This window comes from Dendrobates tinctorius, unplaced genomic scaffold (genome assembly GCF_039654945.1).
Source record: "Dendrobates tinctorius isolate UK_male_01 unplaced genomic scaffold, ASM3965494v1 ptg000315l, whole genome shotgun sequence".
NCBI lineage: Eukaryota > Metazoa > Chordata > Amphibia > Anura > Dendrobatidae > Dendrobates > Dendrobates tinctorius.
Genome location: NW_027361982.1, coordinates 1076113 through 1220291, shown reverse-complemented (window position 1 = coordinate 1220291; position 144179 = coordinate 1076113). Strand labels below are relative to the sequence as shown.

The 144179-nt window shown below is 48.4% G+C and overlaps 4 protein-coding genes and 1 pseudogene across 7 annotated transcripts; 3 read left to right on the top strand and 2 right to left on the bottom strand.

Moving 5' to 3' along the window:
- Positions 1-2727: 2727 nt before the first annotated feature.
- SNRPD2 (small nuclear ribonucleoprotein D2 polypeptide) lies at positions 2728-4581 on the top strand. 2 transcript variants are annotated; one of them, XM_073561190.1, is made up of 3 exons: positions 2728-2865; positions 3948-4127; positions 4208-4581. In XM_073561190.1, coding segments are annotated over exons 1-3 (357 nt in total). In that variant the 5' UTR covers positions 2728-2863; the 3' UTR covers positions 4383-4581. The 2 variants fall into 2 exon arrangements, with proteins under 2 accessions (XP_073417291.1, XP_073417292.1); XM_073561191.1 differs by lacking the exon at positions 2728-2865 and adding an exon at positions 3607-3828.
- Positions 4582-8484: 3903 nt separating this feature from the next.
- LOC141073750 (adenosine receptor A1 pseudogene) lies at positions 8485-9734 on the bottom strand (annotated as a pseudogene).
- Positions 9735-19424: 9690 nt separating this feature from the next.
- Positions 19425-41299, top strand: MEIOSIN (meiosis initiator). 2 transcript variants are annotated; one of them, XM_073561188.1, is made up of 12 exons: positions 19425-19558; positions 26021-26096; positions 27403-27508; positions 27902-27997; positions 28213-28255; positions 28328-28419; positions 29060-29143; positions 29236-29285; positions 29418-29618; positions 37595-37764; positions 37833-37922; positions 41006-41299. In XM_073561188.1, the coding sequence occupies exons 1-12, from the start codon at positions 19515-19517 to the stop codon at positions 41151-41153; spliced, it is 1200 nt and encodes a 399-aa protein (XP_073417289.1). In that variant the 5' UTR covers positions 19425-19514; the 3' UTR covers positions 41154-41299. The 2 variants fall into 2 exon arrangements, with proteins under 2 accessions (XP_073417289.1, XP_073417290.1); XM_073561189.1 differs by lacking the exon at positions 37833-37922.
- Positions 41300-50408: 9109 nt separating this feature from the next.
- PPP5C (protein phosphatase 5 catalytic subunit) lies at positions 50409-71361 on the top strand. Its single transcript, XM_073561187.1, has 13 exons — positions 50409-50603; positions 54317-54558; positions 56585-56732; positions 57660-57781; positions 58506-58571; positions 58653-58751; positions 59112-59217; positions 62004-62146; positions 69759-69846; positions 69972-70012; positions 70192-70370; positions 70452-70533; positions 70951-71361. The coding sequence occupies exons 1-13, from the start codon at positions 50498-50500 to the stop codon at positions 71011-71013; spliced, it is 1485 nt and encodes a 494-aa protein (XP_073417288.1). The 5' UTR covers positions 50409-50497; the 3' UTR covers positions 71014-71361.
- Positions 71362-96801: 25440 nt separating this feature from the next.
- PTGIR (prostaglandin I2 receptor) lies at positions 96802-138818 on the bottom strand. 2 transcript variants are annotated; one of them, XM_073561185.1, is made up of 3 exons: positions 138272-138818; positions 105297-106712; positions 96802-97532 (listed from the first exon to the last, which is right to left on the bottom strand). In XM_073561185.1, exons 2-3 carry the CDS (start codon positions 106146-106148, stop codon positions 97278-97280), a joined length of 1107 nt encoding a protein of 368 aa, XP_073417286.1. In that variant the 5' UTR covers positions 106149-106712; positions 138272-138818; the 3' UTR covers positions 96802-97277. The 2 variants fall into 2 exon arrangements, with proteins under 2 accessions (XP_073417286.1, XP_073417287.1); XM_073561186.1 differs by having other exon boundaries at positions 105297-106589.
- Between the last annotated feature and the right edge of the window lie 5361 nt (positions 138819-144179).

Sequence of the window (144179 nt, the reverse complement as noted above, 5' to 3'; positions counted from 1 at the left end):
ATGTGAAACCAGCCTAACACATGTGGAATTATATAATTAACAAAAAAGTGTGAAACAACTGAAAATATGTCTTATATTCTAGGTTCTTCAAAGTAGCCACCTTTTGCTTTGACTACTGCTTTACACACTCTTGGTATTCTCTTGATGAGCTTCAAGAGATAATAAAGAAAACTCTTTGAATGAGGTGTGTTCAAACTTTTGGTCTGTACTGTAGATCTATACTGCCCCTGAAATCTGTACATCTTCCTCTATATACATCTATACTGCTCCCCGAAATCTGTACATCTTCCTCTATATACATCTATACTGCTCCCCGAAATCTGTACATCTTCCTCTATATACATCTATACTGCTCCCCGAAATCTGTACATCTTCCTCTATATACATCTATACTGCTCCCCGAAATCTGTACATCTTTCTCTATATACATCTATACTGCTCCCTGAAATCTGTACATCTTCCTCTATATACATCTATACTGCTCCCCGAAATCTGTACATCTTCCTCTATATACATCTATACTGCTCCACGAAATCTGTACATCCTCCAATATATGCATCTATACAGCCCCAATATCTGCAAATCTCCTCTATATACATCTACACTGCCCCAATATCTGCAGTCCTCCTCCATATACACCTATACTGCCACGATATCTGCACATTTCCTCTGCAAAAACTCTGACTGTTTCTCTTATTCATTCTCGTCTCGACTATTGTAACTCCCTTCTAATCGGTCTCCCTCTTACCAAACTTTCCCCCATCCAATCCATCCTGAATGCTGCAGCCAGGATCATATTCCTCACCAATCGTTACACCGATGCCTCTACCTTGTGCCAGTCATTACACTGGCTACCCATCCACTCCAGAATTCAGTATAAACTTATTACCCTCACCCACAAAGCCCTCCATGGCTCAGCACCACCCTACATCTCCTCCCTTGTTTCAGTGTACCACCCTACCTGCGCCCTCCGTTCTGATGACCTGAGGTTAGCATCCTCAATAATCAGAACCTCCCACTCCCGTCTTCAAGACTAGACACGTGCTGCGCCAATTCTTTGGAATGCACTTCCCAGGTCAATACGATTAGTCCCCAATCCCCACAATTTTAAGCGTGCCCTGAAAACGCATTTATTCAGACTGGCCTATCGCCTCAACACATTAACCTAATCTATCCCTATGTGGCACAGCCAAAAGTTTTACCATAACCAGGTTCCCCGCATCATGTTCCCACATGCTTTATGCATCCATTAGCCCTCTGTGTCTATACTGTTACACACTTAACATTATGGCTGGTCCATACAATCAGGGCAACTATTACCACCCACCTTTCGTGTCTCCCCTTTTTCTCTTAGACTGTAAGCTTGTGAGCAGGGCCCTCATTCCTCTTGGTATCTGTTATAATCTATGTGATTATTGTTATGCTGTAATGTCTATTGTCTGTACAAATCCCCTCCGAAATGTAAAGTGCTGCGGAATATGTCGGCGCTATAGAAATAACATTTATTATTATTATATACACCTACTGTCCCCATAGCTGCAAAACTCCTCTATATACATCTATACTGACCCTGAAATCTGTACATCCTCCAATATATACATCTAGATTGCCCTGATAGCTATACATCTCCTCTATATACATCTATACTGCGACAATATCTGCACATCTCCTCTATATATACACATCTACACTGCCTCGATATCTGAACATCTCCTCTATATATATCTACACTGCCCCGATATCTGCACATCTCCTCTATATATATATACACATCTACACTGCCTCGATATCTGAACATCTCCTCTACAGTATATATATCTACACTGCCCCGATATCTGCACATCTCCTCTATATATATCTACACTGCCTCGATATCTGAACATCTCCTCTATATATATCTACACTGCCCCGATATCTGCACATCTCCTCTATATACGATACTGCTCTGATTTCTGCAACCTCCTCTATATACATCTACACTGCCCGGTATCTGCACATCTCCTATACATACATCTATACTGCCACCATATCTGCACATCTCCTCTATATATACACATCTACACTGCCTCGATATCTGAACATCTCCTCTATATATATCTACACTGCCCCGATATCTGCACATCTCCTCTATATATATATACACATCTACACTGCCTCGATATCTGAACATCTCCTCTACAGTATATATATCTACACTGCCCCGATATCTGCACATCTCCTCTATATATATCTACACTGCCTCGATATCTGAACATCTCCTCTATATATATCTACACTCCCCCGATATCTGCACATCTCCTCTATATATATCTACACTGCCCCGATATCTGCACATCTCCTCTATATATATCTACACTGCCTCGATATCTGAACATCTCCTCTATATATATCTACACTCCCCCGATATCTGCACATCTCCTCTATATACGATACTGCTCTGATTTCTGCAACCTCCTCTATATACATCTACACTGCCCGGTATCTGCACATCTCCTATACATACATCTATACTGCCACCATATCTGCACATATCCTCTATATACAACGATACTGCCCTGATATCTGCACATCTCCGCTATATACATCTATACTGCCCCCATATCTGCACTTCTCCTGTATGTGGCCCCTATATTTCCATGTATGTCCCGCTTTTCCTCCGGTGTCTCCGGGTAGCAGACGCATTAGTTTTTGCGTCTGTCTCAGCGTTGGCGGGAAGCGCCATTCTTTAGTGTGTATAATCCTATAGTGAACCGTCACTATGACAACAGTGAGCGGAAGTGTCTCCTCTGACCCCGCGACTCCCGGAAGCGGAAGTCATTCTGCCGGATAGCGAGATTCGCCGGAACAACGTGAAGAGAGAAAGATGTGAGTGACCCGTGCAGTTGATATAGCGCTGTATGAGACCCCGTATAACGTAGAGGTGTCATATATTGTGTGTGAGACCCCGTATAGTCTAGAGGATTTCAGTAATGTTGAGGATGTCATATCATGCATGGGGCCTCCGTATAATGTATAGGTGTCATGTATCGTGTATGAGACCCCCCATGTAATGTATAGGTGTCGTGTGTGAGATGCTGTATAATGTAGAGAATGTCACATATTGTGTATGAGACCCCGTATAATGTATAGGTGTCATATATCGTGTAAGACCCTGTATAATGTAGAGAATGTCACATATTGTGTATGAGACCCCGTATAATGTAGAGAATGTCACATTGTGTATGAGACCCGTATAATGTATAGGTGTCATATATCGTGTATGAGACCCCGTATAGGTGTTATATATTGTGTATGAAACCCCGTATAATGTAGAGGATGTCACATATTGTGTATGAGACCCCGTATAATGTATAGGTGTCATATATCGTGTATGAGACCCTGTATAATGTAGAGAATGTCACATATTGTGTATGAGACCCCGTATAATGTAGAGAATGTCACATATTGTGTATGAGACCCGTATAATGTATAGGTGTCATATATCGTGTATGAGACCCCGTATAGGTGTTATATATTGTGTATGAAACCCCGTATAATGTAGAGGATGTCACATATTGTGTATGAGACCCCGTATAATGTATAGGTGTTATATATTGTGTATGAGACCCCGTATAATGTAGAGGATGTCACATATTGTGTTTGAACACCCCCCGGTATAATATAGAGGACCTCATATATCGTGTATGAGACATCCATATAATGTAGGGGTGTCATATATCGTGTGTCAGACCCCTGTATAATTTCCAGGATGTATATTGTGTATGAGACCCCCATATAATCTTGAGGATGCCGTGTATGAGGGGGATACGATTAGTTGATTACCTCCAGGTAATGTACAAGGTGTGATATATCATGCCTAGTACCCAATATATTCTGTAATATCCACTTCTGGTCGTTCTATGTATTCCACATGTATTTTACCTTCCTTCACTTTCTGTTACCTTCAGGAGTCTCCTAAACAAGCCGAAGAGTGAGATGACCCCAGAAGAGCTGCAGAAGCGGGAGGAGGAGGAGTTTAACACGGGGCCCCTGTCGGTGCTCACACAGTCTGTGAAGAACAACACCCAGGTGCTTATCAACTGCAGAAACAACAAGAAGCTGCTGGGGAGGGTGAAAGCATTTGACAGGTGAGTGCCGCCAGGCTCCAATGGGTAGTGATCACCCCACAGTATCAGCTTCTTACGCTGTCCTTCATTTTCCCATGCAGGCACTGTAACATGGTCCTAGAAAATGTTAAGGAAATGTGGACCGAGGTCCCCAAGAGTGGCAAGGGAAAGAAGAAATCCAAGCCAGTCAACAAGGACAGATACATCTCCAAGATGTTTCTGAGAGGAGACAGCGTCATAGTTGTGCTCAGGAACCCGCTGCTAGCTGGAAAATGATGGCGTCACCACCAGCATTGCCCCAACCCCTCTCACTTTGTCTATGTTAGCCCATGCCCAAAAGCTGGAAACGCTGAGGACTCTCACATTATTAGGGTCTTTTACATTTTTTTTTGTTTCAGACATTTTGGGAGCCTGTATTTCTCTTGATTTTTATTTGTTTTTGTAATAAACAGAATCTGCAGATATGAAATTTTAACTCGCTGTGTTTCTGGAGAGTGGGTCTGTCTACAGGGAAGAATGTCATTAGTGGTTAAGAAAAAAATGCTAATAGTCACAGCGATAGACCAAACCTGTTTGTGTCAGTATGTTTATAAGAATGTATTCTGTTCATAGCTAATAATTCTTAGATTTATAAGGGCTAAAAAAAACAGTCACAAATGGAATGTAATATCGAGACTAAAGGGGGTTTTACATATAGCGATATCGCTATAACGTCACCGATTTTGTGACGTTATAGCGATATGGCTATGTGTGATACTTACCTCTGACCGGCTCCCCTGCTGTCCATCGCTGATCGCGCGAGAATGTCCGGCTCCATTTCTCGTCGTCCGCTTCCTGCTGTGACGACGAGCGACGCGTGGAGGCGGGCGGGAGGACGTCAGGATCGCTGTGTGTGAAAGGTGAGTATCGTGCGCTGCGTCGCTGCTGCATCGCTGTGAGGTCTGCCTGTGTGACAGCTCACTAGCGATCATTTAGCAATGCACCATGGTGCATCGCTAAATGTAAAAGGGCCTTTACAGGGAGGTATGTCTGCAGCCATCACTAGGGGGAGCTCCCTGTATACAAAGATATATGATAAGATCCTGTCTGCAGCCACCACTAGGGGGGGAGCTCCCTGTATACAGAGATACATAAGATTCTGTCTGCAGTCACCACTAGGGGGTGCTCCCTGTGTACACAGATACATGATAAGATTCTGTCTTCAGCCATCACTAGGGGGAGCTTCATGTATACATAAGATCCTGTCTGCAGCCACCACTAGGGGGAGGTCCCTGTATACAGAGATACATGATAAGATTCTGTCTGCAGTCACCACTAGGGGGAGCTCCCTGTATACAGAGGTACATGACAAGATCCTGTCTGGAGCCACCAATAGGGGGAGCTCAGTTCCCTGTATACAGAGATATATGATAAGATCTCATCTGCAGCCACCACTAGGGGGAGCTCCCTGTATACAGAGATATATGATAAGATCCTGTCTGCAGACACCACTAGGGGAGCTCCCTCTATACAGAGATATATGATAAGATCCTGTCTGCAGTCAACACTAGGGGGTGCTCCGTGTATACAGAGATACATGATAACATCCTGTCTGCAGTCACCACTAGGGGTAGCTCCCTGTATACAGAGATACATGATAACATCCTGTCTGCAGTCACCACTAGGGGTAGGTCCTTGTATACAAAGGTACATGACAAGATCCTGTCTGCAGCCACCACTAGGGGGAGCTCCCTGTATACAGAAATACATAAGATCCTGTCTGCAGACACCACTAGGGGGAGCTTCCTGTATACAGAGATACATGATAAGATCCTGTCTGCAGTCACCACTAGGGGGTGCTGTGCTCCCTGTGTACAGAGATATATGATAAGATTCTGTCTGCAGTCACCACTTGGGGTAGGTCCCTGTATACAAAGGTACATGACAAGATCCTGTCTGCAGCCACCACTAGGGGGAGCTCCCTGTATACAGAAATACATAAGATCCTGTCTGCAGACACCACTAGGGGGAGCTTCCTGTATACAGAGATACATGATAAGATCCTGTCTGCAGTCACCACTAGGGGGTGCTGTGCTCCCTGTGTACAGAGATATATGATAACATCCTGTCTGCAGTCACCACTAGGGGTAGGTCCCTGTATACAAAGGTACATGACAAGATCCTGTCTGCAGCCACCACTAGGGGGAGCTCCCTGTATACAGAAATACATAAGATCCTGTCTGCAGTCACTACTAGGAGGAGCTTCCTGTATACAGAGATACATGATAAGATTCTGTTTGCAGCCATCACTTTACTGGTCAGTGTTAAGGGGGTTTTACACATAGCGATATCGCTAACAATATCGCTAAAGCATCACCGATTTGGTGACGCAGCAGCGATATCTCTAGCGATATCGCTATGTGTGATACTTACCTCCGACCGGCTCCCCCGCTGTCCATCGCTGATCGCGCAGCTCCATTTCTCGTCGGGCGCTTCCTGCTGGCGCCGACGAGCGACGCGTGGAGGCGGGTGGGAGGACGTAAGTATCGTCCGCTAGATCGCTGCTATGTCGCTGTGAGATTTGCCTGTTTGGCAGCTCACTAGCGACCATTTAGCGATGCACCAGCGATCCTGACAGGGTCGTATCGTTGTCAGGATCGCTGGTGCATCGCTAAATGTAAAGGGGCCTTTACCACAATCCTATTTGCTTTATATGGGGTTGTCTGGGATAGTCAATCACTGCACTGGGCTCTATCCATCCCATCGGCGCCATCCCTAGCCCCACAAACATCCCCCCCCCCAAAAAAAAAAAAAAAAAAAAAAATTTTAGTATCGCCACATCTGTATCGACCCAAACTATACAAATTTTTCAATATTTATACCTAGTGGTAAGTCACTGAAAAACTATGGTGAACTGCAATGTTTGTTCATCACAAAAATGAGCTAAAAACTGATCAGTTGTACATATCATAAAATGCTACCATTAAACTCTACTGCTCATTACACAAAAAAATCAAGTCTCACACTGGAAAGAAAAAAGATGGACTCCAAATACTGACCACCCCACTAATAAATTAGTGATTTCTTTTAGTGCAATAGTAAAGCTTGCAAATAAAACACTATTCTGTGGGTTGATACAAATACTATACCAAATGTATAAAGTTATACTGAGTGATTGATATGTTGTATCATAAAAATGCAATGAAAACTACAACTTGTCACACAAAATAACCTGTTACAGCGCTGATAGAAAAATGTAAATCCTCTGGCTCTTACAATATGGCGACACAAATACAAATTATTTTTTTCAGAGTTTTGCATAAAAGTAATAAAACTACAGATTTGTTATTGCCATTTTTGTACTGAGCCCCAGATTGTCTAGAAATATCTATGAACCATGGAGCGCTCGGTGCAGGAGCCTCACCTGCCAGCTGAGCAGTGCTTCAGAGCGATCTGCACCCTGGCACCCACCGATCTCCCAGGTGTAATGCGCCCCTTCCTGCTTGCTGACATACCATGTAACTTACTGGTAATAATGATCTTTAATAGACATAAAACACCTTTGATACCACATTTATTTCACTGCAGTCACATTATTACTAGTGATGAGCGAGCGTCCTGGGGTGTTATCCGAGTATCTCAGGCGTGCTGAAGTAATATGTTTGCTTTTTCCTGGGTTCAGATCCCACCAAGGACATTTGCAAGGAGCTTGTATGTTCTCGCCATCTTTGCATGAGTTTCCTCTGGGTTTTCCGGTTTCCTCCCACATTTCAAAGACATACTAATAGGGAATTTAGTTTGTGAGTCCCATCGGGGACAGTGATGATAATGTCTGTAAAGCGCTGTGGAATTAATGGCGCTATATAAATGAGTAAAATTATACTAATAATAGACAGCAGTGGACACTCGAACATATTATTCGAGCATGCCCGAGATACTAGGATAACACACGAGCATGCACGCTCATCACTAATTAAATCACCGTTGGTCTCAAAAGCTCCCCCATTAATCCCACCGTACTCCAGAACCCACCACAGATGGTCAAGTTGCTATATTACTGAGGATTTTGTAAAAAATGACAGCACTGGAGCCTCATGTAGTTGTGCTGTCCCTTATCTGGTGGACTATTTCAGTTCTGTTCATTTGTAGCTTCATGAATAGAATGACAGGACTGCAGTGCAGACTGACATGGCTGCTGCAGGGAAGCACCAAACTCAGCTCAACAATGCAGACTTGCGTGTGTGAATAGCACGGTCCTCTTGGTGCTCAGAAACAGAAGATTACACCAGGTCACACGAGGGAACGTCAGGAAATATAGCAGTCTCAGATCCAGTGTTAGGATAAACGGACCCAGACAATTTTATTCCCTGTGGGAAACCTTGGATTTCTTCCAATAAATTTAGGTGCCAGGCAGAGGAACATCCCTGATTTGACCTTCGCCCCTCTGTCCATGGGCAGCTTTTGCCAGGCTGGACGCAGTGACACTTCCCACAGCACTTGTGCCACAAGAACAGGACAGCGTGGCTTCTATCGCTCGTCGGAAAGTTCTCATTCGAAAAACATAAATGATGGGGTTTATAGCAGAGTTGGCGTGAGAGAGAATCACAGCGGTGAGCACCAGGTCTGTGGGCACCAAACACTGAGGACAGAAGAGTCGCACAACGTTGAGGATATGAATGGGGAACCAGCAGACAACGAAGCAGAAGACGACGATGAACAGCGAGGTGGCCATACGGAACTCCCTGACCACGATGCGTCGTCTCCTCCTCCGACGACTCACGTCCACTGCCCATTCTGCAATCTGTCGGATCTGCCTTCGAATTTCCAGGAAGATTCGGGCATAGAGCACAAGCATGGTGATCAGCGGTGGGATCACACAGCCAAAAAATATCAAGTAGACCATGTAAGACTCCGAGATGAGGCTACTGAAAAGGCACTCGCTTTCGGGAGGGAATGGTTTACGCCAACCCATGAGCGGCATCAAACCGGTGAGTGCCGCCAGTATCCAAGTACAGATTATCACTATTATGGAAGCTCGTGGCGTGACGAGAGAACGGTAATGGAAGGGGCATAAGATGGAGATGTAGCGTTCTACCGCTATTGCTAAAAGTCCAAAGATGGACGCCAAAGAAAATGTCATGAGGTTGCAGAGCATGAGTAAGCAGGAGAACAGACTGCAGCGAGCTATGCCCAGGTCCAGCATGATGGCACAAGGGATGGCCACGGCTCCCACCAGCATGTCCGCAGCAGCTAGAGACAGCAGGAAATTGTTGGTGACGGTGCGGAGCCTGCGGTCATTTATAATCGCCAGGCATATAAGAGTGTTGCCCACCACAGAGATGATCGCTGTCAACACTTCTGTCACCAAATAGGGTACATTGGACACAGTAACCAAAGGGGCTGAGACAGGGGTCCCGGGAACAGCGGACGATAAATTCATGGCCAGCAACATGGAGGATAGCCGCTCATCCCAGAGAGGATCAACCTTGTCAACTGGAACAATCCCTATGCCTGGAGATGGGAGAAACATTGGTGTCTGGAGAAATTTACAGATCCAGTCTGTTGGGAAGACTGAGAAGACAAGATTGTCAGGACCCTCTGTCCGCGGATCCAGATATATTCCAGAGATTAGAAGATGAGATTATCAGGACCTTCTGTCCATGGATCCGGATATATTCCAGAGATTAGAAGACAAGATTGTCAGGAGCCTCTATCCACGGTTCCAGATATATTTCAGAGGTTAGAAGATGAGATTGTCAGAAGCCTCTATCCTCGGATCCAGATATATTCCAGAGAATAGAAGATGAGATTGTCATGACCCGCTATCCGCGGATCCAGATATATTCCAGTGGTTAGAAGATGAGATTGTCAGGAGCCTCTATCTAGGGAACCAGATGTATTCCAGAGATTAGAAGATGAGATTGGCAGGACCCTCTATCCTCGGATCCAGATATATTCCAGAGAATAGAAGATGAGATTGTCAGGACCCTCTATCCTCGGATCCAGATGTATTCCAGAGAATAGAAGATGAGATTGTCAGGACCCTCTATCCTCGGATCCAGATGTATTCCAGAGATTAGAAGGCAAGATTGTTAGGACCCTCTACCCGCAAATTCAGATATATTCCAGAGATTAGAAGATGAGATTGTCAGGACCTTCTGTCTATAAAACCAGGTCTATTCCCAATTTGGAAGATGAGATTGTCAAGACTTTCTGCAGTTTCAGGTCAAGTTTCAGAGATTGGGAGACGAGAATGTAAATCAGGACTTCATTCACAGATCAGGTCTATTCTAGAGATTGGGGAGATGCGATTGTAAATCAGGACCTGCTGTTTGCAGGTCCTGGTCTATTCTACATTGAGTGACTGCCGGGATGCGCTGTCACTTTCTGTGTCCTGATGTCTCTGCCTCCAGGATCTCAATCAGGGAGCGGCTGGGACACATGTGCGGAGATTACATGGATTTACACGCCCACGTTCTCCTCGATAATGATGACCAAGAGGCTGCAACTGTAATTTCTAATCAGGTCCTGTCACTTATCAAAAATTTGGCTTCAATTTCAGTTGGACGATCTGGAGGGTTGAGGACCTCCCGATTTATACTGGTGTGATGGCGAAGATGTCGCCTAGGGTCCACGGTGCAGCGTTCACCTTGAATCCACAAGTGTAAAAACACACAGCACGTATAACCTGTACCATCGCCTGCGCACATGTATTATTGGGGTGACACTGCAACCACGCAGCTCTGCCCTAATTTCCTCAGAAATTAATCAATACGACTCAGGGCAGCGTTGGTCCCCGAGCTCACATTTGCGGTCTCCATATCGCAGTGTTCGCTGTCTCTTATCGCTCTTGCTGCCATCTGTAATCTGTTCTAATCTGGTCAAGCGTGAGCTGAGGAAAGCAAACAAGCTGCAGAGAAGAGGTGGCGTGATGATTATCCGCAGGGCTGGCAATGAGCTGCGGAAAGGGACTGGGATCCCACATTACCTCGGGGGGGGGGGGGGGGGGGGAGACAGGATGGAATCAGCGCGCTCACCACAATAGTGCCCATAGGGGGAGGATTGTGTTTATGGGGTGCAGTGCACAAGTCTGCCATTACACCTTTGGATTGCCACAAAGGTAGGATAGGGTTGGACAGGAGAAAACAACTGATATTTCCAGGGTTAATATTTCATACATCATGTACGGGGCCCCGTGCAGTATATGGGCCCCATACAGTCCACTAGCTCTTTATAATGCTCCTATCTATGTGTCTGTGATGCAAGAGGCCTTGGAGTTGGACTCAGGGCCCCAGTGCAGCGGCACAAGTTGCAGCAATGGTATGTCCGGCCCTGATGGGAACGTTATATGGGGCTGCTGGCTGGAATAAACTAATAGGTCTTTGTGTGAGACGAGCAGCGCTGGGTAAATATCGCCCATTGCTCAGTCAGATAAATATTTGTCTGACCGCCATTGTCGTCACTGTGTATTGTCAGCCTGGTGATCGGCTGCCCCCAGTTTCCATGTCACCCTGAGAGATGATTGTTGTGTGCCTGGACAGCGCCAGGAGCTGGCCGCTCTCCCACCTGGGCACGTGCCCACCTTTCCATGCTGCTTGTTTGTGCGCTGGTGTGGAAAATCCCGATCAGAACAGATGGTGACGATGGAGGATCTGAGGCGAGCGACGATGCCATCAGCTCAGAACTGCACAGGCCAAAATCTAACAGATGGCATGACAGACGGCGTCCATATTGCCCCAGCATGCTCCTCACCTCCATACTTTTCTGTCATGATCAAGTAGTGGATCCTGCACCTAATGCGAATGTCTGGAGGATCTAATAATCCACCCACAAGTAGCAGAAAAATCGCATATGGCACATAACACGTCAGATGGTCGGGTGATGTATACAGGGGTGTTCAAAATACTAGCAGTCCAATATGACTAACCAGATTAATCACGGTTTTTGGTATAAAAATATATCACCACACGACACACAATTTACCAGTTGTGCAGTAGATTTTAAGTAAACCTTCAGATTCCGCATTCATGATCTGCAGGTTTCTGAGTCTGGGTATTAGAATAATTAATTGAAAGTCGGTGTAATCACAATAACAGCAGTGAAGAGATCAATGAGTGAGGTCAGTCATTCAGAGAAGAGACAGGGGTGAATCAGGAGGCCCTTATTTAAGGGTGAAGCCAGGACATGTTGTACACGTATTTCTCCTTGAAAGCCTGAGAAATATGGGTCGTTCGAGACATTGTTCTGAAGAACAGCGTACTTGGATTAAAAAGTTGATTGGAGAGGGTAAGTCCCTGTAAAGTCCCACTGTTAATAAAAAAGACATGTACTGAAGCGGATACAATTTGCCAAAGAACACATCAACTGTCCTAAAGAGAAATGGAGAAATATATTGCGGACTGATGAAAGTAAAATTGTTCTTTTTGGGTCCAAGGGCCGCAGACAGTTCGTCAGACGACCCCCAAACTCTGCATTCAGCCACAGTACACTCTGAAGACTGTGGAGCATGGTGGTGCAGGCATCATGATATGGGCATGTTTCTCTTACTATGGTGCCGGACATATTTACCGCACACCAGGGATCGTGGACTAGTTTGCAGATATTAAAATACTTGAAGAGGTCATATTGCCTTACGTTGGAGAGGACATGCCCCTGAAATGGGTGTTTCACCAAGACAACGACCCTAAACGCACCAGTGAACGAGCAAAATCTTGGTTCCAGTCCAACAAAATTGAGGTTATGGAGCGGCCGACGCGATCCCCGGACCGTAATCCGATAGAACACTTATCGGGTGACATAAAAGAAAATAATTTTGGTGTAAAGGGTGAGCTTCCAGGCCACTAGTATTCTCTTAGCATACAATACTTGTGTTTGGGGTTCAGTCCTAGACTGGCGTAAGGGATCAGGGAAGGCTAAGGGCCCTTGTGCTAGGGGGCGCAGTACTTACTGTGCCCCGGGCGCTGGTAGCCCATTCTTTTCCATTTGAAAATCACAAGACTGAGGACATACAATAGTGTTCAAAAGAATAGCAGTGTGTTCACAAACACGAGTTAATCACAAAATCTTTCTCCTAGTTTTTATTTCCAGCACTGGGAACGTTGCACGCTGATTTCTATTTCAAAACATGAAGAGAAATGTAGATAATTTTTACTTACTTTACAGAAAATAACAAAGCATGAACATTGGGCTGTTCTAAAATATAGCACTGCCTGCATTTGTCTTTACAGACTCACAATATGTATCTTTTGTGAATTTATCATTTCCGTGAATCACTAACCTAATATTTCATTGTTACCCGCAGTTTTTTACAACGGCTTTACATCTATGTTGCATAGAGACACCCAACTTCTGGCCCCGGTCACCTGTTATTCCAGCCCAGGACGCTTTAACTACATCCCACAATTTCTGGCATTTGTTGGCTTTGCCTTAGAAACAGCATTTTCTATATTTTGCTACAATCTGATAAAAAAACAAGAAAAATATCAAAAACATATACTGTTATTTTTTTAATTACATATTTGTTAAATGCATCCATTTTATTACTCTAACCCCAACTTGGTCCCATGTCTATACCTAACACTAATCCTGGTCCCGAGCCTAGCACTAAACCTAACACTGGTCCCAATACTAGACCTAACACTAATCCTGGTCCCGATCCGAGCACTAAACCTAACACTGGTTCCAAGCCTACACCTAACACTAATCTTGGTCCCGAACCTAGCACTAAACCTAACACTGGTCCCAATACTAGACCTAACACTAATTCTGGTCCAGAGACGAGCACTAAACCTAACACTGGTCCCAATACTAGACCTAACACTAATCCTGGTCCCGAGCCGAGCACTAAACCTAACACTGGTCCCAATACTAGACCTAACACTAATCCTGGTCCCGATCCCAGCACTAAACCAAACACTGGTCCCAATACTAGACCTAACACTAATCCTGGTCCCGAGCCTAGCACTAAACCTAACACTGGTCCCAATACTAGACCTAACACTAATCCTGGTCCCGAGCCTAGCACTAAACCTAACACTGGTCCCAATACTAGACCTAACACTAATTCTGGTCCCGAGCCGAGCACTAAACCTAACACTGGTCCCAATACTAGACCTAACACTAATCCTGGTCCCGAGCCGAGCACTAAACCTAACACTGGTCCCAATACTAGACCTAACACTAATCCTGGTCCCGAGTCGAGCACTAAACCTAACACTGGTCACAATGCTAGACCTAACACTAATCCTGGTCCCGAGCCGAGCACTAAACCTAACACTGGTTCCAAGCCTACATCTAACACTAATCTTGGTCCCGAGCCTAGCACTAAACCTAACACTAGTCCCAATACTAGACCTAACACTAATTCTGGTCCCGAGCCAAGCACTAAACCTAACACTGGTTCCAAGCCTACACCTAACCCTAATCCTGGTCGCAAGCCTAGCACTAAACCTAACACTGGTCCCAATACTAGACCTAACACTAATCCTGGTCCTGAGCCAAGCACTAAACCTAACGCTGGTTCCAAGCCTACACCTAACACTAATCCTGGTCCCAAGCCTAGCACTAAACCAAACACTAGTCCCAAGCCTAGACCTAACACTAATCCTGGTCCCAAGCCTAGCACGAAACCTAAATAGCAAAGCCACTAAAGAAGACTCAAGGTCTCCAAAAAATCTTTTTTAAACAGCAGACAATAAGGCAGCAACACTTACCTGCCCAGATCTAGGAACAAATGCACTACAGGGTGCAGCCAGCCCATAAAGCAAGATGTTAGCAACACAGGTGCAAAATACCAGATAAACAGCCACTCTCCACCTACTAATTCCTAGATCTGTTGTCTGCATTTGTTCCTATATCTGGGCAGGTACAAGTGTTGCTGCCTTTTTGTCTGCTAGCACGAAACCTAACACTAACACTGGTCCCAAGACTAGACCTAACACTAATCCTGGTCCCAAGCCTATCACTAAACCTAAAATTGGTCCCAAGCCTAGACCTAACACTAATCCTGGTCCCAAGCCTAGCAGGAAACCTAACACTAACACTGGTCCCAAGACTAGACCTAACACTAATCTTTATCCCAAACCTAGCACTAAACCTAATACTAACTCTGGTACCAAAACTAGACCCAACACTAATCCTGGTCCCAAGCCTAACTAAACCTAACACTAACACTGGTCCCAAGCCTAGACCTAACACTAATCCTGGTCCCAAGCCTAGACTTTACACTAATCCTGGTCCCAAGCCTAGCCCTAAACCTAAATCTAACACTGGTCCCAAGCCTAGCCCTAACATTAATCCTGGTCCCAAGCCTAGCAATAAACCTAACACTAACACTAGTCCAAAGCTTAAACCTAACACTAATCTTGATCCCAAGCCTAGCACTAAACCTAATACTAACCCTGGTACCAAAACCAGACCTAACAGTAATCCTGGTCTCAAGCCTAGCACCAAACCTAATACTAACACTAGTCCCAAACCTACACCTAACACTAATCCTGGTCCTAAGCCTAGCTCTAAACCTAACACTGGTCCCAAGCCTAAACCTAACACTAATCCTGGTCCCAAGCCTAACTCTAAACCTAATACTGGCCCCAAGCCTAGCTCTAATCCTAATACTAACAATGGTCCCAAGCCTAGACCTAAACCTAACACTGGTCTCAAGCCTACACCCAGTCCCGGATTGGTAATATGCCCAACCGGGCATTTTCCCGCTGGGCCGCGGGCGGTAGCGCCCGCTCATCTGGCCGCTTGCCAGCTGATGCGGCCACTGTCCTGGCTGTTGTTCCTGCCGCCGGCCCTCTGTGGGCACAGCCAACCCTCCCGGGATTAAATTTCTATCCCGCACTGCAAGGAGATAAGCCGCCACGCCCCGCCCCCCATCCTCGCCCTAGCATAAGACCCCCCCCCCCGCCACTCACGGCGTCGCTTGCCTGCTCTCTTCTCTGTACACAGGACCTGTGATGAGGTCACAGGAGGGGAGGAGTCAGGGGTCACATGATCAGGAGCCTTTGTCCAGACCCCTGATCATGTGACCCCTGACTCCGCCCCTCCTGTGACCTCATCACAGGTCCTGTGCGCACAGCCCTGCCTCTTGGTGTCTGCAGGACTCTGCTGTGCTGGTTGTCATGGTGCTGGATGAGGGAAGTAAGTGTGGGGTCAGGAGGGGTTTACAGGGTAGATGTAGCAGAGCTGTCTGTGTATGAGGTGTACGGAGCGGAGCCGTGTGTGTACGAGGTGTACGGAGCGGAGCCGTGTGTGTACGAGGTGTACGGAGCGGAGCCGCGTGTGTACGAGGTGTACGGAGCGGAGCCGTGTGTGTACGAGGTGTACGGAGCGGAGCCGCGTGTGTACGAGGTGTACGGAGCGGAGCCGCGTGTGTACGAGGTGTACGAAGAGGAGCCGCGTGTGTACGAGGTGTACGGAGAGGAGCCGTGTGTGTACGAGGTGTACGGAGAGGAGCCGTGTGTGTACGAGGTGTACGGAGCGGAGCCGGATGTGTACGAGGTGTACGGAGCGGAGCCGGATGTGTACGAGGTGTACGGTGCGGAGCCGCGTGTGTACGAGGTGTACGGAGCGGAGCCGCGTGTGTACGAGGTGTACGGAGAGGAGCCGTGTGTGTACGAGGTGTACGGAATGGAGCCGTGTGTGTACGAGGTGTGCGGAGCGGAGCCGTGTGTGTACGGAGCCGCGTGTGTACGAGGTGAGCGGAGCCGCGCGTGTACGAGGTGTATGGAGTGGAGCCGGATGTGTACGAGGTGTACGGAGCGGAGCCGTGTGTGTACGAGGTGTACGGAGCGGAGCCGTGTATGTACGAGGTGTACGGAGCGGAGCCGGATGTGTACGAGGTGTACGGAGCGGAGCCGGATGTGTACGAGGTGTACGGAGCGGAGCCGCGTGTGTACGAGGTGTACGGAGCGGAGCCGCGTGTGTACGAGGTGTACGGAGAGGAGCCGTGTGTACGAGGTGTACGGAGCGGAGCCGTGTGTGTATGAGGTGTACGGAGCGGAGCCGTGTGTGTACGAGGTGTACGGAGCGGAGCCGGATGTGTACGAGGTGTACGGAGCGGAGCCGCGTGTGTACAAGGTGTACGGAGCGGAGCCGCGTGTGTACGAGGTGTACGGAGAGGAGCCGTGTGTACGAGGTGTACGGAGCGGAGCCGTGTGTGTATGAGGTGTACGGAGCGGAGCCGTGTGTGTACGAGGTGTACGGAGCGGAGCCGGATGTGTACGAGGTGTACGGAGCGGAGCCGCGTGTGTACGAGGTGTACGGAGCGGAGCCACGTGTGTACGAGGTGAGCGGAGCCACGCGTGTACGAGGTGTATGGAGCGGAGCCGGATGTGTACGAGGTGTACGGAGCGGAGCCGTGTGTGTACGAGGTTTACGGAGCGGAGCCGTGTATGTTCGAGGTGTACGGAGCGGAGCCGCGTATGTACGAGGTGAGCGGAGCAGCGTGTGTCCGAGGTGTACGGAGTGGAGCCGGATGTGTACGAGGTGTACGGAGCAGAGCCGTGTGTGTGCGAGGTGTACGGAGCAGAGCCGTGTGTGTACGAGGTGAGCGGAGCCGCGCGTGTACGAGGTGTATGGAGCGGAGCCGCGCGTGTACAAGGTGTATGGAGCGGAGCCGTGCGTGTACGAGGTGCATGGAGCGAAGCCGCGCGTGTACGAGGTGTACGGAGCGGTGTTGCGCGTGTACGTGGTGTACGGAGCGGAGCCGTGTGTGTGTACAGAGTGGAGCCATATGTGTACGGGATGTACGGAGTGGAGCCAAGTGTGTACGAGGCATACAAAGCGGGCTTTTCCCACGGACACAGGAGTACACAGCGGAGCCCTGAGGAGCATTTTAAAACTCACACATGACTTTCCACCGGAAGTGATGTGCTGGAAACTGACCAGAAATGAGATAATTTCATGAGGAGATTGTGGTGGAACTAGTAATGCTTCAGATCCATCACCATGTTCTCCTCTGACAGCGCAGACAGCAGGATCGCCTTGGAATCGGGGATGCCGGCCATGTGAGCGGATCATGATATGTCCTGCATCGGGAGGCTCAGGTGGGCACTACAATGGGAGCCGGGCTGCTATAGTATCTTTATAGAATCTTTCTTTCTCTGTTCTTTCTCATTCTCTGTTCTGTCTTTCCCTCATTTTCTTTCTCTCTCTCTGTTCTTTCTTTCTGTAATCTTTCTTTTTTCTTTCACACTCTGTTCTTTCTTTCCCCTCTTTCTCTGTTCTTTCTTTTCTCTCTGTTCTTTCTCTCTCGCTCTCCTTTCTTTCTCTGTTTTCTCTCTTCCTTAGTGCCAGTGTGCCCATAATGCCAGCCACTGTGCCCTCAGTACCAGTCAGTGTGATCACCAGTGCTAAATAGGTGCAGTTGGGCGTGGACACGGGTGTGACCAGTTGCGAAATGGATGTGGCCGGGGCGTGGCCTGCGAGCACCGCAGTCTTTGTCCCTCTTTCCCTTCTTCAAAAGTTGGGAGGTATGATAGGGGCAGCTATGACCAGGGGGTCTGGTTGCCCAATGGATAGCAGTTCTGCCAGGAATTCTGTCAAAGTGCATAAAAAAGGGGACAGAGCTTTGGGAGGAGTACTGTACCTAAAAGCAATAAATAGGACTGAGCTGAAATACTGGGCACAGCTCTGACTACATGTTATATAGTCGTGTTAATCTCCTCTCACTTCTTGTAAACTACAAGTGTACAAAGATATTATATAGTCACCATGTGACTAGTGGGCCTGTGTAACTTCAAATGCCAGGGCTGAATTTTAGTCCCAGTCCGGCCCTGCCTACACCTAACATTAACACTGGTCCCAATCCTAGACCTAAGACTAATCCTAGTCCCAAGCCTAGACCTAACATTAACACTGGTCCCAAGCCTAGCACTAAACCTAACACACTGGTCCCAAGCCTAGACCTAACACTAATCCTGGTCCCAACCCTAGTATGAAACCTAACACTAATCCTGGTCCCAAGCCGAGGCCTAACATTAACACTGGTGTCAAGCATAGCCCTAAACCTAAAACTGATCCAAAGCAAAAAGGGGAGAGGGCAATACTGTGCAAACCCAAGGAATGCAGTATCTGTGTTAATAGCCCCTGTGCCCCCCTGAGGCGGCATCACTGGATCTTATACCTGCTGTCCTGTGCTGGGTGTGCGGCTATAACTGCACTCTGTTCTCTATATAGACACTGGATCTCACTCTTATCATGTAGAACTACAACTCCCAGGACCTAGGCACATAGGTCAGGGCGTTGTCAAGACAACCGTCTGTCCCTCCAGGAGGCCAGCTGACGTCACAGTGAGGTGACAGAATATCTGCTTTCCCGCCTGATTATTGATGAGGAGGCTGCTGTTAGGTGCGTGGGCGGAGCTGTGATTGAAGCCACGCCCCCGGCACGCTGCTTTCATTCTCGCCTCGGTCCTCCCGGAAGATGGCGGAGTCGGCGGCCGTGAGGGACGGAGCTCCGCGGGGGAGGTGGGTGCCGGGGGCTGCAATTCCGGCCGCCGTCCTGTCATCAGCGACAGACGGTATTATATAATGGCGCTGAGGGAGCAGCGGGTTATGGCTCAGCCCGACATAGAGAACACCGGTCACCTCATACCAGAGCTCATCTCATGTACCTGAAGGGGATCTCTACACTATGTCACTGTTATACCCGGGGGTCTACACTATGTTATACCCGGGGGTCTACACTATGTTATACCGGGGGTCTACACTATGTTATACCCGGGGGTCTACACTATGTTATACCGGGGGTCTACACTGTTATACCCGGGGGTCTACACTATGTTATACCCGGGGGTCTACACTATGTTATACCCGGGGGTCTACACTATGTTATACCGGGGGTCTACACTATGTTATACCCGGGGGTCTACACTATGTTATACCCGGGGGTCTACACTATGTTATACCCGCGGGTCTACACTATGTTATACCGGGGGTCTACACTATGTTATACCCGGGGGTCTACACTATGTTATACCCGCGGGTCTACACTATGTTATACCCGGGGGTCTACACTATGTTATACCCGGGGGTCTACACTATGTTATACCGGGGGTCTACACTATGTTATACCGGGGGGTCTACACTATGTTATACCCGCGGGTCTACACTATGTTATACCCGGGGGTCTACACTATGTTATACCGGGGGTCTACACTATGTTATACCGGGGGTCTACACTATGTTATACCCGGGGGTCTACACTATGTTATACCGGGGGTCTACACTATGTTATACCCGGGGGTCTACACTCTTATACCCGGGAGTCTACACTCTGTTATACCCGGGGGTCTACACTATGTTATACCGGGGGTCTACACTATGTTATACCGGGGGTCTACACTATGTTATACCCGGGGGTCTACACTATGTTATACCCGGGGGTCTACACTCTGTTATACCGGGGGTCTACACTCTGTTATACCCGGGGGTCTACACTATGTTATACCGCAGGTCTACACTATGTTATACCGGGGGTGTGCACTCTGTTATACCGGGGGTCTACACTATGTTATACCGGGGCTCTACACTGTTATACCCAGGGGTCTACACTATGTTATACCCGGGGGTCTACACTCTGTTATACCGCAGGTCTACACTATGTTATACCGGGGGTGTGCACTCTGTTATACCGGGGGTCTACACTATGTTATACCGGGGCTCTACACTGTTATACCCAGGGGTCTACACTATGTTATACCCGGGGGTCTACACTCTGTTATACCGGGGGTGTGCACTCTGTTATACCCAGGGGTCTATACTATGTTATACCGGGGCTCTACGCTGTGTTATACCCGGGGGTCTACGCTGTGTTATACCCGGGGGTCTACGCTGTGTTATACCCGGGGGTCTACGCTGTGTTATACCCGGGGGTCTACGCTGTGTTATACCCGGGGGTCTACGCTGTGTTATACCCGGGGGTCTACGCTGTTATACCCGGGGGTCTACGCTATGTTATAACCGGGGGTCTACGCTATGTTATACCCGGGGGGGGTCTGCATTCTGTTTTACCCTGGGGTCTACACTCTGTTATACCAGGGCGTCTACACTCTGTTATACCAGGGCGTCTACACTCTGTTATACCAGGGCGTCTACACTCTGTTATACCAGGGCGTCTACACTCTGTTATACCAGGGCGTCTACACTCTGTTATACCAGGGCGTCTACACTCTGTTATACCAGGGCGTCTACACTCTGTTATACCAGGGCGTCTACACTCTGTTATACCCGGGGGTCTACACTATGTTATACCCGGGGGTCTACACTATGTTATACCCGGGGGTCTACACTATGTTATACCCGGGGGTCTATACTATGTTATACCCGGGGGTCTACACTAGTGGGTCTAAACTATGTTATACCCGGGGGTCTAAACTATGTTATACCCGGGTGTCTATAATATGTTATACCGGGGTCTGCACTCTCTTATACCGACGGTCTACACTATGTTATACCCGGGGGTCTACACTAGTGGGTCTACACTATGTTATACCCGGGGCTCTACACTAGTGGGTCTACACTATGTTATACCGGGGCTCTACACTGTTATACCGGGGCTCTACACTATGTTATACCGGGGGGTCTACACTGTTATACCGGGGGGTCTACACTGTTATACCGGGGGGTCTACACTGTTATACCGGGGGGTCTACACTATGTTATACCGGGGGGTCTACACTATGTTATACCGGGGGGTCTACACTATGTTATACCGGGGGGTCTACACTATGTTATACCTGGGGGTCTGCACTATGTTATACCTGGGGGTCTAAACTATGTTATACCCGGGGGTCTACACTATGTTATACCGGGGTCTGCACTCTGTTATACCGACGGTCTCCACTATGTTATACCTGGGGGTCTAAACTATGTTATACCCGGGGGTCTACACTGTTATACCCAGGGGTCTACACCATGTTATACCCGGGGCTCTACATTAGTGGGTCTACACTATGTTATACCCGGGGGGGTCTACACTGTGTTATACCCGGGGGGGTCTACACTGTGTTATACCCGGGGGGGTCTACACTATGTTATACCCGGGGGGGTCTACACTGTGTTATACCCGGGGGGTCTACACTGTGTTATACCCGGGGGGGTCTACACTGTGTTATACCCGGGGGGGTCTACACTGTGTTATACCCGGGGGGGTCTACACTGTGTTATACCCGGGGGGGTCTACACTGTGTTATACCCGGGGGGGTCTACACTGTGTTATACCCGGGGGGGTCTACACTGTGTTATACCCGGGGGGGTCTACACTGTGTTATACCCGGGGGGGTCTACACTGTGTTATACCCGGGGGGGTCTACACTGTGTTATACCCGGGGGGGTCTACACTGTGTTATACCCGGGGGGGTCTACACTGTGTTATACCCGGGGGTCTACACTATGTTATACCGCGATTCTACACTGTGTTATACCCGGGGGGTCTACACTGTGTTATACCCGGGGGGTCTACACTGTGTTATACCCGGGGGGTCTACACTGTGTTATACCCGGGGGGTCTACACTGTGTTATACCCGGGGGGTCTACGCTATGTTATACCCGGTGGTCTACGCTATGTTATACCGGGGTCTGCACTCTCTTATACCGGGGGTCTGCACTCTCTTATACCGGGGGTCTACACTATGTTATACCCGGGGGTCTACACTATGTTATTCCCGGGGGTCTACACTAGTGGGTCTACACTATGTTATACCCGGGGGTCTACACTAGTGGGTCTACACTATGTTATACCGGGGCTCTACACTATGTTATACCCGGCGGTCTACACTGTTATACCGGGGGGTCTACACTTATACCCGGGGGTCTACACTATGTTATACCGGGGGTCTGCACTATGTTATACCTGGGGGTCTAAACTATGTTATACCCGGGGGTCTACACTACGTTATACCGGGGTCTGCACTCTGTTATACCGACGGTCTACACTATGTTATACCCAGGGGTCTACACTGTTATACCCAGGTGTCTACACCATGTTATACCCGGGGCTCTACATTAGTGGGTCTACACTATGTTATACCCAGACTCTACACTATGTTATACCAGGGGGTCTACACTAGTGTGTCTACACTGTTATACCGGGGGTCTACACTATGTTATACCCGGGGGTCTACACTTTGTTATACTGGGGGTCTACACTATGTTATACCCGGGCGTCTACACAATGTTATACGGTGGGTCTACTCTATACTATGTTATATCCTCGGGTCTACACTGTTATATCCGGGGGTCTATACTATGTTATACCGGGGGGTCTACACTGTTATATCCGGGCGTCTACACTATGTTATACCTGGGGGTCTACACTATGTTATACCTGGGGGTCTACGCTGTGTTATACCCGGGGGGTCTACGCTGTGTTATACCCGGGGGGTCTACGCTGTGTTATACCCGGGGGGTCTACGCTGTGTTATACCCGGGGGGGTCTACGCTGTGTTATACCCGGGGGGGTCTACGCTGTGTTATACCCGGGGGGGTCTACGCTGTGTTATACCCGGGGGGGTCTACGCTGTGTTATACCCGGGGGGGTCTACGCTGTGTTATACCCGGGGGGGTCTACGCTGTGTTATACCCGGGGGGGTCTACGCTGTGTTATACCCGGGGGGGTCTACGCTGTGTTATACCCGGGGGGGTCTACGCTGTGTTATACCCGGGGGGGTCTACGCTGTGTTATACCCGGGGGGGTCTACGCTGTGTTATACCCGGGGGGGTCTACGCTGTGTTATACCCGGGGGGGTCTACGCTGTGTTATACCCGGGGGGGTCTACGCTGTGTTATACCCGGGGGGGTCTACGCTGTGTTATACCCGGGGGGGTCTACGCTGTGTTATACCCGGGGGGGTCTACGCTGTGTTATACCCGGGGGGGTCTACGCTGTGTTATACCCGGGGGGGTCTACGCTGTGTTATACCCGGGGGGGTCTACGCTGTGTTATACCCGGGGGGGTCTACGCTGTGTTATACCCGGGGGGGTCTACGCTGTGTTATACCCGGGGGGGTCTACGCTGTGTTATACCCGGGGGGGTCTACGCTGTGTTATACCCGGGGGGGTCTACGCTGTGTTATACCCGGGGGGTCTACGCTGTGTTATACCCGGGGGGTCTTCGCTGTGTTATACCCGGGGGGTCTACGCTGTGTTTAACCCGGGGGTCTACGCTGTGTTTAACCCGGGGGTCTACACTATGTTATACCGTTTGTCTACACTATGTTATACCCGGGCGTCTACACTATGTTATACCTGGGGTCTATACTATCTTAAACCCGGGGGTCTACACTATGTTATACCGGGGGTCTACACTGTCAAACCCGGGGGTCTACACTATGTTTTACCGCGGGTCTACACTGTTATACCGGGGGTCTACACTATATTATTGCCGGGGGTCTACACTATGTTATACCCGGGTGTCTACACTGTTATACCGCGGGTCTACACTATGTTATACCCGGGGGTCTTCATTCTTATACCGGGGTCTGCATTCTGTTATACCCAGGGGTCTACACTATCTTACACCCGGGGGGGCTACACTATGTTATACCGGGGTCAGCACTCAGTTATACTCAGGAGTATACACTATGTTATACCCGGGGGTCTACACTCTTGTTATACCCCGGTGGGTCTTCACTCTGTTTTACCGGGGTCTGCATTCTGTTATACCCGGGCGTCTACACTATGTTTTACCTAGGTCTCTACATTGTTATACCCTGGGGTCTACACTATGTTATACACGAGGGGGTCTACACTGTTATACCAGGGTCTGTACTACTATACCAGTGTCTACACTGATATCAGGGGTCTACACTCCTGTACTGGGGTCTACACTCCTGTACTGGGGTCTACACTCCCATACTGGAGTCTACACTCCTGTAACTGGGTCTACACTTCTATAATGGGGGTCTACACTTCTTATACTGGGGTCTACACTTCTTATACTGGGGTCTACACTTCTTATACTGGGGTCTACACTTCTTATACTGGGGTCTACACTTCTTATACTGGGGTCTACACTTCTATAATGGGGGTCTACACTCCTATACATGGAGGTTGTACTGGGGGGGTCTACATTCCAATACAGTGGGCCAATGCTCATATACTGGAGTCTTCACTACATTATATCAGGGGTCTTCACTCCTACATTGGGGGTCTACACTCCTATACTGGGAGTCGATACTATGTAGTAACGGGAGTCTACACTCCTATACTGAGGTCTTCACTCTGCTATATCGGCGGTCTACACTCCTGCACTGGGGGGTCTACACTTTTATACCGGGATGTATACACTCCAATACCGGAGGTCTACACTCCTATATTGGGGGTCCACACTCTATTATATCAGGGGTCTGCGCTTTGTAATACTTGGGGTCTACACCCTTATACCAGGGGGTCTACACTCTGTTATATCAGGGGTCTACACTCTTATATGGGGGTCTTCGCTTTGTGATCCCAGGGGTTTACACTCTTATTCTGGGGATCTACACTTTATGATAATGGGCATCTACACCCTTATACCAGGAATGTATATATGCTTTGTTATACTGGGAGTCTGCTCTATTATACCGGGAGTCTACAGTGGAAACCCCCGATTCCTCATGAGATTGTGTGACATGTGAATAAGCCCCAGCTCTGGGTTACATATTGATGTGCAACCACATACACAGGTGCAGCCCCGTATGGACAGCTACGTTTGGACACGGCAGAAGCTCTGCTCATTCTTTCCTCAGTCATTTTCCACTCACATTTGTGGTTTCACTCTCTAATCTACAGTAGTTGTGTCCACTTTTGTCATAAACTCGTAGCCTGGACGCCACGTTCCCCCTTAGACCCAGGCTGAGAACCACAGCTCAACAATGCCACACCAGGCATCCGACCATTTCTCTACCCATCATCTCGTACAAAGGAGTAATTAGTATGTTTCCCTTTAAGGGCCAGACGATTAGTGGACATGGAGGAGCTGGTGATGACCCTTCCCGGTAGGCAGTGGAAACAGCATGGATTCCAGGTCTGTTTATTGGACACAGTGCGGAGTTTATGCCACAACATAATGATCCCAAGTTTCGTCTCCAGTCAATTCTGGAGCTGTAAGGTTTTCTGTAGGTGTAATGGTGTATATTTTGGGACAGGAGATGTGTGGGGCTGTGTGTATTATAAAGGGTCACACAATGAGGGATGCTGAGTTTCCACATTCTGGTTTAGGAGACATTCTCGGCTCCTGATTTTTGTTGTTGACATCCTCCATATCCAGAAAGAGCCTGAAGAAGGAACCAGAACATTTAATCAAAACTGTAAAGTGCAGACATAGGTGTTAGAAGCTTGTGGAGATGCCCAGATAATGTATATGGTCTAGGTGATATACAGCGCTGTGCAAAAGTGTTAGGTGCAGAAAAAATGCTTCAGAGTAAGAAGCTTCATACATAGAAATGATCATTTATCAATTAACAAAATGCAAAATTAATGAAGAAAAGAGAAATGTAAATCCCATCAGTATCTGGTGACCACCCGTAGCCTCCATCATCAGTATCTGGTGACCGCCGGTCGCCTCCATCATCAGTATCTAATCAGACACTAATGATGGAGGCGACCGGCGGTCACCAGATACTGATGATGGAGGCTACGGGTGGTCACCAGATACTGATGATGGAGGCTACGGGCGGTCACCAGATACTGATGATGGAGGTGACACAGGGTCACCAGATACTGATGATGGAGGCTACAGGTGCTCACCAGATACTGATGATTGAGGCTACAGGTGGTCACCAGATACTGATGGAATTTACATTTCGTTCATTTTGCATTTTATCATTTGATAGAAATAAACTATTCTTCTATTTTGGAAGCTTTTTACTTTGCAGCATTTGTTCTACCGCTGCCTAAAACCTTTGCACAGGGCAGCATATATTATGTATGGTGATGTACAGAGTGCATGATATACAGTGGGTATGGAAAGTATTCAGACCCCTTTACATTTTTCACTCTGTGTCATTGCAGCCATTTGGTAAATTCAAAAAAGTTGATTTCAGTTTTTCTTTTTTAATAAATTTTCAAAAATTTCTACATTTGTTTTTTTTCAGTCAAGATGGGGTGCAGACTGTACATTAAGGAGAGAAAAAATGAACTTTTTTGAATTTACCAAATGGCTGCAATGAAACAAAGAGTGAAAAATTTAAAGGGGTCTGAATACTTTCCGTACCCACTGTATATATAGTCTTCATGTTCTATGTATATTTATATGTTCCTGGGGATGTGTATAGTCTGGACGATCTGTGAATATAGTCTTATGGTGTATATATGATGTACATGTCTTGTAGTGTAACTCTCAGAGGATGATGCTCCACGTCATCTCCTACATCCAGTTACTGCAACGCAGAGTTCAAGAGACTCAGAGCAAACTTGACCCCCATAGCAGCTGCGAGGGTAAGTAGAGACAGGGGCATGTGTCTATGGCCTGTTTCACACTTCCGTTTTTGACCATCAGTCAAAATCCGCCGGTTTTTGAAAAAAACGGATCCGCCATTTTTTTTGGCGGATCCATTTTTTTCCCCATTGAGTTGCATTACCGGCGGATCTTGACGGATGGCCATCCATTGGATCCGTTTTTTTGCGGATCCGCCAAATTTTTTGCGTCAGCCGACATGCCTGGACGGACCCTGCAACGTTTTTTTTGCTGCAGGATCCACATTTTGTACGCATGCGCATAGAAAGGAAGTCAGCCGGGAATTTAACCCTGAAATCCTGTCTGGCAGACGGAAAAAATTCTCTCTCTCGGCAGGGAGGTACTTAAGTGTTCAGATCCCTCTTTTCTTGCAGGTTTACTACCACTTTGGACCCCGAGACGTTCTGAATCTGTCACCATTAAGCACAGAAAAGCTCGCCGGAGAGTCAGAAGAAGATGGAGGTCAAGGGGTAAGATAAGAGTCTGCGCTGTTCTTTCTATTAATCTCCAACTGTAGCACTTATAGGGGTACGGTTGTTTATTCACTAGACTGACTCCTCTCCCATCAGTCCTCATCATCATATCCGCTCATGCATTGTGATGGATGGAAGCTAGGGGTTCGGAGTGATCAGAAGATTGGCACGGTCTCTGTAGGGAATAGTAACACCAGCATTTTTTCTTTAAGGTTCTGATGTAAAATCAAAACTAAATTCCAAGCAAATCTCTCGGTAAGAACGTGATAAATTTCCCTGTGCGCGTGGCACAAACCAGCCGCTTGTGACTGGTGTGTTTCATTCCAGGCAGATGTTGGTCCCTTACATCTCCTCCTCATCCTCGGATAACGGTGATGGGGGTCCGTGGCTCGTGTCTGTGTCCCCGGGCTCTCCTCGCAGTGAGTGATTCTGGTCGTCATTGATAGAAATCCATAACAGATGCCAGTTTGTGAAGCCTTCAGAGGTGCCGATTGTGTGTGGAAAACTAGCAAGAAAATCTCACCGCTGCTGCTTGTCTTCCCTGCTGATCTCCTAGCTCTGTCAGCTTGGATAGCATGTGACCATTGCAGCCAGTCAGTGGCTGCTGATTGGCTATACCGGTCCCCTGACATCTTCTGTCAGAGGAGGAAGTCAGGAAACTTCTGGGGTGGCAAGCAGCAGTACAAGAGGAACATCAGGGGTCCAGTAGGTGACCACATCTTCCTTTTATATTAAGATCACCATTGGGACAATTGTTTTAAATAAAAAAAAGTGATGGGTGGCCCTTTTAATATCTGATTCATATGCTGCAAAAAAATCTGTGAAAATTGACACATGGTGACGATTTTAAAATCTGCAGCACGTCTTTTCTATTTGCAACTTTTAACCATTAATTTAACACCTGCAATACATAGGGTGAAATCTGTGATAATAGCTGCATGTGGAATGGAAAAGGTACAGATATTGGAAGGGTGGTGGCCCTTAAAAGGGCCATCCATCACTATGGATGGAGCGCTGTGACCGGACGTCTGCACTGACATTTTTCCCCCCATTTTGCAGGTCCCTGCGTCCCACAGTCATCAGCTGCTGCTCTGGAGCTCAGCCCTTGGCTCCTGTCCTCTCCTGCTGATTATCTCCCACAGGGTAGGTGCAGTTATATTGGGGCACTGGCTGCCATATAACTGGTGGGGACTGTAGGAAGAGATTAATGCTCATGTTGGGATTTTTCTTTTCAGTTTTGTTTGAGGAGGTAGACATCATGTCTTGGCCCTCTGAGGTTGTTCAGGTAACGATCTGGTGACTTTGTACTTAGGAAGTAAACCCTGAGGGCTCCCTCAGATGTGATCTCAGAGAACCCACCCCTCCTGACTTCTGGAGACTGTCGCAGCAATTATATTTTTCATGGTTTTGTGTTTAGGACCCTGCAGAGGCCTCAGCCTTCTCCCTGGATCACAGCTATATGTCCTGTGATAAGAGCCACACCTGCCCGCTGCTGCCAACAAAGGAAAGCAACACAGTGGCCATATGCCCAGAATCTACCGCTCAGGGCCCCGCAGGATCAGCATTAAGGAGATGCATTCAAGTGCGCGGCCCCAAAAGTAGAGCCAGGAGGTTGCAGGTGAGGTGCGAGCACTGGTGGGGGTGAGAGCTGGTAGCATTAATCTTACAACCGAAAAGAAAAAAGACCCCTAAAATATAACTTTTAATAATATCAGTTAAAACTCTGAAAAATACCTAAGTATAAAAATGATAGGGGTTTGTCTGTACAAATACAGCAGAAATCAAGGTAGGATAAATCCCTAGTAATCACTTAACCATATCTGTCGAGGTTGGCACCCTACATAGTCATCTCACCCCCCCAAAAAGGGAGGGGACCTGGCCAGACAATAACTCCCACCTTTAGATGTAGCCACTGCAGCTTTCACAGATTTGTCTTCACTTTAGGAACATTCACCAGTGCTGTGACCAATAGGATCTACAATATGAGGTGTTTTTCCATCTGTTAAGACCACTGGGGTAATACATCTGTGCACCTGCATGTACCGTATGAATTACATGTGCGCATTAGTGAAGATCTGGGCGATATTAGGCACGGCAGAGACACCCCCTTGGCATGCCATGTTATTTCTAAACATGGGGGTGACATTGGGGCCATCTCGTTCTGTGTAATTGAGCTTGTCCCTCCCTCCATTACACAAGGGGATTGGGACCGGAAAATTGTATTATTATTATTATTTATTATGACGTGTAACGAGGTGGATATATTGGTTGCAATATTTTAATCCAGGGGTTCAATGAACAGTTTAACTCTTCTAGTTTCTAGGCCGGTAAGCTTAACATCTGTTGTGGGTAAAATTTTTGAAGGGTTTCTAAGGGATACCATTATGAAATATCTCAATGTTAATAAATGTTTAACTCCATATCAACATGGATTTATGAAGGATCGCTCCTGTCAAACTAACCTGATCAGCTTCTATGAGGATGTAAGCTCTCAAATGGACCAAGGAGAATCATTGGATGTCATTTATCTCGACTTCTCTAAAGCATTTGACACTGTCCCACATAAAAGATTGGTAAGTAAGCTGAGAAAGCTTGGGCTAGGGGAAAATGTGTGTAGATGGGTAGGTAGCTGGCTTAGTGATAGAAAACAAGAGTGGTTATTAATGGTGCATACTCAGATTGGGCCAGGGTTACTAGTGGGGTACCACAGGGTTCTGTATTGGGCCCCCTACTATTTAATATATTTATTAGTGATCTAGTGGATGGCTTACACAGTAAAATATCAGTATTTGCAGATGATACAAAACTATGTAAGGTAGTTAACACAAAGGAGGACAGTTTGCAACTACAGACAGATTTGAGTAAATTGGAGAATTGGGCTGAAAAATGGCAAATGAGGTTTAACACAGATAAGTGTAAGGTTATGCACATGGGAAGGAGAAACAGATGCTACAATTACTTACTAAATGTAAAACTACTGGGGAAATCAGACATGGAAAAAGACTTAGGCTTCTTAGTCAATAAGAAGCTAAATTGGAGTGCCCAGTGTCAGGCAGCTGCCACCAAAGCAAATAGGGTCATGGGATGCATTAGAAGAGGTCTGGGGACACGAGATGAAAACATAATTCTCGCTCTGTACAAATCACTCGTCAGACCACACTTGGAGTATTGTGTGCAATTTTGGACGCCGGTGCTCAAGAAAGACATTACTGAACTTGAAAGGGTTCAAAGGCGGGCTACTAAAATGATAAATGGAGTTGGTTCACTACAATACCCAGAAAGGTTATCAAAATTAGGTCTATTTACTCTACAAAAGAGAAGACTTAGGGGAGACCTAATATATATGTACAAGTATATCAGAGGGCAATACAGAGATCTCTCCAATGAACTGCCTGTACCAAGGACTGTGACAAGAACAAGGGGGCATTCTCTTCGTTTGGAGGAAAGACAATTTCTGCACCAGCATAGAAGAGGGTTCTTCACGGTAAGAGCAGTGAGGCTCTGGAATTCTCTTCCTGAGGAAGTGGTGATGGCCAACTCACTGAATGAATTTAAGAAAGGAATGGATGCTTTTCTTGTGAGTAACAGTATAGAAGGTTACGAATAACAGAATATTATAGGTAGATGGTTGACCCAGCTTAGAGGAAGGAATTTTTTTCCCTATGGAGAAAATTGGCTTCTACTCTGTGGGTTTTTTGCCTTCCCCAGGATCAACAATGCAGAACAGCTGAACTAGATGGACATAAGGTCTTCCTTCAGCCTTCAAAACTATGTTACAATGTAGTTTCATCTGATCCGTATCTTTAACCCCTTCCCGACATTTGACGTACTATCCCACCCACGGTACCCGGGCCCCTATGACCGGGGACGGGATAGTACGTCATAGCGATCAGAGGCGCCCCCCGTGGGGAGCGCCGCTGATCGCGGCCGGGTGTCAGCTGATTATCACAGCTGACACCCGGCACTATGTGTCAGGGGCAGTCATGGACCGCCTCCCGGCACGTTAACCCCTGGCACACTGCGATCAAACACGATTGCAGTGTACTGGGGGTTTAGGGAAGAATCGGAAGGGAGGGGGCTCCCTCCGTGCTTCCCTGAGACCCCCACAGCAGCGCAATGTGCAGCGCTGCTGCGGGGGCCTCCCTCCCTGCAGGTCCCCGAATCCAATATGGTGGCAGGGACCTTCGGGGGCCTGCAGGGAGCCGGCTTCCTCACTGCCTGCAAAGCGCAGGCATGAGGAACCCTTGTGAAGCTCCTGTGACAGATCGCTGATCTGTCACATTACAGTGATGTCCCCCCTGAGACAGTATAATAAAGTTAAAAAAAAGTGTAAAAATAATTTAAAGAAAAATCGCTAAATAAATAAAAAAAATATTCCCTAATAAATTCATTTTTCAATCAATCACTATATACTGTATCTGTCTTGTTAGATGTTACTTGTATCTGTTATATATTATGTTGCCTCTTTGCCACAAAGAATTCCTTGTATATATGTAATATGTACTTGGCGATAATAAATTTGATTGATTGATTTTTGGAAAAAAACAAAAAACAATAAAAGTACACATATTTAGTATCGCCAAGTCGGTAATGACCCGCCCTATAAAACTGTCCCATTAGTTATCCCCTTTAGCCAACCCCTTAAAAAATAAAAAACAAAACAAAAATGAATGCTTTATTATCATACCGCCGAACAAAAAGTGCAATAACGCACGATCAAAAAGACAGATATAAATAACCATGGTACCGCTGAAAACGTCATCTTGTCCCGCAAAAAACGAGCCGGGACACAGCGTCATCAGCGGAAAAATAAAAAAGTTACACCTCGCAGAATAAAGCGATGCAAAAATAATTATTTTTTATATAAATTTGTTTTGATTGCATAAAAGCGACAAAACATAAAAAAAAAAAACATGAGGTATCGTTGTAACCGTACCGACCTGAAGAATAAAACCGCCTTATCAATTTTACCGCACGCGGAACGGTGTAAACGCACCCCCCAAAAGAAATTCTTGAAATGCTGTTTTTTGTTCATTCTGCGTCCCAAAAATCAGAATAAAAAGCGATCAAAAAATGTCACGTGCCCGAGAATGGTACCAATAAAAACGTCAACTTGTCCCGCAAAAAATAAGACCTCACATGACTCGGTAGGTCAAAATATGGAAAAATTATAGCTCTCAAGATGTGGTGATGCAAAAACTATTTTTACAATAAAAAGCGTCTTTTAGCGTGACAGCTGCCAAACATAAAAACCAGCTAAAAATAGTAAATCAAACCCCCCCCCCCCCCCCGTTATTACCCCCTTAGTTAGGGAGGAAAAATAATAAAATTAAAAAGATGTATTTATTTTCATTTTCCCATTAGGGCTAGGGTTATAGTTAGGGCTAGGGTTAGGGCTGAGATTAGGGTTAGGGGTGTGTTGGGGTTAGGGTTGGAGTTAGAATTGGGGGGTTTCCACTGTTTGGGCAAATCAGATGCTCTCCAAATGCAACATGGCGTCTGATCTCAATTCCAGCCAATTCTGCGTTAAAAAATCAAATGGTGCTCATTCCAAGCTCTGCCATGCGCCCAAACAGTGTTTTATCCCCACGTATGGGGTAACAGTCTACTCAGGACAAATTGCAAAACAACTTTTGGGGTCCAATTTCTGTTTCCCTTAGGAAAATAAAAAATTGGGGGCAAAAATATCATTTTTGTGGAAAAAAGATTTTTTTTATTTTCACGCCCGGGCGTTATAAACTTCTGTGAAGCACTGGGGGGGTTCAAAGTGCTCACCATACATCTAGATAAGTTCCTTAGGGGATCTAGTTTCCAAAATGGGGTCACTTGTGGGGGGTTTCCACTGTTTAGGTACATCAGGGGCTCTCCAAAGGCAACATGACACCCGCAGACCATTCCAGCAAAGTCTGCATTCCAAAACGTCACTACTTCCCTTCCGAGCCCCGACGTGTGCCCATACAGTAGTTTTCTCCCACATATGGGGTATCAGCGTACTCAAGACAAATTGGACAACAACTTTTGGGGTCCAATTTCTCCTGTTACCCTTGGGAAAATAAAAAAAATTGGGAACTAAAAGATCATGTTTGTGGAAAAAATGTTTTTTTTATTTTCACGCCTGGGTGTTATAAACTTCTGTGAAGACCTTGGGGGTTCAAAGTGCTCACCACACATCTAGATAAGTTCCTTGGGGGGGTCTAGTTTTCAAAATGGTGTCATTTGTGGGGGGTTTCCACTGTTTTGGCACATCAGGGGCTTTCCAAACGCGACATGGTGTCTGATCTCAATTCCAGCCAAAAAAGTCAAATGGAGCTGCTTCCCTTTCGAGCTCTGCCATGCACCCAAATAGTCGTTTACACCCACATATGGGGTATCAGCGTACTCGGGACAAATTGCACAATAACTTTTAGAGTCCTGTTACCCTTGGGAAAATAAAAATTGGGGGTGAAAACATCATTTTTGTGGAAAAAATACGATTTTTTAATTGTACGGCTGTACGTTATAAACTTCTGTGAAGCCCTTGTGGGTTCAAAGTTCTCACCACATATTTAGATAAGTTCCTTAGAGGGTCTAGTTTCCAAAATGAGGTCACTTGGGGGTTTCCACTGTTTAGGTACATCAGGGGCTCTCCAAACGTGACATGGCGTCCGATCTGAATTCCAGCCAATTTTGCATTGAAAAAAGTCAAACGGCGCTCCTTCCCTTCTGAGCTCTGCCATGCGCCAAAACAGTGGTTCCCCCACACGTCTGGTATCGGCGTACTCAGGACAAACTGCACAATAACTTTTGCAGGCCAATTTCTCCTGTTAGCCTTGGTAAAATGAAAAAAAATTGGACCTGAAGTAATTTTTTTGTGAAAAAAAGTTAAATGTTCATTTTTTTTGAACATTAAAAAAATTCCTGTGAAGCAGCTGAAGCGTTAATAAACTTCTTGAATATGGTTTTGAGCACCTTGAGGGGTGCAGTTTTTAGAATGGTGTCACTTTTGGGTATTTTCCATCATATAGACCCCTCAAAGTGGCTTCAAATGTCATGTGGTCTGTAAAAATAAAATGGTGTTGCAAAAATGAGAAATCGCTGGTCAACTTTTAACCCTTATAACTTCCTAACAGAAAAAAAATTTTGGTTCCAAAATTGTGCTGATGTAAAGTAAACATGTGGGAAATGTTACTTATGAAGTTTTTTGTGTGCTATATATCTGTGATTTAAGGGCATAAAAATTCAAAGTTGGAAAATTGCGAAATTTTCAAAATTTTCGCCAAATTTCCATTTTTTTCACAAATAAACGCAAGTTATTTGAATGAATTTTTACCACTAACATGAAGTACAATATGTCATGAGAAAATGTCAGAAAAGGATTTCCAGCTTGTCAAGGAGCGCTTCCGGCTGATTCATTAATTACTCTGAATATTTAAAGGAATATCCAGTTTATTATTAGACATAAAAACAACGCGTTTCGGCTATACATAAAATTAGCCTTCATCAGGTAAAATCATCAAGAGAAAACAATGTCAGAATTAGTGGGATCCATGGAAGCGTTTCAGAGTTATTACCTCATAAAGGGACAGTGGTCAGAATTGTAAAAATTGGCCCGGTCATGAACGTGGAAACCACCCTTCGGGGTAAAGGGATTAAATATGTTTATTTTTAGCCAACAAAGGACCACCTTTCTATATTGACCTTAGTGGTCACTGGATATGTACTGTATATAGTCATTACCCGTTTGGAGTGGCTCTACCTTTGTTATACTCTTGTTTCTATAAGGAAGGTTCTGTTCTCTATCCATATTTAAGATTGTTTATTTTCTCCCCTATGAAGCACAAGAGTGTATTTTTTTTTTTATCAATCATGCTTGTTACATCTGTTGGAAACATCCCTTAAAAGGGATTAATAGAAGTAATTGTCATGTGTATAACCCTTGAAATGATAACTGTCTTCTTAATTACCATATGACATATAGGGCTTGTATATATGGCGTCATTACACTTTATGTATATTGTTGCACTATTTGACATGCAGTATTGACCAATATACTATATGACATGTTATATATGGTCAATGGCTATTATTATTTAGTTTCTCTGGGTATAGTATTTTAATCTACATATTTTTGTTGAACACACCATCTCGGGCACATTAGCATGGCAGCTTGACCGTGGAACTCACGGTGCGTTACACATTACTTATTATATCCGACGTTATTTTGTGCGCACAACCGGAGTGACCGTGGACTACGCCATGCCTTCCACATCTCCCAGTAGACCGAATGTGACCTGAGATACTTCATTAAGATGGCAGTGCCCGTTGCCAAACGCTGCACACGTCAGTCCTTTGGCCACTGCATTGTTAGTACGTCATGTGTCCCCGGATGAACACTGAGGATATCGGGACATGGATTCTTACACTACACGGCTTAAGGTTATTTAGATAAGTATGGTATTTACAATATATTATTGACAGTTTTTTTACTTTTATCTATATTGTTTTTCATGCATATATCCCCTGAATTGAGAGCCATTATCTGTTTACGCCAATGGTTTGAGGGTTTCAGTCTGTCTCATATTTGACAGGTTGTTGTTTTTTAGTATTTTGTGTGGGTGTTTGGTTCTGGTGTGCAAATTTATGTACATAGTGTAAACTTCCAAGATTTATTTTTCACTACCTGTGCTGCACTTTAATTATAGATTAGGTGTGTATTAGGGTCTCTAGGGGATCCGACGTTGAGCAGGAGAGCCTTATTGCAAATATTAGGGTGCCAACTTCCGCAGATAGGTAGGAATATGGTTTCAGTATACCACCCTACCCGCGCCCTCCGTTCTGCTGATGACCTGAGGTTAGTATCCTCAATAGTCAGAACCTCCCACTCCCGTCTCCAAGACTTTACACGTGCCGCGCCAATTCTTTGGAATGCACTTCCCAGGTCAATACGATTAGTCCCCAATCCCCACAATTTTAAGCCTGTCCTGAAAACGCATTTATTCAGACTGGCCTATCGCCTCAACACATTAACCTAACCTATCCCTGTGTGGCAGAGCCAAAAGTTTTACCATAACCAGGTTCCCAGCATCATGTTCCCACATGCTTTATGCATCCATTAGCCCTCTGTGTCTGTACTGTTACACACTTAACATTATGGCTGGTCCATACAATCAGGGCAACTGTTACCACCCACCTTTCGTGTCTACCTCTTTCCTCATAGACTGTAAGCTTGCGAGCAGGGCCCTCACTCCTCTTGGTATTTGTTATAATCTACTGTATGTGATTATTGTTATGCTGTAATGTCTATTGTCTGTACAAATCCCCTCTGAAATGTAAAGTGCTGCGGAATATGTCGGCGCTATAAAAATAAAATGTATTATTATTATTAGGGATTTATAGTCCCCTTTATCCTACCTTGATTTTTGCTGTATTTTTACCGACACACCTCTATAATTTGTATTCTTTTTTTGAGAATTTTAAATTACCTATATTATTAAAAGTTATATATTTTAGGGGTCTTTTTCCTCTTTTTGGTTAGTTAATTGGGTCCCACTCTCTATAAAATTACATTTTTTGTTCCTAAGTAGCATTAATCGTATTATTGGTGTTGCCTTTCAGGGGCACTGCTCCACACCCTGCAACATAGTGAAAGCGGCGAGCTCCTGTCATAACACTGGAAAAACGATTGCACAGAATCCTTGCAAGCTCTCCCGTCTGCAGAAAATGAGAAAGAAGTGTGTGAATGGATTCATCATGTTCTGTAGATTAAACAGACGTCCATACCTGAGGTACCGGAGAAGTCTGGGGTGCGGCATGGCCAGTGGCGGGAGAGCTCACCTTCTCCTTGTCTTTTTAGTGCTCATCCGGGTAAAGCATCGACAACCGCAACTAAAGAGCTAGCAGAGCTGTGGAGACTGATGTCTGCCCGTGAGAGGCACCCATATTGGTCAGACACCATGTCTTTAAGACTAATCCTTTACCCTCCTTATTAATAATCAGGTTTCTTACCTATTAATCCTGGACCCTCCTCATTAATAATCATGCCTCCTACTTACTAATTCTAGCCCTTCCTCATTAATAATCATGACTCCTCCTCTTTACTAATCCTGGCCCCTCCTCATTAATAATCATGACTCCTCCTCCTTTCTAATCTTGGCCAATCCTCATTAATAATCTTTACTCCCCCTCCTTGCTAATCTTGGCCCCCTACTCATTAATAATCATGATTAGAGATGAGCAAACCCGATCAGTAAAGTTCAGGGTCCGTACCGAACACAGACTTCTCCAGGAAGTCCGTGTTACTGTTTGATAACCAGCGCAGGCAAAACTGACAGCTGCGGGCTCCAACTTTCAGCTTTATCATGGCTGGTTATCAAAAATGAAGGGGTCCCATGCCATTTTCTTAAATTAGTTAAATAAATAAATAATTGTAAAAAACGGCGTGGGGTTTCCCTCACCAGCCAACCTAAAGCAGACAACTAGGGGCTGGTATTCTGAGACTGGTAAGGGGCCATGGATATTGGCACCCCATCCTAAAAATAGCAGCTGGCAGCCGCTCCAGAAAAGGCACATCTATTGGATGTGCCAATCCTAACACTTTGCCCGGCTCTTCCGCTTGCCCTGGTGCTTTGGTAAATGGGATAATATGTGTGGAGTTGATGTCAGCTGTTTTATGGCCGCTGATATGAAGCCCAGAGGTTAGTAATGGAGAGGTGTCTATAAGACACTCCCTTTGCTAACTCCATAGTTAGATTGTAAAACAAAACACAGCCAGAATAAAATCCTTTATTTGAAATAATGACACAAGTCCTTTATTTGAAATAAAAAAGCAAAGTTATACTCACCTTTATGCCTAATCCACGGAAGCCCATGTCACCTGCAAAACACAGAAAATAACCATATCTATCACCTGTCCAAAGTGAAGATAATTCATATCTGTCCCACGAAGATCTGGATTATTTGGATATCAGTCACATCAGTGATGCAACCGCGATCCATGTCAACAGGCTGACAAAGGAGCGTAATCACGCTCCTGTAGTTTGTAGCGCTGAGCTCCCATGAGAAAGTTCAACCCGGCGCCGTAAGTGAGGATTACGCTTCTGTCTCAGTGTGAGCTGATGTGCATAGAAGTCCCATTACTAATACAAATAATCTGGATTTTTGTTAATTCAAATTTAATTTAAATGTTTAAAAAAAAATCGGTGTGGGATCCCTCTATTCTTGATAACCAGCCATGATAAAGTTTACAGCTGAGGATTGCAGCCCAGAGCTGTCGATTTTGCCTGTGCTGGTTATCAAAAATAGAAGAGACCCCATATTTTTTTTATAATTTCATTTATTTATAGCGCAGGCGGTGGCTGATGAATACTCCCATCAGCGATGCCTGCTCTCGTTGTGGCCTGTGACCGGTGGTAACCTTTTTATTGCTGGTCACAGCTGCTGGCTCACGCTGTCATCTGTTATGTTCTGTCATGGGAATCGTAGCTTTCTGACCGTCAGTAATGAGCTTACTGTCGATCAGAACCCGTGTTTGCCGCGCTGTCACGCAGATGACAGCATGGCAAGCCATGGATGTTCAAACTCCCCATTCATTTAAATCACGTTCAGGTACCATTTTAATCATGACTCATCTTTGTTAATAATCATGACTTCTCATATTAATCCTGGCCTCTCATTAATAATCATGTTGACTCCTTACTATTATGGCTCCTCATCAATAATCATGGCATCTCCTCATCAATAATCATGACTCCTCCTTACTAATCCTGGCTCGTTATCAATAATCATGACACCTTCTAATCCTAGTCCTGACTCCTCATCAATAATCATGACTCTTCGTCCTTTCTATTCCTGGCTAGTTATCAATAATCATGGCTCCTCCTAATCAATAATCATGACTTCTCCTCCTCCTCCTTACTATTCCTGGCTCCTCCTCATCAATAATCATGACTCCTTCTCCTTACTAATCCTGGCTATTTATCAATAATCATGACTCCTCCTCCTTACTAATCCTGGCTCCTCCTCATCAATAATCATGACACCTAATCCTAGTCCTGACTCCTCGTCAATAATCATGACTCCTCCTCATCAATAATCATGACTCCTTCTCCTTACTAATCCTGGCTCCTCATCAATAATCATGACACCTCCTAATCCTAGTCCTGACTCCTCATCAATAATCATGACTCCTCCTCCTTACTATTCCTGGCTAGTAATCAATAATCATGACTCCTCCTCCCTACTATTCCTGGCTCCTCATCAATAATCATGACTCCTCCTTACTAATCCTGGTTAGTTAGCAATAATCATGACTCCTCCTCCTTACTAATCCTGGCTCCTCCTCATCAATAATCATGACACCTCCTAATCCTAGTCCTGACTCCTCATCAATAATCATGACTCCTCCTCCTTACTATTCCTGGCTTCTCCTCATCAATAATCATGACTCCTTCTCCTTACTAATCCTGGCTCCTCATCAATAATCATGACACCTCCTAATCCTAGTCCTGACTCCTCATCAATAATCATGACTCCTCCTCACTATTCCTGGCTAGTTATCAATAATCATGACTCCTCCTCCTTACTAATCCTGGCTCCTCCTAATCAATAATCATGACTCCTACTATTCCTGGCTAGTTATCAATAATCATGACTCCTACTTACTAATCCTGGCTCCTCCTCAATAATCATGACTCCTCATCAATAATCATGACTACTCCTCCTTACTAATCCTGGCTCCTAATCAATAATCATGACTCCTCCTCCTTACTAATCCTGGCTCCCCCTCATCAATAATCATGACTCCTCCTCCTTACTAATCCTGACTCCTCCTCAATAATCATGACTCCTCCTCCTTACTATTCCTGGCTCCTCCTCATCAATAATCATGACTCCTTCTCCTTACTAATCCTGGCTCCTCATCAATAATCATGACTTCTCTTTACTAATCCAGGATACTTATCAATAATCATGATTCCTTCTCATCAATAATCATAACTCTTCCTTAAACCTTCCCCCTCCTTTTTTCAGCATTAAGGCTCTGCAGTTCAGTCTGCTCCATGATCGTCTGGTGAGGAGCGGCTCCTCGCGGCTGCCATATGAGAACGTCTCTCCACCCAAACCTGTGTCTGTTCTGCTGGCAGAGAAAGCTGAATCCAAGAAAGAAATGGAGCCATAACCCGGGCCTCCAGTTGTGCCCACTGTACCCCATATTAGCTGTTAATGTTGTCAAAGTTGTGTTCAGTTCACTGTATCTATAATAGAGGATAATATATAATGGTCTGTGAGTAATAATAAAAATCGCTGTCAGGCGGCTGGACCCACTGAGGCAATATATCACTGCTGACCACATCTGTTCTCAGACGTAACTCCGCCTACGCTTATATTCAGATATAACCACACCCACTCCTACATTCACAGCTGACCACTCCTACTTTAACAGCTGACCATGCCTAATCCTACATTCACTACTGACCACACCCAATTCTACATTCACTACTGACCACGCCCACTCCTACATTCACTGTTGACCGCTCCTACATTCACTACTGACTACAACCGCACCCTGCAACACAGCTGATCACGCTCACTCCTACGTTCACTGTTGACCACTCCTACATTCAATACTGACCATGCCCACTTCTACATTCACTGCTAACCACACCAACCCCTTCATTCACTGCTGACCACGCCCACCCATACATTCACTGTTAATCTTATCGATGTTTCTTTTCAGGGGCGCTGCTCCACACCCTGCAACATAGATGACCACCCCTATTCCTATATTCACAGCAGACCACGCCCACTCTTACAATCTGTTAGTCACACCCCCTCATTAACACTTTATCTCTCAAGATGTATTTTTGATTTTGCATTTTCGCTTTTTGATCCCCTTCTTCCCAGAGCCATAACTTTTTTATTTTTGGTCAATATGGACATGCAAGGGCTTGTGTTTTGCTGAACGAGTTGTACTTTTGAAAGACACCATTGGTTTTAACATATTATGTACTGGAAAACGGGAAAAAAATTCCAATTGTGGTGAAATTGCAAACAAAGTGCAATCTCACAGTTGTTTTTTGTTTGGCTTTTTTACTATGTTCACTAAATGCTAAAACTAACCTGCCATTATGATTCTCCAGAGACCTGTAGCGTCATCATTTTTCGTGATCTCAGGTTAGGTGGGGGCTTATTTTTTGCGTGACGAGCTGACATTTTCAATGATACAATTTTGGTGCAGATACGATATTTTGATCGCCCATTATTGCATTTTAATGCAATGTTGAGACGACCAAAAAAACGTAATTCTGGTGTTTTGACTTTTTGTCGTTGCGCCGTTAAGCGATCAGATTTTTTTTTTATATGGATCAGACGCATCTGAACACGGTGATACCAAATATGTGTTTGAATTTTTTAAAATGTTTTATTACACCTGGTGCCAGTGGCCGCTGCACACGGTCATGTGGTCCAGCTGCCACGTTACAGAATAATGAGGTTCAGCTACACTTTCTTGTTTTCTGGCGGTGATGTCACATTACCTCTGCAGCCAGCGGGAGCTCAGCCCTATTACATGTATGGCGGTCATGCGGCACCATTATCAGTCCTGTGCACTCCTTGTGGATCCGACTTGTTTTCCAGCACATCCCACAGATGATCGGGACTGAGATCTGAGGACGTTATCACCCCCATCTCATTAAGTTCCTCACACCTGACCGCCCGTTCTCTGACAGTAGAGGCGCCGTCAATATCATCCAGCCGCTGCTGTTGGGGCAGGATGTGTCACATCCACATGATCCCTGTAGAAAATCGCAGCCACTTGGGTTTTTACCCTGATGTCATCATTTCACCGGACGACGAAAGAAAATCATCAGATCAGGACGCTGTGCAATGCATCACACCATAGCGGGGACAAATATTGTCCTTGGACACTTTTGATAGCTACTAACCAACCCACTGGGAACACCCCACAGACCCGCTGTATACCAGGAACACCCCACAAGACCCCCCCCCATATACCGGCAACACCCCAGAAACCCTCAGTGTACAGGGAACACCCCACAAGACCCTCTATACTGGGAACACCCCAGAGACCCTCCTTAAACCAGGAACACCCCAAAGACCCCGTATACTGGGAACACCCCACAAGACCTGCCATATATCGGGAACACCCTAGAAACCCTCCATAAACTGGGAACACCTCAGAGACCCTCCTTATACCGGGAACACCACACAGCCCCGTATACCAGGAACATCCCATAGACCCTCCTTATACAGGGAATACCCTAGAGACCCCATATACCGGGAACACTACAAGACTTGCCGTATACTGGGGACACCCCACAGACCCTCCGTATGAAGGGAACACTCTACAAGACCTGCCGTATACTGGGGACACCCCACAGACCCTCCGTAAACGGGGAACACCGCACAGACCCTCCGTATATCGGGAACACAGCACAGACCCCCGTATACCAGGAATACCCCACAGACCCTCCGTAAACCGGGAACACCGTACAGACCCGCCGTATACTGGGAACACCCTAGAGACCCTCCGTATACCGGGAACAACCCACAGACTCCCGTATACCGGGGACACCTCACAGACCCTCCGTATACCGGGGACACCACACAGACCCTCCGTATACTGGGAATATCCCACAGACCCTCCGTATACCGGGGACACCCCACAGACCCTCCGCATACTGGGAACACCCCACAGACCCCCGTATACCGGGAATACTGCACAGACCCCCGTATACCGGGAACACCCCAAAGACCCTCCGTATACTGGGGACACTCCACAGACCCTCCATATACCGGGAACACCCTAGAGACCCTCCGTACACCGGGGACAACCCACAGACCCACCATATACCGGGAACACCCCACAGACCCTCTGTATACCGGGAACACAGCACAGACTCCCGTATACCGGGGACACCCCACAGACCCCCGTATACTGGGAACACCCCACAGACCCCCGTATACCGGGAACATCCCATAGACCCTCCGTATACTGGGGACACCCCACAGACCCTCCATATACCGGGAACACCCTAGAGACCCTCCGTATACCGGGAACAACCCACAGACCCTCCATATACCGGGAACACCCCACAGACCCTCTGTATACCGGGAACAACGCATAGACCCGTATACCGAGAACACCTCACAGACCCTCCGTATACCGGGGACACCCCACAGACCCCCGTATACCGGGAACACCACACAGACCCCCCGTATACCGGGAACATCCCATAGACCCTCCGTATACCGGGAACACCCCACAGACCCTCCGTATACCGGGGACACCCCACAGACCCTCCGTATACCGGGGACACCCCACAGACCCTCCGCATACTGGGAACACCCCACAGACCCCCGTATACCGGGAACACTGCACAGACCCCCGTATACCGGGAACACCCCATAGACCCTCCGTATACTGGGGACACCCCACAGACCCTCCATATACCGGGAACACCCTAGAGACCCTCTGTACACCGGGGACAACCCACAGACCCACCATATACCGGGAACACCCCACAGACCCTCTGTATACCGGGAACACAGCACAGACTCCCGTATACCGGGGACACCCCACAGACCCCCGTATACCGGGAACACCCCACAGACCCTCCATATACCGGGAACATCCCATAGACCCTCCGTATACTGGGGACACCCCACAGACCCTCCATATACCGGGAACACCCTAGAGACCCTCCGTATACCGGGAACAACCCACAGACCCTCCATATACTGGGAACACCCCACAGACCCTCTGTATACCGGGAACAACGCATAGACCCGTATACCGGGAACACCACACAGACCCCCCGTATACTGGGAACATCCCATAGACCCTCCGTATACCGGGGACACCCCACAGACCCTCCGTATACCGGGGACACCCCACAGACCCTCCGTATACCGGGGACACTCTACAAGACCCGCCATATACTGGGAACACCCCACAGACCCCCGTATACCGGGAACACCACACAGACCCTCCATATACCGGGAACACCCCATAGACCCTCCGTATACTGGGGACACCCCACAGACCCTCCATATACCAGGAACACCCTAGAGACCCTCCGTATACCGGGAACAACCCACAGACTCTCCATATACCGGGAACACCCCACAGACCCTCTGTATACCGGGAACAACGCATAGACCCGTATACCGGGAACACCTCACAGACCCTCCGTATACCGGGGACACCCCACAGACCCCCGTATACTGGGAACACCACACAGACCCCCCCGTATACTGGGAACACCCCACAGACCCTCCGTATACCGGGGACACCCCACAGACCCTCTGTATACCGGGAACACAGCACAGACTCCCGTATACCGGGGACACCCCACAGACCCCCGTATACCGGGAACACCCCACAGACCCTCCATATACCGGGAACATCCCATAGACCCTCCGTATACTGGGGACACCCCACAGACCCTCCATATACCGGGAACACCCTAGAGACCCTCCGTATACCGGGAACAACCCACAGACCCTCCATATACTGGGAACACCCCACAGACCCTCTGTATACCGGGAACAACGCATAGACCCGTATACCGGGAACACCACACAGACCCCCCGTATACTGGGAACATCCCATAGACCCTCCGTATACCGGGGACACCCCACAGACCCTCCGTATACCGGGGACACCCCACAGACCCTCCGTATACCGGGGACACTCTACAAGACCCGCCATATACTGGGAACACCCCACAGACCCCCGTATACCGGGAACACCACACAGACCCTCCATATTCCGGGAACACCCCATAGACCCTCCGTATACTGGGGACACCCAACAGACCCTCCATATACCAGGAACACCCTAGAGACCCTCCGTATACCGGGAACAACCCACAGACTCTCCATATACCGGGAACACCCCACAGACCCTCTGTATACCGGGAACAACGCATAGACCCGTATACCGGGAACACCTCACAGACCCTCCGTATACCGGGGACACCCCACAGACCCCCGTATACTGGGAACACCACACAGACCCCCCCGTATACTGGGAACACCCCACAGACCCTCCGTATACCGGGGACACCCCACAGACCCTCCGTATACCGGGGACACCCCACAGACCCTCCGTATACCGGGGACACCCCACAGACCCTCCGTATACCGGGGACACCCCACAGACCCTCCGTATACCGGGGACACCCCACAGACCCTCCGTATACCGGGGACACTCTACAAGACCCGCCGTATACTGGGAACACCCCACAAACCCCCGTATACCGGGAACACCACACAGACCCTCCATATACCAGGAACACCCCATAGACCCTCCGTATACTGGGGACACCCCACAGACCCTCCATATACCAGGAACACCCTAGAGACCCTCCGTATACCGGGAACAACCCACAGACCCTCCATATACCGGGAACACCCCACAGACCCTCTGTATACCGGGAACACAGCACAGACTCCCTTATATCGGGGACACCCCACAGACCCCCGTATACTGGGAATACTCTACAAGACCCGCCGTATACTGGGAACACCCCACAGACCCCCGTATACTGGGAACACTCTACAAGACCCGCCGTATACTGGGAACACCCCACAGACCCCCGTATACCGGGAACATCCCATAGACCCTCCGTATACTGGGAACACCGCACAGACCCTCCTATACGGGGACACCCCACAGACCCTCTGTATACCGGGAACACCGCACAGACGGAGGGTATACCGGGAACACTCTACAAGACCCGCCGTATACTGGGAACACCCCACAGACCCCCGTATACCGGGAACATCCCATAGACCCTCCGTATACTGGGAACACGGCACAGACCCTCCATATACCGAGAGCACTGCACAGACCCCCGTATACCGGGAACACCCCATAGACCCTCCGTATACTGGGGACACCCCACAGACCCTCCATATACCAGGAACACCCTAGAGACCCTCCGTATACCGGGAACACCCCACAGACGCTCTGTATACCGGGGACACCCCACAGACCCCTGTATACTGGGAACACCACACAGACCCCCCCCCGTATACTGGGAACATCCCATAGACCCTCCGTATACCGGGGACACCCCACAGACCCTCCGTATATTGGGGACACCCCACAGACCCGCCGTATACCGGGAACACCACACAGACCCTCCATGTACCGGGAACACCGCACAGACCCTCCATGTACCGGGAACACCGCACAGACCCTCCATGTACTGGGAACACCGCACAGACCCTCCGTATACTGGGGACACCCCACAGACCCTCCGTATACTGGGGACACCCCACAGACCCTCCATATACCAGGAACACCCTAGAGACCCTCCGTATACCGAGAACAACCAACAGACCCTCCATATACCGGGAACACCCCACAGACCCTCCATATACCGGGAACACAGCACAGACCCCCGTATACTGGGAACACCACACAGACCCCCCCGTATACTGGGAACATCCCATAGACCCTCCGTATACCGGGGACACCCCACAGACCCTCCGTATACTGGGAACACCCCACAGACACTCCATATACCGGGAACACCCCATAGACCCTCCATATACTGGGGACACCCCACAGACCCTCCATATACCGGGGACACCCCACAGACCCTCCATATACCAGGAACACCCGAGACCCTCCGTATACCGGGAACAACCCACAGACCCTCCGTATACCGGGAACACAGCACAGACTCCCGTATACCGGGGACACCCCACAGACCCCCGTATACTGGGAACACTCTACAAGACCCGCCGTATACTGGGTACACCACACAGACCCCCCCCGTATACAGGGAACATCCCATAGACCCTCCGTATACTGGGAACACCCCACAGACCCTCCGTATACCGAGAACACTGCACAGACCCCCGTATACCGGGAACATCCCATAGACCCTCCATATACCGGGAACACCCCACAGACCCCCGTATACTGGGAACACCACACAGACACCCCCGTATACTGGGAACATCCCATAGACCCTCCGTATACCGGGGACACCCCACAGACCCTCCATATACTGGGAACACTCTACAAGACCTGCCGTATACTGGGAACACTCTACAAGACCCGCCGTATACTGGGAACACTCTACAAGACCCGCCGTATACTGGGAACACTCTACAAGACCCGCCGTATACTGGGAACACCGCACAGACCCTCCATATACCGGGAACACCCCATAGACCCTCCGTATACTGGGGACACCCCACAGACCCTCCATATACCGGGGACACCCCACAGACCCTCCATATACCGGGGACACCCCACAGACCCTCCATATACCGGGGACACCCCACAGACCTTCCATATACCGGGGACACCCCACAGACCCTCCATATACCGGGGACACCCCACAGACCCTCCATATACCGGGGACACCCCACAGACCCTCCATATACCAGGAACACCCTAGAGACCCTCCGTATACCGGGAACAACCCACAGACCCTCCATATACCGGGAACAACCCACAGACCCTCCATATACCGGGAACACCCCACAGACCCTCTGTATACCGGGAACACAGCACAGACTCCCGTATACCGGGGACACCCCACAGGCCCCCGTATACTGGGAACACCCCACAGACCCCCGTATACCGGGAACATCCCATAGACCCTCCGTATACCGAGAACACTGCACAGACCCCCGTATACCGGGAACACCCCATAGACCCTCCGTATACTGGGGACACCCCACAGACCCTCCATATACCAGGAACACCCTAGAGACCCTCTGTATACCGGGAACACCGCACAGACCCTCCGTATACCGGGGACACCCCACAGACCCTCCGTATACCGGGAACACTCTACAAGACCCGCCGTATACTGGGAACACCCCACAGACCCCCGTATACCGGGAACATCCCATAGACCCTCCGTATACTGGGAACACGGCACAGACCCTCCATATACCGAGAACACTGCACAGACCCCCGTATACCGGGAACACCCCATAGACCCTCCGTATACTGGGGACACCCCACAGACCCTCCATATACCGGGAACACCCCACAGACCCTCCATATACCGGGAACACCCCACAGACCCTCCATATACCGGGAACACCCCACAGACCCTCCATATACCGGGAACACCCCACAGACCCTCCATATACCGGGAACACCCCACAGACCCTCCATATACCGGGAACACCCCACAGACCCTCCATATACCGGGAACAACGCATAGACCCGTATACCGGGAACACCGCATAGACCCGTATACCGGGAACACCGCACAGACTCCCGTATACCGGGGACACCCCACAGACCCTCCATATACCAGGAACACCCTAGAGACCCTCCGTATACCGGGAACAACCCACAGACCCTCCGTGTACCGGGAACACCGCACAGACTCCCGTATACCGGGGACACCCCACAGACCCTCCATATACCAGGAACACCCTAGAGACCCTCCATATACCAGGAACACCCTAGAGACCCTCCATATACCGGGAACAACCCACAGACCCTCCGTGTACCGGGAACACCGCACAGACTCCCGTATACCGGGAACAACCCACAGACCCTCCATATACTGGGAACACTCTACAAGACCTGCCGTATACTGGGAACATCGCACAGACCCTCCATATACCGGGAACACCCCATAGACCCTCCGTATACTGGGGACACCCCACAGACCCTCCATATACCAGGAACACCCTAGAGACCCTCCGTATACCGGGAACACCCCACAGACCCTCTGTATACCGGGAACACAGCACAGACTCCCGTATACTGGGAACACTCTACAAGACCCGCTGTATACTGGGAACACCCCACAGACCCCCGTATACCGGGAACACCGCACAGACCCCCTCCATATACCGAGAACACTGCACAGACCCCCGTATACCGGGAACACTCTACAAGACCCGCCGTATACTGGGTACACCACACAGACCCCCCCCCCGTATACAGGGAACATCCCATAGACCCACCGTACACTGGGAACACCCCACAGACCCTCGGTATACCGAGAACACTGCACAGACCCCCGTATACAGGGAACATCCCATAGACCCTCCGTATACCGAGAACACTGCACAGACCCCCGTATACAGGGAACATCCCATAGACCCTCCGTATACCGAGAACACTGCACAGACCCCCGTATACAGGGAACATCCCATAGACCCTCCGTATACCGAGAACACTGCACAGACCCCCGTATACAGGGAACATCCCATAGACCCTCCGTATACCGAGAACACTGCACAGACCCCCGTATACAGGGAACATCCCATAGACCCTCCGTATACCGGGTGCTGTTGGTCTCTATATTGTACCTTTCTGAAAAAGACACTCGCCATCCATAACATGGCCGTCGCCTCAGATGCTTTCGCTATTCATAGCATGGCCGCTAGACAACCACAAGATGGAGCTACAGTCACGCGTTCCTCTGGCCGCCGCCATTCTCAAGGTGGCCGCCGGATGTCGCACTGTGTCGCTCTCGTAGTGACGCAGTGACCGGTAGCGGGAAGATGGCTGAGGGAGAGCGGGCGGCGGAGACTGGAGAAGGAGAGGCCGGCAGCGGAGACGGGAGGACCGCGGAGGAGCTGAAGGAGAAGGCCAACGAATACTTCAGGGGTAACTGCCCGAAATGCGCCTACTACAACTCCCTGCATCCTGTCACCTTGCAGTTAGAGTACTACAACTCCCAGCATCCCCTCACCATGCGTCTAGAGTACTACAAATCCCAGCATCCCCTCACCTTGCGTCTAGAGTACTACAACTCCCTGCATCCCGTCACCTTGCGTCTAGAGTACTACAAATCCCAGCATCCCCTCACCTTGCGTCTAGAGTACTACAACTCCCTGCATCCTGTCACCTTGCGTCTAGAGTACTACAACTCCCAGCATCCCCTCACCATGCGTCTAGAGTACTACAAATCCCAGCATCCCCTCACCTTGCGTCTAGAGTACTACAACTCCCTGCATCCTGTCACCATGCGTCTAGAGTACTACAACTCCCAGCATCCCCTCACCTTGCGTCTAGAGTACTAAAAATCCCAGCATCCCTCACCTTGCAATTAGAGTTCTACAAATCCCAGCATCCCTCACCTTGCATTTAGAGTACTACAACTCCCAGCATCCCCCCACCTTGCGTCTAGAGTACTACAAATCCCAGCATCCCCTCACCTTGCGTCTAGAGTACTACAACTCCATGCATCCTGTCACCTTACGTCTAGAGTACTACAACTCCCTGCATCCCGTCACCTTGCGTCTAGAGTACTACAACTCCCTGCATCCTGTCACCTTGCGTCTAGAGTACTACAACTCCCTGCATCCTGTCACCTTGCGTCTAGAGTACTACAACTCCCTGCATCCTGTCACCTTGCGTCTAGAGTACTACAACTCCCTGCATCCTGTCACCTTACGTCTAGAGTACTACAACTCCCTGCATCCTGTCACCTTGCATTTAGAGTACTACAACTCCCTGCATCCCGTCACCTTGCGTCTAGAGTACTACAACTCCCTGCATCCTGTCACCTTGCGTCTAGAGTACTACAAATCCCAGCATCCCTCACCTTGCAATTAGAGTTCTACAAATCCCAGCATCCCTCACCTTGCATTTAGAGTACTACAACTCCCAGCATCCCCTCACCTTGCGTCTAGAGTACTACAAATCCCAGCATCCCCTCACCTTGCGTCTAGAGTACTACAACTCCCTGCATCCCGTCACCTTGCGTCTAGAGTACTACAAATCCCAGCATCCCCTCACCTTGCGTCTAGAGTACTACAACTCCCTGCATCCCCTCACCTTGCATTTAGAGTACTACAACTCCCTGCATCCCGTCACCTTGCATTTAGAGTACTAGAACTCCCTGCATCCTGTCACCTTGCATTTAGAGTACTAGAACTCCCTGCATCCTGTCACCTTGCATTTAGAGTACTAGAACTCCCTGCATCCTGTCACCTTGCATTTAGAGTACTAGAACTCCCTGCATCCTGTCACCTTGCATTTAGAGTACTACAACTCCCTGCATCCCGTCACCTTGCATTTAGAGTACTACAACTCCCTGCATCCTGTCACCTTGCATTTAGAGTACTACAACTCCCTGCATCCTGTCACCTTGCATTTAGAGTACTACAACTCCCTGCATCCCCTCACCTTGCATTTAGAGTACTACAACTCCCTGCATCCCCTCACCTTGTATTTAGAGTACTACAACTCCCTGCATCCCCTCACCTTGCATTTAGAGTACTACAACTCCCTGCATCCTGTCACCTTGCATTTAGAGTACTACAACTCCCTGCATCCCGTCACCTTGCATTTAGAGTACTACAACTCCCTGCATCCCCTCACCTTGCATTTATAGTACTACAACTCCCTGCATCCCCTCACCTTGCATTTAGAGTACTACAACTCCCTGCATCCCCTCACCTTGCATTTAGAGTACTACAACTCCCTGCATCCCCTCACCTTGCATTTAGAGTACTACAACTCCCTGCATCCTGTCACCTTGCATTTAGAGTACTACAACTCCCTGCATCCCCTCACCTTGCATTTAGAGTACTATAACTCCCTGCATCCCCTCACCTTGCATTTAGAGTACTACAAATCCCATCATCCCTCACCTTGCGTCTAGAGTACTACAACTCCCAGCATCCTCTCACCTTGCATTTAGAGTACTACAACTCCCTGCATCCCCTCACCTTGCATTTAGAGTACTACAACTCCCTGCATCCTGTCACCTTGCATTTAGAGTACTACAACTCCCTGCATCCTGTCACCTTGCGTCTAGAGTACTACAAATCCCAGCATCCCCTCACCTTGCATTTAGAGTACTACAACTCCCAGCATCCCCTCACCTTTCAGTTAGAGTACTACAACTCCCAGCATCCTGTCTCCCTATATCTAGTATAATTCAGTCTAATCCAATTGGAGTAAAATGTAGAATTATAAAACCTAGATTTTAAAATGATAATAATGCGCTCTTTCTACAGTCTTAGGGCCTATAAAAGTGATTAGTGCAGAATGAAGGGCAGTGAATTCTAGTCGCAGATTGCAGATTTAGGGCGTCCTTTAATGTGAATATGTGGTCATTTTTGACCAGTGTAATTAAGGTCAGAATATTAATAAAATAACCATTTAATATACTCAGGCCCAATAATACTTTGTTACAGCAATAGGATCATTCATCGTCTGCACCGAGAGAATCTGTATATTTGTACTGATGTAATCTGCGTTTATCCATTTTAAATTAAATATTAAAATTTAGGATTTATAATTCTACATTTTACTCCAATTGGATTAGACTGAATTGTAGGTGATATTTATTGGAGATATTTAGTTTAGAATTATTCAGTGAACTTAAATCTAGTGTACTACAACTCCCAGCATCCTCTGACGTTATATCTATTGTTCTACAGCTCCCAGCATTCTGTCACTTTATATCTAGTATTTTACAACTTCTGGTATCTTAAAGGGAATCTGTCACCTCTTTTTTGAGATATCATATAATGATATCATTCAATTGTGTGTCACATAAGGATTCTCTTAGTACTTTTGCTTCCCCCTGACCCCGCACCTTTCATGCATAAATACCTTTTTTATATCGGTTCAGATGTATGTAAACTGCCGCCGTCCGGTCCGCTGGCGGGGCTTATTCACCTGCTCCCCCCTCCCTGTCTTGCTCTACGCATTTCTTCTTGTGTAGAGCAAGACAGGGAGGGGGGAGCAGGTGAATAAGCCCCGCCAGCGGACCGGACGGCGGCAGTTTACATACATCTGAACCGATATAAAAAAGGTATTTATGCATGAAAGGTGCGGGGTCAGGGGGAAGCAAAAGTACTAAGAGAATCCTTAGGTGACACACAATTGAATGATATCATTATATGATATCTCAAAAAAGGGGTGACAGATTCCCTTTGAAGGGAATCTGAAGGCAAGTTTTTCCTCTGTAATCTGAGAGCAAGAATGTGGAGGCAGAGAGCCAGATTCCAGTGATGTGTCTCTTGGCTGCTTGCTACAGTTTTGATAAAATCACAGTTTTCTCTGCTATAGATTACCCTTGTATACCCCCACCCACACTCCTGACTGGCAGCTTTCTGTGTACACCGTGCATAGGCAGAAAGCTGCCAATCAGTGGTGTGGGGGAGGGGTTAAGCAGAGCAGGAGGGCTACATGGGTGGAGACAACTATTCTTCTAGCGATAGTCAGCTGTAGGGCAACTCCCAATTAGCTGTGACTAAGTGGGTGGAGCTTATGTTTGTGGGTTTGGTCAATAGGCGGAGCTTAATAATCAGTGGGTGTGGTCTGGGCGTAGCTTTCTGTGTTGACAACTCTCTTTCCCACAGTGAAGGATTATGACCGCGCCGTACAATATTACACTGAGGCCATCACTCTCAGCCCAAACAGCGCCATTTACTATGGGAACCGCAGCCTGGCGTACCTCCGCACTGAATGTTATGGCTATGCCCTGGCCGACGCCTCGCGCGCCATCCAACTCGATGCCAAATACATCAAAGGCTACTACAGGCGAGCGGCCAGCAACATGGCACTGGGGAAACTGAAGGCTGCACTGAAGGACTACGAGACGGTCAGAACTGGCGCAGTTACTGTATCCCATCCATGCTGAGAGCCCACCCCCTGCCTATTGTCTCCTTTAGACCCCGTCCCCTGCCTATTGTCTCCTCTAGACCCCACCCCTGCCTGTTGTGTTCTCTAGACCCCACCCCTGCCTGTTGTGTTCTCTAGACCCCACCCCTGCCTGTTGTGTTCTCTAGACCCCACCCCTGCCTGTTGTGTTCTCTAGACCCCACCCCTGCCTGTTGTGTTCTCTAGACCCCACCCCTGCCTGTTGTGTTCTCTAGACCCCACCCCTGCCTGTTGTCTCCTCTAGACCCCACCCCTGCCTGTTGTGTCCTCTAGACCCCACCCCTGCCTGTTGTGTTCTCTAGACCCCGCCCCTGCCTGTTGTCTCCTCTAGACCCCGCCCCTGCCTGGTGGCTCCTCTAGACCTCACCCCTGCCTGTTGTGTTCTCTAGACCCCGCCCCTGCCTGTTGTCTTCTCTAGACCCCGCCCCTGCCTGTTGTCTTCTCTAGACCCCGCCCCTGCCTGTTGTCTTCTCTAGACCCCGCCCCTGCCTGTTGTCTTCTCTAGACCCCGCCCCTGCCTGTTGTCTCCTCTAGCGCCCGCCCCCTGCCTGGTGTCTCCTCTAGCGCCCGCCCCCTGCCTGGTGTCTCCTCTAGCGCCCGCCCCCTGCCTGGTGTCTCCTCTAGACCCGCCCCCTGCCTGGTGTCTCCTCTAGACCCGCCCCCTGCCTGGTGTCTCCTCTAGACCCGCCCCCTGCCTGGTGTCTCCTCTAGACCCGCCCCCTGCCTGGTGTCTCCTCTAGACCCGCCCCCTGCCTGGTGTCTCCTCTAGACCCGCCCCCTGCCTGGTGTCTCCTCTAGACCCGCCCCCTGCCTGGTGTCTCCTCTAGACCCGCCCCCTGCCTGGTGTCTCCTCTAGACCCGCCCCCTGCCTGGTGTCTCCTCTAGACCCGCCCCCTGCCTGGTGTCTCCTCTAGACCCGCCCCCTGCCTGGTGTCTCCTCTAGACCCGCCCCCTGCCTGGTGTCTCCTCTAGACCCGCCCCCTGCCTGGTGTCTCCTCTAGACCCGCCCCCTGCCTGGTGTCTCCTCTAGACCCGCCCCCTGCCTGGTGTCTCCTCTAGACCCGCCCCCTGCCTGGTGTCTCCTCTAGACCCGCCCCCTGCCTGGTGTCTCCTCTAGACCCGCCCCCTGCCTGGTGTCTCCTCTAGACCCGCCCCCTGCCTGGTGTCTCCTCTAGACCCGCCCCCTGCCTGGTGTCTCCTCTAGACCCGCCCCCTGCCTGGTGTCTCCTCTAGACCCGCCCCCTGCCTGGTGTCTCCTCTAGACCCGCCCCCTGCCTGGTGTCTCCTCTAGACCCGCCCCCTGCCTGGTGTCTCCTCTAGACCCGCCCCCTGCCTGGTGTCTCCTCTAGACCCGCCCCCTGCCTGGTGTCTCCTCTAGACCCGCCCCCTGCCTGGTGTCTCCTCTAGACCCGCCCCCTGCCTGGTGTCTCCTCTAGACCCTGCCTCCTGCCTGTTGTCTGCTACCTTACTGTTGACTCCTTTAGACCTTGCCCCCTGCCTGTTGACTCTTCTAGACCCCGCACCCTGCCTGTTGACTCCTCTAGACCCCGCACCCTGCCTGTTGACTCCTCTAGACCCCGCACCCTGCCTGTTGACTCCTCTAGACCCCGCACCCTGCCTGTTGACTCCTCTAGACCCCGCCCTTCCTGGTGTCTTTTCTAGACCACGCCCCTGCCTGATGTCTCTTTTACCCTACCCCCTGCCAGTTGTCTTCCTCTAGACGTCTCCCCAGACCCCCTTCCCCTGCCTATTGTCTCCCCTAGACCCTGACCCTGCCTGTCTATTGTCTCGCCTAGATCCCGCCCCCCTGCCTATTGTTTCCTCTAGACCCCACCCCCTGCATGTCTATTGACCCCCAAACCTTACTACCTCTCTGCCAGTCATTTTACCCTGAACACCCCTCTGTTGCCCCTCCTCCATCACTGCAGTCTCCTTCCCTTTGTCTCACCGCTTCTGGTCTCCTGCAGGTGGTGAAGGTTCGTCCTCATGATAAAGACGCTCAGATGAAGTTCCAGGAGTGCAATAAGCTGGTGCGACAGAAAGCGTTTGAGCGCGCGATCGCCTGCGACCAACAAAATCGCTCCGTGGTGGATTCTCTGGACATCGAAGGAATGAGTGAGTGATGTGAGGGCGGGTGCTGTACCCACAGCGGTGGCTGCTCTACTGACATGGAGCAAGTGGGTTTATGTGCCATAGAAGCTGGGCTTATGATGTGGAGCAGTGGGCACATGTGCATAGAAGCTACGCACAGGACATGGAGCAATGGGTACATGTGCCATGAAGCTTGGCTTTAGGATGTGAAGCAGCGGGCACGTGTGTGCATAGAGGCTGCTCTCAGGATGTGGAGCAATGGGTAAATGTGGTCATACAAAAACCTAAGTTAAAACCAAAATAAACAATTACCCTGCAGTAAATAAATAAATAGCAATAGTGCATGATAATAATATAGGGACTTGGTTAACCTAATTTTGATTAAAAAGTAAAAGCTGTCCCACCATGTCACGGTGACCCTATTTGGGACAGCTCTAACCTAGTATTCAAGCCTTACTATATGCCAAGATTTTGTCTGTTTAGTGTCCAGTGTGAACATGCGCACATATTAGAGCTCTCAGGGCATGGAACAGCGAGTACATGTGCACGTAATAGGGGCTGCACTCAGGTTGTAAAGCAGTGGGTAGATGTGTACATAGTAGAGGTTGCGCTAAAAACGTGGAGCAGTGGGTACATTTGGGCGTAGTAGTGGCTGCACTCAGGACATGGAGCAGTGGATACATGTGGACGTTGTAGTGGCTGCACTCAGGACATGGAGCAGTGGATACATGTGGGCGTAGTAGAGGTTGCGCTCAGGATGTGAAGCAGTGGGTACATGTTTGCGTAGTAGAGGCTGCGCTCAGGATGTGAAGCAGTGGGTACATGTGTGCGTAGTAGAGGCTGCGCTGTGGTCGTGGAGCAGTGGTTACATGTGCACGTAGTAGAGGCTGCGCTCAGGTCGTGGAGCAGTGAGTACATGCACTTTACGTTTTGCTTTCTTCCTCTCTCTAGCCATTGAGGATGAATACACTGGTCCCCAGTTACAGAATGGAAAGGTCACTGTGGACTTTATGGTGGAATTAATGAAATTTTATAAAGATCAGAAGAAACTTCATAGAAAATGTGTCTATCAGGTAACGAGTGACACGGGTGACGTGTGGGGGAAGGGGTGGGTTTCCTATGCACCGCATGGGGTGGTGTCAGCATCCTGAGTGCTTCAGGCGGTGGGGGTCGGCGTCCTGAGCGCCGCAGGCGGTGGGGGTCGGCGTCCTGAGCGCCGCAGGCGGTGGGGGTCGGCGTCCTGAGCGCCGCAGGCGGTGGGGGGGTCGGCGTCCTGAGCGCCGCAGGCGGTGGGGGTCGGCGTCCTGAGCGCCGCAGGCGGTGGGGGGGTCGGCGTCCTGAGCGCCGCAGGCGGTGGGGGGGTCGGCGTCCTGAGCGCCGCAGGCGGTGGGGGGGTCGGCGTCCTGAGCGCCGCAGGCGGTGGGGGGTCGGCGTCCTGAGCGCCGCAGGCGGTGGGGGGTCGGCGTCCTGAGCGCCGCAGGCGGTGGGGGGTCGGTGTCCTGAGCACCGCAGGCGGTGGGGGGTCGGTGTCCTGAGCGCCGCAGGCGGTGGGGGGTCGGCGTCCTGAGCGCCGCGGGAGGGGGTGGGAGTCGGGATCCTAAACGCAGCAGGGGGTGGTGAGGTGTCCTGAGTGTTGCAGAAGATAGGGGGTCCTGTGCACCGCAAGGGGAGAGGTCTTTAGCGTCGCAGGTGGATAGGGGTCCTTAGCACCACTGGAGGTTGGGGATTGTGAGCACCTCAGTAGGGACCACTCTCAGTCGCCGGAGGCCGCAGCTCACGTGTCTCTTCTTTGTCCAGATTCTTGTCCAGGTGAAGGAGATCCTGTCGCAGCTGCCCAGTCTGGTGGAGGTGGCATTGGAGCAGGTGAGTGCTCTCTGACTCGGTCCTAATGGTGGCGCTCTTCATGTTTACGTCATTGTGATGTTTTTTGCGCTCTCTCTGCAGTCCCAGCAGGTGACAGTCTGTGGTGACACTCATGGACAGTTTTACGATCTGATGAACATTTTCCATCTTAATGGCCTCCCGTCTGAGAGCAATCCTTACGTATCCTTTTCCTGAGGGTGCAGTCACCGTCCCCAGCCTGCAGGGGGAGTCACCTATTCTGTCTTTTTATGTTGCTCCCAAAAAATTCACAGGTAAAAACTGAGCGCGCCATAACTGGGGCAAGGAGCACTGGCTGTAGGGGGCAGTACGGAGTGGGGGGTGGGTGGGTGACAACATCTGTGAGAGCTGCAATGTCAGTATGGGGATTCTCAGCTGCTAATCTAAGAAAAAGGGGGGAACTCGCCCCATAGACGTCTACTGATTGTGGGTAGATACGCTGTGACCCGGCACCCCCCATAGGGTCAGCAGTGACAACCCACCATGTGTCACCGCTTGCTCTGCTTCCTGAGCTCTGTACAGATATTTAATGGTGACTTTGTGGACCGAGGTTCATTTTCAGTGGAGGTGATTGTTACTCTGTGTGGCTTCAAACTGCTTTATCCTGAGCATTTCCATCTGCTGCGAGGTGAGTCCACATCATATAGAAACCACCCCAAGCAACAGAATAGTGAGTGCAGCTCTGGGGTATAATACAGGATGTAACGCAGGATCTGTTCTGTATATACACAGTGACAGCACCAGCAGAATAGTGAGTGCAGTTCTGGAGTATAAAACAGGATGTAACTCAGGATCAGTAATGTATGTACACAGTGACTGCACCAGTAGAATAGTGAGTGCAGCTCTGGAGTATAATACAGGAAGTAACTCAGGATCAGTAATGTATGTACACAGTGACTGCACCAGTAGAATAGTGAGTGCAGCTCTGGAGTATAATACAGGATGTAACTCAGGATCAGTAATGTAATGTATGTACACAGTGACTGTACCAGCAGAATAGTGAGTGCAGCTCTGGAGTATAATACAGGATGTAACTCAGGATCAGTAATGTATGTACAGGGTGACTGCACCAGTAGAATAGTGAGTGCAGCTCTGGAGTATAATACAGGAAGTAACTCAGGATCAGTAATGTATGTACACAGTGACTGCACCAGTAGAATAGTGAGTGCAGCTCTGGAGTATAATACAGGATGTAACTCAGGATCAGTAATGTAATGTATGTACACAGTGACTGTACCAGCAGAATAGTGAGTGCAGCCCTGGAGTATAATACAGGATGTAACTCAGGATCAGTAATGTATGTACACAGTGACTGCACCAGTAGAATAGTGAGTGCAGCTCTGGAGTATAATACAGGATGTAACTCAGGATCAGTAATGTAATGTATGTACACAGTGACTGTACCAGCAGAATAGTGAGTGCAGCCCTGGAGTATAATACAGGATGTAACTCAGGATCAGTAATTAATATATGTACACAGTGACTGCACCAGCAGAATAGTGAGTGCAGCTCTGGAGGATAATACAGGATGTAACTCAGGATCAGTAATGTAATGTATGTACACAGTGACTGCACCAGCAGAATAGTGAGTGCAGCTCTGGAGTATAATACAGGATGTAACTCAGGATCAGTACAGGATCAGTAATGTAATGTATGTACAGAGTGACTGTACCAGCAGAATAGTGAGTGCAGCTCTGGGGTATAATACAGGATGTAACTCAGGATCAGTAATGTAATGTATGTACACAGTGACTGTACCAGCAGAATAGTGAGTGCAGCTCTGGAGTATAATACAGGATGTAACTCAGGATAAGTACAGGATCAGTAATGTATGTACACAGTGACTGTACCAGCACAATAGTGAGTGCAGCTCTGGAGTATAATACAGGATGTAACTCAGGATCAGTACAGAATCAGTAATGTAATGTATGTACACAGTGACTGCACCAGCAGAATAGTGAGTGCAGCTCTGGAGTATAATACAGGATGTAACTCAGGATCAGTAATGTATGTACACAGTGACTGCACCAGCAGAATAGTGAGTGCAGCTCTGGAGTATAATACAGGATGTAACTCAGGATCAGTAATGTAATGTATGTACACAGTGACTGCACCAGCAGAATAGTGAGTGCAGCTCTGGAGTATAATACAGGATGTAACTCAGGATCAGTACAGGATCAGCAATGTATGTACACAGTGACTGTACCAGCAGAATAGTGAGTGCAGCTCTGGGGTAATACAGGATGTAACTCAGGATCAGTAATGTATGTACACAGTGACTGTACCAGCACAATAGTGAGTGCAGCTCTGGAGTATAATACAGGATGTAACTCAGGATCAGTACAGGATCAGTAATGTAATGTATGTACACAGTGACTGCACCAGCAGAATAGTGAGTGCAGCTCTGGGGTATAATACAGGATGTAACTCAGGATCAGTAATGTATGTACACAGTGACTGCACTAGCAGAATAGTGAGTGCAGCTCTGGAGTATAATACGGGATGTAACTCAGGATCAGTACAGGATCAGTAATGTAATGTATGTACACAGTGACTGCACCAGCAGAATAGTGAGTGCAGCTCTGGGGTATAATACAGGATGTAACTCGGGATCTGTAATGTATATACACAGTGACTGCACCAGCAGAATAGTGAGTGCAGCTTTGGAGTACAAAACAGGATGTAACTCAGGATCAGTACAGGATCAGTAATGTAATGTATATACACAGTGATTAACCAGCAGAATAGTGAGTTCAGCTCTGGAGTATAATACAGGATGTAACGCAGGATCTGTTCTGTATATACACAGTGACAGCACCAGCAGAATAGTGAGTGCAGTTCTGGAGTATAAAACAGGATGTAACTCAGGATCAGTAATGTATGTACACAGTGACCGCACCAGCAGAATAGTGAGTGCAGCTCTGGAATATAATACAGGATATAACTGAGGATCAGTAATGTATGTACACAGTGACTGCACCAGCAGAATAGTTAGTGCATCCCTGGAGTATAATACAGGATGTAACTCAGGATCAGTAATGTATGTACACAGTGACTGCACCAGCAGAATAGTTAGTGCAGCTCTGGGGTATAATACAGGATGTAACTCATGATCAGTAATTTATTTTATGTACACAGTGACTGCACCAGCAAAATAATGATTCTCCGCAGCCCATGTGCAGCATGTCTCGAACACTTCCTGTAGTTTGTCAGCCGTATATGTTTGTCACAGCAGCGTTTCAGAGAAAAGCATACTTTTATTAGCCGCACGGCAGACTGTTCTTACGGTCACTTCCCCGGGGGCTTCTCTCTCGCTGATCGGCGGACGCTGCGCTGTCATGTTTCCGCTGACCGGTTTCCTTCGTTATCTGTGTAAATTATCTTCTGTAACTTGCTACCACTTTCTTCCATCAGGAAACCATGAGACGGACACGATGAATCAGATGTATGGATTTGAGGGAGAAGTGAAAGCCAAATACTCCAACCAGATGTTCCAGCTCTTTAGTGAAGTTTTCCAGTGGCTGCCATTAGCGATGTGCGTCAACCAGCGCGTCCTGGTGAGACTCGAAACGGGAACATGAAGTGGCCCCAGGGCCACAACGGTATTTCCATACTGAACAACAGGGCGATGGGGATGGGACGTCTTCTGATTTTACTAGCACCAGTATATGATACCAGTATGTGCCCTCCAGTGTAGCACTGATATCAGTATGTGCCCTCCAGTGTAGCACTGATATCAGTATGTGCCCTCCAGTGTAGCACTGATATCAGTATGTGCCCTCCAGTGTAGCACTGATATCAGTATGTGCCCTCCAGTGTAGCACTGATATCAGTATGTGACCACCAGTTTAGCGCTGATATCGGGAAGGGGCCCTCCAGTGTAGCACTGATAACAGTATGTGACCACCAGTGTAGCACTGATATCAGTATGTGCCCTCCAGTGTAGCACTGATAACAGTATGTGCCCTCCAGTGTAGCACTGATAACAGTATGTGCCCTCCAGTGTAGCACTGATAACAGTATGTGCCCTCCAGTGTAGCACTGATAACAGTATGTGCCCTCCAGTGTAGCACTGATAACAGTATGTGCCCTCCAGTGTAGCACTGATAACAGTATGTGCCCTCCAGTGTAGCACTGATTACAGTATGTGCCCTCCAGTGTAGCACTGATAACAGTATGTGCCCTCCAGTGTAGCACTGATATAAGTATGTGACCACCAGTGTAGCACTGATATCAGAATGTGACCACCAGTGTGGCACTGATATCAGTATGTGACCACCAGTGTAGCACTGATATCAGTATATGCCCTCCAGTGTAGCACTGATATAAGTATGTGACCACCAGTGTAGCACTGATAACAGTATGTGCCCTCCAGTGTAGCACTGATAACAGTATGTGCCCTCCAGTGTAGCACTGATATCAGTATGTGACCACCAGTGTGGCACTGATATCAGTATGTGACCACCAGTGTGGCACTGATAACAGTATGTGCCCACCAGTGCTGCTCTGATATCAGTATGTGACCACCAGTGCTGCTCTGATATCAGTATGTGACCACCAGTGCTGCTCTGATATCAGTATGTGACCACCAGTGCTGCTCTGATATCAGTATGTGACCACCAGTGTGGCACTGATATCAGTATGTGCCCACCAGTGCTGCTCTGATATTAGTATGTGACCACCAGTGCTGCTCTGATATCAGTATGTGACCACCAGTGTGGCACTGATATCAGTATGTGCCCTCCAGTGTGGCACTGATAACAGTATGTGCCCTCCAGTGTAGCACTGATAACAGTATGTGCCCTCCAGTGTAGCACTGATAACAGTATGTGCCCTCCAGTGTAGCACTGATAACAGTATGTGCCCTCCAGTGTAGCACTGATAACAGTATGTGCCCTCCAGTGTAGCACTGATAACAGTATGTGCCCTCCAGTGTAGCACTGATAACAGTATGTGCCCTCCAGTGTAGCACTGATAACAGTATGTGCCCTCCAGTGTAGCACTGATAACAGTATGTGCCCTCCAGTGTAGCACTGATAACAGTATGTGCCCTCCAGTGTAGCACTGATAACAGTATGTGCCCTCCAGTGTAGCACTGATTACAGTATGTGACCTCCAGTGTAGCACTGATTACAGTATGTGACCTCCAGTGTAGCACTGATAACAGTATGTGACCTCCAGTGTAGCACTGATAACAGTATGTGACCACCAGTGTGGCACTGATATCAGTATGTGACCACCAGTGTGGCACTGATATCAGTATGTGACCACCAGTGTAGCACTGATAACAGTATGTGCCCACCAGTGCTGCTCTGATATCAGTATGTGCCCACCAGTGCTGCTCTGATATCAGTATGTGACCACCAGTGTAGCACTGATATCAGTATGTGACCACCAGTGTAGCACTGATATCAGTATGTGACCACCAGTGCTGCTCTGATATCAGTATGTGACCACCAGTGCTGCTCTGATATCAGTATGTGACCACCAGTGTGGCACTGATATCAGTATGTGCCCACCAGTGCTGCTCTGATATCAGTATGTGACCACCAGTGCTGCTCTGATATCAGTATGTGACCACCAGTGTGGCACTGATATCAGTATGTGACCACCAGTGTGGCACTGATATCAGTATATGACCTCCAGTTTGGCACTGATATCAGTATGTGACCACCAGTGTAGCACTGATATCAGTATGTGACCACCAGTGTAGCACTGAATATTATTATAATTTATTTATATAGCACCATTGATTCCATGGTGCTGTACATAAGGAGTTACATACAAATTACAGATATCACTTACAGTAAGCAAACTTACAATGACAGACTGATACAAAGAAGAGAGTACCCTGCCCTTTCGGGCTTACTGCTACAGGATGGTGGGGAAGGAGACAGTAGTTTGGTGGGTTGCAGCAGTTCCGGTGTTGGTTGAGGCGATGTCTCCGGTAGTGTTAAGGAGGTAGTGGGGTCATTGCAGGCTGTAGGCTTTCCTGAAGAGGTGGGTTCTCAGGTTCCGTTTGAAGGATCCGAATGTGGTTGATAGTCGGACATTTTGGGGCAAAGAATTCCAGAGGATGGTGGATATTTGGGAGAAGTCTTGGAGGCGGTTGGGTGAGGAACGAATAAGTGTGGAGGAGAGAAGGAGGTCTTGGCATAACCGGAGATTACGTGAGGGAAGGTATCGGGAGATAAGTTCAGAGACATATGGAAGAGACAGGTTATAGATGGCCTTGTAGGTCAGTATTAGTAATTTGAACTGGATACGCTGATTGAATGGAAGCCAGTGAAGTGATTTGCAGAGGGGAGAAGCGGAGGAGTAGCGAGGAGAGATGAATTACTCGGGCCGCTGAGTTAAGGATGGACTGGAGAGGTGTGAGGGTGTTAGCAGGGAGACCACAGAAAAAGATGTTGCAGTAGTCGAGGCGGAAGATGATGAGGGCGTGCACAAGCATTTTAGTAAATTGAGGGTTGAGGAAAGGACGGATTCCGGAAATATTTTTGAGCTGGAGGCGACAGGAGGTAGAAAGAGCTTGGATGTGCGGTTTGAAGGACAGGGCAGAGTCAAAGGTTACTCCGAGGCAGCGGACTTCCGGTACTGGGGAAAGTGTAATGTCATTAATTGTGATAGATAGGTCAGTTAAGGAAGATCTGTGAGATGGAGGAAAGATGATGAGTTCAGATTTGTCCACATTGAGCTTGAGGAAGCGAGAGGAGAAGGAGGAGGATACGGCTGTTAGACACTCCGGAATTCTGGGCAGCAGAGAGGTGACGTCTGGGCCAGAGAGGTAGATCTGAGTGTCGTCAGCATAAAGGTGGTACTGGAATCCATGGGACTTTATGAGCTGACCCAGGCCAAGGGTATAAATTGAGAAGAGTAGGGGTCCTAGAACAGAGCCTTGGGGGACTCCAAGAGAGAGAGGGTGGGATGAGGTGATGCTGAATGTGCAGTTTGAAAGGTATGAGGAGATCCAGGATAGGGTGAGGTCTTTGATACCAAAGGAGGAGAGGATCTGTAGTAGGAGGCAGTGGTCAATTGTGTCGAATGCTAGAAGCAGGAGTATAGAGTATTGTCCGTTTTGCTTTGGCTGTAAGTAGGTCGTTAGTAATTTTGGTCAGGGCTGTCTCAGTGGAGTGATGGGGGCGGAAACCAGATTGTAGATTGTCAACGAGCAAGTTAGATGAGAGGTGGGAGGAAAGTTCAGCGTGGACGTGCAGGTACAGGAGTTTGGAAGCAAATGGGAGCAGTGATATTGAGCGATAGCTGAACATAGTGGATGGGTCGAGGGTTGGCTTTTTAAGAATAGGCGTGATTGTGGCATGTTTAAAAGCAGAAGGGAAGGTACCGGATGTTAGCAATAGGTTGACGGGGTGGGTTAGGGATGGGATAAGTGTGGTGGTGAGGTTGGGGAGGAGATGGGATGGGGTCAAGTGCACAGGTTGTAAGGTGCGATTTGGAGAAGAGGCGATTAAGCTTCCCTTCAGTGATGTTGGAGAGGGAGGTTATGGGGTTTGGTCATTGGTCTGGTATACAAAGGGGTTGTGGTGGTTGAACAATGAAGACTTGCCTTGTTTGGTCGATCTTATTTTTGTAGTGTGTGGCAAAGTCCCTCAGCAGAGATGAGGGAGGTTGGAGGGGGCAGTGGTGGGTGGAGGAGGGAGTTGAACGTTTTGAATAACTGTTTTGGATTGTAGGATAGGGAAGATACGAGGGTTGTGAAGTAGGCCTGTTTACCAGAGGTGAGGGCAGATTTGAAAGCGAGTGTTGCCTGTTTGAATGCAGTGAAGTCATCTTGCGAATTTGTTTTCTTCCAACGCCGCTCTGCAGCCCTGGACACTTTCCGGAGCTTTTTAGTGATGTTATTGTGCCAGGGTTGTCTGTTGGTACGTGGCATTCTGCCATGAACGAGAGGGGCGACCGTGTCAATAGCTGATGCGAGAGTGGCATTGTAGAAAGCAGTGGCACTGTCTGTGTCATGGAATGAGGATATGGATGCCAGTGGCAGAATAGAGTCAGAGAGCGTGTGGGTGTCTAGGTGTGCAAGGTTTCTGCGGGGGTGTGCATGTTGCTGGACATGGATGCCAGGAGAGGAGGACAGGGATGATAAAGTGAGTAGATGGTGGTCAGATAGAGGGAGAGGGGAGGCTGTGAAGTTAGATAGGGAGCAGAGACAGGTGAAGACCAGGTCTAGTGTGTGTCCGTCTGTGTGGGTGGCTGAGGAGGACCACTGAGTAAGTCCAAAAGATGAAGTAAGGGACAGGAGTTTGGAGGCTGCTGACTGAAGGGTATCAGTGGGGATGTTGAAGTCACCCATGATGATAGTGGGGATGTCAGTTGAAAGAAAGTGAAGAAGCCAGGTAGAGAATTGGTCAATCAAGGCAGTGGTCGGGCCTGGAGGTCAGTATATGATGGCCACTTGGAGGTTGGAGGGAGAGTAGATGCGGACAGAGTGGCCTTCAAAAAAGGGGAGGGAAGAGGTGGGATTGGGTTAAAGGTGCAGTTGGAAGAAAGGAGAAGACCCGCTCTTCCACCGTGTCTGTTGCCAGGGCGAGGAGTGTGGGTGAAGTGGAGGCCGCCGTAACACAGCGCAGCAGGGGAGGCGGTGTCAGAGGGTGTCAGCCAGTTTTCTGTGAGGCCGAGAAAGGCAAGATTATGAGAGAGAACGTGGTCATGATTCACATGGAGCTTATTGCAGATGGAGCGGGCATTCCAAAGTGCTTCATAGAGAGGGAGCAGGGGTTTGGGTGTCAATGGCACGGGTTTTAGGTTGGAAAGATTGCGATAGTTCTTATTAGATAGGGAGCAGTAGTAATGGGGGTTATGAGCTGTGGGGGTCCAGGATTGGGAGATATGTCGCAAGCAGTGAGGAGAAGCAGAGAAAGGGAGAGCAGATAGGAGAAGGAGAGTGGGCAGCTTGTTTTAGGTTTCATTAGGACAGATTTGAGGTTGAGGAGCAGTTCAGCAGAGGAGGTCCGGTGGGGAAGAAAGAGGGAAGGGGAGATGATTATTTGGTTAGAGGGTGCTGGGGTTTGGGGATAGCGAAGGAGAGTGAGGATTAAAGGAGCAAACACTGTGAGGGCATATGTAAACATGGTGAAGGAGTAGGAGGGTGAATAGAAAAGCTAGATAGAAGTAATAAGAAATGCTTACTCAGCAGACATACTCAAAAGAGACAGGTACATAGTGTGGGGTCCTGACTCCTGCCGTGACTAACTGCTGTTGTAATAACTGAATCTTCACGATACTTATGCTGCAGGGAGACACGTGCCCCCTTAGGAGTCATCTGAATATATAGGACTGAGTAGAGGATCAGGTGAGAGGGATTGTGGGAACCGATTTGGGATAAATTACCAATTGCCTAGCACACCAGAGGAGGTTACACAATCAAAGGCACAGGGCCTGGCTACATCCATATGCTAGTAACACCTTGCACCTGATAACATCTCTACTGGCCCCAACATGGATATACAGCAGTAAGTATTGAGTTAAATGCAAAAAATGATTTTAGCAAACATTCAGTAGGCACTGTTATATACCATTAAAGGAAATGTTGCACTAGATGACAGCAAGCAGGGATTGTAGCAGTAGCAGAGATTGTACCATTAAAGGAAATGTTGCACTAGATGATAACAAGCAGGGATTGTAGCAGAGATTGTACCATTAAAGGAAATGTTGCACTAGATGACAGCAAGCAGGGATTGTAGCTGTAGCAGAGATTGTACCTGTGTGAAGAGAGGAGAGGAGGTGGATGTTAACTCTCAGCCGTTGTAATAACTGCATCTTCATGATACTTCTGCTGCAGTAATACTTATGCTGCAGGGAGACACATGCTTGACCCGCACACGTGCCCCCTCAGGAGGCATATTGATAACAGTATGTGACCACCAGTGTAGCACTGATAACAGTATGTGACCACCAGTGTAGCACTGATATCAGTATGTGCCCTCCAGTGTAGCACTGATATCAGTATGTGCCCTCCAGTGTAGCACTGATATCAGTATGTGCCCTCCAGTGTAGCACTGATATCAGTGTGTGCCCTCCAGTGTAGCACTGATATCAGTGTGTGACCACCAGTGTAGCACTGATATCAGTATGTGACCACCAGTGTAGCACTGATACCGATATCAGTATGTGCCCTCCAGTGTAGCACTGATATCAGTATGTGCCTTCCAGTGTAGCACTGATATCAGTATATGCCCTCCAGTGTAGCACTGATAACACTATGTGCCCTCCAGTGTAGCACTGATATCAGTGTGTGCCCTCCAGTGTAGCACTGATATCAGTGTGTGCCCTCCAGTGTAGCACTGATATCAGTGTGTGACCACCAGTGTAGCACTGATATCAGTATGTGACCACCAGTGTAGCACTGATACCGATATCAGTATGTGCCCTCCAGTGTAGCACTGATATCAGTATGTGCCTTCCAGTGTAGCACTGATATCAGTATATGCCCTCCAGTGTAGCACTGATAACACTATGTGCCCTCCAGTGTAGCACTGATATCAGTATGTGACCACCAGTGTAGCACTGATATCAGTATGTGACCACCAGTGTAGCACTGATATCAGTATGTGACCACCAGTGTAGCACTGATATCAGAATGTGACCACCAGTGTAGCACTGATATCAGAATGTGACCACCAGTGTAGCACTGATAACAGTATGTGACCACCAGTGTAGCACTGATTTCAGTATGTGACCTCCAGTGTAGCACTGATATCAGTATGTGACCTCCAGTGTAGCACTGATAACAGTATGTGCCCTCCAGTGTAGCACTGATAACAGTATGTGACTGGTGTAGCAATTTCTATGGTGCTCTGCGGTGACATTTTTGGTACAGGGTCTCCTCCGTTCCCCGGTCGCCCTCTGTAGATCTGCGTCTTCTCTGCAGCAGAGCGGTGTTTGCAGTCGGGCGCGATGTCTGACTCCTTACAAGGATGTGGAAGAAGGAGCCTGGAATTTATGATGATCAGACTGAAACCCGAGCCGGCATGTGGAGAATGCCTCGTCTGTCCTGCAGCCCCCTAGACCCGGAGCCGCAAGATGTTGGGGCATCACTGTATATAACGGTGCCACACTATAGCGCATGGGCTTCAGGGACTGCTGCTCCGGGGCTTGTACATAACAACTCCCAGCATTGTCTCTGATTCAGCCCATGTGTCTCCTCAGATCATGCACGGGGGTCTGTTCTCGGAGGACGGGATCACCTTGGATCAGATTCGTAGTATTGAACGCAATCGGCAGCCTCCAGACTCAGGTTGGTCCTATCATTTCACATGGCCTCCCTACAATATTGCGGCTGAAGCTTCTGTCAGCGACGGCTTGTCTGCTGTAGATTCATCCCTGGTTACAGAAATCTGATGATTGACTTTATTTTTGCAGGACCTATGTGCGACCTTCTGTGGTCCGATCCCCAGCCACAGGCAAGCTAAGTCCCCATCTGCACCAAATCTCTTATTACTTTGTCCCCTCTGGGCCCGACTCCCTCCGTATCACCTCTGGGCCTGACTCCCTCTTTCCTAACTCCTCCCCCACCACTGACCTTCCTGTCCTCCTGCCATTTTCCTTATTGTCTAACGCTATGCCTCTGTCTCTCCCCCAGGACGGGCGATCTCCCAGTAAGCGGGGTGTGAGCTGCCAGTTTGGCCCAGATGTGACCCGCAGATTTCTGGAGGAGAACGGTCTGGATTACATTATCCGCAGTCATGAGGTGAAGGCTGAAGGCTATGAAGTGACCCACAATGGCCTCTGTGTGACCGTGTTCTCTGCTCCAAACTACTGGTAACAATATGGCGGCGGTTTCTGGCTCATTCTTTGTGTGTTTAGTCTCTCACTCCTTTTGTGTTTTTTTTTCTTCCATAGTGACCAGATGGGCAATAAAGGGGCGTACATACATCTCAACGGCTCGGAACTGAAGCCCAAGTTCCACCAGTTTGATGCTGTGGTAAGTACTTTCTGGTAGTCGCACCAGTGTCTTGTTAACACCTCCTATTCTCCCCCCCCCCCCCCCCCCCCCCCCGGCTCTGCCTTCTGTCTTCTGCAACCTGGCTTTGTTCTCTGCCCTGTTTACCTATGTACCCAAGGCAACCTTTCTCTGCACATGTATCTCTGTTTCCTGCACCCTCCTTCTGATCCAGTGCCCAGTCGTCCCTGCTGCTCTGCGTTTCTCTGATTTTGTGCGTTGATGCGGCCGCTTTGTATTGGGGTCTGCTCACACTTTCTCAGGCAGCCCTGTTATATCCGTTAATCAGACCCTTATAATATAACAGCCGTGATGTGAGTGTGAACAGAATCTAAGCATTGGTCCCCCCTCCACCCCGCTGAGGCTCTCAGTACTTATGCCTCGTGACTCTCTCAACAGCCGCACCCCAATGTGAAGCCCATGATGTACGCCAACTCGCTGCTCCAGATGGGAATGATGTAAGAAAGATCCGACCGCTGTGTCCGTGTCTCCGAGCAGCGCCCCCCCCAGGAACACGATCGGAGGGGCTCTCCTAGTATTTGCCCCAGTTCCTTCCAGGGCCTAAGCGGGCGAGAAACAAACAAGAGGAATATTTTTTATTACTGTACCAGAGAGGATGAGTGAGTGACGTGTGAGTGAGTGTGTGCGACGTGTGAGGGTGTGACATAAGTGTGTGGGGGGTCGTGTCAGCTACAAACGCACAATAGTCCTGCCGCCCCCTCCCTCCTGTATATCCTGTGTCTCCTCCATGCCCCGCTCCATGCGCTGTCTGTAATTACTTTGCTTCTAATAAAGATTCTCATTACAGCATTGCTGACGTCCCTTCACTGTGCACTGCCCCGACATGCTGGGATTTGTAGTTCCTGCACAGCACTGATGCCGATGTGTGCTAATACCAATGGTGAATGACGGCTGTGAGCCGATCTTTGGTGTGAGACGATACAACATAACTGCAGCCTTGTCTGATGGAGATCAGTGGGATGATGGCTGCAGTCTCAGCATTCAGCCGCTAGATGGCAGTGTGCTCCTGTGTTCAGCATTGCCCATTACCTTGATTATCGCCTATTTTCAGTTTTCACCGTCCTCTGGGCGCCAGTGTTATTATGAACGTGGTTAGACATCAGCTGGCGCTAAAAATTGTGTCCTTTCTTCACATCTCTGCAAGACCCTGTTCACATTTCATGGATCCAAAAACAGAAATATTGAGTGGAAATGTGCAGAGAGGCAAAGTGAGTGTGCCACTGGCACATTGTGCCCCTCTAGCCCACGCTCTGTGCCCCCGACATACGCAGACAAGCAAAAGGGGAGCAATGTTGTGACCTTCAGCCTCCAGATCTCCCCCAATATCTACTGCTGAACATGAGACTCCTCTTATAGACAATCCTCTTGGCTATCTCATACATAAATGTGACTTGCAGCTATTTAGCATATGATTTAGTAATGCAGATTCTCATCATGTCACTGCATTGTTACTGTTTTGCTCCTAACAGTCTAAATTTTAATTAAGGTTCTGTCTGCAGCCATCTCTAAAGGTACTGTCACACTTAGCGATGTACCAGCGATCCCAACCAGCGATATGACGCGGTCAGGATCGCTGGTACATCGCTAAGTGGTCGCTAGTGAGCTGCCACACAGGCAGATCTCACTAGCGACATCGCTGGGGACGGGGGTCGCTACTTACCTGTCAGACGCAGCGATCCTGCGTCCTCCCGCCCGGCTCCACGCGTCGCTTGTCGTCACAGCAGGAAGCGCCGCAGGAAGCTGACGACGAGAAACAGTCCTGGACGTTCTCGCGCGATCAGCGATAACCAGCGGGGGAGCCGGTCGTAGGTAAGTATCAGACACAGCGATATCGCTAGCAATATCGCTATAACGTCACAAGTTATAGCGATATTGCTAGCGATATCGCTTAGTGTGACATGCCCTTAAGGGGAGCTCCCTGTATACAAAGATACATGATAAAATCCTGTCTGCAGCCACCACTAGGGGGAGCTCCCTGTATACAGTGATACATAAGATCCTGTCCGCAGCCACCACTAGGGGGAGCTCCCTGTATACAGAGATACATAAGATCATGTCTGCAGTCACCACTAGGGGGAGCTCCCTGTATACAGAGATACATAATCTGCCTGCAGCCACCTCTAGGGGGAGATCTCTGTATACAGAGATACATAAGATCATGTCTGCAGCCACCACTAGGGGAAGCTCCCTGTATACAGAGAGATACATAATATTCTGTCTGCAGCCACCACTAGGGGGAGCTCCCTGTATACAGAGATACATAAGATCATGTCTGCAGCCACCACTAGGGGAAGCTCCCTGTATACAGAGATACATAATATTCTGTCTGCAGCCACCACTAGGGGGAGCTCCCTGTATACAGTGATACATAAGATCCTGTCTGCAGCCACCAATAGGGGGAGCTCCCTGTATACAAAGATGCATTATAAGATCCTGTCTGCAGCCACCACTAGGGGGAGCTCCCTGTATATAGTGATACATAAGATCCTGTCTGCAGCCACCACTAGGGGGAGCTCCCTGTATACAGTGATATATGATAAGATCCTGTCCGCAGCCACCTCTAGGGTGAGCTTCCTATATACAAAGATACATAAGATCCTGTCTGCAGCCACCACTAGGGTGAGCCTCCTGTATACAGAGATACATGATAAGATTCTGTCTGCAGCCACCACTATGGGGAGCTCCCTGTATGCAGAGATATATAAGATTCTGTCTGCAGCCACCACTAGGTGGAGCTCCCTGTATACAGAGATACATATTCTGTCTGCAGTCACCACTAGGGGGAGCTTCCTGTATACAGAGATACATGATAAAATCCTATCCGCAGCCACCACTAGGGGGAGCTTCCTGTATATAGAGATACATAAGATCCTTTCTGCAGCCACCACTAGGAGGCGCTTCCTGTATACAGAGATACATGATAAGATTCTGTCTGCAGCCACCACTAGGAGGAGCTCTCTGTATACAGAGATACATGATAAAATCCTGTCCGCAACCACCACTAGGGGGAGCTAGGTGGTCATGTGCCTGAAGCAGTGTGATTTTCCCCTCTGACTAAGCAATAAAGGCTGCAGCAAATAAGACGCCACGTTATTCGCCTGAATCAGCAGCACTGACATATATGAGGCCTGAAATGATTAAGGGTCATCCCTTTCGTTTAGGACAAGTGATGGCAAAAAGACATTTTTTTTGTATTTTTGCCCTGAACTGTTCGGAGCCCTTTTTTCTCTAAATCTGCAAATAAAAGGTTAAAGTTGGGAGTTTCTTGTTGTTTCCTAGGGTTCTAGTTGGGTCAGATTTTGGGGTGACCTCTTACGTTGGGAGATTTTGTGTTCGGGTTACATTGAGGGGTTGGTTATGGTTTGGATCAGTCTTGTTATCAGCCCTTCCCTGGAGCTGTCCCCGCTGGCAGTTCTCCTTGTTTGCGCTGTGCGGTTATGACCCGGATCACTGCAGGAATTCTCTGATATAGCATTATCGGAATCGCGCTTTGTTGCTGTGGCAATGATGTGATAATCAGCTCCGCCACCGCTGAGAATGTGTCTCCTCCTCCATCGTCCGGCAGTTCAGTTTATAAATGGATTCTATACAGTGATGGCTGCCAACGAGTCCAGACTGTTACCACTACAAGGGGGCACCAAGCTCATTGTCAGGGTATCCCAAAAATGCCCCCAAATTCTTGTGGGAGCCAGAACCTTCCGGGTGGTCATTGTGCACCGTATAAGCGTCATCCCTGTAATGGGTACACAGCCAGCGGGGCAATAGAAGAGCGGGTTCATATTCTGTTCCCTGGTGGCCGTGTATATACAGGAGTTATGGCCTGTGGCCTTGTGAATATGGGGGATGCATTGTTTCCTTGTAGTTCATGAAGAGGTTAATATTTTTCTGTAGTCTCCCGGGACACGTAATGGGCGAGGGTATATGGGTAATTATGTTCTATTCCCTGACGGTCTGGGGTTTATGCGGAGTTATACTTTGCTCCCTGGTGATCTCAGATAAACAGTGAATTATCTTTTGTTCTTTGCTGGTCTATCATTGATGGATTCTTCTTTGTTCCCTGGTGGTCTAGGGTATATCTGGGATTATCTTTTGTTCTTTGATGATGTATATGGGTATTTATATTCTATTTCCTGGTGGTCTAGAGCAGTGGTCCCCAACCTTTTTTGCACCAGGGACCGGTTTCAAGCAAGACCATTCTTCCATGGCCCGGCAGGGCGGGGATGGAGGTGTGGCAGGGGCGGGGCTTTGGTCATAAGGGGGCGGGGCTATGGACACGGTTGTAGTGTAGCAGTGCATACTTATAATTAAATAACATTTATAATGTGACTCAACTCACCATAGGTTTTGAATGAGTGCTCCATCACCCCCTTCTCCCCATCATTGCCTTCACCCCATCACTCCCCTCTCCCCATCCTTGCCTTCACCCCATCACTCCCCTCTCCCCATCATTGCCTTCACCCCATCATTGCCTTCACACACACACACACACACACATATTATACGTACACACACACAGACACCACCTCTCTCCTCTCACCTGCCCGCGCTTCCTCGCTCTGACACAGCAGCGGCCGCGCTCCTCTCTGTGTCAGAGACAGGAAGCGCGGGCAGCGGGCAGGAAGCTGGACGGGTCCTTGCAGCTCCGCTCCTGCTATTCCCTCTTGCAGGCAGCGGAGCTGCTTGGATCGCTCCCTGCCGCAGCTACACACGCCGCCCCAGCCCCCGCTACGCCACTGACCGCCCCTGGCTCCCCTTGTGTCCGCGGACCGGCAAGAGCACTGCAGCGGCCCGGTGCTGGGCCGCGGACCGGCGGTTGGGGACCCCTGGTCTAGAGTATATGGTGCATTATATTTTGTTCCCTGGTGGTCTAAGGGTATTTGACGGGTTCCAGTGGTGACATTTTGCTTGAGTGATGGTAATGAGAATAGTACGATCTGCTCGGAGACCCTTGCTGGGTTCAGGATGACCTTTTTCTTGGTGATGTGGTGAGTCATATTTTCATATACAGTACAATGCCCGTAATTCATTTCATGACATTTAACCCCTTCATGACCAAGCCTATTTTGACCTTAATGACCAGGCCATTTTTTGCAATTCTGACCAGTGTCCCTTTATGAGGTAATAACTCAGGAACGCTTCAACGGATCCTAGCGATTCTGAGATTGTTTTTTCGTGACATATTGGGCTTCATGTTAGTGGTAAATTTAGGTTGATAATTTTTGCGTTTATTTGTCAAAAAATCAGAAATTTGGTGAAAATTTTGCAATTTTCAAATTTTGAATTTTTATTCTGTTAAACCAGAGAGAGTTATGTGACACAAAATAGTTAATAAATAACATTTCCCATATGTCTACTTTACATCAGCACAGTTTTGGAAACAAAATATTTTTTTGTTAGGAAGTTATAAGGGTTAAAAGTTGACCAGCGATTTCTCATTTTTACAATAAAATTTACAAAACCATTTTTTTTTAGGGACCACCTCACATTTGAAGTCACTTTGAGGGGTCTATATGGCAGAATATACCCAAAAGTTACACCATTCTAAAAACTGCACCCCTCAAGCTACTCAAAACTGCATTCAAGAAGATTATTAACCCTTCAGGTGTTTCACAGGAACTAAAGCAATGTGGAAAGAAAAAATGGACATTTTAATTTTTCCAACAGAAATTTTATTTAGCATCAATTTTTTCATTTTCACATGGGAAACAGGATAAAATGGATCCTAAAATTTGTTGGGCAATTTCTCCTGAGTACAACGATACCTCAAATGTGGTCATAAACCACTGTTTGGGCGCACGGCACAGCTCAGAAGGGAAGGAGCGCCATTTGACTTTTTGAATGGTAAATATGCTGGAATATTTAGCGGTTGCCATGTCGTGTTTGGAGAGCCCCTGTGTGCATAAACATTGGAGCTCCTCCACAAGTGACCCCATTTTGGAAACTAGACCCCCCAAGGAACTTATCTAGATGCATAGTGATCACTTTGAACCCCCAGGTACTTCACAAATTGATCTGTAAAAAAAAAAAAAAAATTTTCACAAAAATTTTTTTTAGCCTCAGTTTTTTCATTTTCACATGGGCAACAGGATAAAATGGATCCTAAAATTTGTTGAGCAATTTCTCCTGAGTGCACAGATACCTCATATGTGGTCATAAACCACTGTTTGGGTGCACGGCATGGCCCGGAAGGCAAGGAGCACCATTTGACTTTTTGAATGGAAAATTAGCTCCAATCGTTATCGGACACCATGTCGCATTTGGAGAGCCCCTGTGCACCTAAACATTGGAGCTCCCCCACAAGTGACCCCATTTTGGAAACTAGACCCCCTAAGGAACTTATCTAGATGTGTAGGGAGAACTTTGAACCCCCAAGTGCTTCACAAAAGTTTATAACACAGAGCAGTGAAAATAAAAAATAATTTTTTTTCCTCAAAAATGATTTTTAGCACACTATTTTTAATTTTCACAAGGCTAACAGGAGAAATTGGACCACAAATCTTGTTGTCCAGTTTGTCCTGAGTACGCTGGTACCCCATATGTGGGGGGGAACCACTGTTTGGGCACACAGCAGGGCTCAGAAGGGAAGGAGCGCCATTTGACTTTTTGAAATGCAAATTACTTCCAATCGTTAGCGGACACCATGTTGTGTTTGGAGAGCCCCTGTGTGCCTAAACATTGGAGCTCCCCCACAAATGACCCCATTTTGGAAACTAGACCCCCTAAGGAACTTATCTAGATGTGTAGTGAGCACCTTGAACCCTCAAGTGCTTCACAAAAGTTTGACGCAGAACCGTGAAAATAAAAAAAAAAAAAATTTCCCTCAAAAAATTATTTTTTAGTGCGCAATTTTTTATTTTCACAAGGGTACCAGGATAAATTAGACCCCAAAATTTGTTGTCCAGTTTGTCCTGAGTACGCTGGTACCCCACATGTGGGGGGGAACCACTGTTTGGGCACACGTCGGGGCTCGGAAGGGAAGTAGTGACATTTTGAAATGCTGACTTTGATGGAATGGTCTGCGGGTGTCATGTTACATTTGCAGAGCCCCTGATGTACCTAAACTGTGGAACCCCCCCACAAGTGACCCCATTTTGGAGACTAGACCCCCCAAGGAACTTATCTAGATGTGTGGTGAGCACCTTGAACCCCCAAGCGCTTCACAGAAGTTTATAACGCAGAGCCGTGAAAATAAAAAATATTTTTTTTTCCACAAAAAAAAAATGATTTTTTAGCCGGCAATTTTTTTTTTCACAGGGGTAGCAGGATAAATTGGCCCCAAAAGTTGTTGTCCAGTTTGTCCTGAGTACGCTGATACTTCATATGTGGGTGGGGACCACTGTTTGGGTACACGTCGGGGCTCGGAAGGGAAGTAGTGACATTATGAAATGCTGACTTTGATGGAATGGTCTGCGGGCATCATGTTACATTTGCAGAACCCCTGATGTACCTAAACTGTGGAACCCCCCCCCCACAAGTGACCCCATTTTGGAAACTAGACCCCCCAAGGAACTTATCTAGATGTGTGGTGAGCACCTTGAACCCCCAAGTGCTTCACAGAAGTTTATAACGCAGAGACGTGAAAATAAAAAATATTTTCTTTTCCTCAAAAAAAATGATTTTTAGCCAGCAATTTTTTTTTTCACAAGGGTAGCAGCATAAATTGGACCCCAAAAGTTGTTGTACAGTTTGTCCTGAGTACGCTGGTGCCCCATATATGGGGGGGAACTATTGTTTGGGCACACGTAAGGGCTCGGAATGGAAGTAGTGGCGTTTTGAAATGCAGACTTTGATGGAATGGTCTGCGGTCGTCATTACGTTTGCAGAGCCCCTGATGTGCCTAAACAATAGAAACCCCCCACAAGTGACCCCATTTTGGAAACTAGACCTCCCAAGTAACTTATCTAGATGCCTGGTGAGCACTTTGGACCCCCAAGTGCTTCACAGAAGTTTATAACGCAGAGACGTGAAAATTTAAAAAAAAAAATTTTCCACAAAAATATTTTTTTAGCCCCCAATTTTTTATTTTCCCAAGGGTACCAGGAGAAATTAGACCCCCAAAGTTGTTGTGCAATTTTTCCTGAGTACGCTGATACCCCATATGTTGGGGTAAACCACTGTTTGGGCACACGTCGGGGCTTGGAAGGGAGGAAGCACCGTTTAACTTTTTGAACGCAAAATTGGCTGGAATCAGTGGTTGCACCATGTCGAGTTTGGGGACCCCCCTGATGTGCCTAAACAGTGGAAACCCCTCAATTCTAACTCCAGCCCTAACCCCAACACACCCCTAACCACAGCCCTAACCCCAACACATCCCTAATTCCAACCCTAACCATAACCCTAACCCCAACAGACCCCGAACCCTAATCCCAACCCTAACCCTAACCACAAGCCTAACCCCAATTCCAACCCTAACCCTAATTCCAACCCTAACCCTCTTTCCAACCCTAACCCTCTTTCCAACCCTAACCCTCTTTCCAACCCTAACCCTCTTTCCAACCCTAACCCTTTCCAACCCTAACCCTCTTTCCAACCCTAACCCTCTTTTCAACCCTCTTTTTAACCCTAACCCTCTTTTTAACCCTAACCCTCTTTTTAACCCTAACCCTCTTTTTAACCCTAACCCTCTTTTCAACCCTAACCCTAACCCTCTTTTCAACCCTAACCCTAACCCTCATGGAAAAATAAAAATAAAAATATTTTCTTTATTTTATTAGTACTGCCTACCTATGGGGGTGATAATCGGGGGGTTTATTTACTTTTTCTTTCATTTTGATCACTGTGAGAGTGATCAAAATGAAAGAATGGAATCTGCAGCCGGCAGATTCGGGCGGGCGCACTGCGCATGCGCCCGCCATTTTCAAAGATGGCGCCCATCATCCGGACCCGAGGGACACCGGGAGGGACGGGGGGACTCAGAAGGTACCGGGGGGGATCGGAGGCTGGCGGGGAGCAGAGGGAATGGAAGGGGGGCAGATGATGACAGCGACGGCAGATCGCCGCTGTCATTCAGTTGCGGGGGGGCGATCGCCGGTGGGGGGGGGGGTGAAATCGGTATCTCCAGCCATGTCCGATGCTACAGCAGCGTCGGACATGGCTGGATTGTAATATTTAATCAATTTTCATTGATGAAATATTACTATCGCTCTGATTGGCTGTTTCACTTTTAACAGCCAATCAGAGCGATCGTAGCCACGTGGGGGCGAAGCCACGCCCCCTGTGGTGAATTACAAAGCCCCCTGTATCTGCGGGTCGGGTGACCTTTCAGTGACCCCGGTCACCCGACCCGCAGGGGGGCTTTGAAGTCATGACGCCACATAGGCGTCACTGGTCAGATTTGAACCAGGTTTCATGACGCCTATGTGGCGTCATTGGTCGTGAAGGGGTTAATATACAGTGTGTATTGAAAGTATTCAGACCCCTTTACATTTTTCACTCTTTGTTTCATTGCAGCCATTTGGTAAATTCGAAAAAGTTCATTTTTTCTCACTAATGTACACTCTGCACCCCATCTTGACTGAAAAAAACAGAAATGTAGACATTTTTTGGGGCGTGGCTATGTAGCTGAAGAGAGGACGCATGTTGGGAGAGCTCCCAAGAATCCTGCCTTTATCCTGCAACCAGGACCTTATGACTGCGGAATACCTGGCAGTATCCGGACCCCCGCGGGAGGACGTGGAGCGGCTCTGGTGAGCTAACGGCCGGGAAGGGCGGCGGGGCCTGCACGAGACGGCGGCCATCTTAGACGCGCGCTCTGTCAGTGAGAGCTGCGGCGTCAGACTCCCCGCCCCCCCCCCTGCTGCTGTCTCTGAGGGTCCCCCCCTGGCCACAAGAAACCCTATTGACTCAGCACCAGACACCACCCTCACAATTTCATGTGCCCCCCCCCCCCCCGTGTGGGAGCTATTCCTGGGCCATAATCATCTAATAATTGCCCTGCTGTGTTCATCATCCGAAGTGGGAAATCCCCAGAGTATACACCTCTAGTCACCTTGCTGTGCCATATTGTCATTGATCATGAATCGTTCTAAGGCTATGTGCACACGCTGCGGATTGCTCTGCGGTTTTCCCTGTGGTTTATCACCTCTACAATGGAGGAGATGGTAAACTGCAGCAGAATCCGCCGAAAAGAAGTGACATGTCAATTCTTTCTGCAGATTAAAAACCGCAGCTTTTCTGCAGTTAAAAATCCGCAGCATGTGCACAGCAGAATGTAAATCATGTAGACTTACATTGTACTGTACACTGTCTGCAGAACTGCTGCAGATCCGCAGTGGCCAAAACTGCAGTGGATCCGCAGCAAAAACCGCAGCGTGTGCACATAGCCTAAGGGGTCAGAAGCAGCAGAAAAATTAAGAGTTTGCCAGACCTGATCCCTCTGAAAGTGCACACTCCCTTAGAAATAATCCCTCTCAAGTTCAGCGTAAAAACCGTCCCTCTGGGGGTGAGGAGTCAGTAGGAAGAACTGACCCTCAAACAGGCGTCCGAACAGTTGATGCAGGCCATCTCCTTAACTAGGACATCCCTGACTGAGAAAATAGAGGACGTATACACTGAGGTGGGACGACTTCGGCAAGATATGCAAACCATGAGGGGGCGCATTACGGAAGTGGAGACGAGTGTCCCAGGTAGAGGACACCATCACGCCTATGGAGGCCAAGTTAACAAAAGTGGCAGGCTCTGTGAACGCCTGGAGGCAGAAAGTGGACGACCTGGAGAATAGAATGCGTCGGAATAATATCTGTGTCATTGGTCTGCCAGAACGCTCAGAAGGTCAATATCCAATTTTTGGAGGGCTGGCTCAAGGCTTCATTGGGGGATGAATTCTCTTCAGTGTTTGCCGTCGAAAGGGCTCATAGGGTCCCTACAAAACCCCTTCCTCCGTGAGCCCCACCTAGACCTTTCCTGGCACGTCTCCTCAACTGTAAAGACAGAGACACTATTCTGCGTCTTGCACGGCAAAAAAGTCCCATCAAGTTCAACAATGCCGTGATCTCCATTTTCCTGGATTTTTCCATGGAACTTCAGAAACAGCGGGCACAATTCATTGAAATCAAGAAGCAGCTCAGAGAGAGGAACGTTATGTATTCAATGGTCTATCCGGCCCGGCTCCGGGTTGTCCACGGGGGCTTCTCCGTGTTTTTTTACGGATCCAGCGGAGGCAGCTGAGTGGCTGCGGTCCCATAAGGGATCCCCTGCAAAGGAATCCTAATATACAGTGGGGCAAAAAAGTATTTAGTCAGTCAGCAATAATGCAAGTTCCACCACTTAAAAAGATGAGAGGCGTCTGTAATTTACATCATAGGTAGACCTCAACTATGGGAGACAAACTGAGAAAAAAAAATTCAGAAAATCACATTGTCAGTTTTTTTTTCATTTTACAGAGTAATGTCATTGACACCCGGGGTAAAGGAAAATGACACTGACACTCGAGGTACAGGATAATGGCACTGGCACTTGGGGTACAGGATAATGGCACTGGCACTTGGGGTGCAGGATAATGGCACTGGCACCCGCAGTACAGGATAGTGACACTGGCACTCGGAGTACAGGATAATGGCACTGATATTCAGGGTAGAGGATAATGACACTGACACTCAGGGTACAGGATGATGACACTGACACTCGGAGTACAGGATAGTGACACTGACAGTGTATACAGTGGGGCAAAAAAGTATTTAGTCAGTCAGCAATAATGCAAGTTCCACCACTTAAAAAGATGAGAGGCGTCTGTAATTTACATCATAGGTAGACCTCAACTATGGGAGACAAACTGAGAAAAAAAAATCCAGAAAATCACATTGTCTGTTTTTTTTTCATTTTAGTTGCATATTATGGTGGAAAATAAGTATTTGGTCAGAAACAAAATTTCATCTCAATACTTTGTGATATATCCTTTGTTGGCAATGACAGAGGTCAAACGTTTTCTGTAAGTCTTCACAAGGTTGCCACACACTGTTGTTGGTATGTTGGCCCATTCCTCCATGCAGATCTCCTCTAGAGCAGTGATGTTTTTGGCTTTTCGCTTGGCAACACGGACTTTCAACTCCCTCCAAAGGTTTTCTATAGGGTTGAGATCTGGAGACTGGCTAGGCCACTCCAGGACCTTGAAATGCTTCTTACGAAGCCACTCCTTCGTTGCCCTGGCGGTGTGCTTTGGATCATTGTCATGTTGAAAGACCCAGCCACGTTTCATCTTCAATGCCCTTGCTGATGGAAGGAGGTTTGCACTCAAAATCTCACGATACATGGCCCCATTCATTCTTTCATGTACCCGGATCAGTCGTCCTGGCCCCTTTGCAGAGAAACAGCCCCAAAGCATGATGTTTCCACCACCATGCTTTACAGTAGGTATGGTGTTTGATGGATGCAACTCAGTATTGTTTTTCCTCCAAACACGACAAGTTGTGTTTCTACCAAACAGTTCCAGTTTGGTTTCATCAGACCATAGGACATTCTCCCAAAACTCCTCTGGATCATCCAAATGCTCTCTAGCAAACTTCAGACGGGCCCGGACATGTACAGGCTTAAGCAGTGGGACACGTCTGGCACTGCAGGATCTGAGTCCATGGTGGCGTAGTGTGTTACTTATGTTAGGCCTTGTTACATTGGTCCCAGCTCTCTGCAGTTCATTCACTAGGTCCCCCCGCGTGGTTCTGGGATTTTTGCTCACCGTTCTTGTGATCATTCTGACCCCACGGGGTGGGATTTTGCGTGGAGCACCAGATCGAGGGAGATTATCAGTGGTCTTGTATGTCTTCCATTTTCTAATTATTGCTCCCACAGTTGATTTCTTCACTCCAAGCTGGTTGGCTATTGCAGATTCAGTCTTCCCAGCCTGGTGCAGGGCTACAATTTTGTTTCTGGTGTCCTTTGACAGCTCTTTGGTCTTCACCATAGTGGAGTTTGGAGTCAGACTGTTTGAGGGTGTGCACAGGTGTCTTTTTATACTGATAACAAGTTTAAACAGGTGCCATTACTACAGGTAATGAGTGGAGGAAAGAGGAGACTCTTAAAGAAGTTACAGGTCTGTGAGAGCCAGAAATCTTGATTGCTTGTTTCTGACCAAATACTTATTTTGCACCATAATATGCAAATAAAATGAAAAAAAAAACAGACAATGTGATTTTCTGGATTTTTTTTTTCTCAGTTTGTCTCCCATAGTTGAGGTCTACCTATGATGTAAATTACAGACGCCTCTCATCTTTTTAAGTGGTGGAACTTGCACTATTGCTGACTGACTAAATACTTTTTTGACCCACTGTACTTACTGCTAACCTGAATTCTTTTACTAATGGTCTAATTGGGGCTTTTCCTGCAGGTATCACAATACCGGACACTGAGTTCAGTGATGGTATCCCCCCGTTTGCTTTTTGATAGGAGCGTGAGACTTTGCTCCAATAATGTTTGGTTCTTACTTTTTCTTTTTTACAATGGTTTTGATTATTATTTAGGTAGAAGTCGCAACTAACAGCAATCTCAATCTCTATGCGGTGTCTCTAAATTTTACTCGGGTAATACTTTACGCCATATTCAGCAGAGTTAAACATGGGGTCTGAGATGATATGTATGACATGAAATGTGAGAGGTATAAAAACCCCTCAATAAAAGATCAAGGGTTTCTCGCAGATCAGACATTATCGCCCTCACATTGTGGCCTTGGTGGAGACGCACCTGACCAGGGATACAGCTCGGTGCGTGCAGAAACCTTGGGTACAATGGTCTGTCCATGCATTTCACACTAGTTATTCAAGAGGGGTTTCACTGCTGGTACATAGAGATGTTAGATGGGAAGCCAGGGAGACCCAGAGGGATCCTGAGTGTCGCTTTGTTTTTGTACATGCATTGATAAATACCAGGAAATATGTAATCCCATGTGTTTAGAACCCCTCCCGGCCAATACGTCCATTCTTCAAAAAGCAATGAGTTTTTCCCTAAATTATCCATACGCGGACGTTATCTGTATGGGCGACTTCAATATGGTCATGAATACCTGCCTTGATAAATTGAGATTGGATGGGGGAACGTCTGGGGGAGCCTCTTCGCCGACTGCAACCCAGCTGTCACTATTTATGGGGGGTAGCGGGTGGCTAGATTTATGGAGGATACGTCACCCTGAGTCAAGGGAGTATACCACTAAGCGATCTCTATCGCGCATAGACTATATATTCGGATCCAATGGTCTGGCAATGTGGGTTGACAATATAGAACATGGCAGTAGGGGGATCTCAGACCATGGGCAATTAAATATGGGCAATTAAATAACAGGCTAGTCTGGAAGTTGAACCCTTTTTGGTTAAAGTTGATGGTGTCTCCAGATAGAACGATCGATCAGTTGCATTGTTTCATCTCGTCCCACCCAGAATCTCAAGATATCAATTTATTTTGGGATGCCCTTTAGGGTACCATTACACCTAGCGATGCACCAGCGATCCCGACCGGCGATATGACGCGGTCAGGATCGCTGGTACATCGCTAGGTGGTCGCTAGTGAGCTGCCACACAGGCAGATCTCACCAGCGACATCGCTGGGGACGGGGATCGCTACTTACCTGTCAGACGCGGCGATCCTGACTGTGACGGCCGTCTGCGAATCTGGGCTGCAGTGGGGACAGCACCCCGAGTAACCCCGAGACCCTTAACCCCTATACAGGGATCTGGAATTGTAGCAAGGCCCAGGAGGTAGCTGTCTAGATTAGCAGTGGACCAGAGCAGGACGGCCACCAAGGGGTCAAAACTAAAACCCGTAATCAAGGTCAGGATGCAGGAGTCTGAGACCAGGGCGCCGCAGAGGCACAAAATCAGCAGACAGAGGGAGAGTCAAAAGTCCAGGCCAGGGTCAGTAAAACCAGGAGGGCAGCGAGGTACAGAATCAGCAGGCAGAAGGAGAGTCAGGAATCCAAGCAAAGGTCAGCATCAAAAAGTCGGAAGAGAGGCGGAGGTACAAAAACGGCAGGCAATAGAATGGTCAAGAATCCAGGCTGAGGTCAGAGTATACACTATAGAAATTCACACAGTAACACGCAGGGGAACCAAGAATATATCCGGCGGCTTGCAAGACCAGTCCCCAGGTATTTGAGGGATCAGGTCCTCCCTCACAGGTTCCCGGCCCGATGATGTAACCAGGACCGCCCCCGGACCAGGCCAGATGGACATGCAGTAAGCCCTACATGACTGACAGAGGGGCGGCGCCTGCGCCCACCAGATGCCTGTGCAGGAGCCCCCTCTCTGCCACCACCCTCACCCTGGAGCGAACCACGGCACCTCCCAGTGGCTGAGGCAGGAATAGCCGTCCCCGAGTCCGACGGCGATGTGACGGTCCGGCGCCCCCGAGTGGCCGAGACCGGAACTGCAGGCCCTGAGTCTGGCAGTGACGTCCGGCGCCTCCTAGTGGCAGACGCTGGAACAGCAGGCCCCGAGTCCGACGGCGACGTGACGGTCCGGCGCCCCCGAGTGGCCGAGACCGGAACTGCAGGCCCTGAGTCTGGCAGTGACGTCCGGCGCCTCCTAGTGGCCGACGCCGGAACAGCAGGCCCTGAGTCTGGCTGCGACGTGACAGTACCCCCCCTTCTAAGAGGGGCCTCCGGACCCTCAAAACCCGGTTTGTCCGGGTGAAGGAGGTGAAATCTTCTAATTAACCCCTTGGCATGGATGTCACCAGCGGGGACCCAGGACCTCTCCTCTGGGCCGTAGCCCTTCCAATGCACTAAGTATTGCACGGACCCTCTCACTAATCGGGAATCAAGGATACCTTGGACTTCGTACTCCAAGGTACCCTTGACCAAAACTGGAGGAGGAGGGGACTGGACAGGTTGAATTGGGGAGCGGTACGTTTTTAGGAGGGATTTGTGGAAAACGTTGGGTATTTTGAAGGACTGAGGGAGCTTTAAGCGAAAGGCTACCGGGTTAATTACCTCCAAAATCTCATAGGGACCAATAAATCTGGGGCCTAGTTTGGCAGACGGTACCTTAAGTTTAATGTTCTTGGTAGACAGCCAAACTTTGTCCCCAACTCCCAGGTGCGGCCCCTTGGACCGCCGTTTATTTGCCGCCGAAGCCTGTCTGACTTGGGAGCCTTTCAAGTTTGAGTTCACCTCTGACCAGATGGTCCTTAAGTGATGTATGGATTTCTCTACCCCCGGGAGGTCCGACATCTTAGCCGAAAATGAACCAAAACGTGGGTGTAAACCAAGATTACAGAAGAACGGGGTGGTTTTGATGGATTCTTGGTATTGGTTATTTAGGGCGAATTCGGCTAACGGGAGATGTTCCACCCAATCAGATTGATGTTCCGAAACATAACAGCGGAGATACTGCTCTAGGCCCTGGTTAGTGCGCTCAGTTTGACCATTGGTCTCAGGGTGGTAAGCGGAGGAGAAGGATAATTCAACGCCAATCCGTTTGCAGAACGCCCTCCAGAATTTAGAAACGAACTGGGTTCCTCGGTCGGACACGATATTCACCGGGGCGCCATGCAGTCGTATTACATGAATAACGAACAATTTACTCAGCGTTTCTGCATTAGGTAGTCCAGACAGGGGAACAAAATGGCACTGCTTACTGAACCTGTCTACCACCACCCAGATGCATGTCTTCCCTTCTGAGGGTGGCAGGTCAGTAATGAAGTCCATGGAGATGTGGGTCCATGGACTCTCTGGGGCAGGCAAGGACTGGAGCCAGCCGGCAGGCCGATTATGGGGGGACTTAGCACGAGCACAAGTTTCGCAAGCCAGTACGTAATCCTTGCAGTCCTTAACCACCGTCGGCCACCAAAAATTCCTGGTCACTAGTCTGGCTGTATTATTAACACCAGGATGGCCTGCCAGGACAGAGTCATGCGACTCTTTCATAACTTGTAGACGCAACGGGGCCGGAACGAACAATTTCTGGGGGGGCGTCGTGTCCGGGACTTGTTCTGAGGATCTACGGATCTCCTCCAGAAGGTCCAGAGACACGGCCGACACGACGATCCCATTGGCCAGTATTGGGACTGGTTCCGAGTCCTCAGCCTGTGAGGGGCAGAAACTTCGAGAGAGGGCGTCAGCCCTTACATTTTTCGTCCCTGGACGAAACGTGATCACAAAGTTAAACCTTGAGAAAAATAAGGCCCACCTGGCCTGCCTAGGATTCAGTCTTTTAGCAGACTCCAAGTAGGTCAGGTTCTTGTGATCTGTGATCACGGTAACCTTGTGTTTAGCACCTTCGAGAAAGTGGCGCCATTCTTCGAAGGCCCACTTTATGGCCAACAATTCCCGATTCCCTATATCATAATTTTTCTCAGTAGGGGAGAATTTTCGGGAAAAGAAGGCACATGGGCGGAGTTGAGTGAGAGAGGCAGTGCCTTGGGAAAGCACTGCACCTACCCCAACCTCAGAGGCATCAACCTCTACCACAAAGGGGCGATCTAGATCAGGCTGAATTAATATTGGGTTGGCAGAAAAACACTCCTTTAAAACAGAAAATGCCTGAAGTGCCTCTGGCTTCCAATTAACCACGTCAGCCCCCTTCCGGGTCAGATCCGTGAGCGGTTTGGCGATCTCAGAGAAGCCTTTGATGAATTTACGGTAGTAATTAGTAAATCCCAAGAATCGCTGCAGCGCTTTTAGAGTTTTAGGTTGTACCCATTCTCTAATGGGTCGGATCTTGGCAGGATCCATGCGAAACCCCTTAGCAGAAATCATGTACCCCAAAAATTGTACCTCCTCAGCCATAAAAACACATTTCTCCAACTTGGCGTATAGAGAATGTTCTCTAAGTCTCTGGAGTACAGCACGGACATGTTGCACGTGTGTAAGAACATCAGCGGAGTAAATCAGGATGTCATCCAAATAAACCACTACATATACCCCACAAATATCCCTGAATATATCATTCACAAAGTGTTGGAACACGGCGGGCGCGTTACTCAATCCAAACGGCATCACAAGGTACTCAAAATGACCAAGAGGTGTGTTAAAGGCTGTTTTCCACTCATCCCCATTTCTTATGCGAACCAGATTGTAAGCCCCCCGCAGATCAAGCTTAGTGAACCGATGGGCTCCTAGTAGCTGATTAAACAGATCAGGGATGAGTGGAAGCGGATACTGATTTTTCACAGTAATCGCGTTCAGCTCACGATAATCAATACACGGTCTGAGTCCACCATCTTTTTTTTCTACAAAGAAAAACCCAGCCCCTACAGGTGAAGTGGAGGGTCTAATAAAACCTTTTTGCAAGCTGTTCGCTATGTAGTCCTTCATGGCTACACGCTCAGGACCAGAGAGGTTAAATATTCTCCCCTTAGGGAGACGAGCACTTGGAACCAAGTCTATAGGACAGTCATACTCTCTATGAGGCGGTAATTTCTCAGACTCCACTATGGAAAAGACGTCCTCATAGTCCCTTAATGCGTATGGTATAAAGGGTGTTTTAATTTTAATTTGGTTCACTGACAGCGACATACAGTGATTCTGACACTGTGGACTCCAGCGCACGATATCCCCTTGGTGCCAGTCAATAATAGGATTATGCTGGCGCAACCATGGCATACCTAACACAACTGCATGTGATAAATTGGAAATAACAAAAAATGACATATGTTCTGTGTGTAATGCCCCCACTGACATAACAATCTCTGTAGTAACAAATTCCACTCCACCCTGGATAATGGATGTACCATTAATCGCCGTGGTTTGAATAGGAGCATTAAGCCTTAAAAGAGGTACACCAAGTTTCCTTGCAAGCAAAAAAATCTATGAAGTTGCCTGCGGAACCACAATCCACATAGGCCTTCACACACAAAGATTTCTTTGAAAATAAGAGAGAAACGGGTAACAAAAGTTTAGCCGCATTTGCGGGCAATACCTGAGCCTCTGGGACAGCACGACCAGAGCTGCCCAGAGGCAGACGTCCCAGGAATGTGGATTTCTGACGCTCAGCATTTCCCTTGAAGCCTCCAGGCTGCAGCATGATGGTATAGGAAGATGGGAGTATTCCTTCAGACTGTGCACTGGAGCAGGTGTAGGCCAGGTAATCAGCTCAGGGGAAAAAAAAAATCAGGAGACTGCTTTTATATATGATGGAAATATACACAAAAAGCAGTTCTTTTTTGGGCCGGATATAATGTGACGGCCGTCTGCGAATCTGGGCTGCAGTGGGGACAGCACCCCGAGTAACCCCGAGACCCTTAACCCCTATACAGGGATCTGGAATTGTAGCAAGGCCCAGGAGGTAGCTGTCTAGATTAGCAGTGGACCAGAGCAGGACGGCCACCAAGGGGTCAAAACTAAAACCCGTAATCAAGGTCAGGATGCAGGAGTCTGAGACCAGGGCGCCGCAGAGGCACGAAATCAGCAGACAGAAGGAGAGTCAAAAGTCCAGGCCAGGGTCAGTAAAACCAGGAGGGCAGCGAGGTACAGAATCAGCAGGCAGAAGGAGAGTCAGGAATCCAAGCAAAGGTCAGCATCAAAAAGTCGGAAGAGAGGCGGAGGTACAAAAACGGCAGGCAATAGAATGGTCAAGAATCCAGGCTGAGGTCAGAGTATACACTATAGAAATTCACACAGTAACATGCAGGGGAACCAAGAATATATCCGGCGGCTTGCAAGACCAGTCCCCAGGTATTTGAGGGATCAGGTCCTCCCTCACAGGTTCCCGGCCCGATGATGTAACCAGGACCGCCTCCGGACCAGGCCAGATGGACATGCAGTAAGCCCTACATGACTGACAGAGGGGCGGAGCCTGCGCCCACCAGATGCCTGTGCAGGAGCCCCCTCTCTGCCACCACCCTCACCCTGGAGCGAACCACGGCACCTCCCAGTGGCTGAGGCAGGAATAGCCGTCCCCGAGTCCGACGGCGATGTGACGGTCCGGCGCCCCCGAGTGGCCGAGACCGGAACTGCAGGCCCTGAGTCTGGCAGTGACGTCCGGCGCCTCCTAGTGGCAGACGCTGGAACAGCAGGCCCCGAGTCCGACGGCGACGTGACGGTCCGGCGCCCCCGAGTGGCCGAGACCGGAACTGCAGGCCCTGAGTCTGGCCGTGACGTCCGGCGCCTCCTAGTGGCCGACGCCGGAACAGCAGGCCCTGAGTCTGGCTGCGACGTGACACTGACATCCTCCCACCCGCGTCCACGCGTCGCTCGTCGGCACCACAGGAAGCGCAGCAGGAAGTGACCGACGAGGAATGGACCAGGAGCTTCTCGCGCGATCAGCGATAACCAGCGGGGGAGCCGGTCGGAGGTAAGTATCGCATGCAGCAATATCGCTAGCAATATCGCTGCAACGTCACAAAATCGGTGACTTTACAGCGATATTGCTAGCGATATCGCAGTGTGTAACGGGGGCTTAAGGCATATGTGAGGGGCTGTTTGTCCTCCACGATCTCTTATACCAAGCGGGTAACCTCAAGGGAGGATCATGAGATGGAGCGACGATTGAAAGATTCAGAGGCTACATACATATCTAACCAAACTAACGGCAATAGGATTGAGTGGTTGGCTGCTCAGAGGTTATATGCTCAGCATAAGGACACTAAGGCCAAGCGTAAACTATTCTTTACTCGCCAGTCGTATTTTGAGCTGGGAAACCAGGCAAGCAAATTCTTGGCCTATTTGGTGCGTCAACATAACACCTCAAACACAATATTACAGATTCGTAGGTCGGATGATTTATTGTTGTCTTCAACTGAGGAGATACTCGGCTGCTTCTACGATTACTACAGGTCATTATATGAATCTAACAGTGACTCTTATAATTTGAGGTGTTTGGATTACTTGTCAGATGTGACATTCCCTACATTAGATCCTGACCAGCAAGCTTTTATGGATGCTGAGTTCACTGCGGAACTAGAAAATGCCATGACGGACATGGCCTCCGGGAAGGCCCCTGGACCAGTCGGATTACCTATTGAATTGTACAGGAAATACCGGGATATATTAACGCCACTTCTGGTGAAGGTATTTCGGGGAATTTGTGAAGGGAAATCTATGCCTGAGTCCTTTTATGAGGCTAATATCATAGTGCTTCGGAAGGCGTGGAAGGACCCTTTGGAATGTGGATCCTATTGCCCCATCTTGTTAGTAAATGTGGACTATAAAATATTCACTAAGATCCTAGCTACCAGACTGAATTCAATTATATTGAACCTTATACATCCTGATCAAACGGGCTTTATGCCTGGTAAGAGCACGTCCATTAACATCAGACGGGTCCAGTCAATAGTCCAATATAGCTCCCTAATGCCAGACAACAAATGGGCACTGGCATCGCTAGATGCCTCCAAGGCTTTTGACTCTCTTGAGTGGCCTTTCCACTCCGCATGCTTGCAAAGATATGGCTTTGGTGATAAATTTATAAAATGGGTCAAAATACTATATATGATGCCCAAAGCCTGTATTATAGTGAATAGCTCCGTGTCTGAGTCTTTTCCATTGCATAGGGGGACTCGTCAAGGTTGCCCTCTTTCCCCAGCCCTATTTGCCCTTGCGATTGAGGCACTGGCAATATGTACTAGGTCTTCCCCTGGCATTAGGGGTATAGATATAGCAGGTCAGGTAGACACCATTGGTCTATATGCTGACGATATGGTGATATTTATGGATGAAGCGGAGGAAACTCTGCAGCAAGTAATTGCCACTATAAATAGATTCAGTAAATATTCAGGTTTATATATAAATTGGGAGAAGTCTGCCCTGTTACCCCTTTCCCATGCCCCAGCTAGAGGCTCTCTCCTCGCTGTCTATTGTATATAGCTTTAAATATTTGGGTGTCTACATATCTCATAATAGTGCGCTTGACTCACAACTTAATATCCACCCACTGATGGAATTAAAGTTAAATTTGCATCCTGGAGCAAACTCCCGCTGTCTGTAGCCGGACGCATCAACCTGGTTAAAATGATGTTACTTCCCAAGCTTAGCTACTCCCTTCAGCACAGTGCTGTGATGGTACCCAAATCCTTTGTGAATCTCAATTCCCAGATCACATCTTTAAGGCTGGTTTCACATTTGCGTTAAAATAACGCTGCGCCCTGCGTCGTTAAGCCCCGCCCCGAGCCGGCTCCCTGCCCGCCCCATCCGGGATCACCGCCTACCTTCACATTTGCACGCATGCAATCGGCGCACCCTATCTTTAGCATAGGGTGCGCAGATCATGCGCTGCCAGTGTGAAAGTAGCGTGCTGCGCACTTTTGACGGTGCGCCGTGCGCGCCGAAATGCAGCATGTTGCATGGGCAGGGAGCCGGCTCGGGGCGGGGCTTAACGACGCAGGGCGCAGCGTTGTTTTAACGCAAATGTGAAACCAGCCTAATATGGGGGAAAACTAGGCCCAAACTTAAATTGTCCACCCTACAGAGAACCAAAAAGGGAGGTGGGGCGGCGTTACCAGATTCTTTCCTATACTACTTGGCTGGGCAGGCTAAAGCTTTAAGTAAATGGATGCCGGGTAATTACCTCCCCAATTCTGAACATCACCTGCTTCACGCTGCACGAACTGATTGCCCACTGGGTTTCCGTGAGTTGGAGAGGAATAATGTCCCTCGTCTACTACCCTTGCGCCGACTGGCGCGATTAGCATGGAGGCAAATTACAGGTTGCGCATGATATCCCGAGATCCCAATTTTTCCGCTATTTACAGCTGAGATCGGCTCTTCAACCATTCATGAGATGTAGGGGTGGGGGCCGTACTATTACATCTCTACTTTTGATAGGAATCCTTAATTCGCAAGGTCCCCAGGGTCTTATCTCCTCTTTATATACGTACATGCTGTCAGTGGGAACGGAATCTGCTATAAGCTCTATTAAGGGGAAGTGGGAAAGACTCATCCCTAATACGCAAGGAGAGGAGTGGGAGGAGATCCTGGAGTCTCCGGTCAGAGTATCACCATCTATTAATAACAGAATGATACAGTTATATATAATACATCAATCATACTTTACTCCGACACGACTTTTTAGGATCGGTCGGTTTCAATCATCAGAATGTTTACGATGTCACTCACCAGATGCGGATTTTGTTCACATGATATGGCAATGTCCCACTATTCTACATTACTGGAAGGAGGTGACCTCACTCTTGTCATCCCTGGTGCAGGTCCCTGTTCCTCTTGAGCCACTGGTCTGCTTGTTTGGGGTATGGGACGAGGCGATTTGGGGTCACTATGTCGGGATCTTTCTGCGCGAGACACTGCTTATAGCTCGGACGGTATTGACACTATGGTGGATGGGAGGTTCATGTCCCTCCCTCAGAATGTGGATTGACCTGGTAAACTCGATTGTTCCATACGAGCGCACATTACATCAAAATAGGGGATGCCCGGGTAAGTTTGAAAAGATTTGGGAGAGGTGGAATTCCTGTCATCTTACTTTACAAGGTGGAGACATCACATGTGAGATAATATGATATCAGATACTAGGCTGCGCAGTAGTAGGCACCAGTTGATGTAGTTGTAGTTTAGGAATTTATAATTAAACTTTATTATCTGAGTAATATGATAAAGGTTTGTGAGATTTGACTGATATACATGCTTCACAATGGATAGCCAGCTGTTTCTTCCATACACTTGGAGGGTTATGTATGTATTCTTATCATAAGTCAATGTCTGTTATGCATTTTCTTTGTTCAATAAACGAATTAAAAAAAATAAATAAATGTAGAAATTTTTGCAAATTTATTAAAAAATTCATAAGTATTCAGACACTTTGCTCAGTATTGAGTAGAAGCATCCTTTTGAGCTAGTACAGCCATGAGTCTTCTTGGGAATGATGCAACAAGTTTTTCACACCTGGATTTGGGGATCCTCCTGCCATTCTTCCTTGCAGATCCTCTCCAGTTCCATCAGGTTGGATGGTGAATGTTGGTGGACAGCCATTTTCAGGTCTCTCCAGAGATGCTCAATAGGGTTTAGGTCAGGGCTCTGGCTGGGCCAGTCAAGAATGGTCACAGAATTGTTCTGAAGCCACTCCTTTGTTATTTTAGCTGTGTGCTTAGGGTCATTGTTTTGTTGGAAGGTGAACCTTCGGCCAAGTCTGAGGTCCAGAGCACTCTGGACGAGGTTTTCATCCAGGATATCTCTGCACTTGGCCGCATTCATGCTTCCTTCCATTGCAACCAGTCGTCCTATCCCTGCAGTTGAATAACACACCCATAGCATGATGCTGCCACCACCATGTTTCACTGTTGGGATTGTATTGGGCAGGTGATGAGCAGTGGCTGGTTTTCTCCACACATACCGCTTATAATTATCACCAAAAAGTTCTATCTTCGTTTCATCAGACCAGAGAATCTTATTTCTCATAGTCTGGGAGTCCTCCATGTGTTTTTTAGAAAACTGTATACAGACTTTCATATGTCTTGCACTGAGGAGAGGCTTCCGTTGGGCCACTGTGCCATAAAGGCCCGATTGGTAAAGGGCTACAGTGATAATTGACTTTGTGGAACTTTCTCACATTTCTCTGCTGCATCTCTGGAGCTCAGCCACAGTGATCTTGGGGTTCTTCTTTACTTCTCTCACCAAGGCTCTTCTCCCACGATTGCTCAGTTTGGCTGGATGGCCAGGTCTAGGAAAACTTCTGGTGGTCCCAAACTTCTTCCATTTAAGGATTATGGGGGCCACTGTGCTCTTAGGAACCTTGAGTACTGCAGAAATTCTTTTGTAACCTTGGCCAGATCTGTGCCTTGCCACAATTCTGTCTCTGAGCTCCTTGGCCAGTTCCTTTGACCTCATGATTCTCATTTGGTGTGACATGCACTGTGAGCTGTGAGCTCTTATACAGACAGGTGTGTGCCTTTACATATCAAGTCCCTTCAGTTTAATTAAACACAGCTGGACTCCAATGCAGGAGTACAACCATCTCAAGGAGGATTACGAGGAAATGGACAGCATGTGACTTAAATATGAGTGTCTGAGCAAAGGGTCTGAATACTTATGACCATGTGATATTTCAGTTTTTCTTTTTTAATAAATTTGCAAACATTTCTACATTTCTGTTTTTTTTCAGTCAAGAATGGGGTGCAGAGTATACATTAATGAGAAGAAAAATTAACTTTTCTGAATTTACCAAATGGCTTCAATGAAACAGTGAAAAAGAGTGTGAATACTTTCCGTACCCACTGTATATATACAGGTAATGGCCAATAACGTCTGCAGAATTCATGCGGGGCATGATGATGGGGGCAGTCCTGATTATGTGATGGGGACTGGTCCTGATTATGTGATGATGGGGACAGTCCTGATTATGTGATGATGGGGACAGTCTGATCATGTGATGATGGGACTGGTCCTGATTATGTGATGATGGGGGCAGTCCTGATTATGTGATGGGGACTGGTCCTGATCATGTGATGATGGGGACATTCCTGATCATGTGATGATGGGGACTGGTCCTGATCAAGCGATGATGGGGACAGTCCTGATCGTGTGATGATGGAGACTGGTCTTGATTATGTGATGATGGGGACAGTCCTGATTATGTGATGATGGGGACAGTCCTGATCATGTGATGATGGGACTGGTCCTGATTATGTGATGATGGGGGCAGTCCTGATTATGTGATGGGGACTGGTCCTGATCATGTGATGATGGGGACAGTCCTGATCATGTGATGATGGGACATTCCTGATTATTTGATGGGGAGAGTCCTGATCATGTGATGATGTGGACAGTTCTGATTATGTGATGTTGGGGACAGTCCTAATTTATGTGTTGATGGGACAGTCCTGATCATGTGATGATGGGGACTGGTCCTGATTATGTGATGATGGGGACAGTATTGATTGTGATGATGGGACATTCCTGATTATTTGATGGGGACAGTCCTGATTATGTGATGATGGGGACTGGTCCTGATTATGTGATGATGGGGACAGTCCTGATTATGTTATGATGGGACAGTCCTGATTATGTGATGATGGGAACAGTCCTGATCATGTGATGATGACAGGTCCTGATTGTGATGATGGGGACAGTCCTTATTATGTGATGATGGGACAGTCCTGATTATGTGATGATGGGGACAGGTCCTGATTATGTGGTGATGGGGACAGTATGATGATGGGACCAGTGCTAATTTGTGCCGTATAGATATCTTACATTACATATCAGTCACTTCTGAGGTCTGTAATGTACTGGTTTCTCCCATCTCTTCCAGTATGGGTTTCAAATATATTGAGATGTTTGGTTTTTGGAGAGAGTTGTGGGTGAGGAGGGAATGGCGTCTCCCGTCACTGATCCAGCAGGAATAAGAAGCACAAACAATGTTTATAACACAGATGTTTAGTGCAAGAAACTAAAGATGACGCGGTTACAATGCGGGATCTGTTGTCCTCCAGAATGATGGTGGGTCGGGCCTGGCAAGACATCCATCACTGACCCCCAACCACCCTGTAGTACAATTTTTTCTTATGAAGTCCTAGATCCAGGACAGTCCACGCTGCCAAACTACACATATTAACACTGTTGTTGTGTGGCTGATAACAGAGAATCTCACTATAGGGCATTCATTAGTCCACACCAAATAATGTTATAAAGGGGGCGCAACAAGAAATAAAAGATAGCTGCACGCTCCTTACAATGTAACAGACAAATCCACACCAGAGCCCCGCCTTCAAGGAACACCATGTCACCAAGTGCCCTGCCCCCGAGGGACATCATTTCACCCAGTGTCCTACCCACCCGAGGGTCACCTTGTTATGTGCAGTCCCTTCTTTTTTTGGTTGCTTTTGTCTGGCATTTCTCAGGGACCAGAGATGGAGGTCATTGGGCTGATTGCACTGGTCTCCACACAGCCAAGGCCCGGGACTGGTTTAGTGGATTTGTTCCAGGTCGTGCAGAGCAGAGATTGGAGTTTGCGGAACACTGATCCCCGAAATATGATGAAGATCCAGGGGTCCAGGATGGGATTGAGAGCACTGAATCGGAAAGCCATCAGATCGCCAGTTTCATCCAATGGGTCTCCTTTGGTGTAGAGGGCGCCCAGGAAAGCGCGGAGCTGTGGGTGACATAATGGACAAGTCATGAGAGTGCAGTGCTCTGCTGGCTGATGATGCAGGGTCAGAGTGGCCTACAGCCACTCATGTAGAAGGTGGCGTCCTGCAGCCTTTTCTACAGGTAGATTAGAACCTCACCACCCCAGACAACCAGGGATGCCACCATTAACTTTTCCATTTCCCCTGACCAACAGGGATGCCACCATTACCACTTTCACTGTCCCAGACCACCAGGGATGTCACCATTAACCCCTTCCCTACCCCAGACCACCATGGATGTCGCCATTAATCTCTTTCCTATCCCAGACCACCATGGATGTCACCATTAACCCTTTCCCTATCCCAGACCACCAGGAATGCCACCATTAACCCTTACATTATCCTAGACCACCAGGGATGTCACCATCACCACTTTCACTGTCCAAGACCACCAGGGATGTCACCATTACCACGTTCACTGTCCCAAACCACCAGGGATGTCACCATTAACCACTTCCCTACCCCAGACAACCATGGATGTCACCATTAACCCCTTCCCTATCCCCCAGACCACCACCAGGAATGCTTCCATTAACCCTTACACTATCCCAGACCACCAGGGATGTCACCATTAACCCCCTCCCTATCCCAGGCCACTCGAGATGTCATCATTAACTCTTCAACAGCGCAGATCACCAGGGATGTCACAGTTACAAATTTCACTGCCCCAGACCACCCAGGGATGTTACCGCTAATTCATTAAATGCACTAAGCCACATAGGAAGTTACTATTAACCCCTTGGTTGTCCCAGATGAATAGGGATGTCATCATTTATCCCTTAATCATTTCAGACCACCAGTGATACCCTAATCCAGAGATGTTGCTGGAGGAATTAGGATTATTCAGACATTTCACAGGGCAATTATTCATTTTAAATATGAGTTATTTGCGGACTTGGGGCCACACACTGTCACTACTCAGGAGCCCTCAGTCCTCTATGTCCAGTCCGACAAAGGTGAAATCTTCTGCTGAAGACAGAGGGGTAAGAGGCTCTGGGAATGCTGAACCCCAGGCGACCAGTGATCGCAGACATTTGGTGTTTTCTCTTTTGCTGAAGTTTATTAGGTGATTGTGAAGAGACCTAAGATATGTGACAAATCCATCCCTCAGACTAATTAACCCTAAATCTACTGACTACAAACCACCCAAGCACAGAGCAACTAGAGCCACAGGTACCCCAATACTGCGAGGGGACACATTAAATCCCTCGGGGGAGTCGGTTATAATGTGTAAAACATTATCCTGTACTCCCAAGTGTCAGCGTCATTATCCTGTACCTGGAGTGTCAGCGTCTTTATCCTGTACCCTGAGTGTCAGTGTCATTATCCTGTACCCTGAGTGTCAGTGTTATTATCCTGTACCCCAAGTGTCATCGTCATTATTCTGTACCCCGAGTGTCAGTGTCATTATCCTGTACCCTGATTGTCAGTGTCATTATCCTGTACCCCGAGTGCCAGTGTCATTATCCTGTACCTCGAGTGTCAGTGTCATTATCCTGTACCCCGAGTGTCAGTGTCATTATCCTGTACCCCGAGTGTCAGTGTCACTATCCTGTACCTCGAGTGTCAGTGTCATTATCCTGTACCCCGAGTGTCAGTGTCACTATCCTGTTCCTCGAGTGTCAGTGTCATTATCCTGTACCCCGAGTGTCAGTGTCACTATCCTGTACCCCGAATGTCAGTGTCATTATCCTGTACCCCGAGTGTCAGTGTCATTATCTTGTACCCCGAATGTCAGTGTCATTATCCTGTACCCCGAGTGTCAGTGTCATTATTTTGTACCCTGAGTGTCAGCGTCATTACACTGTTCCCCAAGTTTCTTCTCCTCTAGAGGTCTTGTTCTTTCTCTACTTTCTATACTGTGAGCTTATATCAGTCCAAAGCTCTGAATAGTGGAAGCTCATTTAACCCCTTCGTGACAGAGCCAATTTGATACTTAATGACAAAGCCAATTTTTACAGTTCTGACCACTGTCCCTTTGTGAGATAATATCTCTGGAACGCTTCAACGTATCCTACTAATTCTGAGAATGTTTTCTCGTGACATATTGTACTTCTTGATAGTGGTAACATCATGACTTGCGTTTATTTATGAAAAAAATGGAAATGTGGCAAAAATTTTGAAAATTTAGCTATTTTCAAACTTTTAATTTTTGTGCCCTTAAATTAGAGAGTTATGTCAAACTAAATAGTTAATAAATAAAATTTCCCACATGTCTACTTTACATCACCACAATTTTGGAAACATATATTTTTTTTGTTAGGATGTTATAAGGGTTAAAAGTTGACCAGCAATTTCTTACTTTTCCAACAAAATTTACAAAACCATTTTTTTAGGGACCACCTCATATTTGAAGTGAGTTTGGGAGGTCAATATAACAGAAAATACCCAAAAGTGACACCATTTTAAAAACTGCAGCCCTTGAGGTGCGCAATACCACATTCAAGAAGTTTATTAACCCTTCAGGTGCTTCACGAGAACTAAAGAAATGTGGAAGGAAAAAATGAACATTTTACTTTTTTCACAAAAAACTTACTTTGCAACCAATTTTTTTTTATTATCACAAGGGTATCAGGAGAAGTTGGACCACAAAATTTGTTGTGCAATTTCTGCTGAGTACGTCAATACCCCGTATATTAGGGAGAGACACTGTTTGGGTGCATGGCAGGGCTCAGAAGGGATTGAGCACCGTTTGACCATTTGAACGCAAAATTGGCTGGAATCAATGGTGATGCCATATCGCGTTTGGAGACCCCTGATGTACCTAAACCTGATGCACCTAAACAGTGGAAACCCCGAATTATAACTCCAACTCTAACCCCAACACACCACTAACCCTAATCGCAACCCTAACCACAACTCTAACCCCAACACACCCCTAACCCTAATCCCAACCATAACCCTAACCCCAACACACCCTTAACCCTAATCCCAACCTTAACCATAATCCCAGCCATAACCACAACTCTAACCCTAGCCCAACCCTAACTTTAGCCCAACCCTAAAGGAAAAATGGAATTAAATAAATTTTTTTATTTTATTATGTTTACCTAACTAAGGGGGTTAAAGGAGGTTTGATTTACTATTTTTTTATTTTGATCACTGTGATAGGGTCTATCACAGTGATCAAAATTAACCAATAGGAAAAATTTCCTATTGTTGCCGGGTGCCGGCCGGAAGATTTCGCCAGGCGTACTGCACATGCGCCCGCCATTTTCTTCCTGGTTCAAGATGCCGGCGGCAGGGGGACTTCACGGGGGGATGCAGGGACACCGTAGGTACCGGCAGGGGTATTGGGAGACCCCATTTCTCTCTCCTATGATGTGCGACTGCAACACTGGAGTCGGTAAAAACTTCCGACGACGGGGGGCGATATATCCTTATTTCTCAGCGCCGATAAAAAGCGGTGCTGAGGAATAAGTACCCTTAATTTCTGATGTTAAAAGGCATATCGGCTGTCATTAAGGGGTTATAAAATGCACCAGTAGAGACTGAAAGAGTTTAGTTTGAACAGTCAGGACCAAAACTTTCCGACGTTACTATGGTTACTGACTCACAATTATAGGCATTCCATAAGGTTTTACACTTTTATTGACGTATCCATGAAGTTCCTGTGACACCCCAGTATTCCCAGTGCTGCCCCTTATTCTCCACACTTCTGCCCCTTATTCCCCAGACTGCTGCCCCTTATTCTCCTGACTTCTGCCCGTTATTTTACTGACTTTTGCCCCTTACTTTCCAGACTCCTGCCCCTTATTCTCCAGACTTCTTCCTGTTATTCCCCAGACGTCTGCCCCTTTTTCCCCAGATGTCTGCCTCTTATTCCCAAGACGTCTGCCCCTTAAGCCCCCTTCGCACATAGCCAGATCGCTAGCGATATCGCTGAGGCTGTGTGCCCACGATGCAATTTTTAAGCGTTTTTGCAGCGATTTTCGGCGCGAAAACGTTTAAAATCGTATACAGAACGCACCCCATGCATTCCTATGGCATTCCGCACATGCTGTGCTAATGCTGCGCTTTTTTCCGCGGCGGAATCGCATCGCGGAAAAAATCGCAGCATGATCATTCTTTTGTGCGGAATCGCAAAGAATTGCCGCGATTCCGCACCAATAGGAATGCATGAGAATCGCTTACTTCCCGCATGTGGCTATGCCCACCAAGCGTGAAGTTAAGCATCTCATGTGCAGTTGGTACCCACGGTGTGGAGGAGAGGAGACTGTCCTCCAGGCCCTGGGTACAATACCCCTGTAAAAAAAAGAATATAAAATCGGGGTATATTTACCTTCCGACGTCCCGCGCTGCCATCCCGCGCCATAGCGTTCCCAGTAATGCCTTGCGGCAAGGTCCTGTGATGACGTAGTCTCGCGAGATCGCTATAGTAACGCAAGACCAACGTCATCACAGGTCTCACAAGGCATTACTGGGAACGCTGAGGCCCGGGATGGCAGCGCGGGACGTCGGAAGGTAAATATACCCCGATTTTTTATTTTTTTTATCATTTTTAACATTATATCTTTTACTATTGATGCCGCATAGGCAGCCTCAATAGTAAAAAGCTGCTCACACTTGTCAAACACTATGTTTGACGAGTGTGACCAACCTGTCAATCACTTTCTAAGCGATGCTTCAAATCGCTTGGAAAGTGCTTGAGAAAATCGCGGCAAAATCGCGAACAGAATCGCGGTGAAATCGCGCGGAAAAAACGCGTGATTTCTGGGAAGGAGTCCGGTTTTCACTGTGCGTTTTAAAACGCTACGTGGGCACATAGCCTAAAGCGTCACCGATTTTGTGACGCAACAGCGATATCGCTAGCGATCTCGCTACATGTGACACGTACATGCGACCCAGCTCCCCGCTGGCGAGATCGTCCTGGTCCATTTCTCGTCGTCGGCTTCCTGCTGGCGCCGACGAGCGACTCCATAGACGCTTGAGGAAGTAATCACCAGAGCTGCCGTCTGACAAGTAAGTAACGACCGCCGACCGCTGCTGCATCGCTGGTGAGATCTGCCTGTTTGGCAGCTCACTAGCGACCATTTAGCAATGCACCAGCCATCCTGACAGCGTCGAATCGTTATCGGGATCGCTGTGCATCGCTAAATGTAACGGGACCTTAAATTCTCAAGATGTCTGCCCCTTATTCCTCAGACGTCTGCCCCTTATTCCACAAACGTCTGCCCCTTATTCCGTAGATGTATGCCCCTTATTCCCGTAATGTCTGCCCCTTTTTCTCCAGACTTCTGCCCCTTTTTCTCCTGACTTCTGCCCCTTATTCCCCAAAGTCTGCCCCTTATTCCCCAGACGTCTGCCCCTTATTCCCCAGACGTCTTCCCCTTATTCTCCAGACTCCTGCCCCTTATTCTCCAGACTACTTCCTGTTATTCTCCAGACTTCTGCCCCTTATTCTCCAGACTTCTTTCTGTTATTCCCTAGACGTCTGCCCCTTATTCCCCAGATGTCTGCCCCTTATTCAGCAGATGTCTGCCCCTTATTCCCGTGATGTCTGCCCCTTTTTCTCCAGACATCTACCCCTTATTCTCCAGACTCCTGCCCTTAATTCTCCAGACTCCTGCCCCGGTTTCGATGGAGGACAAAGTCCTGCACTGAGAGGAGAGAGAAATTAAATGGGAAATTGGCCATTTTTTTTGCGGTCACCGTTATTCTGTTAATAACTGTGACCGCAACACTGGGGTCGGTAAAAACTTCGGACGCTGGGGGGAGCTATACCCTTATTTCTCAGCACTGTTAAAAAGCGGTGCTGAGGAATAAGTACCCTTAATTGATGACCTTATTCCCCAGACGTCTGCCCCTTTTTCCCAAGACGTCTGCCCCTTGTTCCCGTGACGTCTGCCCCTTATTCTCCAGACTTCTGTCCCCTATTTTCCAGGCTTCTGCCCCTTATTTTCCAGACTTATGCCCCTTATTCTCCAGACTTATGCCCCTTATTCTCCAGACTTATGCCCCTTATTCTCCAGACTTATGCCCCTTATTCTCCAGATGTGTGCCCCTTATTTCTGTGACGTCTGCCCTTTATTCCCATGACGTCTGCCCCTTATTCCCATGACGTCTGCCCCTTATTCTCCAGACTTCTGCCCTTTATTCCCGAGACGTCTGTCCCTTATTCCTGTGACGTCTGCCCCTTATTCTCCAGACTCCTGCTCATTCTCCAGACTCCTGCCCCTTTTTCTCCAGACTTCTGTCCCTTATTCTCATCTTCTGCCCCTTATTCTCCAGACTCCTGCCCCTTATTCTCAAGACTACTGCCCCTTATTCTCCACACTTCTGGCCATTATTCTCTAGACTCCTGCCCCTTAGTCTCCAGACTCCTGCCCCTTAGTCTCCAGACTCCTGCCCCTTAGTCTCCAGACTCCTGCCCCTTATTCTCCACACTTCTGTCCCCTATTTTCCAGGCTTCTGCCCCTTATTTTCCAGACGTCTGCCCCTTATTCTCCAGACTTATGCCCCTTATTCTCCATTCTTGTGCACCTTATTCTCCAGATGTGTGCCCCTTATTTCTGTGACGTCTGCCCCTTATTCTCCAGACTTCTGCCCCTTATTCCCGTGACGTCTGCTGCTTATTCCCGTGACGTCTGTCCCTTATTCCCGTGACGTCTGCCCCTTATTCCTGTGACGTCTGCCCCTTATTCTTCAGACTCCTGCTCATTCTCCAGACTCCTGCCCCTTTTTCTCCAGACTTCTGTCCCTTATTCTCATCTTCTGCCCCTTATTCTCCAAACTCCTGCCCCTTAATCTCAAGACTACTGCCCCTTATTCTCCACACTTCTGGCCATTATTCTCTAGACTCCTGCCCCTTAGTCTACAGACTCCTGCCCCTTAGTCTACAGACTCCTGCCCCTTAGTCTACAGACTCCTGCCCCTTAGTCTACAGACTCCTGCCCCTTAGTCTACAGACTCCTGCCCCTTAGTCTACAGACTCCTGCCCCTTAGTCTACAGACTCCTGCCCCTTATTCTCCACACTCCTGCCCCTTATTCTCCAGACTTCTGTCACTTATTCTCAAGGAACTTCATGGATTTGTCAATAAAAGTGTAAAAACTTATGAATGTTTATAATTGTCGGTAAGTAACTATAGAAACGTCGGACTAAAATATCCAAAAACATGGAAGTAGCAATATTTGAAAACCAAAATTTCTGTCATTGTCAAAACTTTTGGTCAAGACTGTAAATGTTTCATGTGACGCGGGGGTTACCGAAGTTCAGGAGCTAAGAAACAAAAATGGGAACAAGAGGATCAATCTGATGTTACTCAGGGGGAGATGAGGCGCAATGTCGGAATAATTATTTTGCCATTACCGTGGTGGACACTCGGGTCTCACTACCAGCAGATGTGCCTGTAAAATCCCCAGTTAGTGAATGTAAACCTTCCTGTAATAAACATATTTATCCTATAGATAAAGCTAAAAGGGAAGTAATAGGGCAGAGGACAAGGATCACTCACTCGCTTCCTGCCAGGGAGGCGTCGATGGAGGACAAGGTCTTGCACTGAGTGACTTCAACCCTGAGATGTCGGAGCTGAGGGTTGGGGTCGGGGTCCGCTTTTCCATTTCGGTTTGGGTTCCTCTCTCCCTATACCCTATATATAATTAACCCATCGCTCTCCCTCACCTATCTCCCGTCATCTGAGTCTCTACGTTCCCTGACTATGGGCACATTGATGGGATAGTGATGCTGATTGTAGTCAGCCTTCGTCAGCCTCTCCAGGGCACTCACCGTCATTGGCACCGAGCACACCATGAATATTGAGGTCATGAGCACCAGGAGGATGAGATGTTCCAGTTCCTCTTCTCCGGCTCCCAGAAACCACCCTCGGGCACCCCCTCTGCGCAGTGAGCCTCTTCTCGCCCTCTGACCCTTCCTCATACGGCACAGGCTGGCAGTCACAGAGGCATTGCACAGTAATATTGCCAGGATCAGGAGTCCTGTCAGGCTGGCATACAGCAGAGAAAAGGCCAGATTCCCATCTTTACCAGTCGTGGGCGGCACAGCCATCCGAATGAAGCACCAGGTGCCTGGACAGTACTGCTTATGTTCACCAATTCCTATCAATGGCAGGGCACAGAGCAGAGCCGGCAAAACGTAGGAAATGGGCAAAGATGCCCGTGCCAGGCGGTGCCCCCAGCTATGCTGGGCATAAACGTATGGATGACTTAGCGCCAGGCAACGTTCAAAAGCCATAAAAAACAGGATCATCATAGAGGACAGGTTAAAAAAAGTCATAGCAAATGCAAAAAGTTTACAGAGCGACTCAGAGCCCAATGCCAGGAGAGACGCCTGCTTGGCATAGGAGACGAAAACCACTGGACTCAGGACGCAGGTGCCTAGGAGATCCGTTACGGCCAGTCCCGTCACCAGTATACAAAATGGCGAGGCACGCGCTCTCCTTTCTCTGCGATGGACTCCCAAGATACCCAGTGCCAGCAGGTTTCCCAGTACTCCCATGGCAAACATGAGGGTGCTGATGGCCGGATTACTATCGGCGTGTACCTGGGTGGAGTTCTCGCAGGAGTGGTGCACGGTGTTGTGGAGAGACGGCTGCGCTGTTATCACAAGCGACTCCAGCATCTCTGATACTGTTCGCTATCGCTCCCGGCTTCCACTAGTGCCTGTCTCTTCCTACTAGAGCGGTCACCTCCTCTGTCTCTCTCGCCTCCACCCCGGGGGAATGTCTCTTTTGCGCCGTGTTCACTTTGTCTTCCTTTTCTGCAGCTGCTCGTCTTACATCCTCATCCAGATCTGGTGCAGCTGCCCGCCGGGCACCTCTGCGCTCTCTCGCTTCATGCGCGTCTGTCTCTTTCAATTTCTGAGCTCTCTCCACTTTCTGCTTTCCCTCTTACACTTGACTCAATGCGCTGTGATCTGTCAGTGATATGACCCAAGAACAGAGACAGCCGAGTGGGAGGGGAGAGTGTGAGCAAGAGAAAGAGAGAGAAAGAAAAGAAGAGTTGAAAAGGGAAATAAACTGAGGGAACGTCAACATAAAAAAAGAGAAAAGACAAAAATAAACTAAAAGCGAGAAGAAAAAAGGCAGCAAAAGAGAAAAGGAAAAGAAAAGAAAGTAATTTAAGAAAAGAGAAAAAAGAGAAAACAGGAAAAAGATGCAAAGAAAAATTAAAAGTGGAAAAGAATCTGAAATAGAAGAACAGAAACATTAAGATTGTATAGAAAATGAAAGAAAAAAGTAAAAAAGAGAGAGAAAAAAAAATAGAGACAGAAAAAAACAGAAAGATAATCAAAGAGAGACAAAGAAATGGAAAAAAAAGAGAAAAAAAGAGAGTGAGTCCAGAAGCTCACATTCTAATCTCCTCTCACACAATGTAGCGCACCCATCATTCTTGTGACCAGGAGCCCACAGACTAATGATCTCCCTCTTGGGCCTCTTTCACACTTCAGTTGTTTGAAGTCAGTCAAAATCCGTCGTTTTTAGAAAAAGCGGATCCGTTTTTTTCCCCATAGACTTGCATTAGCGGCGGATTATGACGGATGGTCGTCCATTGCGTCCGTTTTTTTTTACGGATCCGTTTGAATTTTAGCGTCCGCCGTCTGGAGTAAACGGACAAAGGAACGCTTTTTTCAGCGGCGGAACCGCTATTTTTAAATGCGCATGCCCATTTGTTCTTTCCTCTCATGCTTTTTAACCCTAAACGTCGTTCTGACAGCGGCAAAAATCTCTCTCCCCTCTTTTCCAGAGTTCTATTTGTTTAAATTTCATACACTGGCGGATCCGTCCACAAAACGGATCCGGTACATCCGTTTGTTACATAGCGGAAAAGGATTCGTTATTTCACACTTTGGCGGATTTCAACTGATGTCAAACAACTGAAGTGTGAAACAGGCCTTACACAACATACATCTCCCATCATCAGTCTCATCGAGTTCACAGTTTACACTTACCAGTGCTGAGGCCCCTGTGCTTAGAACTGAGTGCAGAGCTGCTCCGGGAGCCTTGGGGCCCTCATTTATAGTGATCAGCAGGGCCCCAATGCCTATATGTAACCTCCCACCATCTATGAAGGTTAGGGGGGAAAATAATGTTCCGTCTTTACAAGTTGCTGTGTCCGCATCGGGCATCCATTATGGGACACACCCACGGCTGGCTTTTAGAGCAGGCAAACTAGGCATTTGCCTGGTGCCTGCACTACCCCGCTAATAGCGGTACACTATGAGGCCGCTATGGAGTTTGTGAGTCATTGGGACCCAGTTCCAGTGCCAACTCTGCCTCCACCCCGCATCGCGCACTCAACTGTATCGGCATCATAGATGTCATGTCATCATGTGCCATGCTGCTGAGGAGATGCACTGCAGAGACTGGAGCAGTGGGGGAATGGGGAGAGGGGAGTATTGCATTTATTTTAATCATTGAGTACATGGTGGTGGCCATAATACTGGAGGACTATGGGGCTGCATTGTACTTTATGGGGCCGCATTGTACTCTATCAAGGACTATAGGGAGAGTATTATACTATATCTACTATATGGGGGCTGCATTATACTCTATTAAGGACTATAGGCTGTGTATTATACTGCATGCACTTTATGGGGGCTGCATTATTCTGTATTGGGAGGACTATGGGGATGCTTTATGTGATATGGAGTACTATGGGGAATGCATTATACTATGGATAGTTTATTATACTATATGGAGGACTATGGGGAGTGTATTATACTATATGGAGGACTATGGGGAGTATATTATACTATATGTAGGACTATGGGGAGTGTATTATACTATATGGAGGAAGCCCAAGAGAGGATTCACATTAGGCAGGTTCACAGCAGCGAGAATCGTGGCTGCTGGGTACACATGAATTGGCCAATTTATGGCTAAGTATTCTCAATTTTTCCAATTTTCTAGAGCAGTAATGCAGTTCAAATGTCATACATTTTATACTAGCTGAAGAGCCCGGCGCTGCCTGGGCATAGTAACTAACTGTGGTTAGTTATAGCAAATTATAATTATCCTCCATCTCATAGTCCCGTGCCCATATACCCATCATACATATCCACGATCCCATAGGCCCGTGCCCATATACCCATCATACATATCCTCCATCCCATAGTCGAGTGCCCATATACCCATCACACATCCTCCATCCCATAGTCCCGTGCCCATATACCCATCATACATATCCGCCATCCCATAGTCCCGTGCCCATATACCCGTCATACATATCCTCCATCCCATAGTCCAGTGCCTATATACCCATCATACATATTCTCCATCCCATAGTCCCATGCCCATATACCCATAAACACATCCTCCATCCCATAGTCCCATGCCCATATACCCATCATACATATCCTCCATCCCATAGTCCCGTGCCCATATACCCATCACACATATCCGCCATCCCATAGTCCCGTGCCCATATACCCATCACACATCCTCCATCCCATAGTCCAGTGCCCATATACCCATCACACATCCTCCATTCCAAAGTCAACCATTATGACATCATAATGAGCGGCGGGGCTTGCAACCTATGACATCAACGTCGCGATGGCAACCATATGACATCATAATGAGGGGTGGGGCTTGATACACACACTTTTTCCCCATTATGTAGATAGGGGCAAAATTGTTTGGTGAATTGGAACGCGCGGGGTTAAAATTTCGCCTCACAACATAGCCTAGGACGCTGTCGGGGTCCAGAAGTGTGACTGTGCCAAATTTTGTGGCTGTAGCTGCGATGGTGCGGATGCCAATCCCGGACATACACACATACATACATACATACATACACACACACAGACTTGAGCTTTATATATTAGATTTGCACGCTATAGTGTTACAGAGTGCTACTTTATTTGTCGATCACACTCGTTTAACGGCCTGAACTCAGCGCATGTAAATACAACTGAAATGTTTCGGTGTGATGGTGCAATATGTGATTATTCGGGGCTCCTCTTTAAAATTTTGACCGGGGCCCCACTGTGCCTAAATCCAGCCCTGGCCGCACTTGTGACCCGGCGATATGTATGGGAGTCAGACTGGGGATACCAGTATGAATCAATGTGAGCGGGAACGTGGCGGCGTCACCAGTATCTTATAAAGATAGAGCGCGAGCGGCAACCTCGAGGTGACATGAAGATCAAAGAATGAAGTGACGTCTGAGATTTGGAGTCTCACATTCTGAAATTCCCGTCAACGTGACGTAAGTGTGTACATCGGAAGACGAGGAGCAGAGACCAAGTGTTTACAGAGAGATCATCGATGCGTCTTATGTACTCTGTGTACCAGTATATACAGCGCCTTGTAAAAGTATTCCATCCCTAAAAAGATGGATGACAGGGAAACAGATTATTTCCTACATATCTCATTCGTATTTTATTAAGATTTGAAAGGCCTATTCTTTACTGCTTGTTGGCTGCTTGCAGAAGTATTCAACCCCATGCACTGTGCAAATAATTGTGCCCTAGGTAATGGTCTCCCTTTTATGTAACTACCATGTTTCTCTGAAAATAAAACAGGGAATTATATTTTTTGTTCTGAAAGGTGTGTTAGGGCTTATTTTCAGGGGATGTCTTATTTTTATCTATCAACAACGATCCACATTTGTTCTTGAACAAAAAAAAAAAAATCAACATTTATTCAAATACAATCATTTCATCACACACATGTATACATATACAGACATCACACAATACACATGTATATACATACAAAAGCATTACACATACACAAGTGTATACACATTGTATACACATTGTATATACATACACACACTGCACATTAACATGTAAATATACACACACTGCATACACACAAGTGTGTGTATATATATATATATATATATATATATACACACACACACACACATCGCACATACACATGTAAATATACACACACACTGCACATTCTGTACATACCAGTCTATCTCCTCTTCAGTTTCTTTAGACCCCTGCAGTTAAAGGACTTTTGGTGAAATAATGATCATATGACCGTGATGTCACCAAAGATCCTTAAAGGGAATATGTTAGAAGGCTTTTACCTACCTCATCTGAGAGCAGCCAGATGTAGGTATAAAGAGAAGCTGAATCCAGCGATGTATCACTTAGGTTACTCGGTGCAGCCGTTCTGACACAATCAGAGCTTTTTGATTTAGCAATACAGCAGAGCTGAGGAAGCTGCCCCCGCCCACAAGCTCTGTGTATATAAAGTCCATAGAGTCTATGGTCTTTGTATACACTGTCACTGGCATAGACAGTGAGGCGCTTAGTTGAAATGTTAAAGGGGTATTCCCATCTCCAAGAAACCATCCTAATATGTAATAAGTGTAGTAGCAATAATAATATTAGCAAATACCTCCAATTAGAAATGTAGTATAGTTATTCTGATTAGCAATGGTGCTTTCTTCATGCAGGGCATTAAAGGACCTTAGGTCTCTATGGTTGTTATGCTATAGGAAGTGGGGGCGGGGCTTTGTGTCTCTACAGGAAGTGGGGTGGGGCTTCGATTCTGTATAGGAAGTGGAGACGGGCCTTTATCACTATACAGGAAGAAGTGGCGGGGATTTAGTCTCACCGCTCCTGCTCTCCTGTATGTTGCCAAAGCAGTAAGGCAGCATAATGCATGCTGGGAAGTAAGGGGAAAGGAGGTTCCAGCTCTCAGAGTGCTGGCAGGATGCTGATAAAGAGAAACCTCCTCTTGAAAAATAGTGAATGGTGAGAAACAGGGTATGAGAAATGGGACAGATCCGGGACATATTAGACTGCTTTGTGAACCAGTTTTACCTTACAAGAGATTATGTGGCAGCCCAGGGGCGGCTGAATGTCAGTACTTGGAGCCCACTAGGGTGCTGATCGGGACTCTATCGGGGGAGATGGTTGCCGTATTTCTCCCATATAATGATGTGTATATTTCTCCCATATAATGATGTGTATGAAGCCGATGTGTCCACAGAGGACTGGTTACACTGCGCAGTGTCGGTGCGTTCCCTCGTGACCGCAGGAGTTATTGCGCTGTCAGCTGTTTCTGTCTGCAGCTGACAGGCCTGGTTAACGGTCTCAGCGCAGGGAGCAGACACTAGACAGACGCAGCCCCCATCCTCCGGACCCCAGGACTCATCCTTCAGGTATCACACATGTTTACACTGCAGATATTTGTACTGAAAGACATGAGAAAGCGAAGAACGAAAAGCAGAACTAAAGCAAACAAGAATGGCTCTTCTCCGGTGACAAGATGGCAGCATCTTCCGATAGCGGAGCAGAAATGTTCTCATCTCATAACAAATCTTCTCGTTTCCTTTCTTGTCCGTTTATCCTGGGACAAGCGGTGATGGAAATGGATGAGTCTAGATTAGATGCCGCCATATCTAGCGCCGAGAGCGGCGATGAATGGCGCTGCTGCTGTATTATGAAGTGACCGGTTACAGGTGTTTGGGCGCGGACACTCATCATACAGGGGACATTCAGAGCAGCATTTCCCCTTCACGGCTCATTAACTAGAAGTCGTTGGTCTGCATGTAATGAGGGTGAGGAGGCAGAATACTGAGGCCCCTAAAGAGTCATTAATGTGCTAGACGTGACCTCAAGGTAGTGACAAGGTCAATGGTAACATCCCTGGTGGCCTGAGGTAGTAAAGGGTTTAATGGAAACATCCCTTGTGGTCTAGGGAAGTGAAAGGGTTAATAATAGTGATGTCACTGGTAGTCTAGAGTAATAAAAGAGTTGAAGAGAACACACTTGGTGTTCTAGGAATATAGAGGAATTAATGGTGATATCCCTGGCGGTCTGGGAGAGTTGAAGGAAACATTCCCAGGACTTTAGGGCAGAACAGGGGTTAATGAGGACATCCCTGGTGGTCTGGGGCAGTACTTATTTTATTGTGATGTCCCTGATGGTCTAGGGCAGTGGTGGGGTTATTGGCATGCTCTGGGGGTTGATGACTTTCCTTCTGTCCTGTGATTGCTGAGGTCCCTTGTCTTGTATCACACAATGCGAAGGACATGTAGTAGCAGCCAGACCAGGGGGGTGAACACTTACCCACAGAGTCCTGACATTGGCAGTAAGCCCCACTAGACGCTAACCCTAACCGCTGCTGTCCATGACCAGTTGAGCGGTCGCCCTGACCCCTTGTTGCCCTTGTTACCCCTCCCCTATACCTTCAGCCTTGCTTCTCATGCAGTCAGGTCTGGCGCATGATTGTCTCTGCTCGGGTCTCGGGTCTTATTTTTGGTTTTGTAGTGATGACTCCATCACTTGTCACGTTCCCAGTGTCTTCTATCTGGCCTGCCCTGTTTTGCGCCCCCTTTTGCATATAGCGTGTTCATCCTGGGCTTTCTGGATCATGACAATTAGGCCTGATTCAGACGGGTGTATACCATGGACCACCCATGCCCAGATCACGATGTTCAACATTGACCCGATGTCTCTGACCCCGATCATAGGAGCATGTACGGTCTATAAATCGTGACATTCGCCCGTCTACGCCCGGCCATAAAGGGCTTATCTGGGGTAAGGTAGCCTTAAGCTGGGTGAGGCTCGTACACAGCTCCATCCTTGGCTTCCTCCCATCACTGAGCGCTGCAGGTGCGGAGAAGTATTTAGAAATGTTTCCGTCATTGTTTGCATCCGTTATAACATTGCGCAGGATTTATAAACAGCCGTTATAATCTCCAGATCCGGACATGTGACCCGGCTGATGGAGATAAGTGGCCTCTGTCTCTGCATCAATAGATGCATACAGGAGATAAATGCATAGATACACACACAGGACATATAGCTGACACCGCCATCGTCCCCATGCCTAGGGCGGCCGCCCGGCTGTTTACTTCTGCTTTATAGCAACAGGAAGTGATAATCTGCTGAAGTGTTACAATGTATTAGGAGGTGATGACAGAATAATAAGTATCACATACAAGATACAGTGCAACAATCAGCACTATCACTGCAATGCGAGGAGGACGGAGAGAAGTCTCCAGCGCTGAATTCAGGGTTCTCCCTCAGCCCCCTGGCCTTCAATGTATAACCTCCGGCCCTCCGCCATGCTGTCTGCCATTACTAACATGCGACAGATCGGCCGGTGGTCTGGAGCGCACTGATCCCAGCACAGTCCTGTAATAGGAGCCACCGGGGTAACAAGTCCGTCCATGACATTTCTTCATCCCCCATCTTCTTCCATCACCTGTGAGTGATATTATTTAGAAGTGGAAGGAAACTCAACCACGAAGTAGTGACCCCGTAACATTGCAGAGCAATGTCGCCTCCATAAATCAGTATCTGATGACAGCCTGTCGCCTCCATCATCAGTATCTGGTGATCGTCCATAGTCTCCATCATCAGTATCTTGTGACCCTGTGTCGCCTCCATCATTAGTATCTGGTGACAGCCTGTCGCCTCCATCATCAGTATCTGATAACCCTGTGTCGCCTCCATCATCAGTATCTGATGACAGCCTGTCGCCTCCATCATCAGTATCTGGTGATCGTCCATAGTCTCCATCATCAGTATCTTGTGGCCCTGTGTCGCCTCCATCATTAGTATCTGGTGACAGCCTGTCGCCTCCATCATCAGTACCTGATGACCCTGTGTCGCCTCCATCATCAGTATCTGATGACAGCCTGTCGCCTCCATCATCAGTATCTGGTGATCGTCCATAGTCTCCATCATCAGTATCTTGTGACCCTGTGTCGCCTCCATCATTAGTATCTGGTGACAGCCTGTCGCCTCCATCATCAGTATCTGATGACCCTGTGTCGCCTCCATCATCAGTATCTGATGACAGCCTGTCGCCTCCATCATCAGTATCTGGTGATCGTCCATAGTCTCCATCATCAGTATCTTGTGACCCTGTGTCGCCTCCATCATTAGTATCTGGTGACAGCCTGTCGCCTCCATCATCAGTATCTGATGACCCTGTGTCGCCTCCATCATCAGTATCTGATGACAGCCTGTCGCCTCCATCATCAGTATCTGATGACAGCCTGTCGCCTCCATCATCAGTATCTGGTGATCGTCCATAGTCTCCATCATCAGTATCTTGTGACCCTGTGTCGCCTCCATCATTAGTATCTGGTGACAGCCTGTCGCCTCCATCATCAGTATCTGATGACCCTGTGTCGCCTCCATCATCAGTATCTGATGACAGCCTGTCGCCTCCATCATCAGTATCTGGTGATCGTCCATAGTCTCCATCATCAGTATCTTGTGACCCTGTGTCGCCTCCATCATTAGTATCTGGTGACAGCCTGTCGCCTCCATCATCAGTATCTGATGACCCTGTGTCGCCTCCATCATCAGTATCTGATGACCCTGTGTCGCCTCCATCATCAGTATATGGTGACCGCCAGTCGCCTCTATCATCAGTATCTGGTGAGCGCCTGTCGCCTACATCATCAGTATCTGGTGAGTGCCCGTCGCCTCCATCATCAGTATCTGGTGGTCGCCCGTCGACACTATCATCAGTATCTGGTGAGCGCCCATCGCCTCCATCATCAGTGTCTGGTGACCCTGTGTCGCCGCCGTCATCAATATCTGGTGACCCTGTGTCGCCTCCATAATCAATATCTGGTGACCCTGTGTCGCCTCCATCATCAGTATCTGGTGACCCTGTGTTGCGTCCATCATTACTATCTGGTGACAGCCTGTCACCTCCATCATCAGTATCTGGTGACCCTGTGTCATCTCCATCATCAGTATCTGGTGACCCTGTGTCCCCTCCATCATCAGTATCTGGTGACCCTGTGTCGCCTCCATCATCAGTATCTGGTGACCGCCCGTAGCCTCCATCATCAGTATCTGGTGACCCTGTGTCACCTCCATCATCAGTATCTGGTGACCCTGTGTCACCTCCATCATCAATATCTGGTGACCCTGTGTCGCCTCCATAATCAATATCTGGTGACCCTGTGTCGCCTCCATCATCAGTATCTGGTGACCCTGTGTCGCCTCCATCATTACTATCTGGTGACAGCCTGTCGCCTCCATCATCAGTATCTGGTGACTCTGTGTCACCTCCATCATCAGTATCTGGTGACCTTGTTTCGCCTCCATCATCTGTATCTGGTGACCAGCCGTCACCTCCATCATCAATATCTGGTGACAGCCTGTTGCCTCCATCATCAGTATCTGGTGACCTTGTTTCGCCTCCATCATCAGTATCTGGTGACAGCCTGTCACCTCCATCATCAGTATCTGGTGACCCTGTGTCACCTCCATCATCAGTATCTGGTGACCTTGTTTCGCCTCCATCATCAGTATCTGGTGACCAGCCGTCACCTCCATCATCAATATCTGGTGACAGCCTGTCGCCTCCATCATCAGTATCTGGTGACCCTGTGTCGCCTCCATCATCAGTATCTGGTGACCCTGTGTCGCCTCCATCATCAGTATCTGGTGACCAGCCGTCACCTCCATCATCAATATCTGGTGACAGCCTGTCGCCTCCATCATCAGTATCTGGTGACCCTGTGTCGCCTCCATCATCAGTATCTGGTGACCTTGTGTCGCCTCCATCATCAGTATCTGGTGACCCTGTGTCGCCTCCATCATCAGTATCTGGTGACCAGCCGTCACCTCCATCATCAATATCTGGTGACAGCCTGTTGCCTCCATCATCATGAGGTCTCGCGGTCTGGAGATTTGCTGAGAATATGATAATCTTTTCTAAAGGGGAACAATGTTCTGATCGCTGCTAAACTCAGTGAGATTAAACTGTGACTATTGAAATTTGCATTGTGATTCATTATCAGATTTTTATTTTTTTAAAACAATGTTCATCCTGAGCCTTCTGGTGCAATAAGTAAAGACTGATACACTGGCTGGGGAGACTTGTGTTTGTTTCACCTGTGCCCTGAACTTTGTCTCTGGAACTGATATCAGACAAGGTCAGACCTGCTGGGACCTCAGAAATGGTAATGCAGCTGCTGCCAGATATGGGGGCCGCACCGGATAACCCCTGAAGTGCCGGTATTTCCCAGGATAAGTCAGGAAGGGCATAACAATGGAACAATGTCACCGCATTTTATGAATTTTGTTATTTATTGACCACTCATAGGATTTGTGCACATGCTTTCAATTTCTCACTACTTTTAACCTTTTTGATTACTGTCAGCGAATGGAAACATGATGCGCTTGTAACAAACCTCATGTGTCAGACTCTCTAGATGCAATGTATCAGTGCGGAAAGTGCAGGGGAGATGGAGAAAGTACATTTTCCATCTCTACTACTGCCTGCGTCGGCGGGAATCGCACTGCACTCGGGTGACATCCGAGTGCAGTGCGATGTATCACACGTACCATAGACTTACAGTAGCATCCGAAAGTTTAGCATTTTTTAAAATAGTGTGATCACTTCTGTCTGGTTATTGTGACGCCATCTTCCTGGTGACAAATTGAAAGTGCATGAAGTTGTCATCACACAGAGAGTAATTCATTAATGCCGTAACTTAGTATTTTGTAGCAGAACCTGTTGCTATTTTTCTGCACCGACGGGGCATTGAAGCCTGAGGGATCTTGTTCCTTTCTACTTACAAATCTGCAAACAATTCATCTTTATTGCTCTGGGTCCGGGCCCCAACTCATGGCTCTAACTCATCCCAAAGTTGCTCTATAGGGTGTAAATCAGGGGATTGGCTTGGCCACTGTAACACACAGACATTTTTCTTTTCTGACCATTTTTTTACTCGATTGGATGCGTTCTTAGGATTATTGTCTTGCTGGAATTTTCAGCCCCTCGCTACTTTGGTTTTACCATGTGGCAGCATTACATTCTCCAAAATATCCTTGTATATTTGTACATGGTAGTATATCAATTCCATGCAGAGGGCCAGTGGCATATGCAGAAATGCAGCCCCGAACCATGACATTGCCTCCACCATGCTTCACTGTAGGTGTTTAGTACCTTACATCATTATGTTTTCCAGTTGGGCAGTGTACATAGTGCTTCCCATGACTATCAAACAGATTGCACTTGGATTCATCCAACCACAACACCTTAGACCAATCTGTCTCTTTCCATTAGCCGTGTTCTTTGGCAAACTCAAGTCGGACCTTCCATTCTTGCAGCGATAAAAGGCTTCTTGCCTGTATTGTTAATTGGATTGCATTCATCTGATTTTATCACAAATGGGAGTGAGCCCTAAAGGGCCTGTCACACTAAGCGATATCGCTAGCAATATCGCTATAACGTAACTGTTTTTTGTGACGTTATAGCGATATTGCTAGCGATATCGCTATGTCTGATACTTACCTCCGACCGCTCCCCCGCTGGTTATCGCTGATCACGCGAGAACGTCCTGGGCCGTTTCTCGTCGTCAGCTTCCTGCTGGGCTTCCTGCTGTGGAGACGAGCGACGCGTGGATGCGGGCGTTAGGACGTCTGGATCGCCTCGTCTGACAGACAGGTAAGTAGCGACCCCCGATCCCTGCGATGTCGCTGGTGAGATCTGCCTGTGTGGCAGCTCACTAGCGACCCCTTAGCGATGTACCAGCGATCCTGACCGCGTCATATCGCTGGTCGGGATCGCTGGTACATCGCTAAGTGTGACAGTACCTTAAGGCTAGAGTCAAGTGTCTGCAAGCCGGATCCATAGCATTTAGTTCATCCTTGCCTGAAGACTCCGATCTTGTCTTTCTCTCATCCGTTTTGTGGATCAGACTCAGCCATTAATTAATCTATTCGGGTCCGTGTAACGCAGTGGCCGCTAGAGGACACACGGAGGACAGAGGACACACGGAGGACAGAGGACACACGGAGGACAGAGGACACACGGAGGACAGAGGATGCTCACAGGACACACAGAAGACGCTCAGAGGACACACAGAGGACAGAGAACGCTCAGAGGACAGAGGACACACGGAGGACTGAAGATACACAGAGGACAGAAGACACACGTTTTTCCCTGATCCATTGTTAAAAATCAATGGAGAAAAAAAAGTTCCAACAGTTTCTACCATCGCATATCTATAAAAATACATGAGAAAAAAAAAAAAACCAGAAGCAACACAAAGGCAAAATGAATGACACCGAGAAAAAAATCTATTTCTTATGGATATAAAAATAGAAGTGAATGTGACTGTAACCAAAAACTGAGACACACAAATCTCTCTCCTGTGCTTATCTGTGGGCTGATACCTTAGCTAACACATTGCAACAAAGCAGCAGCTGTGTGAGCAGGACTCGGTTACATGGACTCAGCGAAGCGAAATATTTCCATTCACTGACAGCAAGCAGAGATCTTACAAAGGGTGAGACACAGGATACACTGAGGTGGTGGCTCTGGCTCTCACATTTACAGGTAGGTCCTGGATTTGGGGGATGTCGGCGTGGTGCTGGTGTCTGTGTATCACGGTCTCTGGGTGTCCCCGGACATGACGCTCGCTCTCTGGGTCTTATCACTGGGAATAAATACACACCTAGTAAATACACAGACTGCGCTGCTGGGGTGCGGTTACCCCAGGACACGTGTAATAACCCGGGACAGACAATATGGAAACACTGATACAAAGCCTCCTCCCAGAGAAGCTCAATACTCTGTGTCACAGTGTACCAAGGGAGGTCACTGACGTCACAGGACATGGGGGGACCATGGCTCCCCCATAGGCTGATGCATAAGATCATACCACGCACCCGTGAAAGATAAGAGGGGCACAAACATTCTCACACACACAGTATGACGCCCCCCAAAAGTGTCCCATCTGCTTGTGTGTCCTGCTTCTCAGCTGAGCTGCTCTCCACTGCAGTCACATGACCTGGCGATCCTCAGACTGAATGGTGGAGGAGGGATCTGTCGGCTCCCTACTCCACGGTTATAGTCAACCACCTAGGACCGCAGCACAGATCCCCATATCCATGCCCGTCCTGCTGAATTCAGGACGGTTAGGAGATACGTGACACAAGGGACAGCTGCACTCCAGAATAGCATTATATATGGTGAATACCTGCTAATGTAAAAAAAGTACTGGTTTGTGATGTCATCGTGTATTGGAAACATGCTGGTTGCATCATAGTTTCTGGTGTGTGATGTCATCAGTTGGATGTTTCCCATGTGATGTCATCCTTGCTCCTGGTGTGTAATTTCATTAATATTGTGTGTATCTTCTGATGTCACCATAGATGCTGTAGTGTTGTGTGATCAGTATGGTTACATGTATTTACTGATGTCACCAATATGATGCATATTGTGATTTCATCATTGTAATGTCATCAGTATGGTGCATAACATGTGATTTCATCATCCATACTTGTGTGGATGTCATCACTGTGGTGCATGCATTGTGATGTCATCATAGGTTTGTGATAAGACACCTTGTGGCCGTGCGCCTGCCATGTTTTCTCTTCTACCAGATTTTTGGAGGAAATCGTTGTCCTCAGACCATTTCCTGCGACATGACTGTGAGGTTGAGTCACCAGCTCCTGTGCTCTATCCTGAAATAGCCACAAATGGAAACACAGTTCACAGCAACTGTCTGGACAGCATGGGGTTAACCCGCACCAATTATTCATACACGTAGGATAATGATAGGTGAATGCAACGCTCATTACCTGGTAGCCCCAGGAGCCGCCATCATGGCCTGTAAGATCAGCAATCAGAGCATCTCTATAACCACCATACTTTACACTGAAGGTATCAAGTTCTTCTGGTGATATGCTGCCTGTGGTTGCCACACAACTCCTCCATTCTTTTAGCTTTTAGATACTAAGTGACACTTGCTGATCACATTATGGGGACTGCATCTGGAAATATCATGGGGGGGCAGTTATTGAATGATAGAGCTCCTGTTTACAACACATATACACACAGGTGGGGATGTTTACTAACACGCAGGCCTGTATACACAGCAGGAGGTGGGGAGGCAGTCATCTCCATCAGTACTGGACACAGACCTCAGGTCACCCCCACCACGGATTGTGCCCCCATATCCTAGGATTCAACAAATACAGAAGGTTTAGGATTTGATCATAAAATGGACTGAGGAATCGCAGACCTTAAATCTCACCACTACATTACTCCTGAATCCTGCCCCAATGTGTCCTCCACCACTAAAACTGTTCATGCACACACTTCATGTATCTCCCCTTGCCCCTCACACAGTCTCTTTGTCTCCTCCCCTGCACCCAGTCCTTGTGTCTCCTCCTCTGCATACAGTCCCCGTGTCTCCTCCTCTGCACACAGTCACTGTCTCCTCCTCTGCATACAGTCCCCGTGTCTCCTCCTCTGCACACAGTCCTTGTGTCTCCTCCTCTGCACACAGTCCCCGTGTCTCCTCCTCTGCACACAGTCCTTGTGTCTCCTCCTCTGCACACAGTCCCCGTGTCTCCTCTGCACACAGTCCCCGTGTCTCCTCCTCTGCACACAGTCACTGTCTTCTCCTCTGCACACAGTCCCCGTGTCTCCTCCTCTGCACACAGTCCCCGTGTCTCCTCCTCTGCACACAGTCACTGTCTCCTCCTCTGCATACAGTCCCCGTGTCTCCTCCTCTGCACACAGTCCTTGTGTCTCCTCCTCTGCACACAGTCCCCGTGTCTCCTCTGCACACAGTCCCCGTGTCTCCTCCTCTGCACACAGTCACTGTCTTCTCCTCTGCACACAGTCCCCGTGTCTCCTCCTCTGCACACAGTCCCCGTGTCTCCTCCTCTGCACACAGTCCCCGTGTCTCCTCCTCTGCATACAGTCCCCGTGTCTCCTCTGCACACAGTCCTTGTGTCTCCTCCTCTGCACACAGTCCCCGTGTCTCCTCCTCTGCACACAGTCCCCGTGTCTCCTCCTCTGCACACAGTCACTGTCTCCTCCTCTGCACACAGTCCCCGTGTCTCCTCCTCTGCACACAGTCACTGTCTCCTCCTCTGCATACAGTCCCCGTGTCTCCTCCTCTGCACACAGTCCTTGTGTCTCCTCCTCTGCACACAGTCCCCGTGTCTCCTCTGCACACAGTCCCCGTGTCTCCTCCTCTGCACACAGTCACTGTCTTCTCCTCTGCACACAGTCCCCGTGTCTCCTCCTCTGCACACAGTCCCCGTGTCTCCTCCTCTGCACACAGTCCCCGTGTCTCCTCCTCTGCATACAGTCCCCGTGTCTCCTCTGCACACAGTCCTTGTGTCTCCTCCTCTGCACACAGTCACTGTCTCCTCCTCTGCATACAGTCCCCGTGTCTCCTCCTCTGCACACAGTCCTTGTGTCTCCTCCTCTGCACACAGTCCCCGTGTCTCCTCTGCACACAGTCCCCGTGTCTCCTCCTCTGCACACAGTCACTGTCTTCTCCTCTGCACACAGTCCCCGTGTCTCCTCCTCTGCACACAGTCCCCGTGTCTCCTCCTCTGCACACAGTCCCCGTGTCTCCTCCTCTGCACACAGTCCCCGTGTCTCCTCCTCTGCATACAGTCCCCGTGTCTCCTCTGCACACAGTCCTTGTGTCTCCTCCTCTGCACACAGTCCCCGTGTCTCCTCCTCTGCACACAGTCCCCGTGTCTCCTCCTCTGCACACAGTCACTGTCTCCTCCTCTGCACACAGTCCCCGTGTCTCCTCCTCTGCACACAGTCACTGTCTCCTCCTCTGCATACAGTCCCCGTGTCTCCTCCTCTGCACACAGTCCTTGTGTCTCCTCCTCTGCACACAGTCCCCGTGTCTCCTCTGCACACAGTCCCCGTGTCTCCTCCTCTGCACACAGTCACTGTCTTCTCCTCTGCACACAGTCCCCGTGTCTCCTCCTCTGCACACAGTCCCCGTGTCTCCTCCTCTGCACACAGTCCCCGTGTCTCCTCTGCACACAGTCCTTGTGTCTCCTCCTCTGCACACAGTCCCCGTGTCTCCTCCTCTGCACACAGTCCCCGTGTCTCCTCCTCTGCACACAGTCACTGTCTCCTCCTCTGCACACAGTCCCCGTGTCTCCTCCTCTGCACACAGTCCCCGTGTCTCCTCCTCTGCACACAGTCCCCGTGTCTCCTCCTCTGCACACAGTCACTGTCTCCTCCTCTGCACACAGTCCCCGTGTCTCCTCCTCTGCACACAGTCCCCGTGTCTCCTCCTCTGCACACAGTCCCCGTGTCTCCTCCTCTGCACACAGTCCCCGTGTCTCCTCCTCTGCACACAGTCCCCGTGTCTCCTCCTCTGCACACAGTCCCCGTGTCTCCTCCTCTGCACACAGTCCCCGTGTCTCCTCCTCTGCACACAGTCCCCGTGTCTCCTCCTCTGCACACAGTCCCCGTGTCTCCTCCTCTGCACACAGTCACTGTCTCCTCCTCTGCACACAGTCCCCGTGTCTCCTCCTCTGCACACAGTCCCCGTGTCTCCTCCTCTGCACACAGTCCCCGTGTCTCCTCCTCTGCACACAGTCCCCGTGTCTCCTCCTCTGCACACAGTCACTGTCTCCTCCTCTGCACACAGTCCCCGTGTCTCCTCCTCTGCACACAGTCACTGTCTCCTCCTCTGCATACAGTCCCCGTGTCTCCTCCTCTGCACACAGTCCTTGTGTCTCCTCCTCTGCACACAGTCCCCGTGTCTCCTCTGCACACAGTCCCCGTGTCTCCTCCTCTGCACACAGTCACTGTCTTCTCCTCTGCACACAGTCCCCGTGTCTCCTCCTCTGCACACAGTCCCCGTGTCTCCTCCTCTGCACACAGTCCCCGTGTCTCCTCCTCTGCATACAGTCCCCGTGTCTCCTCTGCACACAGTCCCCGTGTCTCCTCCTCTGCACACAGTCCCCGTGTCTCCTCCTCTGCACACAGTCCCCGTGTCTCCTCCTCTGCACACAGTCACTGTCTCCTCCTCTGCACACAGTCCCCGTGTCTCCTCCTCTGCACACAGTCCCCGTGTCTCCTCCTCTGCACACAGTCCCCGTGTCTCCTCCTCTGCACACAGTCCCCGTGTCTCCTCCTCTGCACACAGTCCCCGTGTCTCCTCCTCTGCACACAGTCCCCGTGTCTCCTCCTCTGCACACAGTCCCCGTGTCTCCTCCTCTGCACACAGTCCCCGTGTCTCCTCCTCTGCACACAGTCCCCGTGTCTCCTCCTCTGCACACAGTCCCCGTGTCTCCTCCTCTGCACACAGTCCCCGTGTCTCCTCCTCTGCACACAGTCCCCGTGTCTCCTCCTCTGCACAGTCCTTGTGTCTCCTCCCCTGCACACAGTCCCCGTGTCTCCTCCTCTGCACACAGTCCCCGTGTCTCCTCCTCTGCACACAGTCCCCGTGTCTCCTCCTCTGCACACAGTCCCCGTGTCTCCTCCTCTGCACACAGTCCCCGTGTCTCCTCCTCTGCACACAGTCCCCGTGTCTCCTCCTCTGCACACAGTCCCCGTGTCTCCTCCTCTGCACACAGTCCTTGTGTCTCCTCCTCTGCACACAGTCCCCGTGTCTCCTCTGCACACAGTCCCCGTGTCTCCTCCTCTGCACACAGTCACTGTCTCCTCCTCTGCACACAGTCCCCGTGTCTCCTCCTCTGCACACAGTCCCCGTGTCTCCTCCTCTGCACACAGTCCCCGTGTCTCCTCTGCACACAGTCCCCGTGTCTCCTCTGCACACAGTCCCCGTGTCTCCTCCTCTGCACACAGTCACTGTCTCCTCCTCTGCATACAGTCCCCGTGTCTCCTCCCCTGCACCCAGTCCTTGTGTCTCCTCCTCTGCACACAGTCACCGACTCTCCTACTCTGCACACAGTCCCCGTGTCTCCTCCTCTGCACACAGTCCCCGTGTCTCCTCCTCTGCACACAGTCCCCGTGTCTCCTCCCCTGCACACAGTCCCCGTGTCTCCTCCCCTGCACACAGTCCTTGTGTCTCCTCCCCTGCACACAGTCCTTGTGTCTCCTCCCCTGCACACAGTCCTTGTGTCTCCTCCTCTGCACACAGTCACCGACTCTCCTACTCTGCACACAGTCACTGTCTCCTCCTCTGCACACAGTCCCCGTGTCTCCTCCTCTGCACACAGTCCCCGTGTCTCCTCCTCTGCACACAGTCCCCGTGTCTCCTCCTCTGCACACAGTCCCCGTGTCTCCTCCTCTGCACACAGTCCCCGTGTCTCCTCCTCTGCACACAGTCCCCGTGTCTCCTCCTCTGCACACAGTCCCCGTGTCTCCTCCTCTGCACACAGTCCCCGTGTCTCCTCCTCTGCACACAGTCCCCGTGTCTCCTCCTCTGCACACAGTCCCCGTGTCTCCTCCTCTGCACACAGTCCCCGTGTCTCCTCCTCTGCACACAGTCCCCGTGTCTCCTCCTCTGCACACAGTCCCCTTGTCTCCTCCTCTGCACACAGTCCCCTTGTCTCCTCCTCTGCACACAGTCCCCTTGTCTCCTCCTCTGCACACAGTCCCCGTGTCTCCTCCTCTGCACACAGTCCCCGTGTCTCCTCCTCTGCACACAGTCCCCGTGTCTCCTCCTCTGCACACAGTCCCCGTGTCTCCTCCTCTGCACACAGTCCCCGTGTCTCCTCCTCTGCACACAGTCCCCGTGTCTCCTCCTCTGCACACAGTCCCCGTGTCTCCTCCTCTGCACACAGTCCCCGTGTCTCCTCCTCTGCACACAGTCCCCGTGTCTCCTCCTCTGCACAGTCACCGACTCTCCTACTCTGCACACAGTCACTGTCTCCTCCTCTGCACATAGTCACTGTGTCTCCTCCTCTGGACACAGTCTATCCTACTCTGCACACAGTGCCTGTGTCTCCTCCTCTGCACACAGTCACTTTCTCTCCTACTTTGCACACAGTCCCCGTGTCTCCTCCTCTGCACACAGTCCCCTTGTCTCCTCCTCTGCACACAGTCCCCTTGTCTCCTCCTCTGCACACAGTCACTGTCTCTCATACTCTGCACACAGTCCTGTGTCTCATACTCTGTACAGTCCCTATGTCTCCTCTGCGCACAGTCACTGTCTCTCCTACTCCTTTGCGCACAGTCCCTGTCTCTCCTACTCTGCACACAGTCCCTGTGTCTCCTCCTTTGCACACAGTCACTGTCTCTCCTCCTCTGCACACAGACACTGTGTCTCCTCCTCTGCACACAGACACTGTGTCTCCTCCTCCTCTGCACACAGTCACTGTGTCTCCTCCTCCTCTGCACACAGTCACTGTGTCTCCTCCTCCTCTGCACACAGTCACTGTGTTGTGAATTCGCTTTCTGGCCTACCTCTGGTTACTAGTGAAGGTAGTGGAGCTGGTTGTATTGACAGAGGGGTCGCGAGTTCTCTTCCCGGGCTCCCTCTGGTGGTTACTGGAGGTAATGGAGCTGATCTAATTAACAGAGGCCTGCCACCTGATAATGAGGAGGATGACTGGAGATCTGGAGTTTCTGACTGGATTTAAGGCAGCCGACTCCCTCTATCCCTGCTGGTGATTTTTTCCTGCCTCCTGAGGTCTTAGTTTCCAGCTCAGTCCCTGCATGCTCAGCTAAGTGTTCTTTTGCTATTGTTCACATTTGATCTGGTTTTGTCTATTCAGTTTTGTGTGGTCAGCCAGCCCCGGCTGGGGCTGTGCTGAATTTCCATCCTTATGTTACTGCTTGTGCCAGTTTGTTTTTGTCCCTTATTAGATTGGCCTCTTTTTGCTCTGCTTTCAGAATATACCAGAGTGCTGATATAGTGGGCGAAGTCTAGTGACGCAAGTATTTTTCTATCAGACATGTTGGGCATTTTTTGCAGGGTTTTTGCGTGATTGCAGGCAGAGTCTTTCCTTTCCTGCCCTGTCTAGTCAGTGTGGGTCCCATCGTTTGCTCAGTCTATTTTCCTACCTGCGTTTGTGTTTTCATTTTGTCTCACCGACAATATATGTTTGGGGGCTATCTATTCCTTTGGGGTCTGCTCCGGAGCAGTTTAGATTTCCCTTCTTGCTTTAGGCTTTAGATCTCTGGCTGTGTCGAGGCGTCTAGGATCATCGTAGGTACGCTCCACGGCTACTGCTAGTTGTGTGGATAGGATCAGGGATCTGCAATCCGCTTAGTTACCAACCTCTCTGATTTTCTGTGGCTTAGCTTGGGCTTGCTCTCCTCCTCGGTGACCCAATCATAACAGAATCACCAGCCTAAACCGCAGATTCTAGGGTACTCAAAAGAAGAAAAGAATTGTAAAAAAAAGCGTCAGAATTTTTTTTACATATATTTTTTCCCCTTTTTCTCTGGGGCCGTAGGATTTTTTTTTTCTTCTCCCAGGGGCAGGTCTCCTGACGGGACTCGATTTCCTGACGTTACCTCCATTCCAGGCGTCCGAGGCCACGGCAGCTGCAGCGTCGCATCCCGTCCGATGTCCAGAAGCTTAATGGCGCCAAGCAGCCGCACCCAGCCTCTCCACCTGGGCCACTCCCGTTCTTGGGTGGGGCGTTGGTCGGCCTCTCCACCCATCTTCCAGGGTCCAGCATGAGGGGGCGGCTGTCTCCAGATGAACGCCGCTCCCCCCAAGGGCGGGTGCGACAGAGTCCCAGATTGTCCAATGTAGCTGCAAATCCCCGGGCTTTTTTCTGGCGCTGGAGTGCCACAGCCATTCTATCAGGTCTTTTCCGCTCCAGATCCGCCTGTTGAAAGCCAGCAATCCGGAACACAGTCCAAGTTTGTAATCCACAGGGAAAAATCTTCAACCCGTGCAGCTTGGGTCCTTTGGAATCTTCGGGGCAGGCTTACTGCTGAAGATGGTGTATTTGCGGTGATGATCCTGCTGACTACGCCAAATGTAGGTAGGTGAGCTGACGGGGGGGGGGGGGGTGACCCCTTTCTTCGCCGTCAACAGACTTGAGACAGAGTCCAAGGTGCGTCCAACAGGTTCCCTTTATTGATCGTACTCTCACGACCCGCAGCCCCATACAGCAGCTGCACGACAAACTCCGCAGCACCACACAGCAGCTGCTCAACTCCGCATACAGGCCTGGGTACCTTCACTTGCCTCCTTTACTCTATGACGTCCCTCACGGCTCTTTCACTGTGGCTGCCCTAGGCCTACCACCACAGCGCTTCGCCTCCCCGAGTCCGACCATCTTGTGGTACCCCCAGGCTCTCTCTCTGTCTGCAGCTTCTCCTGTCAGGGTCACCCCCCGACCGTCTTCCTCAACAGTCCTTCCTGGAGCTTCTCCTATCTCTTCCTTTAGTCTTCTCTTCTGAGCTCCCCTCTCTGGACTGTCTGTTCTGGAACTCTCTCTCCCCTCTTATTTCCCCTCTAGAGTTCCTGTAACCCCGCCCCCCATGACTGTGCGTGTTCGTAGCCATAAGCTGATGTTAAGTCCTCTGCTCACAACTCTCTACTCCCATCTTGTGGCCAAACTGTAGTACTACATCCATCTCTCCTATCTCCAGCTGTCTCCCATCTGTAAATGCTACAGTCCACCTAAAGCACACTACACCTTTCCCTTCCCACTGCAGACAGGTCTGTACGTCAGTCCACTTCCCCTACATCTCCTCCCCTTGCAGTTCCTTGGGTCTCCTCCCCTTGCTGTTCCTTGTGGCTCCTCCCCTTTCTGTTCCTTGTGGCTCCTCCCCTGCACTGTTCCTTGTTTCTTCTCCATGGCGCTATACTCTGTATCTCCCACACTCTTCCTTGTGTTTCCCCACGTTATTTGTTATGTCTGTGCTTCTTCCTGACTCTTCCCCCTATGCTGCTCCTTGTCTCCTCCTTCTGTGCTGCCCTCTGACTCCTCCCCTTGCGCTGCTCCCTGTGACATGTTCCAGTCGGTGGTCTCTCTGCTATTCTAGAAATGTCGGGTTACTGATGTCTCTGCTGCTCTGGCGCAGGGAATGTGAGGAATTTCTGACGTCTCTGGATCTGCAGACAGAACAGAGTGTGAAGTTATAACAGAACCATGTAAGAAGCCTGAGCCCAACATCAGTGCCGCATCACCAGCGACATCCCTGGCCCGTGTCACATAGGTGCCACAAGTAGCATACACAGCCTCCGTATACTGCACCTCAACATAGTGCACCTTTATTCAGTGCTCTCCTATATACCATACATCTGTATACTGCACCTCTGTTTACCGCACCCCTGTATAATACACCTCTGTATACCGTGCCTCTGTACATCACACCTCTGTATAATACACCTCTATATACCACTCTCCTGTATAATACACCTATGTGTACCGTTCCTCTGTATATCACACCTCTGTATAATACACCTCTGTATACCACTCTCCTGTATAATACACCTATGTATACCGTTCCTCTGTATATCACACCTCTGTATAATACACCTCTGTATAATGCACCTCTGTGTACCGCACCTCTGTATACTGCACATTTGTATGCCGCACCTCTGAATATCACACTTCTGTGTCGAATACATCACATCTTTGTATACCGCACCTCTGTTTATTGCACCTCTGTATACTGTGCCTCTGCATACTGCACCTCTTGATAGTGTACCTCTCTATATCACACTTCTATATATAACCTCTTTATACTGCACCTCTTTGTATTGCACCTCTGTGTACCGCACTTCTTTATACTGCACCTTTGTACACTCACCTCTGTATAATACACCTCTGTATACCACACCCCTGTATACCAGACCTCTGTGTAATATACCTATGTATACCGCACCTCTATATAATACACCTCCGTATACCGCACCACCTTATACTGCACATCCCTATATACCGCACCTCTGTATATCACACCTCTGTATAACACACTTTCGAATACTACTCTTACATATACCTCACCTTTGTATATGGCACCTCTGTATAATGCACCTCCGCAAACCGCACCTCTGTATACCGTACCTTTGTATACTGCAGTTCTGGGAAATACACCTCTGTGTAATACACCTCTGTATAATATATCTGTGTATAATACACCTCTGTATACCGCATCTCTGTATACTGCACTTCTATATACCGCACATTTCTATACCACACTTTTGTATATTGCACCTCTGTATGCTGCAACTCTGTATACCGAACCTCTCTATATCACATTTCTGTATACCACACCTCTGTATAACGCAACCCTTTATACCACAACTCTGTATACCGCACCTCTTTATACCATACCTCTGTATACCGCACTTCTGTACTGCACCTCTATACACCACACGTCTTTATTCCGCACCTGTATAATACTCCTCTGTATACCACACCCTGTATATCAGACCTCTGTATAATATACCTCTGTATACCGCACTGTTATGAATGGGTCACCAAGGAGGAGAGCAGGTCCAGGCTAAGCCACAGAAAACCAGAGAGGTTGGTACCTAAGCGGATTGCAGACCCCTGATCCTATCCACACAACTAGCAGTAGCCGTGGAGCGTACCTACGATGATCCTAGACGCCTCGGCACAGCCGGAGAGCTAACTAAGCCTAAAGCAAGAAAGGGCAAATCTAAACTGCCCCAGAGCAGACCCCAAAGGAATAGATAGCCCCCAAACATATATTGTCGGTGAGACAAGATGAAAACACAAACGCAGGCAGGAAAATAGATTGAGCAAATGATGGGGCCCACACTGACTAGACGGGACAGGAAAGGAAAGACACTGTCTGCAATCCTGCAAAAAACCCTACAAAAAGTTCCACACCTCTGATGCAAAAAACACTGAAGTCACACGACTTCGCCCCCCACTATATCAGCACTCTGGTATATTCTGAAAGCAGAGCAAAAAGAGACCAATCTAACAGGGGATAAAACAAACTGGCACAAGCAGTAACATATGGGCGGGGATTCAGCACAGCCCCAGCCTGAGCTGGCTGACCCGCACCAAGAAGAGATAGACAAAACCAGATCAAATGCAAACAGAATAGCAAATAAACTACTTAGATGAACATGCAGGGAAAGAGCTGGAGAAATCAGACCTCAGGAGGAACAGGAAGCAAATCACCAGCAGGGATAGAGGGAGTCGGCTGTCTTAAATCCCAATCTGAAACCCCAGATTTCCAATCATTACCATCATTATCAGGTGGCAAGCCTCTGTCCATCAGATCAGCTCCATTACCTCCAATAACCACCAGAGGGAGCCCAGAAAGAGAACTCGCAACCCCTCTGTAGATCTGACCAGCTCCACTACCTTCAGTAATAACCAGAGGGAGGCCAGAAAGCAAATTCACAACACGGCACCTTTGAATACTGCTCCTCTTTATACTGCGCCTCTATATAATACACCTCTGTATACCACACTTCTGTGTTATACTCCTCTGTATATCACACCTCCGTATAATATACCTTTCTACAGGTGCTTCTCACAAAATTAGATATCATTAAAAAGTTAATTTATTTCAGTTCTTCAATATAAAAAGTGAAACTCATATTACATAGAGTAATTACAAACAGAGTGATCTTGTCACGATCTCCACTCTTTTCCTGTCTGATATGTTACTTTGAGTATTGGTTGTGCTGGGTATGTGCAGCAATCATGTGTTCTCTTTCCTTGATTAGTCTTCTACTTAAGCAGGCTAGCTCCTCCACCCAGTGTCAATCGAACACTTGCTGTTGCCTATGGAACATTGATCCCTCTGCGCTCTGTGCCTGACCCAGCTGGACTTGATTCTCTTCCTGGACTCAGACCCTTTGCTTGTGACCTGACTTCTCTTGTGCCTGCTTCCTGTAACCTGTTTTGTCTCTCTGGCTTTCCTGATCTCAGCTTGTGAATTGGATTTCGTCTCTGACTTCCCTTTGTTGTACTGCGCCATTTCCTGGACCTGACCTCGGATTGTTTGACCTCCCGTTACTTATTCTGTAAGTAGTATATATTTTTATTATCTGTCATTGTAGTCGTTTTCTCCACTTCTGGGACTAATATTTACTAATGTGACGAGAGAGCCATTTTGGATCCAACTTTATAAATGGCCCACCCAGGTGTATCCATATAAATGGCCCACCTGTACAGATGACCAGTTTATACCAGCTATACATATATAATTATATACAGAGATACCCAGGTTATACCAACTGTACATAAATAATTATATACAGGAGATACCCAGGTTATACCAGCTGCACATATATAATTATATACAGGAGATACCCAGGTTATACCAGCTGCACATATATAATTATATACAGGAGATACCCAGGTTATACCAGCTGTACATACAGTTCTGGCAAAAATTAAGAGACCACTGCACAGTTCTATAAAAATCAGCTTCTCTACATGTCTGACAGCCATTCCAGTGTCAGTTGAATTCCAACCAGAGTACACCTCGTTCTACTTAATGTGCTTCTGATGAGGTCATCACCTGAACCAAATCTTATTTAACGAAGGAAAGTATAAAAAGCCCTGCTGTGGTGTTCACAATCCTCTTGTAATACGAAAAGCTGGATGGCAAAACAAGTGCTAGTAATATCCCAAAAGTAATAGGAATGAAAAAATAACTTTTATCCATGCCAAAGGAGTTGAAAAGAAAAGTTTTGAGTGAGGAAAAGAAAGGCTCAATTGTGGCTTTACTAGCAGAGGGATACAGTGAGCGTCATGTTTCCTCCATCCTTAAAATTTATAAGATGGCAGTCCATTACAACAAGGTCAAGCAGCAGACATTGGGGACAACAAAGCCACAGTCCGGCAGAGGACGAAAACGACTCTCCACTGACCGGGATGACCGTCATCTTATTCGAATGTCACTCAGCAACCGCAGGATGACATCAAGTGACCTACAAAAGGAATGGCAAATGGCAGCTGGGATGAAGTGCACAGCAAGAACAGTTGGTAGCAGGCTCCTAGAGGCAGAGCTCAAGTCATTTAAAACTAGAAAAAAGCCTTTCATCAATGAGAAGCAAAGGAGAGCCAGGCTGAAGTTTGCCAAAGACCATAAGGATTGGACCATAGAAGACTGGAGTAAGGTATTCTCTGACTAGTCTAATTTTCTGCTTTGCCCAACACCTGGTCGTCTAATGGTTAGACGGAGACCTGGAGAGGCGCACAAGCCACAGTGTCTTGCACCCACTGTGAAATTTGGTGGAGGATCGGTGATGATCTGGGGATGCTTCAGCAAGGCTGGAATTGGGCAGGTTAATCTTTGCAAAGGACGTATGAATCAAGCCGCATGTAATGACCGAAGGTCCGAATAAGATCCAGTGGGTCACAAACCGAGACTGAGGCAGAAATCCCAAAAGAGTCTTTACTCAAACAGCAGATAAAGTAGAACATAGTATGTGGAAGTAACAGATTGAATACCCTTATACAGTACACTCACTCAGCTGGAGCTGAAATCACTATGCCAATCCAAGGTTCCCTGATGAGTGTATTACACTGGGATTTGAAATAAATTTACCTATCAGAAAGGTCAATTCAGGTACTCAGAAGAGGTGTAAATCGAATGTAGTGATATCAAGGGAACCCCTGGAATGGCACACTGAGTATAACCTACACAAATCTACAATAACAATGCATATAAATGTAATACAAAAGGTCCTTAAGCGTTTCAACTAGGGATACCCGGGTATCTATGACTATGGTACCTTTAACCTGAGGTGAGTCTCCTCTCAGGCATTTAGATTGCATAGGCTGCAGCCAGTCCCAAATCTTCGGCGCCAATCAGTTGCAGCAACACAAGGCTCCTCGTCTTATCGGCCACTGCCGAACCCAAACGTCGGGGACTTATAGTTCTGTAGCCTCATGATGCCATCTCTCCTGTAGTCCTCACGACATCTCCTAGAAGCAATACGCCTGTTTCTGTATAAAATATCCAATATTGCTTCTCAGCTCATCACAACAGGGACTCCACAGAGCTCCACAGTCACACAGCTCTCAGGAACGCTCAGGCTAAGTGCACACGTACCGGAACTCTCGTGGAAATTACCGCGAGAATTCCGGAATTCCATTCCGCGGGAAAATCGCATTTTAAATTCCCGCGATTTTCCCGCGGAAAAACTAGCATTTTACAAGCGTAATTAGCTTGCAAAATGAGGCTGCCTATTCGGCATCAGTAGTAAAAGATAAAATGTAAAAAAAAATAAAAAAATATTGTTATTCTTACCTTCCGGCGTCCCGCGCAGGCTTCCCTCCTTTCTCCACGCTTCCGTTCCCAGTAATCCTTTGTGAAAATGCCCGCGATGACGTCCGATCTCGCGGTCATTCGCGATGACGTCGCGCGAATGACCGCGAGACTTCGCGATCCCGCGAGAACGGACGCCATCGCGGGCATTTTCGCAAAGGATTACTGGGAACGGAAGCGTGGAGAGAGGAGGGAAGCCTGCGCGGGACGCCGGAAGGTAAGAATAACAATATTTTTTATTTTAAATTCTATTTTTTACAGGGATATGGTACCCAAAGCCTGGAGGACAGTCTCCTCCAGACCGTGGGTACCATCCGCAATTGTTCTGCTTACTTTCCGCATGGTGGGCACAGCCACATGCGGGAAGTAAGCGGAACAATGCATTCCTATGGGTGCGGGATCGCCGCGATTCCGCAAATTAATGAGCATGCTGCGGTTTTTACCGTGAAGCGATTCCGCCGCGGTAAAAACCGCAGCATTAGCACAGCATTGCGGAATCCCATAGGAATGCATGGGATGCTTATTTTTCGCGTTTTCGCGGCAAAATCGTGCGGTTAAAACCGCCGCGGAAACGAGAAAAAAACGCCATGTGTGAACTCAGCCTCAGTCTTTGTTCCACAGCAACATCTCAGGCTCCCAAGATGAAGGGTTGCAGTACACAGTCTCTTACAGCGTTCAATCTCTTTGCTTCTCACAAGCTGCTCCACACACACAGTGTCTCTCAGGGCAGTCTCTCTTCTTCTTCTGGAAGCTTCCCTTCCAGCTCTAGACAGCCGACAATGGGCCCCACCACGCAGCACACACAGACTCCCAGGCACTCACAGCACCTGCTCTTAGCTGCAGCAAGCAAACACCATAGGGTCCTAGTGCTCTCCGGGTGTAATCACAGTTCACCCTCTTACACGCATACAAGATTATCCTGGAAAAACAGTTGATTCCTTCTGCTCAGGCAATGTTCCCCAACTCTGAGGACTGGATTTTCCAGCAGGACAATGCGCCATGCCACACAGCTAGGTCAATTAATGTGTGGATGAAGGACCACTACATCCAATCCCTGTCATGGGCAGCCCAATCTCCAGACCTGAACCCCATTGTAAACTTCTGGAATGTAATCAAGAGGAAGATGGATAGTCACAAGCCATCAAAGAAGAACTGATTAAGGGTATGTGCACACGCTGCGGATTGGGGTGTGGATTTGGCCGTGCGGATTTTGTAAAATCCGCAGGTAAATCTGCAGGTCAAAAGACCTCTGGTTTTACCTGCGGATTGGCCTGCAGTTTTGCCCTGCGGTTTTTCATCTCCACAATGGAGATGGCAAACCGCAGCGGAATCCGCAGAAAGAATTGACATGTCAATTCTTTCTGCGGTTTAGAAACCGCAGGAAAACCGCGCGGAAAAATCTGCACCGTCTGCACTGCGGTTTTTAATATCCATAGGACATTATGATACTGCGATTTTTAGCGCAAAAATGTTTAAAAATCGTGTACAGAACACACCCCATGCATTCTTATGGCATTTCGCACATGCTGTGCTAATGCAGCACTTTTTTCCGCGGAGGAATCGCATCGCGGAAAAAAATCGCATTGCATGGTCATTCTTTTGTGCGGAATCGCAAAGAATTTCCGCGATTCCGCACCCATAGGAATGCATGAGAACCGCTTACTTCCCGCATGTGGCTATGCCCACCATACGGGAAGTTAAGCGTCTCATGTGCGGTTGGTACCCACGGTGTGGAGGAGAGGAGACTGTCCTCCAGGCCCTGGGTACCATACCCCTGTAAAAAAAAGAATAAAAAAATCGGGGTATATTTACCTTCCGGCGTCCCGCGCTGCCATCCCGGGCCTCAGCGTTCCCAGTAATGCCTTGCGGCAAGGTCCTGTGATGACGTAGTCTCGTGAGATCGCTATAGCAACGTGAGACCAACGTCATCACAGGTCTCACAAGGCATTACTGGGAACGCTGAGGCCCGGGATGGCAGCGCGGGACGTCGGAAGGTAAATATACCCCGATTTTTAATTTTTTTTTATCATTTTTAACATTCTTTCTTTTACTATTGAGGCCGCATAGGCGGCCTCAATAGTAAAAACCTGGTCACACTCGTCAAACACTATGTTTGACGAGTGTGACCAACCTGTCAATCACTTTCCAAGCAATGCTTCAAATCGCTTGGAAAGTGCTTGAGAAAATCGCAGCAAAATCGCGGCAAAATCGCGCGGAAAGTGCTTGAATATCGCACGCGAAAATCGCGAACATAATCGCGGTAAAATTCTGGAAGGAGTCCGGTTTTCAGTGTCCGGATTTAAACGCTACGTGGGCACATAGCCTAAATGTTTGTACCAGGAGTGGCATAGGGTCACCCAGAAACAATGTGAAAAACTGGTGGAAAGCATGCCAAGACGCATGAAAGCTGTGATTAAAAATCATGGTTATTCCACAAAATATTGATTTCTCAACTCTTCCTGAGGTAAAACATTAGTATTGTTTCTAAATGATTATGAACTTGTTTTCTTAGCATTATTTGATGTCTGCAAGCACTGCATTTTTTTGTTATTTTGATCGTTTCTAATTTTCTGAAAATAAATACAAAATTTAGCGCTTGAAAATTCAAAGACATGTCAGTAGTTTATAGAATAAAAGAGCAATTTACATTTTACTCAAAAATATACCTATAAGGCCGGGGTCACACTGGCGATTAAATCGGACGAATGCAATGCGATAAAAAAAAAAATCGCATTGCATTCGTCCCAATCTTATTCTATGGGGCAGCTCACATCATGGGATTTTTGATCGGATCCGATCCTTGGACCGAGACAATCACAGCATGCTGCGATTGTCACTGATTTTCGGATCGGATTCGACAATGCATGTCTATGGGTGCGATAAAAAATGGGACTAAAAACGGACTAGATGTGTGACTTGCGATAAAATCGCACCCGGTGTCCTTTACCAAAAGCCGGCAATTCTTCCAATACAGTAAAATCACAGAGACCGGTTAAATAAAGAATGAATAGATCTAGATATATATATATTTTATACATGTCATAGAGACACATTTATATATATATTACAAATTCATACAGTTCATCATAGCAGAATAGCCGCAGAAACATTTGCCGGCTTTTGTATAATCATTCTCCTGCCCGACATGAAATGACACATGGTTTACATATTGTTAACCATTTCATTTCATGTTCTTTTTGTTATGTCTATCACTATTAATTAGATGAGGGTTTTTGGGTAAAATTTTGGACTTGTAGGGGTTAATTTAAGGGGTTAATTCGTTGTATGAAATTACGGGGACTCCCTGCAGCCTCAGTGACGTCAGCAGGATTCCCTGCAATTTAATACAACGAATTAACTCCTTAAATTAACCCCTACAAGTCCAAAATTTTACCCACAAACCCTCATCTAATTAATAGTGATAGACATAACAAAAAAAATATGAAATGAAATGGTTAACTATATGTAAACCATGTGTCATTTCATGTCGGGCAGGAGAATGATTATACAAAAGCCGGCAAATGTTTCTGCGGCTATTCTGCTATGATGAACTGTATGAATTTGTAATATATATATAAATGTGTCTCTATGACATGTATAAAATGTATATATATTATATGTATATATATATATATATATATGTGTGTCTAGATCTATTAATTCGTTTGTGTGGGGAAACCTGTCATTGGGCTCCATTATATGTCCATTTAGCTACCCTGTGAGAAAATCTCGCCAGACGGATGTCAAACGGATGCTTACATGCGATTAAAATCGCATCAATTAAGAAAAATCGCATAAAAAACGCATCAATGGTTAAGATACCTTTGTGCGATTTCGGACCGTTAAAATGGGACCGTTTTTTTAATGGTTGTGTGTGACTCCAGCCTAAAGAGAAAAATCAAACTGAAAATTTTGCAGTGGTCTCTAATTTTTACCAGAGCTGTATATAATTAAATACAGGAGATACCCAGGTTATACCAGCTGTACATGTATAATTATATACAGGAGATGCCCAGGTTATACCAGCTGTACATATATAATTAAATACAGGAGATGCCCAGGTTATACCAGCTGTGCATATATAATTATATACAGGAGATGCCCAGGTTATACCAGCTGTGCATATATAATTATATACAGGAGATGCCCAGGTTATACCAGCTGTACATATATAATTATATACAGGAGATGCCCAGGTTATACCAGCTGTACATATATAATTACATACAGGAGATGCCCAGGTTACACCAGCTGTACATATATAATTACATACAGGGGATACCCAGGTTATACCAGCTGTACATATATAATTATATACAGGAGATGCCCAGGTTACACCAGCTGTACATATATAATTAATTATATACGGATGTCCAGGTTATACAGGCTATTTATATATCTCTATATATAAATCTGAATGTGTGTGTATCACCAACCAATCATGAAGCAGCAGAGTGGGATGCGGTTGAAGAGCAGGGCTGAGGACGGATACAGCAGGACAGTGCATGGAGAGCGGGGCTGTGCGGAAGACAGTCTTCAGGACAGGGGCCGAATAGTGCCGACACCCTCCCAGCCCTGTCCCGGCTCAGTCAGCACTCCCCGTTGCCAACTGCGCTATCCCCCCTCTCCCCTGCAACTTCCCGGCCAAAATTTAGTCCCCGGCTTCTACTGCGGCATACTACAGCACTAGGCCATGCCCCCCGCAGACCGCCCAATCACACGTGCTGCAGCTCCGCTCTAGCTCCGCCCACTCTAGCAAACGACACCCACTCCGGCCGCCCACGCTAGGCCACGCGCCTCGCAGGCCGCCCAATCACATGTGCTGCAGCTCCACTCACTCCAGCTAAACAAACAATCTGCGCACCTCTCTCTCCTGGTCCAGGCGTCATCGCGTGTGGTGCATGGAGAGCGGGGCTGTGGAGGAAGGAAGATAGCGAGGCTGTAGAGCAGGGGTCTCAAACACGCGGCCCGTGAGGCAAGCATCTGCAGCCCGCGGTACACCACATGTCTCACTCCCTGAGGCAGGGGGAAGGCAAGCATTCAGAAGCCGCAATGGCATTGACTGCTCTGTGTGCACACACTGCACAGGACCTGTGATGAGGTCACAGGAGGGGGAGGAGTCAGGGGGTCACATGATCGGGGCCTTGTGTATGCAGGACGACTCCGCTGTCTGTGTGCTTGTTGTCATGGTACTGGATGAAGGTAAGTTTATGCGTGGAGTCAGGTGGGGTTTACAGGGTTGATGGAGCGGAGCCCTGTGTGTACGATGTGTACGGAGCGGAGCCCTGTGTGTACGAGGTGTACGGAGCGGAGCTCTGTGTGTACGAGGTGTACGGAGCGGAGCCCTGTGTGTACGAGGTGTACGGAGCGGAGCCCTGTGTGTACGAGGTGTACGGAGCGGAGCCCTGTGTGTACGAGGTGTACGGAGCGGAACCCTGTGTGTACGAGGTGTACGGAGCGGAGCCCTGTGTGTACGAGGTGTACGGAGCGGAGCCCTGTGTGTACGAGGTGCACGGAGCGGAGCCCTGTGTGTACGAGGTGCACGGAGCGGAGCCCTGTGTGTACGAGGTGTACGGAGCGGAGCCCTGTGTGTACGAGGTGTACGGAGCGGAGCCGTGGGTGTACGAGGTGTACGGAGCGGAGCCGTGGGTGTACGAGGTGTACGGAGCGGAGCCGTGGGTGTACGAGGTGTACGGAGCGGAGCCGTGTGTACGAGGTGTACGGAGCGGAGCCCTGTGTGTACGAGGTGTACGGAGCGGAGCCCTGAGTGTACGAGGTGTACGGAGCGGAGCCCTGTGTACGAGGTGTACGGAGCGGAGCCCTGTGTGTACGATGTGTACGGAGCGGAGCCCTGTGTGTACAAGGTGTACGGAGCGGAGCCCTGTGTGTACGAGGTGTACGGAGCGGAGCCCTGTGTGTACGAGGTGTACGGAGCGGAGCCCTGTGTGTACGAGGTGTACGGAGCGGAGCCCTGTGTGTACGAGGTGTACGGAGCGGAACCCTGTGTGTACGAGGTGTACGGAGCGGAGCCCTGTGTGTACGAGGTGTACGGAGCGGAGCCCTGTGTGTACGAGGTGCACGGAGCGGAGCCCTGTGTGTACGAGGTGTACGGAGCGGAGCCCTGTGTGTACGAGGTGTACGGAGCGGAGCCGTGGGTGTACGAGGTGTACGGAGCGGAGCCGTGGGTGTACGAGGTGTACGGAGCGGAGCCGTGGGTGTACGAGGTGTACGGAGCGGAGCCGTGTGTACGAGGTGTACGGAGCGGAGCCCTGTGTGTACGAGGTGTACGGAGCGGAGCCCTGAGTGTACGAGGTGTACGGAGCGGAGCCCTGTGTGTACGGAGCGGAGCCCTGTGTGTACGAGGTGTACGGAGCGGAGCCCTGTGTGTACGAGGTGTATGGAGCGGAGCCGTGTGTGTACGATGTGTGGAGCGGAGCCCTGTGTGTACGTGTATGAGGTGTACGGAGCGGAGCCCTGTGTGTACGAGGTGTAAGGAGCGGAGCCGTGTGTGTATGAGGTGTACGGAGCGGAGCCCTCTGTGTTCGAGGTGTACGGAGCGGAGCCCTGTGTACGAGGTGTACGGAGCGGAGCCCTGTGTGTACGAGGTGTACGGAGCGGAGCCCTGTGTGTACGAGGTGTATGGAGCGGAGCCGTGTGTGTACGAGGTGTATGGAGCGGAGCCCTGTGTGTACGTGTATGAGGTGTACGGAGCGGAGCCCTGTGTGTACGAGGTGTAAGGAGCGGAGCCGTGTGTGTATGAGGTGTACGGAGCGGAGCCCTCTGTGTTCGAGGTGTACGGAGCGGAGCCCTGTGTGTACGAGGTGTACGGAGCGGAGCCCTGTGTGTACGAGGTGTATGGAGCGGAGCCGTGTGTGTACAAGGTGTATGGAGCGGAGCCCTGTGTGTACGTGTATGAGGTGTACGGAGCGGAGCCCTGTGTGTACGAAGTGTACGGAGCGGAGCCACGTGTGTACGAGGTGTATTAAGCTTGAAAGGAATGCGGTCCCCCAGCTCAAATTTTTTTTTACGTGCTGCCCATTTACTCTGCCGAGTTTGAGACTCCTGCTGTAGAGACAGAGAGAGCGAGAGAGCGGGAGAGCAGGGCTGTGAAGGAAGAGAACGGGGATGTGGAAGAAGAGAGCGGGGCTGTGGAGGGACACCGGGACATGGATGTAGAGCGTGGCTGTGGAGGGATAGAACGGGACGCCGGGTGGAGAGCGGGGATGTTAAGGAAGACATTGGGACCCACAGTTAGGTACTATGCCCGGGCAACGCCGAGCTCTTCAGCTAGTAATTATATAAAGGCATAAACCTATCCCAATAAGTTATGCTATAGAAATATCCTAAATATTTACACATCCAATGGGACAATTAACATCATAACAAGTAGGACTTAGTGCAATATTGTTCTACACCACAATCATGGGAGTATAAAGAAAGGGACGTAAGACAGAACAAATAAAAAGACAATACTTTATTGAAAATCATTAAAATAACAGGTGTACATATATAATTAGATAAATGAAATAACAATCGGCGCTGCGTTTTATACCACCTAAGCAGCAAGCTTTCAGGACAAAACCACTCCGTCCGTCCATTAAAATATACCAAAAGGAAAAAAAACTATGAAAACTCGCGCTAAAGTGTATACCTGAGGGGTTGAATCGTATAGGACAATTTTATATGCCAAAAAATAGAACTAAGGCTGGTTTCACATTCGCGCTTTTTAAGCGCACGCACGGCCGGGGGTAGCTCCGCCCCCGATCCGGCTCTCTGCCCGGCGTGCCCGCCCCTTCCTTGTAGCGCCGCCTCCTAGCGCACAGCGGCGCCTGCGATCGGCGCACCCTATCTTTAGCATAGGGTGCGCAGATCGTGCGCAGGCCGTGCGCTAGTTGCGCTTTGACCTGCGCTGCGCACTTTTGACGGTGCGCCGTGCGCGCCAAAATCCGAAAAGTTTGATTTTGGCGCGCACGGCGCACCGTCAAAAGTGCGCAGCGCAGGTCAAAGCGCAACTAGCGCACGGCCTGCGCACGATCTGCGCACCCTATGCTAAAGATAGGGTGCGCCGATCGCAGGCGCCGCTGTGCGCTAGGAGGCGGCGCTACAAGGAAGGGGCGGGCACGCCGGGCAGAGAGCCGGATCGGGGGCGGAGCTACCCCCGGCCGTGCGTGCGCTTAAAAAGCGCGAATGTGAAACCAGCCTTAAATGGCATAAAGTGAGCAGGGTATTAAGACGAGACGTAGTCCCGGCCGGTGACTAGCGTCTAGCTATAGATCTGTATCTGAAAGCCTGCAAGGTGCAGAGACGCTGCAGGACCTTGCGTGACATCACGCAAGGTCCTGCAGCGTCTCTGCACCTTGCAGGCTTTCCCAGCGCGGCTCCTGTACTTCATACAGACGGCCGATACAGATCCAGATCTATAGATAGACGCTAGTCACCGGCCGGGGCTACGTCTCTTCTTAATACCCTGCTCACTTTCTGGCTTACAACTTTTGGACGTTATCTCCCTGTGGAACTTTTATGAGAAGGACCTTCTGACTCCCTGGATGTCAGGCACCGCTCCTGGGACCTCAGTGCCAGTATGCTAATGTTTGCATAAAAGGTAATACATCTGCTATTTTAGCCCTGTTTTTAGGCATTATTTTTGGCATATAAATTGTCTTACGGGACATAACCCTTTAGGCATACATTTTGCTGTGAGCTTTTAAATTTCTATGAGAAGGACTATTTGATTCCTGGCGTCAGTATTTTAATGTTTGCATAAAAGGGAATCTATATGCCATTTTAGTTCTATTTTTTGGCATATAAAATTGTCCTATACGATGCAACCCCTTAGATATACACTTTAGCGCGAGTGTACATATATAATTATATACAGGAGATGTCCAGGTTATACCAGCTGTACATAAATAATTATATACAGGATATGCCCAGGTTATACCAGCTGTACATATATAATTATATACAGGAGATGTCCAGGTTATACCAGCTGTACATAAATAATTATATACAGGATATGCCCAGGTTATACCAGCTGTACATATATAATTATATACAGGATATGCCCAGGTTATACCAGCTGTACATATATAATTATATACAGGATATGCCCAGGTTATACCAGCTTTACATATATAATTATGTACAGGAGATGCCCAGATTTTACCAGCTGTACATATATAATTATATACAGGAGATACCCAGGTTATACCAGCTGTACATATATAATTATATACAGGAGATGCCCAGGTTATGCCTGCTGTACATGTATAATTGTATACAGGAGATTGCTCAGGTTATACCAGCTGTACATATATAATTATATACAGGAGATGCCCAGGCTATACCAGCTGTACATATATAATTATATACAGGAGATGCCCAGGTTATACCAGCTTTACATATATAATTATATACAGTAGATACCCAGGTTATACCAGCTGTACATGTATAATTATATACAGGAGATGCCCGTGTTATACCAGCTGTACATACAGTGGGGCAAAAAAGTATTTAGTCAGTCAGCAATAGTGCAAGTTCCACCACTTAAAAAGATGAGAGGCGTCTGTAATTTACATCATAGGTAGACCTCAACTATGGGAGACAAACTGAGAAAAAAAAATTCAGAAAATCACATTGTCAGTTTTTTTTTCATTTTACAGGGTAATGTCATTGACACCCGGGGTAAAGGAAAATGACACTGACACTCGAGGTACAGGATAATGGCACTGGCACTTGGGGTACAGGATAATGGCACTGGCACTTGGGGTGCAGGATAATGGCACTGGCACCCGCAGTACAGGATAGTGACACTGGCACTCGGAGTACAGGATAATGGCACTGATATTCAGGGTAGAGGATAATGACACTGACACTCAGGGTACAGGATGATGACACTGACACTCGGAGTACAGGATAGTGACACTGACACTCGGGGTACAGGATAATGACACTGACACTCGGGGTACAGGATAATAACACTGACACTCGGGGTGCAGGATAATGGCACTGGCACTCGGGGTGCAGGATAATGGCACTGACACTCGGGGTGCAGGATAATGGCACTGACACTCGGGGTACAGGATAGTGACCATAGACACTCGGGGTACAGGATAATGACGCTGACACTCGGGGTACAGGATAATGACGCTGACACTCAGGGTACAGGATAATGACACTGGCACTCAGAGAACAGGATAATGGCACTGACATTCAGGGTAGAGGATAATGACACTGACACTCGGGGTACAGGATGTTGACACTGACACTCGGGGTACAGGATAATGACACTGACACTCGGGGTACAGGATAATGACACTGACACTCGGGGTACAGGATAATGGCACTGGCACTCGGTGTTCAGGATAATGGCGCTGACACTCGGGGTACAGGATAGTGACGCTGACTCTCGGGGTACAGGATAATGACGCTGACACTCGGGGTACAGGATAATGACACTGACACTCGGGGTTCAGGATAATGGCACTGACACTCGGGGTACAGGATAGTGACGCTGACACTCGGGGTACAGGATAATGATGCTGACACTCGGGGTACAGGATAATGACGCTGACACTCGGGGTACAGGATAATGACACTGACACTCGGGGTACAGGATAATGACGCTGACACTCGGGGTACAGGATAATGACGCTGACACTCGGGGTACAGGATAATGACACTGAAAACTCGGGGTACACGATAATGACACTGACACTCGGGGTACAGGATTATGGCACTGACACTCAGGGTACAGGATAATGGCACTGGAA

What these genes read in the sequence shown, in the direction of transcription:
- SNRPD2 (XM_073561190.1), top strand. An exon ending in AGGGTGAAAGCATTTGACAG is followed by an intron (nt 4,128 to 4,207) that starts GTGAGTGCCGCC and finishes TTTCCCATGCAG; the next exon opens with GCACTGTAACATGGTCCTAG.
- MEIOSIN (XM_073561188.1), top strand. Translation starts at nt 19,515, where the DNA reads ATGGCGGAGTCGGCGGCCGTGAGGGACGGAGCTCCGCGGGGGAG. An exon ending in GGCCCTCTGAGGTTGTTCAG is followed by an intron (nt 29,286 to 29,417) that starts GTAACGATCTGG and finishes TTTTGTGTTTAG; the next exon opens with GACCCTGCAGAGGCCTCAGC. An exon ending in AACAGACGTCCATACCTGAG is followed by an intron (nt 37,765 to 37,832) that starts GTACCGGAGAAG and finishes TTGTCTTTTTAG; the next exon opens with TGCTCATCCGGGTAAAGCAT.
- PPP5C (XM_073561187.1), top strand. Translation starts at nt 50,498, where the DNA reads ATGGCTGAGGGAGAGCGGGCGGCGGAGACTGGAGAAGGAGAGGCCGGC. An exon ending in CACTGAAGGACTACGAGACG is followed by an intron (nt 54,559 to 56,584) that starts GTCAGAACTGGC and finishes GGTCTCCTGCAG; the next exon opens with GTGGTGAAGGTTCGTCCTCA. An exon ending in TTCTCTGCTCCAAACTACTG is followed by an intron (nt 70,371 to 70,451) that starts GTAACAATATGG and finishes TTTCTTCCATAG; the next exon opens with TGACCAGATGGGCAATAAAG.
- PTGIR (XM_073561185.1), bottom strand. Translation starts at nt 106,148, where the DNA reads ATGCTGGAGTCGCTTGTGATAACAGCGCAGCCGTCTCTCCACAACACC. An exon ending in TGTGCTCGGTGCCAATGACG is followed by an intron (nt 97,533 to 105,296) that starts GTGAGTGCCCTG and finishes TGTCACCCACAG; the next exon opens with CTCCGCGCTTTCCTGGGCGC.